Genomic DNA, 124,878 nt, shown 5'->3' on the forward strand with positions numbered 1-124,878 from the left:
TTTCATTGTTAAGTGGGTGTGAAATTACTTAAATACCCTTACTGTTAAATAAATATCTAAAAAGTTAAAAGAAGTATAATTAATATTTAAAAATTTATGTGGGACCCACAACCCACCCCACGCTCTTCATCTTCCCTAATCTTCATCACCTCCACCTTTCACCACCACCTCACCCCGCCAGAAAAATACAAACCCTCTCGAAACCTTATCTGGAAATGAAAGATTTGATCCTCTGAGATAACAAAGCCGACCAATAGTGTTTTCGAGATTTGATCCTATGAGATAACCATCACTCTTACTGTCTGAATTCCTCCAAGTAGTAATAACATCAATCATCTTCCTCAAACAAATCTACCCAACTGGTCCGCACTCTTTCCCAGTTATCCCATAACCCACATCACAGTTTCCATTACTAACATTCCACAGGTGCTTTTGAAAGATGACGGTACATGAACTTGGTGGTTCATCGTGCCCGACACCCGCAGCTTCATTGTTACACTCATGAGTCTCTCGATGCCATGGTTTCTTACTTTGAACACGGGATGAATGAGAATGTTGCGGTTATGTTTTTTGATAATGATAAAATTCCAATCGAGAAGTTTGTGTTCAAGATCAATGTGAACCGGGTTCAAGGGGAAATGATGGAAGAAGATGCAGATCTGGAGTCCTCCCTGAGATCATTCTTGATCAAGCTTTCTCAATCCGAAACGCTTTCGAAAGGTTCGGCTCAAGGTAAGTGTGACGCCAACTTGATATGAAGTTTCTGGATAATATCATTAATAACTTCATTTCTAGTGGATCAAATCTTTCATTTCCATATAAGGTTCCGAGAGGGTTTGTGTTTTTCCGGCGGGGTGAGCTGGTGGTGGTGGTGGTGAAAGGTGGAGGTGTTGAAGATTGGGGAAGAGGAAGATGGTGGGGTGGGTGGTGGGTCCCACATAAATTTTTAAATATTAATTATATTTTTTTAACTTTTTAGTTATTTATTTAACAGTGGGGTATTTGAGTCATTTCACACCCACTTAACAATGAAAAATAACATAGTTAGGGATAAAGGACATAATGTGTAGGGTTTGCAAACATCGCGTACGTTTTTTGTACTTTATGAAGATGAAGGACACACTTTGCAATCTAGTGTCAACATAAAAGACGATTTTTTGTAATTTACTAAAGGGTGATTTTTGTCAAACCTGAAGGGTGGTTGGCACCGACCTTTCAATCTAAGATTTATTAACCCGTGCCGCACATTGCGGCAGCAACGTCACATTTGTGACTTTGTTACAGGCGTTTTTGACTTTGTTAACGTATAGGGCCAACGAGTGATGTGACACGTTAGTAACATTAACGTGGTTAGGCATTGACAAAATTAGTATAATGTCTCGCACATTGCGGTGTAAAGACGTAAAAGTAATTTAAACAAAGGAATTGAAGTATTAGTGAAGATGAGGTGTGAAGTTATTTCGTATGGGAGGTCAAAGTTGCTAAATACCAAAAGTTAGGGGTTAATGTGTCGTTTACTAAAATATTTGGGTTGCATATGTAAATCATTTACGTTGAAACGTTAAATTATATCGATACGTACGCAAAAATAACGACGTGAGAAAATAGATTTGTTTTTGGTATTTTAAGCTAAAAATGAAAATACATGTGGTAAATTTGAAAAGTTAAAACATAAGGGTTGAAAATGACTATTTATAAAGTTGTTAGAAGGTTTCCAAAAGTATAAGGGCTGGTTTTGTAAATTAAGAAAGTTTGTTTTTTTTTTGTCTTATTGTCACTGACTTGTAATTTAAGGGTATACATTTTTAAGCTAAAATTTAAAAATACATAAGGTAAATTTGAAAATTTAAAACTTAAAGGTCGCAATGACAATTTATAAAGTTGTTTGAAGGTTTTCAAAAGTATAAGGGTTGGTTTTGTAAATTAGGAAGTTTGTTTGTCTGATTGTCACCTAGCTTCATCTTTATATTATATAAATAAGATCTTTTATAATTTCTATTGTACATGTGTGTATGAATATAGACCTTCTGTTTGTCAAATAATGTGTGAGCAAGGGTGTAGCTTCATGGGGTGCCTCTCCCCCTTGATTTTTCGCTTCGTGGTGCTAATTTTATCTAAAAGTATGGCTGTAAACAAACTGAACGTTCATCGAACAGTTCGTGAACCGTTCGGCGGGAAGTTCGTTTATGTTCGTTTGTTTAACAAACGAACGGACATGAACAAAAAATTTCGTTCGATTAGTTAAATGAACGAACACAAACAGAGGTCTCATTCGTTCAATTGTGTTCATGAACATTCGTTCATTTGCGTTCGTTTATGTTCGTATGTTTGTGTTTTAATTAAAGATTTTTGTAATTTCATTAACTTTATCTATACTTTTTTTATATTATTAGACTTTTATTTATTTTATTACCCTAATATATAAAAGGACCACAATACCCTTAGGCTTAACTGGAAAAAGGTAACATAGTTAGTGTAGGGCCAAAACCTGTTATAAAATGCAATCTCAGAGTCTAATATGTTAAAATATTTTTTTTAAGACTGAAATAATTAAACTGATTAAACCATCAAAACTAAAATAGTAATTTACTCTAAATAATATTTTACCCAATTACTTTGTTTGATTTTAATTCACTGCCACATTTCACATTTTATCTATCTAGAGCATGTGTTCGATGAGTGTGAAAAAAATTAAAAAGAATGATGAGTGTGAAGAATTAAAAAAAGGAAAAAGAAGGTATTATGTCATGGTCGTTACACATTCCCAATGTCAAATCATGGTCATCATCACAGACACTTTTTCTACGCTGCCAAAAGAAAAAAAGCATGAATGCCCGCAATTTTACATATCCAGGACCATTGTTTTTTAAGGCCCATTCTATACACACCTCCCTTCTTTCTGATTACACCCCCTTGTGAGAGGAAAACTATCGGTCCCACGCAGACCCCACCTGTAAGTATGTAAGAGGAGGGAGGTGAAAAAAGTAAATAGGGGGGTGTAGAAAGTAGCACCCTTTTTTAATTATCTTTTTAACTATTAACAAAAGCCGATCACCCAAGTAAACTTAATAGCAAAAGCCGATAGTCACTCTCACGAACGCAGACGATACTTGTAACTCGACCCGTCACCATTCCAAAGGAGATGTAAAATCTCTAGCTCAACTCAGAGCAGTTTTATTCCAGGTGAAGCTAAATACCCATAACCTTCACTTTAAAAAGGTCATGAGACTACCCGTACAACTTGCATGCACAATTGCTTTTAAATTTTTGAATGATAAACCCAAACAATGTGTTTTTGTTGTTAATAATAATTTGGATAATCTATACAAATAAACATGTCGAACTAGATATTTTTTAACTAATTTGATGTCACCTTAATATTAATATATCATACTAAATTATTTTTTAATGAACTATTAATTTATAAAATAAATACATATACCACATAATATCACATATAAACTATTTATTTTCATTTATACTAACTAGGTTGGAGACCGATATATTACGAGAGATAAACAATTAAATAATAAATAACTAATATTTATAAACTATAAAATAACATATATTAAATAAGAAATTGGATACGAATGAGTGAAATAAAAGAAAAAACAGAAAACAAAATCTTCTATTTAGAGAACTGTGACATTTGATATAACCATTTAGTTATTTATTAAATACGTATTAACTTTTATGAGCATTTTTTGTTCAAGTATGAAGTCCAATGTTTGACACAACCATTTAGTTACTTCTTCCCCATATTTGTAGCCTAGTGGTAGGAGACTTGAATTTTCCAATGAAAACTTAAGTTCAATTCCCACTTGTGTCATATTGGGGTTGATAGTGGGCAATGATGGTGACAAACCCACCGAGGGGGTTTCGATCGTGAGCCTCACCCCGGTTTTCCTCCGGCTGTTACTTCAGCGAGGCTTCTCGTGTGGAGGCAGTACAGTTTCCGGGAGAACGCCATAACCAAGTCTGATCAACCCAGCGCGGGCCCGGTTAAAACAACGTAGTCTGGGCAAATCATGGCTAAGGCCGCTGTTTAGACACTGTAACATTGGGTCACTAAAAAAGAAAGTCACCGTTAAAAAAAACAACCATTTACTTATTTATTAGATACATATTTGCTTTTATGTCATTTTTGCTCAAGTATAAAGTCCAATAATGCGGATTGTTGGATGCTCTTGTATAATGCAAATATTAAAAAGGTAATAAACTTTGGCCAATTTTTGAATTTCAATGACATTTATATTTATATTTATATTTATATTATATCAATTAGTAACAATTGTGGGCATAAGAAGTTGTAACTTAAGCTTATTTGGTGTTATGTGCTTTGTGATCTTGTAACATCTTGCTTTGTATATTTACAAACCCTAACATCTTGGTGTATATCTGAGTTATACATAGTGCAATACAAATGTCTATAACAAGGGTTGTTGTACCTTTAAGTTTTAGGGTTTGTAAATATACAAGCTTTTTAACCACTCCACCACTACCTCATTGGCACCTATTAAGTGTTGCTGACCGCCTCGATGAAGGTTTACTTTCTTGCAAAATTTATACCATGGTTGGGTTTCGATGTCGTGTCAGTTGGGTGCTATAATAAGGGCTTGCTAAATGGATTTATTGGGCTTTGTTTGTATCGTTTTGATATGTGAATGTGACCCGTCCGCAACGCGGCGGGTAGTAACATCTAGTTTCCATGATATAGCAAAGCAAAGTATAAGATAAAATAATTTTAATGATTTTCTACATGAAGCAAAGTATAAGATAAAGTAATTTTAGTGATTTTCTACATGAAAACTATAACATAAATACTTGGGGTATAAACAAGCCTAGAGGCTCGAGAGCTATTCGTTATCGGTCCGGTTAAAAGCTCGAACGAGCCAAACCTTAACGAAGTCCAGGCTCGAACCTGAAATACAAAGCTCGTTTAGGCTCACTCACGAGCCCAAACAAAGTTTTATTTTTTATATATAATATAATACTAAGGCTGGTGGGTGTGGGGGGCGCCACCCCGCCACCCCGCCACCTCAGCCTCCATAGCGCCTAAGGGGCTCCATCGTCCACACCGCCACAATTAAGAGGGGGGGGGGGGCATTAACCTTCCGCCACCATGTTAACGAGCAAAGGGGGGGTTTCATCGAATTTGATTGGTTTAAAGGGGGGCGCTATAAAGCCCCTAGCCACACCCTTCAAGTTAAAGGAGGGGGCTTTAAAGTCCTTGTGTGACGTGACAGTGATGTGGTGCTAAGGTGGCGGTGATAAAGCCCCTAGCCACACCCTCCAACCTAATGATAATAACATTGGCGAGCCGAGTTTTGCCTCGTTTAAACGATATTGAAGCGAAATCGAGCTGAGCTTTAGTACTTTTGAGGTTGTTCTCAAATTAGCTCGAGCAGAGTCGAGCCAAGCTCGAGCTCAAATAAATAGGCTCGAACAAAGCCGATCTCGAGCTTCATAAAAATATCACGAGTCTAGTCGGACTCAGACTTGGCCCGGCTCGTTTACAGCCTTAATAAATACAAAATTAAAATAATATATCTACACACATGGCCACATATTAAAATGTACCAATGTTCAATATGAATTAACTTTTAGCAGAGTTTGGTGCAGTATTCGTATCCTAAAAAGAAAAAAAAATTAAAAATAAAGTGTACTATTAATAATATACTGCATCAGTGCAGTGTGCAGAGCAGAGCTAACATGCTACTGTCTCGTTCTTCCACACCACAAAAAGATGCCAAAACCATTTCAATTCAATTCAATTTAGACCAGTCAAGAGAAACAAATGCCGAATCACAAGTTAGATTCAAAACAAACAACAAAATAGTCACACCAGATATTTACATTCAATTCAAAATCCCTAAAATCAAAAACACTAGATCATGATTCATGATTTTACTTAACTAATCAACAGGTTTGATAATCGAAACAGAAATAGAAATAATTACCTGTTTAATAATCTGGATTAAGATCGATCTGTTTTACTCTTGTTGTTCATCTGTTGATTCCTACTTGCTCTGTTATTGCTGTTGCTGTTACTCGAACAACCTTCATGCTTTTGAGACGATGAAGATGATGATGATGAAAAAAGTGGAAAACCTCTAAGCGAACAAACCGGAACGTTGAGAACCGGAGTAATTCTAACGTTAGCGGAATATGATCTCTCCATTCCTCTGTTTTTCAACCTACATCCACCATTGAAGCTGCTCGGACTGCTCGAGCTTCGTTCCAAGCTGTGAAACACAATTTTTCCAGATGAATTCATTCGAGGACTTTCAGTAGAAACTCCACGTATGGATCCGTCGGTCGATAACGTTCTCGTTTTCACCAGTTTCATCCTCGGAGGATTGTTAGGGTTAGGGTTTGTGTTCTTCAATTGCTTCTCGGAATCGAGAGATAGACGAGGAAGTTCGTCTGGATCATGACCGGAAGATGACGAAGACAGAGAGTGACGTGACGTCACCGTCGCCGGTTCGTTATCCGTATCGTTAAGTAACGGAAGGTTAACCGATGAATCGGTTGACGGTTTTGAGCTTCGGTACAGAAAGTGTTTGATAGATTTGATAGCAGTACTTCCGTTACCGTTACCGGTACTGGAAGACTGTAACGACGATGAAGACGACGTCGTTAGCTTCGTATTACTGCTATTTTGATACAGTTTTCTCAAACCGAGAAGCTCTTTCCATTTACTCGAACACTTCGGCACCTTCGGAGTGTACAAAAACGAATCTACAACACTAACGCCGTTAATTATCGGACTAATCTCCGGTGGATCTGACGGTTCCGGTTCCGGTTCCGTTACAACGGAAGAACTAGAACTAACCGGAAAATTTAACGGAAAAAGTTTACCGTCGGAGAACAGTTGATCGGCAGGAAGCATGTTAACCGGTTCATCAAGTCTGAATTCAAAGTCAACGATATCGGAAAGTTCTGGATCTGATTCTTCTGGTAGATCTGAGAGCTTGTTGTTGTCATGCATTTTTCCGGCGGTGTATGGCGGTGGAATATGGAGGAATTTGTCCGGCGAGAGGGCGGTGTGAGGGTGGTTTATGCAGGTGGAAGTCATTTGTAGAGAACGTAGAGAAAACGGAATCACATTTGTGGAATGATGCAAGTCCCGGTGAAGGTACCGGTGGAAAGAGAAGATGGGGTAGCAAAACGATGACAAAATATGGGATTTGTGAGGAGATACCGGGATAGGGGTCCACAAGGTCGTAGAAATCTGCACACATGTAAAGTTTATTAAATTCGCTTTAAAGTTTAATCGTAAGCTCACGCTCGGCTCGTTTGACTTTAAAATTGTATATCGTAGTGTAATTATCACGTCTCACTCTATACAGTGTGATTGTATTGGTGAAAACCATGGGTTTCACAGACTTATCATGTTTGTGTATAGTAGTGTAATTATCACGCCTTACTCTATACAGTGTGATTGTATTGGCGAAAACCATGGGTTTCACAGACTTATCATGTTTGTGTATAGTAGTGTAATTATCACGTCTCACTCTATATAGTGTGATTGTATTGGCGAAAACCATGGGTTTCACAGACTTATCATGTTTGTTACCACGAACACGTTTGACCCTTTAGGGTGAACGGAGTGTGGGCGGTAAATCCACTCGGTACCGAACCCCCCTCCACTGCCAACCATTTTTACAGATCGGGAATGCATGGGGATTACCGAATTGGGGGGTGTTTTCGGTGAAGGGAGGGAAAGGGGGAGAGAGAGGGTGTATGGTCTATTTCTTCTCAATTAATCACACATTTTTTTTCTAAATAGTTTACCTAAACCCCATTAGGTAAACCATCGCCAACGTTTTTTAGCATTAGGTAAACAATTGACATGACGCTATTTGATTGGGTGATTTGGGAGTTTACCTATTCCAAATGTTTAACCACCCCCTTCACCCTTAACGCCCCCATGAAGAGTCGTTCCTACGTTTTCGGAAGGTCTAAGCGAACTACAAAGTGGATGCCCTTTTGTAAAATTATCCTTTTCAACATGATTAGTAACAAAACTCTCCTTCTTTACCTGATATTGTGATATGCAATTATAAACTAAAATTTTTATAATTGGCATAGTTAAAAAAAATTAAGTTACATTTTTTTATAGATATAGCATATGTTTAAATAAGATTTATTTTTCTAGTTTTAACTGAGTCAATTTTTTGATGAAACTATCATAATCAAGCTCTTCTAAAAATCTTCTTCGATTGATATTATAGCTAATGATTGTAGGCCTTTCAATTTGGGTAATGGACTAATGGGTTGTTTCAATTGTAGGCTTTTTTAGTGGGTTGTTCAGTGTACTATCTTATAATAACTGAGCTTAGTATAAACAAAGTACACCAAATTTTGAAAGCCTTTTAATTTGGATGGCCCTAGGCCTGAGCCTAGGGTCTGAAGCCCTTTGGGCAGGCCCTGCCCCCATGGCACCCTGAAGATGTTTAGTGTTGCTACATGATGATATGGAGCCGACCTTTAGCGCACTACACTTGATTTAAGAGAGCTCGGCCTTTGAATAGTTTTTTAAGCTCGGCTTAACCTGTATATTATTTGTTAATTGATTAAATTTTATGAATATACTTTTGTAATAGTTAACATATGTATCTATAATTATAACTTTTGTATAATATAATATATATTAGTTAATTATTTTTATTGTAATTTTATATGATATCAGTTATTATATAAATGTATATTTAATATCTTAAATAAAAATTAGATAAATAAAAAGCTCGTTTAGGCTCGTATGCCAACTCGATCTTGACATGTGAAGCTCGGGCTCAAGCTCGTTAATTAAATGAGCCTTAATAAAAGCTTAAGCTAGGGCTCATTTAAGCTTGACTCGATTCGAGATTTTTGCGAGCCAATCTTGATTAGTTCACAAGTGTCTCGGCTCAAGTTATGGTTTTAGCGAGCCGATCTCGAGTAGTTCATCAGCTGCTCGACTCGTTTACAACCTAACTTAGTGTCTTTTTCTTTCTCTAAGGGCATTTATCCATAAGTGCAATCAAAACCAACCTAACAAAGTTTGTTATCACGTTGTATTTATCATCGTAGGGTTTTGACATAAAATGATAAAACACATGTGCTATGTAGAATCACGCCAATATGTGGAATGTAGACGACATTTATATTTAATAGTGTTTCATGACCCATGTGTTTTTTACATTGGATACACATGCTTAGATCCAATAGATAACATGACACATGAATTGCATAAATACATGTCTATGTTTTAGAAAGCACGGTCCTATCAAGTTCAAAACGTAACATTACAGTGGATAACTGTGTAATTTAGGAGTAAGATTAAAGAGCGTCACTCCTCATGATGCAAGGAAAAAGGTGTCGTCACTCTCTATAAATTTAAAGGTTTAATTATCACAATAGACAAATATGTAAATTTATGAGTAAAATTAAAGGGCTAATAAAAACGTCATTTTTTTATGTTTTGCTATTAGAAAAATAACTTTTTTTGAACGGCTGTTAGAAAAAGAACTTCAACAAGGACAACAAGGACTTTAATTGTTAACTGAACCTCGAAAGTGATTGGAGTAGGGTTTTAAGGCTATTGGGCCCGTTTAGAATGGACCCAGATACTTTAAAGATGGGTTCTAATATAAGCTTATAAGTTATTAAGTTATTTTCAGGCCAGAAAGTGAAAGTAATTACACTGCATCCTTTGTTGTTGGGTTCACCTACACTTAACAAGGAAACCAAATTATCAGTGGGAAACAATGCCCAAAAACAATTCATTTTAGACTGTTTTTTTTATTATTTTTTTTTTTACAAAAACGACCCGCCACTAGCGATCCGAGAAGGTATTCCTTTCCCCTCACTTCCAGTTTCCGGGTCACGTATAGACCCGGTCAAGTTTGGTCCAAGTTCACCTCCACCGGATGCTTAAATCAGATAATAGAAATCCACAAAGATTAACTTATACAAGACTAAGGGGTTGTTTGTTTACCTCTTAATGAGGCTCTTAATGGTTCAGACCTCTTACTGGTTCAGCACTTAATGGTTCAGACTGTTTGTTTCGTGAGCAGATGTCTGAATGGTTCAGACATTTGCCTCTGAATGGTTAAGTATTATACTGAGTCTGAATGGTTAAGACCTCTAATCTGAATTAGTCATATATTTGTCTCTGAATGGTTAAGCATTATACTGGCTCTTAAGGTTTAGACCTCTTACTGGTTCAACACTTAATAATTCAGATCTCTTACTGATTCAACACTTAACCATTCAGAAGTTGCCAAACAACCCATAAAACAAAAAACTTTAACACAAACTCGACATATTAAATTAAACACACATTACAGAAAATAAGACATCATGACCCTATATAGTCATAACATTAACAGATAACTTTTAACTATTAAAGATACTAACTTATAATACTCACACAAATAATCTTATCTTATTTATTAACCTCTTTTCTTAACCACCAACTTACAGCTTGTCCTCAAATTCAGAGAGGGGAGTGAGCTGCTCCTTTAACCCTTTTCTCTTGCGAATACTAGCCACAAGTGCGCTAGCTTGCGACCCCGGTTCCAACGGGTCAGAAGACATCATTTCCCAATGGTCAAACACCGATTGCGGGAAGGCTTGACCTGAAGTAGCCGCCCTCAATGCACCCGAAAACCCAAATGACTCGACAACGGGCAAGTAAGCCTTAATGTTGTACAATGGTGTACCGGGCCTTTGCATTTCTTCAAACACGTGCCCACGCCTTTGGTTCAACACACTGTAGATCCCACCTAGGGCTTGTTCCGGTGCTTGTATCTCAACGAGGTAGATTGGTTCGAGCAAGCGGGGTTTGGCGGTTAGTTGGGCGGCGTATATGACTCTCCTTGCGGTCGGGATAACCTGACCGCCACCTCGATGGATCGCGTCAGCATGAAGTACGACGTCACATACTTCGAAACAAATCGCTCTCATGTTTTCGTCGGCTAATGCACCTTCTTTTGATGCCCATTGGAACCCCGCTACAACCGAATCTTTGATTTCGTTTAAGTATTGAACCCCCTTACACATGTCGACAACCATGTTGGGCCCGGTGGTTTCCGGGCCGAAACACCATATCTTTTTAGCTAAATCTTTGTCCCATTTGAATTCCTCTGACAAGATTTTCGAACGGGCCTTCGGGTCATCTCGTGGCCCGATCCGCCCCTCATCAATCGCCTCGGCTAAACCTTCCTCTAAAGGTCTAGCTTCCATGTACAAACGGTTATGTTTGTTAGGCGATTTGCTCATAACAGTTCGACACGATTTCTCGAGGACCGTTTCACGGAACGACACCACGGGGTCCGCAACCACGATCTCGGCCCCACCCATGAAATCTTCTTGAAGATCTTTTAAACAAATTTCGAGATGAAGCTCACCCGCACCCGCGATGATGTGTTCACCCGACTCCTCGATTGTACAAACCACCATCGGGTCGGACTTCGCTAGCCGTTTTAAACCTTCGACTAGCTTCGGTAGGTCCGACGCGACCTTACATTGAACCGCCACGCGCACCACCGGTGACACCGAAAACTTCATAGCGCGAATCGGGTGCGCGCCAACTTCCTTTTCGTTAGTCAACGTCGCGTTTTTCGTAATAAACTGGTCTAACCCGACAAGAGCGACCGTATTCCCACACGGAACATCCTCAACCGTTTCTTGCTTCTTACCCATCCAAATCACAGTCCTCTGAACACCCTTAACATAAAGATCCTTTTTCTCACCCGGTACATAATTCGGGCCCATAATCCTAACCTTCATACCCGTCGCAACCCGCCCAGCAAACACCCGTCCGAAAGCAAAAAACCGACCCTTATCAGAAGCCGGAATCATCTTCGACACATAAAGCATAAGCGGGCCATCAGGGTCACAACTCCTTATCGCATTCGCGTACGCATCATCCAACGGGCCCTCATACAAATTCTCGACCCGATAACGTTGAGCCGTATGAGGCGACGGAAGATGAAAAATCATCATTTCGAGTAACGCGGTCGCAGCCGGTAACCAGCTTTGCATCACACGCTTCATCAAAGCCTTACCCATTAACTCTTTCTCATCAGATTTAATACCAACACCAAGTTTAACCACCTATGATGACATTATAGCCTAGTGGTATCTTAGGGGTGGGATAAGGCTTATGACCATTAGGTCATGGGTTCGATTCCCACAAAGGGGGTTTTTTTCCAGATTTATTGGGTTTCCTCCTGAATTGGTGTATAGGCATTATTGCCTAGTGGAGATGGATATGATCGGGTGGTTCTGCTGGTGACACGATAATACTCCAGTGGTCCGTCAGTGATCCAAATTTGCCGTTCAAAAAAAAAAAAAAAAAAAAAAAAAAGTTTAGCCAACTTGGACCATAATATATCCTTTTGGTCATTCATAGTATTCATACACATGTTTATAACTTCCTTAATCGGGTCATAACAAAACTGGACAAAGCCCCGTTTACAAGTACCCGAACCCGTATTCTTCTTGGTCCATTTTTTTGTTATGGAGTCGTAATAATTCTCTCCCCATAGCCTTTCTAGTAACTTTGACTCGTCAACACCGTATCTAGATGCGTACATTTTTGCTAAACCGGTTAGTGTAAAAGCCCAACCGTGTAAACCGGCTGAAAACGCAACGGTTCCTTTTTCCGGGTGTACCATGACGTCACCGAGAAGGGGGTCTTCGTATGTCGACATGATGACGTTAGCGTTTTCGATAACTCGTTGAAACGTTTGGTATGCTTCTTCGCCGTCCACCTGTAATAGAATTCAAGAGAACTGAAAAAAGTGTATTTGTATAATAATAATAGTAATAGTAATAGTAATAGTAATAGTAATAGTAATAGTAATAGTAATAGTAATAGTAATAGTAATAGTAATAATATTCAAACTAGATAAGTCAAAGAATAATAATAGTAAACGAATACGAACAAGAAATTTTATTAAACAAAACGTTCAACGGAAAGATCGTTTGTGTTCGTTCGTTTATTAAACAAACGAATACGAACAAGAAATTTTATTCGTTTAGTTAAACGAACGAACATGAACAGAGATCGCGTTCGTTCATTTATGTTTGTGAACATTTGGTAGCGTGTCGATAGTTCATTAGTGTTTTCCGTTTTTATATTTTATTTAAATACTTCAAAATTTTTACAAACAAAATATTTAATAAGTGTTAGTACAATATATATTGTGTTCATGAACGCTTGTTTGTGTTCCTTTGTTTCCATTTGTGTTCATAAACATTAGTTTTTGTTAATTTGTGTTCATCAACGTTCGTTGCCTAAAATCAACAAACAAACACAAATGAACACGAACAAGTTCATTTTGTTAACAAACGAACACAAACATAAAATTTCATGAACAGCCGGTGAACACATATAATAACCTGGAGTTCAAGGAAACACCGGTCCATTTTGTTGACGGTTAGAACCGGCCGGATTCTTTCACCAAGGGCTTGTCGGAGGACGGTTTCCGTTTGCACACACACGCCTTCGATGCAATCAACGACTACTAATGCACCGTCAGTGATACGTAAGGCAGCGGTTACTTCAGACGAGAAGTCCACGTGGCCAGGCGAGTCGATTAAGTTGATGAGGTATTCGTTTCCGTTGCGTTCTCCTTTGAAGCTTTTGAGGGCTTCATCTGACATTTCGTAGTATAGGGAGATTCCTGTGGACTTTATGGTAATTCCACGCTCTGCTTCGTCGGATCGCGTGTCCGTCATTCGCACGTCTCCAGCGACTTCTTGCGCAATGATACCGGCAGCCGCGACCAGAGAATCAGTCAACGTAGATTTACCTGAATATACAACAACAATAGTCAGCATGCATGTCACATCATACAGGCCATATTAGTGGCGGATCCAGGGGTGTTTTGGGGGTTCCCGGAACCCCTTAGTTTGGAAAAAAAATGAAAAAATAATGAAAATTTTGTATGATTTAAAAAAAATAGTAAGAATTAGTGAAAATTTACCAAAAGAAACCTGGTGGGAAAAATTTCTGGATCCGCCACTGGGCCATATTGATTATATTATTGTCACATTAGTCATTTTTATGTCATTAGTTTGTACACATCATATATGTGGGCAAACACTCTCATACGGGCCGTATAATTATTTTAGCCCTCTCATACGACAAGTGTACTACATTAATATGGCCCGTAGGTGTATGTATAGTGTGTTGGTGGTGTCTGTTTAGACTTGCACTTGATTATATATGAAAGTAAATGATTACCGTGATCAACGTGAGCGATTACAGACATGTTACGGATGTTGTGCTTGCGATCCATTATCCGACGAAGCTCTTCAGCTGTGAACTTCACCTGTGTAGGTATGGAAGGTTTAGAATGTGTTCATGTTATGGTGAAATAAATTGAGGAAATTGGTTCAAGTGAAATTACCATTTTGCCAAATTTTTGTGTCACACCAACAAACTGTTCCTCCAAAGTTGCTGTTATCTATCCTAGATGAAATTAAATTCTTCAGTTAATAAGCATAAAATGCTGGTTAGGTGTTTACTCACAAGAAGGTGATAAAGCAAGAGGAATTCTATGTTAACTTATGCTTAATTTCTTCTTGACTAACAATTTGTTATAATTAAGATTTTAATAACATATCCAAAACATATATTATAAGTTTTGTAAGACGATTATTCCTCGAACAAGAAAAAAATAATCACATATTGCTCAAAAGTCAAAACATCTCGATTATTTAATTCATATTACACGGGTTAAATGATGACACAAATGTTAAATTCATAAAAATGTTTTATGAATAAACTTAAGTTTTTTAAATAAAAATTGTTTTATAAAATAATATAGAAATTACTGTTATTTGATAGGAGCTGGAGATGAAAAAAAAATTATATAAAGAATTGAAGAATTTTATTACTATAAATAAGCAAAAAATTTAGGCAATACAACTTGTTATGTATAATTAGTAAAAGAGAGTAGCGAGAAACAATGGTGAAGATAGACGAAAGAGTGACATACATACGACCCAAAAATTACTCTTTTATCATGTAGTATGGATGAATGCATATAGATAGATATAGATTTTGATGTTATACCAATCTGCACTTAAACATAATAATATTTTAAAGAGTTAAATGCCATTTTAGCCCCTGTGGTTTGGGTAATTTTGCTAGTTTTGTTCAAAAATTTCATTTTTCACCTATGGGTACAAAAGGTTTCACCATTGCCATTTTAGTCCACTAGGTTAACTTCATCCATTTTTTTCTGTTAACGAGAAAGGCAATTCGGTCATTGTATATGGCTGAATTGTCATTCTAGTTAACAGAATTACATATAAAATGACCGAATTGCCTTCTCGTTAACAGAAAAAATGGATGAAGTTAACCCAGTGGACTAAAATGGCAACGGTGAAAACTTTTTTGACCCACAGACAAAAATTAAAACCTTTGAACTAAACTGCCAAAATGACCCAAACCACAAATACTAAAATGACATTTAACTCTATTTTAAATATAAAATTGTGACTCTAAAGCCATTGACTACCTATAAAACTGTATCAATTATTTTGATGGTCAATAAATAAATATCCTCACACATCTAATGTTGTATCAATTCTTATAAACTACAAGATATTATGACATGTTTACTTATCATTCTACAAAACAATAATTTCATAGCAAAGGCTTCTTCTAATATCATCGACATGTTTAGTTTTGCAAAATAAAACCAACTAAAATTGAAAAGACATACCTTTTATTTGAGCTTACATGGGTTGTACTATATGCCTTCTAGACTTGTACCCTTGATGAGCTTTTCTTTACTCTTTACCTTTTTCTGTTTCTTTCCTTGTGGAGTTGTATTTTGATCATTATATACCAACCTTTAAACTTTGTCCCCAAGGTATAAACTTGCTCCCCAAGGTCTTCTTTTCATTTAACCTAATTATATAATGATATTAAAGTATTATTTTCCTACATAGGTCATAGCCGTCGCATTTTTTAAAAGTATCTTTTTTTTAAAACATTATTACTTCTTTTCAAAACTATAGTAAAGAATGTTAACAAGTCAGAAATATCGATTTATATATAAATAACTACTAAAATTACCCGCACTTTACGATGGAAACTCGACCGGTATCGGTCGAGAAATTCCAAGACGAACAAGTTGTGATTTACCAAAAAAAAATGTCGATACGTGTTTAAATAAATAAAAACTATAAACACGAATATTTGTGTCCATTTCCGGGTAGCACAAATATTGGTGCCTATAAATAAAAATTTTAAGTTATCAAGAAAAAGAACCAAAAAATATGCTAACAATAATGACGACTTATCAAATTTAAATTATTAGTTACTAGTGGGTTGGCCCGCATGATCCAACGGGTACGCCACCTCTAATCTAAAGCTATAGTATGCAATCTAAAAAAAACCTTTTATTGGATGCTAGTTGCAATCACTATGCAATCTGACCCATTACCATGGACCAAAACTCCGTGTGGTGATTTGATCCACGAAATGTCACCTGCAAGCTACCAAAAATCCAAGAGGCACAACAATGCAACCAGCAATGACCTATTATTGTCCCATTACAAAAAAAAAAAGTTATAGGAAGCCAATTGCATTTGACAAATAGTTTTGTTAGCGATGACTCTATTGAGAATCTAATTGACATAGAACTCTGACTAAAAAGAGAAGATTTGAGTACATAAATGAACCCAAACATGTGGTCTAATCAAATGTTCATAATGCTAGTCTTACCTTGTGGAGCGGTTTCAAAATTTTTTATGTGAACTCAGTTAGTTTTTGGATTAAGTTCTACCAAGTATTTGTTGGGTTTTTTGGGCCCATGAGGAAGCCCAACAATTATTTTTATGGCCCTCTCTTATCTTTGAAGATGGATAAAAGGGAGAAGTAGGGTTTCAACTTCTAAACACCCTAAAATCACAGCAACAACAACACACACACAAAAGAAGAAGTTCATTTCCGTCACTCCAAAACCTAACTGCAGAGGTCGTCCGTTTCCCGGAGTTTGAACCGTTGGATCGCTCTGATTTTTGGGCACAGTCATCTGCACACCAGGGCGACCTTATCCAACGGTGGGTTTGTCCAAATAAGCTCTGGAAGTTCGTCTGCACAGCCTCTGTTTGCTGCTGCAGAATTTGGTGACATTTCCTTCTTTTGTCTTTGTATTTGATTCCATATGCTTGATGTTGTTGATTCCAAGTGTATGATGATTATTGTATGCCTCTAGTAGACCTAGGGAAGACTTTGTATTGCTCTAATTTGGTGATAGTGGATTTGAAGCGGCTCTAGTAGTCCCGTGGTTTTTACTCTCCTTTCTTGAGAGGTTTTCCACGCTAAAATTTGGTGTTCTTATTATTATTGTTTTCGGGCTGTTTGGGGCTGTTTTGATTGTAGTTGGGATACCCTATTTGTTTGCATCCTCACAGGTTCATTCTAGTTTGGGAAAAGTCTTGGTCAAACGAAGTTTGCTTCCGCGTTTGTGTTTACCGTTTGTGACCGGGTTTCGCGTTTTTCCCATCAAAGTGGTATCAGAGCCATTGGCTCTTGTTATTGGGTTGAAACTTGATTGAACGATGGAAGCTAATACAAGTAGGATTGTGAATTTGAATGGTTCTAATTATCATGTTTGGAAAGGAAAGATGGAAGATCTCCTTTATGTTAAGGATTATTATATGCCTGTTTTTAATACTGACAAACCGGGTGATAAAACAGATGAAGAGTGGAATATATTGCACAGAAAGGTTTGTGGTTATATTCGCCAATGGGTTGATGATAATGTTTTGAACCATATTAGTGGGGAGACTCATGCTCGTACTTTGTGGAACAAGCTTGAGGAGTTGTATGCTCGGAAGACCGGAAACAATAAACTGTTCTTGATTAAACAGTTGATAAATTTGAAGTACAATGATGGAACTCCTGTTTCTGATCACTTGAATGTTTTTCAGGGTATTATTAATCAGCTTGCAGGAATGGGTATCAAGTTTGAAGACGAGGTACAAGGCTTATGGCTTCTTGGTACTTTACCGGATTCTTGGGAGACTTTTAGGACCTCATTGTCCAACTCTGCAGCAAATGGTATTATTACTATGGAAATGGCTAAAGGCAGTGTTTTAAATGAAGAGATGAGAAGAAAGTCACAAGGTTCCTCTTCACATTCAGATGTCTTAGTTACAGAAAGCAGGGGGAGAGGTCAAAGTAGAGGTCCGAGTAACAAAGAGAAGCATCGTAGTAAGTCTCGAGGTAAGTTTGCTGATTATGAATGTCATCATTGTGGTAGGAAAGGGCACACAATTAAATTCTGCAGACAACTGAAGAAGGAGAAAAAGAAAGCTGACTACAACAATAAGAAGAACAACCATAAGAAAGATGATGGTGGCAATGACACAGCTGAAGTTAATACTGCTACCGAAGAGTTCTTTATTTGTTGTGATGATGATGTGGTGAACATTACACGTGATGATTCGAGTTGGGTTGTTGACAGTGGTGCTACTTGTCATGTGACATCACAAAGGGATTTTTTCTCATCTTATACACCTGGTGACTTTGGGGTTGTTAAGATGGGTAATAATGGGCTATCTAAGATCATTGGTGTTGGAGATGTTTGCTTGAAGTTTGATACTGGGATGGAGTTGGTTTTACATAATGTAAAACATGTTTCAGATATTAGACTTAATTTGATCTCTGCAGGTTTACTTGATGATGATGGTTACCATAGTACCTTTGGTGATGGTGTTTGGAAACTCACTCGTGGTTCTTTGATCGTGGCAAGAGGTAAAAGAAGTTCAAAGTTATATATGGCACATCCGAAGATCTCTACAGATTCAGTCCACTCATTAGTCGATAATGATATGACCGAGTTATGGCATAAAAGACTTGGTCACATGAGTGAGAAAGGGATGCATATATTGTTGAAAAGAAATGCCTTGCCAGATTTAACTAATGTTCATTTGAAGAAGTGTTCTCATTGTCTAGCAGGTAAACAAAGAAGAGTTTCTTTTAAGAGTCACCCTCCTCATAGAAGAAACAATATACTGGATTTGGTGCATTCAGATGTTTGTGGTCCTATGAAGACTAGAACACTTGGGGGCTGCTTATATTTTGTCACATTCATTGATGATCATTCAAGAAAGGTATGGGCTTATACCTTGAAATCTAAAGATCAAGTTTTAGATGTATTTAAGCAGTTTCATGCCTTGGTTGAGAGACAAACTGAGAAGAAGCTCAAGTGTATTCGAACAGATAATGGAGGTGAGTACATTGGTCCTTTTGATGCTTATTGTAGAGAGAAAGGTATTCGGCACCAAAAGACTCCTCCAAAGACACCACAGTTGAATGGTTTAGCAGAGCGGATGAATAGAACATTGGCTGAAAGGGTTAGATGTTTGCTATCACATGCAGGGTTGCCTAATTCCTTTTGGGGTGAAGCTTTGAACACCGCAGTAAATGTTATTAATCGTACTCCTTGTGTTCCTTTGTCTTTTGATGTTCCTGACAGGGTTTGGAGCGGCAAAGATGTTTCATACGATGATTTGCGGGTCTTTGGATGCAAGGCTTTTGTGCATATTCCCAAAGATGAAAGAACAAAGCTTGATGTAAAGACCAAGCCATGTATATTCGTTGGTTATGGGGGAGATGAGTTTGGACACAGGTTTTATGATCCAATCTCGAAGAAACTCATAAGAAGTTTCGATGCTGATTTTATTGAAGATCAAAGTTTGAAAGATATTGAGAAGACAAAGATAGTTCCTCAACATACTGATGATCTTACTGATTTGGATCCAGTTCCTCCACAGCACTCTGAGCCCCATAATGAAGATGATATTCAACATGATGAACAACACGGTACTGATAATCATGATATTCCAGAGCAACAAGAGTTAGATGAGGGTCCTCATCCAGAGTTACCAGTACCAGGTATGCCAACATTTGTCCCACTCAAACGGTCTACAAGAAACCGTCATCCTTCCACCCGTTATTCTACTGATGAGTATGTCTTGCTCACTGATGGGGGAGAGCCCGAGTGTTATGAAGAGGCGATGGAAGATGAACACAAAAGGGAGTGGGTTGAAGCCATGCAAGATGAGATGAATTCCTTGTATGAGAACAATACCTTTGAGTTAGTAAAGTTGCCCAAGGGCAAAAGAGCTTTGAAGAACAAGTGGGTCTACAAAGTGAAGACTGAAGAACATACCTCGAGGCCTAGGTACAAAGCCAGATTGGTGGTTAAAGGGTTCAGTCAAAGAAAGGGTATTGATTTTGATGAGATTTTCTCTCCAGTCGTGAAGATGAGTTCCATTCGGGTGATTCTTGGTTTGGCAGCTAGTCTTGATCTTGAGGTTGAGCAAATGGATGTCAAGACAGCGTTCCTTCATGGTGACTTGGATAAAGAAATCTATATGGAGCAACCTGAAGGTTTTCAGGTTAAAGGTAAAGAAGACTATGTTTGTAAGCTTCAGAAAAGTCTTTATGGGTTGAAGCAAGCACCAAGACAGTGGTACAAGAAATTTGAGTCTATTATGGGGAAGCAAGGCTACCGAAAGACTATTTCAGATCACTGTGTTTTCTTTCAGAGGTTTGGTGATGATGATTTTATCATTTTATTACTCTATGTTGATGACATGTTGATTGTAGGCAAGAATGCAGAGAGAATTGTTCAGCTGAAGAAGGAATTGAGCAAGTCGTTCTCTATGAAAGACTTGGGGCCAGCAAAACAAATTCTTGGTATTCGGATTACTAGAGATAGAGCTTCAAAGAAGTTGCACATGTCACAAGAGCAATACATTGAGAAGGTGCTTCGCAGGTTCAACATGGATAAAGCCAAATCGGTTAGTTCACCTCTTACTCCCAATTTTAAACTAACCGATAAAGATTGCCCTTCTTCGAAGGAGGAGATTGAAGACATGGATAAAGTTCCATACGCGTCAGCGGTTGGAAGCTTGATGTATGCAATGGTGTGTACAAGACCTGATATTGCCCATGCAGTAGGTGTTGTTAGTCGGTTTCTATCAAATCCAGGTAAGAAGCATTGGGAAGCAGTTAAGTGGATCTTTAGATATCTACGTGGTTCTTCCAAATTGGGTATAACATTTGGGAATGAAGAGCCAATGCTTGTTGGTTATACGGATTCTGATTTGGCGGGAAACAAAGACAACATGAAATCCACTTCTGGATATTTGATGACTTTTGCAGGGGGAGCTGTCTCATGGCAGTCAAGACTACAAAAGTATGTTGCTTTGTCTACAACTGAGGCTGAGTATGTGGCAGCAACAGAAGCATGCAAAGAACTGTTGTGGTTGAAAAGTTTTACGCAGGAGCTTGGCTTTATGCAACAGCGCTACGTGGTTCTTTGTGATAATCAAAGTGCTATTCACCTTGCTAAGAATTCTACGTTTCACAAGAGAACAAAACATATTGATGTGAAGTATCATTGGATTAGAGATGCTCTTGAAGACAAGTTGTTTGAACTTGATAAAGTTCATACCGATGATAATGGTTCCGATATGTTGACAAAATCTTTGGCAAGGCAGAAGTTGAAGATATGTTGCTCAATCGCCGGGATGGCGAACTCTTCCTCATAGGCCAAAAAGGGGGAGAATTGTTGGGTTTTTTGGGCCCATGAGGAAGCCCAACAATTATTTTTATGGCCCTCTCTTATCTTTGAAGATGGATAAAAGGGAGAAGTAGGGTTTCAACTTCTAAACACCCTAAAATCACAGCAACAACAACACACACACAAAAGAAGAAGTTCATTTCCGTCACTCCAAAACCTAACTGCAGAGGTCGTCCGTTTCCCGGAGTTTGAACCGTTGGATCGCTCTGATTTTTGGGCACAGTCATCTGCACACCAGGGCGACCTTATCCAACGGTGGGTTTGTCCAAATAAGCTCTGGAAGTTCGTCTGCACAGCCTCTGTTTGCTGCTGCAGAATTTGGTGACATTTCCTTCTTTTGTCTTTGTATTTGATTCCATATGCTTGATGTTGTTGATTCCAAGTGTATGATGATTATTGTATGCCTCTAGTAGACCTAGGGAAGACTTTGTATTGCTCTAATTTGGTGATAGTGGATTTGAAGCGGCTCTAGTAGTCCCGTGGTTTTTACTCTCCTTTCTTGAGAGGTTTTCCACGCTAAAATTTGGTGTTCTTATTATTATTGTTTTCGGGCTGTTTGGGGCTGTTTTGATTGTAGTTGGGATACCCTATTTGTTTGCATCCTCACAGGTTCATTCTAGTTTGGGAAAAGTCTTGGTCAAACGAAGTTTGCTTCCGCGTTTGTGTTTACCGTTTGTGACCGGGTTTCGCGTTTTTCCCATCAGTATTAATGATGTAATTGTAAAAGTGTTGCTATAGTGACAACTTTTTTTAGAAATAGCAAGGTTTATTTATAAAATAATCCTGACCCATCAAGAAGCCGTTCTCATTACACCAGAAAAGAAAAAGAAATAAAAGAAAAAGGAAACAACATAGTAAAAGATTACAACCCCTCTTAAACTAAACTGACCTTCACCTGAGTGTCCAACGTAAGCCCAGCGGGCCCTGAGATTTAAGCCTGTAAATGAATATATTTGTAAAATGACATAATATCACATTTTTTGATAAGCCTGTACTAAATGTGGTTACCATAAAATTAATATTTCATAAAATGAACATAAAATAGGGAACACCTTAAGAATCCAATACGGATTTTTGAAACCCAGTATTGAGATATATCATAACAAACCACCTGCCTGAGATTATTACAATCATATGATTTAAAGACCACATTCGAAACTGTGTGAATACTTAATTGAAATATTAAGTATTAATGTATGATTAATTTTTATGTACTGAAATATATCACATGCATGTTGATTTGTATACATCGAATATGTGGTTAATCCACAATCATGTCTCGGTCGTGGTTCACCCATCTATACATCGTGTGATGATAACTACTCGAGCTTGAGTCGGTTGACCTCACAAATAAGAACAAAGTGCAGGGGAGAAGAGGGGCCGAGAGAATATACAGACATAAAATGAAATAAAAGTCACCAGACTTGCCTAACTTTGCCAGATTCTCTTTTGAAATCGTCATCGCTGCTAGGGTTAATAAAAGACTAACCTTTCTCCCAAGCTCCCTTCACGCCATTCATACGTATAATTCACAACTTCAGCAAGCTAAAGAATATAAATAAGAATTATAAAAACCATACTATTATAATAACAATTTAATTTTTATAATAAAAAGGGACTTAGGAAGTTTTAAGCACTTGCTTTTAGCATCTTTCTGAGTCAAAGCTGCAACGCCATGGGTTCTGTAATCCTAAGGCCCAGATTTCTGGCTTTAAATCTTTATCTTCGATATACGGATTGTCACTCGGGATAGAATAGTTTCCCCATAGTCGAAGACGAGTGACTTCTGATTCACCTGGATTTAAAGTTTAAGTTATGACAATCTGCAGTAAGCAAAATGTATAGTTTGATTTGAAGTCAAACTACTGACTTTGTTGTTTCTTAGTTGATGCTTATTTCTTATGACATTCAACACCATTTTGTTTGTTTCTGCTTCATTTTTAACATATTTTTTCTATTCCTTTTGAAAATTTTCAAACTCTATGATACCAATTTGAAGTCAAATGTTAGTCTGTTTGAACTGTTTGACTCAAATTTGAGTTCATAACCTGTGACATCATTTACTGGGTATGTCATTGACGTCAAATCTTCTTGCCAAGCAAAGACTTGTTCTGTGCAAAATTGTACAGATCACCTCCACCACCATCCCCCATCATGAAATACAAGTACACATCGTTCGGTCCAAAAAGAATCTGTCCAGCATGGTGAGACGTGAACGGAAGCCCCAACTACCCATAGATTACAAACCTTAAAATTGATAACAAACACCTACCAACTACCCACCCATCTCCATAATTATACAACTAAATTGACATTTTGCTGAAGGCTTTTCTAACAGGATCTTCCCCTGCTGCATCCATTTCTTCTAAAGAATCTGCCATTCGTCCTCTACAAAACCCGTCTTCCCACATCAACATCCTGCAATAAACCACGGCAAATCATAAATCACATAAATTAATCGCATAACATGTAACATCCGACCTCTCGTCCCACCAATATTGTCCGTTTTGCCTACCAGGAGCTCATAAACCACGGCTAATCAAACATAAAACACACAAACTAATCGCATAACATGTCAATATGTACATTGTACGTCCCATGTTGTCCCACCAATACTGTCTAATTTGCCAGTGAGAAACTCACATATTTGTTTTTTTTTTGTCGGGCAAATGGAAACTTCCTAGGAGGTCACCTATCCTAGTACAGTACACAGGAGTACTACTCCCATCCTCTCATATTCACTCAAAACACGTTGGTGATATTTGAGGCGGGACATTTATTTTAAAAAATGTGGAGTTCTCTTTAAAACAGAACGATGTGGGATTTGACTATAGTTCACAACACATGTACTTACAGGCTGCCGATGTCGTCGCCAACTTTGCAGCCATTACCACCTCTAACTCATCTGAAAAATCACAGAAAACAACACCCTTTTGAGTAAAGATCAACATATAACAACATAATGGTTTGATATGATTACGAAAGTAATATACGGGTGAGGTCGAATGGTCCAGAAAACAGAGTAAGTCCAGTCAGAACTGACTCTTCTCCTTTCACCCTCACACCACAGACATTTCCGACACCTTTTCTTGCCTCAAGGGTAGTTCTAGCATTTGCGTATGTGGCAATTTTCATCCCGAGAAAACCGGATATAACGGAAGTTATGGCCCCGAGGATGAATGATACCGTGCTGAAGACTGCGGTGAATGGGGCAGGTTTGCACATTTTGGTGGTGTCGTATGTGCATTGCTGGTAACTGGTACTGAATCCCTCAACGGATCCCAAAAAGACGAAGATTAATACCGCAAAAGCGATCATGAAGATACCGACGTATAGGTATCCAGTAAACAGGAAAGATGTTGGTCCTGCAATACGAAGAAAAAATAAAACCAATATTAGTTTTTGATAAAAATAACACATTGACACCCCTGCATCAGCAGTAACTTCTAAAATTGGTGTTCATACAAGTCACACATAGGATTCATACAAGTTACTTATAATAGTAAAAAAAAAACAAATTATCACACACTTAACAACAGGGTCAGGATGTAATGAGTAAGAAACTAAATACAAGTCTGTCAATTTAATCTTTAATAAAAAAAATATGTTGGTCAAAGAATGAAATCTTCAAGAATTATAATGATGTCAGTAACTGAAAATTCCCTTCAACATTCAACCAACAAAAGGGATCAATCAGCTTCCTATTACAGTGCTATAAAACACATTAACAGTCAAGGAGGCAATTCATCGAACACCTTAACTGCAATTCATGAACTATTTCCACTTTCTCCACAAGCAAATTAAACATAAATTCTTTGACACCAAATTTATAGTAACTCGGATTTAACTCGGATTTTGATGAGCGTGTTCAATTACTCGCTTGATGGCCACCATCATCTTCATCTTCATCTTCCTTATAATTCACACTGTGAAATCGATTAACGGTTGAACTTTAAATTTCATATGGAATTGATTTTTAGCTGCAAGTATGGAGAGTGGGTTTTGGCGTCTTACAAATGACGGAAAATTTTCAAATGTTGAAGATGATGAGCTCAGTTTATCCTTCTCTCAAGCGTCGATTTGCTTAGCATACGAAGATGTAACGCCTGACATAAATGTAGGGTTTTCAATTCTGGAGGTGTCTGTTCGCTTCATCTTATGAATAAACCGATCAAATGGCATTCAATAGCTGGGCTTCTCAGTTGTTAACAAGGGCAAATATGGAATTTGCTTTTAAATTGCAAAGGAGGATGATAAATTTACCATCTTACCCCTCTAGTGTCTTAAAAATTAATACTATTTACTATTCTATCCTTTTTAAGTGTGTTGTGTTTACATGTACATATTGCATAAAATGATGGACGCCATGTAAAATTACATGTGTGTACATAACTTCTCCTTTTTATAATAGTATAGATTAAATAAATGGCATTTCGTTTATAAAACCAAACAGGTGTATAGCACACTTGGTTACACCTTTGGTTCTAAAACAAAGAGAGCCGGTTCGACCTCATGGTCACCATTATTTTTCGTTTAAAATACCTGTAAAAAATCTTACTTTATTTTATTCTTATTTCTTTCTACTTATATTCATTTGATAATTTATATGTTGATTATAAACCTATCAAGCAAGGTTATAAAATCTTTTTCATCAAGCATATTTGTTTAGGTAAAAATATGTTTTTCATGTATTTATTTAACTCAATTTCTTTACAAGTCATCATTGAATAATATGGTGATTGTATTTAGCCATTCGCCAAACTTAGGTAAAAGTACAAAATATCAGGTAAAAATCAAGAGATGAGGAGAAGGGTGTGGAGAGAGAAACGACCGACAGTGTGGAGAAAGAAACCCCAGAAGATGACAAGAGACGAAGACAAAGAAGAAAAAGAATGGAAGGTTTACCGTGGGAAATCCTAGAAGAAGAAGGAAGGGGAGAGGGAGGCCATAACTTTCTACCTATCAAACCTCACGAAAGAGATAAATAGCACATATATATGGTTGGAGTGCAATCTGTAAGGGTTTGTTTGGTATAGGGTAATGGAATGGATGGGAGAATGGAATGGACTAGGTAATGGAATGGACAACGGAATAAAAATAGATCATTCCATTCCAATGTGATGTTTGATTACTCATATGTGAATAGAATGAATCATTACTTTATACAATTTAAAAGACGAAGTAACGAAACACAATTGTATTAAAAACGACAAAAATATAATTGCTTCAATGATAATAATAACAATAATAATATGTTAATGGTAAAAATATTAATAATAAATTTTTTGATATATATATTAATATTAGTATGAATAATAATATAAACGTTACCAAACATTACCTAAGGCTTCATCCTGGACGCCTACATGCCAAAGAATAGGGATGCCAGGGAAAACATTTTTGCTTTCGTATGGTTCGAAGAGATCAAAGACATTGATAATGTCACACATCAACAGATGATGGAAACATCAGAGTGAGACGAAAACATGATTGCTTGAGACTTTATAACTTTCTAATTGTGACAATAATTAAGAATTTCATTCATACTAAACGGGAAAATACATTGGCTTGAAAATAGGAAGTACAACATAAGGCAATTAAGCATAACAACTTGAAACAAATACATAAGTTTAAAATTTAGGTTGTGTTTCTAATCCATCCTAAGTACATTCTTCGATCATCATCAACTAGTTTCATGCAACATATATTAAAATAAAATCAACAAAAATTGGCGAGTATACAAGTTTGTATACATAGCATAATAGTGTCTAAAAGTTGTCTCATATCTAACATGGCAATTTGCATACATTGTTATTTAACATACTAGCATGTGTTAACTATAAGTCAACCAAAGTATACCGCAATCGTGCTATCCTTGTCACCGAAACGACAAGGCCGTAACATAGTTTAAGTAACAATACCATAAGAATACGGGCGATGCGTTAATCCTATAGCGCTATAATTGTCAAGGTATGCTTGCAAAGTTAATGAGTTTATAGAACATAAAATAGCCACCAGCCCGCATTCTAACCCGGAGGTGGCGGGTTCGAGTCTTGCTCGTTCCCAATGCCCCTACGGTAGCGGATTTACCCCCAGACTCAGGCTTGCTGGGTGGCGGTCTGCGAGGTGGGATCACCTCGGCGGTTGGGAGGACCGTGGAATATCCCCCCCCCCCAAGTATAAGCATGGCATGTAGTAACAAAAATATAACAAGTATCATGTTTTAACGGATAGAGCATGTGTATAAACAAGTTTAATCGTGAGTGTGTAGTTTATGATATTGTATACATGTTGCACCCAAAGTGTGTAAAACGGTAAATGGGATCGAGTATACTCATCGTTTGCGTAGTAAATCCCGCGTGCGTGAGTTGATGCATTAAGAGTTTGAACAAGACCGCCGAGTTATCCTACAAGGATAAACGAGCGTATGAGTTCGACGGAGTTTGGAATCGGAATGCAAAATGATTACTTAGTATCAAAATACATAAAACTCGTCTTGACGAAATTCCCAAATTTGGACACCATATTGTAGTGTTCTTCATAGGTGTAAGTTTGCGTATTGGAAGTCCAAAATTATGAGGGGTTCACATCAAGATATTTTAACCATGCTCCCCTTGACATCTAACCATGGCTTGGTTAGTGTTTTAGGTTCGTTTAATTCATAGATTTTTGTGTGTGTGTGTATATATATTTATATTTTATATAGTTTCTTAGTAGTCCGAACGTTAGGCTAGTCAAGTATGATCATGCATGGGTTGGAAGAATCCATTAACCCGAATGTTTACCAATACACAAATCATCACAAGGATGATTCGGATGGTCATGGAACATAGGAACATAAACTACTAGATCTAAAAACAACCAAGTGAACTAGCTAGATGCGTGCATCCCAAACATGGAAAGTGTTTGGGGATGTGGTGTAGCCTTATCCGCTTGTTTGGAAATTGTTTTGAGATCTGGTAATATGAAGATAATCTAACAAATCAATCAAGTGAGGTAGTGGAACATTGTTGGAAAGCCAAAGATTTCATAGTTCACACTTTACCAAAACACAAGCCTTACAATATTGAGGATTGAAGACTTGGATTGGTCTCAACACTTTGTAGGTTGTTTGAACCTTTTCTAGAAGTAGCTAAGTGAGGTTTTAGGCCTTTAATGTTGGATCAGTTCTGTTTAAACATAATGGAAAACATGAATAATACCTGTTACAGCAGATAACCCAGCAGAGAATCCAGTCAGGGATGCAGCCATCGAGTTAGTCATGATTGTTAGGATGATCTGGTTCCTCCTTAGGGTGTAAGTTATGATGGTGATGAAACCGAAACTAGGGTGAGAATCGGTTATGGGGAGAGAGCCGAATTCTTTGATGTTATGAGGGTTGTGATTGTGTAATGTGTGTAACTGTGTAACCCTTTAACTCTCTAATAAGCCCCTTATTTATACACCCAAGAGGAAACCCAATTAGTTAATAAGGGTAATATGGTCCATCAACAATTACCAACTAACTATTAATAGGTTAATAAATATATTTTGATCTAATATAATATAAATGATTATATAGGCTACAAGATTAAATATTACATTTATATATTTAATCTCACATTCTCCCACTTAGCCAAGTAATCATTTATCATGAGTATTAGGTAAGCCTGGCCAGGAGTTAACACTCATTTTAGCTTTAAACCAAGAACTATAGCAGAGAAATACAGCCGTTGAATCATCATTCGACTCAGGACCCCCATTAGTCATACTATAGCCTCAATTTAAAACCTAACAGTTACGATCAAAATATGTATAAGCCCTTTAGCGTCTGATTTGTATTTATATTTGTCTATATGTCATTACACCGGCAGAACATATGTTAGAGACATACAAAATCAAACTGAGGAAATTTTATTAATTAAAACATAAGCTAGTACAATATGCCATTAAATAAGGTCTTTAGTAAGTCCCATATTCAATACATGTTCTTCGAAAACTTTAGGTGGGAGACCTTTAGTCATCGGATCCGCTAGCATATCTTTAGTACTAATATACTCTATACAAAGATTATTTTCCTCAACCCGTTCACGTACGAACAAGTACTTTGTATCGAGATATAAACCAGCTCCAGTCGAACTGTTACTGTTCGAGAAACTAACGGCAGCTGAGTTATCACAGTAAAGCTTCAATGGTCTAGAAATGGAATTAACGATTTTGAGTCCAGTGATCAGATTTCTAAGCAACATTCCATGACAGGTTGCGTTGTAAACAGCAATGTATTCTGCCATCATTGTGGAAGTTGTAGTTAACTGTTGTTTATGACTCTTCCATGAGATAGGTCCGCCTGCTAACATAAAGATGTAGCCCGAAGTGGATTTCTTGTCATCTTTGCATTTTGCAAAGTCAGAATCAGAATAACCTACCACTTCTAAGTGATCACTTCTTCTATAAGTCAGTTTATAGTCTTTCGTCCCTTGCAGATATCTGAGGACCTTCTTAGCTGCTTTCCAGTGATCTAGGCCAGGATTAGTCTGATAACGGCCTAGCATTCCAGCAATATAAGCGATATCTGGGCGAGTACAGACTTGAGCATACATCAGGCTCCCGACTACTGACGCGTAAGGTATCTGGCTCATTTGCTCCTTTTCAACCTCTGTTGTCGGACACTGGAATGAACCGAAAACATCTCCCTTAACTACTGGAGCGACGGAGGGTTTGCACTGTTGCATGTTGTAACGTGTAAGGACACGATCTATGTAAGTCTTTTGAGACAATCCTAAGATCCCTTTGTGTCTATCTCGGTGAATTTCGATGCCAATGACGTAAGAAGCATCTCCGAGATCCTTCATGTCGAAGTTATGCGAGAGTAACCGCTTCGACTCATGCAACATGTCTAAACTATTACTTGCCAATAGAATATCATCTACGTAAAGGACAAGTATAGTAAAATTACTCCCACTCATCTTGAGGTAGGTGCATTGATCCACTTGATTCTTCATAAAACCTTGTCTCTTCATGACTTCATCAAACTTGAGATACCATTGACGTGATGCTTGTTTTAACCCATAAATGGATTTCTTCAACTTACAGACTAGATGCTCCTGACCTTCAGGTTTGAAGCCTTCAGGTTGTTTCATGTAAACATCTTCGTCTAAGTCTCCGTTAAGGAAAGCAGTTTTGACGTCCATCTGATGCAGCTCTAAATCAAAATGAGCTACTAGGGCCATAACGATCCTTAATGAATCTTTACGAGAGACAGGTGAAAACGTCTCTTGATAATCAATTCCCTCTTTCTGAGTGTAGCCCTTTGCAACCAATCTCGCTTTATAGCGTTCAACGTTCCCATTCGGATCTAGTTTTGTTTTGAACACCCATTTACAACCTACAGGTTTGACACCGTTGGGTAATTCTACCAAATCCCAAACGTCATTTTTCTTCATGGATTCAAGCTCATCAATCATTGCTTTGTTCCATTCAGAAGACTGATCACTGCTAATGGCTTCATTATAAGAGATAGGATCATTGAGCTTTCCAGCATCCATTTCAGTCAGGTAGGTAATATAATCATCCCAATTAGTAGGCCGTTTTTGCCTAGATGACCTCCTGAGCTGATTTTCGGGTTGAGCGTTGTCTTGGTTTTGAGCGTTTGATGTGCCTTCGTTATGAGGCATGATGGGTTCTGGTTGTGGAGATGGAGTTTGTGCAGTGGCTACAGGTGCAGTTGCATGGGGTACAAGAGGAGTAAACGGAGTAATGGTAAGCGACGAGTCTCTCCCCCCCGCGTCTTGTACTTCTTGCAATTCTTCGTAAGGGTTGGTACTGCTCCCACTGACCTTGAAATCCTCCAGGAACGCAGCACGCTTGGTTTCAACAATACGGGTGACATGGGAAGGACAATAGAAACGATAACCCTTTGAATGATCAGGATACCCGATAAAGAAGCAGGTAACTGTTTTAGGGTCAAGTTTCCTTAGGAAAGGATTATATAATTTTGCTTCAGCAATGCAGCCCCATACTTTCATATATTTAAGACTCGGTTTCCTTCCTGTCCAAAGTTCATAAGGAGTTTTAGGGACAGACTTAGAAGGAACTCTATTGAGTATATGAACAGCTGCTTTTAACGCTTCAGTCCAGAGGAATAATGGTAAATTAGTGTTGGCTAACATACTGCGCACCATGTTCATAAGGGTACGATTTCTTCGTTCAGCGACACCATTCTGCTGAGGTGTACCAGGCATGGTGTATTGGTTCACAATCCCCTGGCCCTTACAAAACTCATAAAATGGACCGGGAGCTTGACCCACATCAGTATGTCTTCCATAATATTCACCGCCTCTGTCTGATCTCACAACTTTAATCTGACGATCTAATTGCTTTTCAACTTCAGCTTTATAATCTTTAAAAGTTGTAAGAGATTCAGACTTTTCCTTTATAAGATACAAGTACATGTAACGAGAATAATCATCAATGAAAGTGATAAATGAAGTATGTCCTGTGATGCCAGCGATTTGATAGGGACCACTAATGTCAGTGTGAATGAGTTCTAATAAATTAGAGCTCCTAGTGGCACCTTTCTTATTCGCTGATGTCATTTTGCCTTTAAGACATTTGACACATGTTCCAAAATCAGTGAAATCGAGAGGAGGTAAGACTTCATCCTTTACGAGACGATTTAATCGTTCTCTTGAGATGTGGCCTAAACGTTGATGCCACAACATAGATGAAGTCTCTAAGTCTCGAATTTGTTTCTTTTCCATCTTTGTGAGTGATTCATTAATATTATATGACAACAAAGATTTGGAAAAATTATCATCTAGTTCTAATCTATAGAGACCACCATCCAGAATGCCAGTACCATAAACAACGGAATCATAGAGAATAGAGAGTTTGCGATGACCATGAGAAACGACAAAACCGTCCATGTCTAACTTTGGTCCTGATACAAGGTTCCGAGTTACCTCAGGAACATATAAGGTATCATAAAGTTTAATACATAAACCAGTTTTCAAAAATAATTGTAATGTTCCTATGGCCTTCACTTCTAATTCCCGATCATCCCCAACTTTAAGTGTTCTTTGGTTTCTTCCCAGCTTCCGGATTGTAAGGAATCCCTGAAGTGAATTTGTTACATGAACCATAGAACCAGAATCAAACCACCAAGAATTAGCAGGAACATTTAAATTAAAGGACTCAAGTATCATGAAAAAATCGTTACCTTTCTTAGCCAGCCACTCCTTAAAGTCAGGGCATTCCTTTTGCTTATGTCCTGTTTTCTTACAGAACTTGCAATAGGGTTTGCCTAAGGAGTTCTTAGAGCTGGAAGGTGCACTTGTATTAGGATTTGGATTTGGCTTTTGAACCTTAGAAGCATCCTTTCTTTGATAAGAGTTCTTCCTCTTCTTTGAGCTGGAAGTGGTGAAGTTAGCAACATCAGTGGTGCGATCCATCTTCATACGCTCTTCCTCCTGCACGCACATAGCGATCAGCTCACTCATCGTCCATTTGTCCTTCTGAGTGTTGTAATTGATCTTGAAAGCTTCATAGGACGAAGGAAGCGAAGTGATGATGAAGTGAACGAGAAAACCATCACTGATTTCCATCTCTAGGCCCTTCAGCTTATTGGCCATATCATGCATCATCATGATGTGTTCGCGAATGCCGCTCCTCCCATCATACTTAGTTGTCACCAGCTTGAGGATAAGAGTGCTAGCGTGTGCTTTTGATGTTCCCTTGAATTGATCCTCCACAGAAGCCAGATAGGTTTTAGCATTTTCAGAATCAGGAATGGCCCCTCTGATTGAGTTATGAATGGATTGCTTCATGAACATGAGAGACATGCGGTTACACCTAGTCCATTTATCATGGACTATCTGCTCAGCAGCAGTACTTGTAGCGGTAAGGTCCGCTGGCTTATTCTCTCTTAGAGCATAATCAAAGTCTAACAATCCTAGAGTAAGCATGAGGGCATCCTTCCATTCAGCAAAGTTATCACCAGTCAAAGGTGGAATCCCGCAATTGGGTGCTGGTAGTGGAAATAAGATGAGCAAGTTATGATACAAAAGAAGAAATCCTAATGTGATCTAATGGGCTTGTTACACTAAGGCAGGCATAAATAATGACCATTATAATTATGAAGCTGTGATAATGTCCATTACTAACATCAAAATAATAGACTTAGTAAAATTCTACTTAAACGAAGACAAATCAGCTTTGGCCAGAAGTGTAATCATTTAAGTATGTGTGCAAAGCAATCATGACAAATCAGCTTTGGCCAGAAATGAGATAATCACTTTAGTTATGCACTGTAACGCCCCAAAAATATAATATTTAATAAATATAGCATATAATAGAATTATGTGTGAAATAACTTAACTAGATTTGACTAACTAGGATTAGTTAACCTAGTTTGTATATATACTAGTCTAAATAATGAAAGAAATAAGTTAAACAAAGTGCAAGGGTTAATCTTGCACATTTTGAATGAAGTTTGGGTTAAGTGGGGGAAGACCACAAACATCAGACATAAGTCTGATGTTGGTGTCGATGCAAGGCAAGGAGACATGAGGGTTTCTCATGGTGGTGAATGTTGAAGAATTGAGGTAGAATCCAACCTTAACTCTCTTGCATGAATCAAGATTCTACATCATCTAGCCCTATAAATCACTTGGTAAGTTGAAATTTGAGAATTGGTGATCTTGTATGAAGTGGGTTATGTTTAATCCACGAAATTGAATGAAATTGATTATGTATGTGTCTTAGAATCACCATATAAAACATGGGTTATGAAGGATTTTGAGTAATTTGATGTTTGAAGATGAAACCCACCATTGGTGGTGAAGGTGGCGACATGGGTGAATCACTCATGTCTAATTCTTGTTCAAACTGATGTATTTTGTAGTATGTAACGTATACTTGTTATTTAGATTGAGTATGATATGGAAATTTGCTTGAAATTTACTTGTGTTGATGAATAGAAGTAATAAGTATGAAGGATAGCATGAACTACTTGTACATTAGGCTTAGAAAGTAGTACGCACACCAAGTGTTTGATGAAATGTCTAGATGGAAATGATCTGCGAAATTGTATGCAAGTAATAGGTAATTATATATAGAACGTGATAATAATGTATTTGTTAGTAAACCTACATGAAGAAGACGTGTTAGATTGATTCCATGTGGAGATTTTGTTGATTTTATGCCCGGGTAGAAAGGTGCACTAGTGGCTTGTACTATGTGTTTAAATGATGTGATGCACACCATGTGGTTGTTTGATCCGCTAGTTGTGAACTAGAAGTATATGTGAAGCATATGAGATTCCTAAAAAGAATCATTGTTGGAATAGTATAAGGCTAGCTTAATACGTGTTATAGTGTCAGTTGTGGAGTTATAGAAATACTAGTATAAATGGAATGGATTACGTATATGTGTGTGTACGTAGGTAAGTAATTATATGGTTGTATGTGTGCAAGAATATGATTACAAAATGCATGGGATGTCGTTAGTATGGTCCACTACATCAATATGGACATATGTTCTTGAGTTGGAAATTTGTATGCTTGACTGTTGACTTTCTGAAAAGTCAACGAATATGCGAATGGTATGGTTCGACTTATGAATGTTACTGTAAGGTTTAGGAATAATTATGTGTCATGAGTTAGGCTAATGACGTGTTAGACGTGTGTGTGTTTAATACGATGAAACGATAGATTACATGAGTTTGAAATGACATGAACTTGGTTACATGTATTATGCTTGTTAGAAGTGACAAATGAAAGTTAAATGTGAATTATGCGATCGATATGATCGTTAACATGTACAATTGCGTATGCTAATATGAATGTGATTTCGATGACATGGAAGTATAGGGATCATGTCGAGACGGAATCAAGCACGGAAGGCTAACGGGTCAAGAAGTGGCAAGAAAACGGATACGAGCACGAATGCATAAGGTAAGTGATTCTGTAATCACTTCTTAGCTTGTTTAAGTAATGTAGCATTTTAATTAATTAAACATAATGGTTAATGTCAAATATGGATTTAGTTGAATGAAATCGGTGAATTTTTCTAAGTAGACCAAACGGGTCAAAAGGAGGTCTTATGATTATATCGAAATGTTGTATAAGAAATGGCTATAGTAGTATAACCGGTTAATGGGTAGAATTGCACATAAGTACGCAATCCGGGAATCGGAGATGTGGTTTAATAGTCAAAAGACTCATATGTGAGTTTGGTTTAATAGATATACATTTGCGCAAGTGGAGGTTTTAGTAACAAGTTTGATCGTAGATTTAAATGGAATGAATGAGTTTAATGAATACCGGGTATCGGGTGCGTAAACCCCAAGTACGAAACTCTGGATAAAATAAGAGTATTATGGTTATAATGTTCATGTATGTTTTGGGTTAAAACAAATGAGTGGTTTGATGAAAACATAAACGGGCCGAATAATTAGAAAATGATTATTAAGTTGAAAGCGCGTAAGTTAAGAATTTCCTTAAACCGAACGTGGGATTTCAAGTCCATGTGATAGAGGATTAAATTACGATCACGTAGGAAAAAGAATCGGGTAAAACGGACAAGAAATGAGAAAGTTATGACCAAAATGGTAAAAATTCGTCATGCTGAAAGTTGCAGGTCTGAACCAGGCGCAAGGTTGCGCCCCCCTGGCACAAGGTTGCGCCCCTGACTGATGTCTTCTGTATTGCGCCAGAACTGGCACAAGGTGGCGCCAGATTGGTTTCTTCTTGCGCCAATTGCTGGTTCTTTCATATTTTTCGCATTCTTCAACTCCAAACTTGTGTGAAGGCTATCTAACTACGTTATATCCACTATATAACTATATGTAAGTATGTAAGCATGTACGTGTAGATGTGTTTATGTTTGCATGTATGTTTTCGGGTGTATGTAAATAGATGTAGAGTATACATATATGAAAGTATGTACATATGTATTAAATGGGATTGAATGTACACAAAGGTATAAAGCTTGTATGTATGTATGTATGTAAGTATGTATGTAAGCATGTATGTATGTATATGTGTAAGTATATATGTATGTATATATGTATGTATGTAAGTAACTATGTATGTACATAGGTATGTATGCATGAATTGATATGTTAGAATTTTAACGTTACTAATTATGCGTTTGAGGTCAGTATGTAATGCAGGAATGAGTACATCAGATTCTTATGAAATTTAAGCCGAATCTGGAACAAGAGAAGGAGAAGGGTTATTCGAATGGATCAAGTTACATTATCGAACGTTATTCAATCTTTAATTATTTGAGATTAATGTTATATGATGTTGTCATCGACTAATGGCTAAGTTGTATGTGATACCCACAGGTACTACACGGACTTCTTCTGCTGCTAAGGAAGTGAAGCGGACGTAGATCGAGTCAAGAGCAAGGATTGTACGGATGGATCGGTCACATAGTTGAAGTATATAATGTCTAGGAATCTAAATTTTAGTATGAATGTTGTGAATTCTTTTATAGAACGTTTAACATTTTTTAGAATTTGGAACCTTCGTGAAAGTAATGTCGTTAATAAGGAAAGAAATTTTAAAGCTCTTTTTCCGCTGCGTCATTTTTAAGGTTAAACGTGTTAGGGCGTAACAAGTTGGTATCAGAGCCCTGGTTTGAGAGAATCAAGTAACAGGAGGTAAATACTTGAACTCAAACCGGTGTGCTCTCGTGACCAAGAACCCGTGCAATCCAAGACTCGATCGAAGCCTAAATGCAAAAGCGAATGTAAGTATGTATTAGATTATGTATTCGAAGGAAACTAATAGTATGTTATGTGAAGGATAAGCGCAATTGTTTGGAAGGGATGATCCGTGGATGCGGTCTAGGACCGACATCAAGGCAAGTAATAAGGCGAATTGACCCCAGGTACGTAAACCTAACGTGTGGGCATATGAAATGGTATAATTAAGCAAGTGAAAGAAAATTTTTAGCAAAATATAATAACGACATGATAAATAAGTTCTGAAAAGGTTACACGAGCCGAAACTAAATTCTTCGGACATAAGGTGGCAATTACGCGAAGGCACGAATCTAGTACGTGGAATGTGTACCTGGCCAGTACACAAGAAGCGTATGACGTTCGTGAGACCGTGATAATTATTACAGGTATGTCCGATAGAGTTTGGTAGCAGCTAGGCGTGTGGGTGAAATGGGTAGTAAGACTCTCGGGGGACTGAGAGTACTTTGTAGGAATGAAATATGCGAATGCAATGCTTGAATCCGCGAGACGGATTCAAGGAATGAAATATGCGAATGCAATGCTTGGATCCGCGAGACGGATTCAAGGAATGAAATATGCGAATGCAATGCTTGGATCCGCGAGACGGATTCAAGGAATGAAAAATGCGAATGCAATGCTTGGATCCGCGAGACGGATTCAAGGAATGAAATATGCGAATGCAATGCTTGAATCCGCGAGACGGATTCAAGGCATGAAATATGCGAATGCAATGCTTGGATCCGCGAGACGGATTCAAGGAATGAAATATGCGAATGCAATGCTTGAATCCACGAGACGGATTCAAGGAATGAAAGGCATGAACGAAATGATTGAATCCGCGAGACGGCTTCAAAGAATGAAAGAGGTGAATGCAATATTTGAATTCGTGAGACGAATTCAAAACATGAAAGGTACGAAAGGTATGAGTAAGGTGTTCGAATCCGCGAAACGGATTTAGGGTCTAAACGACTAAAGCTAGTCTACTTGAGAAGAAGTCAATAGTCTGACCATAATTATGTCACACAAGTCATATAAGTAAACGTAAAGCAAATGAACAAAAGTATGATAGGAGTGAAAATATCCGAAGGTGTAAGTAATTACGAACCAGACAAGTAAATGTTTCTTAAGTGATGTGATTCAAACTATGCTTAAATTTTCATATATATATATATATATATATATGAATATATTTATGCAAATGTGTTGCATACAAGAATGGTAGAAGGGATAAATGGTTCATACGGGTCAGATGGCGATCGCCATTTGAACTCGGTAGTTAATGTGTTGACTTGTTAAGTTTATACTCATAGGTGAGCTTGATGAATGGACACGCAATATCACTATCGGAAAGGAATGATCATCGCAAGGTATGGATAACGAATTAATGGAATTTACTTCCGTCAGGTATGTATAAAAAGGGGTGAAATTTTAATAGGAGATTATGACTCGACTAGAGATGGGTGTGTCAGAATAGAATGTATAAGTACAAACCGTAATGAAAAATGTGGGGTAAATTTCAAAATGTTTGTAATGATCGTCGGGTGGTATTGAACTTGAATGCTCGTAACCGTGGAAATTCTGATAGAATACAAGAGACGAAAAGTATCGTTAAGAAATGCTAACTTTGATGCTCGGCTTGTTGGCCATGTTCATTTGAACAAGACATTGTAGAAAAGATACGCATGGCATAAATAACAATAGTAACCATAGAAATAATGCTTAGTCTTTGTGATTTAAGTACGGATAATTAAGTTTAAGAAGAGTGATTCTAGTTGTAATAATAAGTCCTTGAATGATTATAGTATGCGTATGGTAATATATCAACCCCTCCTATGAGCTTAAAGGCAATCGGAAGTAATGATAGTAATGGAATGTTTAGGATGGCTCATAGTGAACAAAATGAAAGATAGCATATGATGTATGAGTAGCATGAAATAAATCGATTTATTTCGATTAACAAATATATGAATGAAATATGCTTAAATAGGAAGTTAGGAACAAACCGCAGGCTGAGGTTTGTACGATTAATAATTGGATACAAGTGGAATAAATTCGATGAATGAAACGTTAGTGATGATATGTGCTAAGAGCTAGTATTATAAAGTAAAAGACACTAATAAGAGCTCTGGAGCAGATCCTAATATAAATATAATGATGAAAGTAGTTTACTTAATTTAAGAGCATAGGGACGATGTGTATAATTATGTTTATGCATGAATAAAAGTTTGCCAAGATCCCTAATGCGTTTATGTTGTAATAAGTATTGTGGATGAACAATTTGAAAAGGTAAGAGTAGAATTGGTCTAGTTGAATGTGAAAGGTTTCGGGGACGAAACCTCCTTTAAGGGGGGTAGACTTGTAACGCCCCAAAAATATAATATTTAATAAATATAGCATATAATAGAATTATGTGTGAAATAACTTAACTAGATTTGACTAACTAGGATTAGTTAACCTAGTTTGTATATATACTAGTCTAAATAATGAAAGAAATAAGTTAAACAAAGTGCAAGGGTTAATCTTGCACATTTTGAATGAAGTTTGGGTTAAGTGGGGGAAGACCACAAACATCAGACATAAGTCTGATGTTGGTGTCGATGCAAGGCAAGGAGACATGAGGGTTTCTCATGGTGGTGAATGTTGAAGAATTGAGGTAGAATCCAACCTTAACTCTCTTGCATGAATCAAGATTCTACATCATCTAGCCCTATAAATCACTTGGTAAGTTGAAATTTGAGAATTGGTGATCTTGTATGAAGTGGGTTATGTTTAATCCACGAAATTGAATGAAATTGATTATGTATGTGTCTTAGAATCACCATATAAAACATGGGTTATGAAGGATTTTGAGTAATTTGATGTTTGAAGATGAAACCCACCATTGGTGGTGAAGGTGGCGACATGGGTGAATCACTCATGTCTAATTCTTGTTCAAACTGATGTATTTTGTAGTATGTAACGTATACTTGTTATTTAGATTGAGTATGATATGGAAATTTGCTTGAAATTTACTTGTGTTGATGAATAGAAGTAATAAGTATGAAGGATAGCATGAACTACTTGTACATTAGGCTTAGAAAGTAGTACGCACACCAAGTGTTTGATGAAATGTCTAGATGGAAATGATCTGCGAAATTGTATGCAAGTAATAGGTAATTATATATAGAACGTGATAATAATGTATTTGTTAGTAAACCTACATGAAGAAGACGTGTTAGATTGATTCCATGTGGAGATTTTGTTGATTTCATGCCCGGGTAGAAAGGTGCACTAGTGGCTTGTACTATGTGTTTAAATGATGTGATGCACACCATGTGGTTGTTTGATCCGCTAGTTGTGAACTAGAAGTATATGTGAAGCATATGAGATTCCTAAAAAGAATCATTGTTGGAATAGTATAAGGCTAGCTTAATACGTGTTATAGTGTCAGTTGTGGAGTTATAGAAATACTAGTATAAATGGAATGGATTACGTATATGTGTGTGTACGTAGGTAAGTAATTATATGGTTGTATGTGTGCAAGAATATGATTACAAAATGCATGGGATGTCGTTAGTATGGTCCACTACATCAATATGGACATATGTTCTTGAGTTGGAAATTTGTATGCTTGACTGTTGACTTTCTGAAAAGTCAACGAATATGCGAATGGTATGGTTCGACTTATGAATGTTACTGTAAGGTTTAGGAATAATTATGTGTCATGAGTTAGGCTAATGACGTGTTAGACGTGTGTGTGTTTAATACGATGAAACGATAGATTACATGAGTTTGAAATGACATGAACTTGGTTACATGTATTATGCTTGTTAGAAGTGACAAATGAAAGTTAAATGTGAATTATGCGATCGATATGATCGTTAACATGTACAATTGCGTATGCTAATATGAATGTGATTTCGATGACATGGAAGTATAGGGATCATGTCGAGACGGAATCAAGCACGGAAGGCTAACGGGTCAAGAAGTGGCAAGAAAACGGATACGAGCACGAATGCATAAGGTAAGTGATTCTGTAATCACTTCTTAGCTTGTTTAAGTAATGTAGAATTTTAATTAATTAAACATAATGTTTAATGTCAAATATGGATTTAGTTGAATGAAATCGGTGAATTTTTCTAAGTAGACCAAACGGGTCAAAACGAGGTCTTATGATTATATCGAAATGTTGTATAAGAAATGGCTATAGTAGTATAACCGGTTAATGGGTAGAATTGCACATAAGTACGCAATCCGGGAATCGGAGATGTGGTTTAATAGTCAAAAGACTCATATGTGAGTTTGGTTTAATAGATATACATTTGCGCAAGTGGAGGTTTTAGTAACAAGTTTGATCGTAGATTTAAATGGAATGAATGAGTTTAATGAATACCGGGTATCGGGTGCGTAAACCCCAAGTACGAAACTCTGGATAAAATAAGAGTATTATGGTTATAATGTTCATGTATGTTTTGGGTTAAAACAAATGAGTGGTTTGATGAAAACATAAACGGGCCGAATAATTAGAAAATGATTATTAAGTCGAAAGCGCGTAAGTTAAGAATTTCCTTAAACCGAACGTGGGATTTCAAGTCCATGTGATAGAGGATTAAATTACGATCACGTAGGAAAAAGAATCGGGTAAAACGGACAAGAAATGAGAAAGTTATGACCAAAATGGTAAAAATTCGTCATGCTGAAAGTTGCAGGTCTGAACCAGGCGCAAGGTTGCGCCCCCCTGGCACAAGGTTGCGCCCCTGACTGATGTCTTCTGTATTGCGCCAGAACTGGCACAAGGTGGCGCCAGATTGGTTTCTTCTTGCGCCAATTGCTGGTTCTTTCATATTTTTCGCATTCTTCAACTCCAAACTTGTGTGAAGGCTATCTAACTACGTTATATCCACTATATAACTATATGTAAGTATGTAAGCATGTACGTGTAGATGTGTTTATGTTTGCATGTATGTTTTCGGGTGTATGTAAATAGATGTAGAGTATACATATATGAAAGTATGTACATATGTATTAAATGGGATTGAATGTACACAAAGGAATAAAGCTTGTATGTATGTATGTATGTAAGTATGTATGTAAGCATGTATGTATGTATATGTGTAAGTATATATGTATGTATATATGTATGTATGTAAGTAACTATGTATGTACATAGGTATGTATGCATGAATTGATATGTTAGAATTTTAACGTTACCCTAATTATGCGTTTGAGGTCAGTATGTAATGCAGGAATGAGTACATCAGATTCTTATGAAATTTAAGCCGAATCTGGAACAAGAGAAGGAGAAGGGTTATTCGAATGGATCAAGTTACATTATCGAACGTTATTCAATCTTTAATTATTTGAGATTAATGTTATATGATGTTGTCATCGACTAATGGCTAAGTTGTATGTGATGCCCACAGGTACTACACGGACTTCTTCTGCTGCTAAGGAAGTGAAGCGGACGTAGATCGAGTCAAGAGCAAGGATTGTACGGATGGATCGGTCACATAGTTGAAGTATATAATGTCTAGGAATCTAAATTTTAGTATGAATGTTGTGAATTCTTTTATAGAACGTTTAACATTTTTTAGAATTTGGAACCTTCGTAAAAGTAATGTCGTTAATAAGGAAAGAAATTTTAAAGCTCTTTTTCCGCTGCGTCATTTTTAAGGTTAAACGTGTTAGGGCGTAACAAGTTGGTATCAGAGCCCTGGTTTGAGAGAATCAAGTAACAGGAGGTAAATACTTGAACTCAAACCGGTGTGCTCTCGTGACCAAGAACCCGTGCAATCCAAGACTCGATCGAAGCCTAAAGGCAAAAGCGAATGTAAGTATGTATTAGATTATGTATTCGAAGGAAACTAATAGTATGTTATGTGAAGGATAAGCGCAATTGTTTGGAAGGGATGATCCGTGGATGCGGTCTAGGACCGACATCAAGGCAAGTAATAAGGCGAATTGACCCCTGGTACGTAAACCTAACGTGTGGGCATATGAAATGGTATAATTAAGCAAGTGAAAGAAAATTTTTAGCAAAATATAATAACGACATGATAAATAAGTTCTGAAAAGGTTACACGAGCCGAAACTAAATTCTTCGGACATAAGGTGGCAATTACGCGAAGGCACGAATCTAGTACGTGGAATGTGTACCTGGCCAGTACACAAGAAGCGTATGACGTTCGTGAGACCGTGATAATTATTACAGGTATGTCCGATAGAGTTTGGTAGCAGCTAGGCGTGTGGGTGAAATGGGTAGTAAGACTCTCGGGGGACTGAGAGTACTTTGTAGGAATGAAATATGCGAATGCAATGCTTGAATCCGCGAGACGGATTCAAGGAATGAAATATGCGAATGCAATGCTTGGATCCGCGAGACGGATTCAAGGAATGAAATATGCGAATGCAATGCTTGGATCCGCGAGATGGATTCAAGGAATGAAAAATGCGAATGCAATGCTTGGATCCGCGAGACGGATTCAAGGAATGAAATATGCGAATGCAATGCTTGAATCCGCGAGACGGATTCAAGGCATGAAATATGCGAATGCAATGCTTGGATCCGCGAGACGGATTCAAGGAATGAAATATGCGAATGCAATGCTTGAATCCACGAGACGGATTCAAGGAATGAAAGGCATGAACGAAATGATTGAATCCGCGAGACGGCTTCAAAGAATGAAAGAGGTGAATGCAATATTTGAATTCGTGAGACGAATTCAAAACATGAAAGGTACGAAAGGTATGAGTAAGGTGTTCGAATCCGCGAAACGGATTTAGGGTCTAAACGACTAAAGCTACTCTACTTGAGAAGAAGTCAATAGTCTGACCATAATTATGTCACACAAGTCATATAAGTAAACGTAAAGCAAATGAACAAAAGTATGATAGGAGTGAAAATATCCGAAGGTGTAAGTAATTACGAACCAGACAAGTAAATGTTTCTTAAGTGATGTGATTCAAACTATGCTTAAATTTTCATATATATATATATATATATATATATATATATATATATATATATATATATATATATGAATATATTTATGCAAATGTGTTGCATACAAGAATGGTAGAAGGGATAAATGGTTCATACGGGTCAGATGGCGATCGCCATTTGAACTCGGTAGTTAATGTGTTGACTTGTTAAGTTTATACTCATAGGTGAGCTTGATGAATGGACACGCAATATCACTATCGGAAAGGAATGATCATCGCAAGGTATGGATAACGAATTAATGGAATTTACTTCCGTCAGGTATGTATAAAAAGGGGTGAAATTTTAATAGGAGATTATGACTCGACTAGAGATGGGTGTGTCAGAATAGAATGTATAAGTACAAACCGTAATGAAAAATGTGGGGTAAATTTCAAAATGTTTGTAATGATCGTCGGGTGGTATTGAACTTGAATGCTCGTAACCGTGGAAATTCTGATAGAATACAAGAGACGAAAAGTATCGTTAAGAAATGCTAACTTTGATGCTCGGCTTGTTGGCCATGTTCATTTGAACAAGACATTGTAGAAAAGATACGCATGGCATAAATAACAATAGTAACCATAGAAATAATGCTTAGTCTTTGTGATTTAAGTACGGATAATTAAGTTTAAGAAGAGTGATTCTAGTTGTAATAATAAGTCCTTGAATGATTATAGTATGCGTATGGTAATATATCAACCCCTCCTATGAGCTTAAAGGCAATCGGAAGTAATGATAGTAATGGAATGTTTAGGATGGCTCATAGTGAACAAAATGAAAGATAGCATATGATGTATGAGTAGCATGAAATAAATCGATTTATTTCGATTAACAAATATATGAATGAAATATGCTTAAATAGGAAGTTAGGAACAAACCGCAGGCTGAGGTTTGTACGATTAATAATTGGATACAAGTGGAATAAATTCGATGAATGAAACGTTAGTGATGATATGTGCTAAGAGCTAGTATTATAAAGTAAAAGACACTAATAAGAGCTCTGGAGCAGATCCTAATATAAATATAATGATGAAAGTAGTTTACTTAATTTAAGAGCATAGGGACGATGTGTATAATTATGTTTATGCATGAATAAAAGTTTGCCAAGATCCCTAATGCGTTTATGTTGTAATAAGTATTGTGGATGAACAATTTGAAAAGGTAAGAGTAGAATTGGTCTAGTTGAATGTGAAAGGTTTCGGGGACGAAACCTCCTTTAAGGGGGGTAGACTTGTAACGCCCCAAAAATATAATATTTAATAAATATAGCATATAATAGAATTATGTGTGAAATAACTTAACTAGATTTGACTAACTAGGATTAGTTAACCTAGTTTGTATATATACTAGTCTAAATAATGAAAGAAATAAGTTAAACAAAGTGCAAGGGTTAATCTTGCACATTTTGAATGAAGTTTGGGTTAAGTGGGGGAAGACCACAAACATCAGACATAAGTCTGATGTTGGTGTCGATGCAAGGCAAGGAGACATGAGGGTTTCTCATGGTGGTGAATGTTGAAGAATTGAGGTAGAATCCAACCTTAACTCTCTTGCATGAATCAAGATTCTACATCATCTAGCCCTATAAATCACTTGGTAAGTTGAAATTTGAGAATTGGTGATCTTGTATGAAGTGGGTTATGTTTAATCCACGAAATTAAATGAAATTGATTATGTATGTGTCTTAGAATCACCATATAAAACATGGGTTATGAAGGATTTTGAGTAATTTGATGTTTGAAGATGAAACCCACCATTGGTGGTGAAGGTGGCGACATGGGTGAATCACTCATGTCTAATTCTTGTTCAAACTGATGTATTTTGTAGTATGTAACGTATACTTGTTATTTAGATTGAGTATGATATGGAAATTTGCTTGAAATTTACTTGTGTTGATGAATAGAAGTAATAAGTATGAAGGATAGCATGAACTACTTGTACATTAGGCTTAGAAAGTAGTACGCACACCAAGTGTTTGATGAAATGTCTAGATGGAAATGATCTGCGAAATTGTATGCAAGTAATAGGTAATTATATATAGAACGTGATAATAATGTATTTGTTAGTAAACCTACATGAAGAAGACGTGTTAGATTGATTCCATGTGGAGATTTTGTTGATTTCATGCCCGGGTAGAAAGGTGCACTAGTGGCTTGTACTATGTGTTTAAATGATGTGATGCACACCATGTGGTTGTTTGATCCGCTAGTTGTGAACTAGAAGTATATGTGAAGCATATGAGATTCCTAAAAAGAATCATTGTTGGAATAGTATAAGGCTAGCTTAATACGTGTTATAGTGTCAGTTGTGGAGTTATAGAAATACTAGTATAAATGGAATGGATTACGTATATGTGTGTGTACGTAGGTAAGTAATTATATGGTTGTATGTGTGCAAGAATATGATTACAAAATGCATGGGATGTCGTTAGTATGGTCCACTACATCAATATGGACATATGTTCTTGAGTTGGAAATTTGTATGCTTGACTGTTGACTTTCTGAAAAGTCAACGAATATGCGAATGGTATGGTTCGACTTATGAATGTTACTGTAAGGTTTAGGAATAATTATGTGTCATGAGTTAGGCTAATGACGTGTTAGACGTGTGTGTGTTTAATACGATGAAACGATAGATTACATGAGTTTGAAATGACATGAACTTGGTTACATGTATTATGCTTGTTAGAAGTGACAAATGAAAGTTAAATGTGAATTATGCGATCGATATGATCGTTAACATGTACAATTGCGTATGCTAATATGAATGTGATTTCGATGACATGGAAGTATAGGGATCATGTCGAGACGGAATCAAGCACGGAAGGCTAACGGGTCAAGAAGTGGCAAGAAAACGGATACGAGCACGAATGCATAAGGTAAGTGATTCTGTAATCACTTCTTAGCTTGTTTAAGTAATGTAGCATTTTAATTAATCAAACATAATGTTTAATGTCAAATATGGATTTAGTTGAATGAAATCGGTGAATTTTTCTAAGTAGACCAAACGGGTCAAAACGAGGTCTTATGATTATATCGAAATGTTGTATAAGAAATGGCTATAGTAGTATAACCGGTTAATGGGTAGAATTGCACATAAGTACGCAATCCGGGAATCGGAGATGTGGTTTAATAGTCAAAAGACTCATATGTGAGTTTGGTTTAATAGATATACATTTGCGCAAGTGGAGGTTTTAGTAACAAGTTTGATCGTAGATTTAAATGGAATGAATGAGTTTAATGAATACCGGGTATCGGGTGCGTAAACCCCAAGTACGAAACTCTGGATAAAATAAGAGTATTATGGTTATAATGTTCATGTATGTTTTGGGTTAAAACAAATGAGTGGTTTGATGAAAACATAAACGGGCCGAATAATTAGAAAATGATTATTAAGTCGAAAGCGCGTAAGTTAAGAATTTCCTTAAACCGAACGTGGGATTTCAAGTCCATGTGATAGAGGATTAAATTACGATCACGTAGGAAAAAGAATCGGGTAAAACGGACAAGAAATGAGAAAGTTATGACCAAAATGGTAAAAATTCGTCATGCTGAAAGTTGCAGGTCTGAACCAGGCGCAAGGTTGCGCCCCCCTGGCACAAGGTTGCGCCCCTGACTGATGTCTTCTGTATTGCGCCAGAACTGGCACAAGGTGGCGCCAGATTGGTTTCTTCTTGCGCCAATTGCTGGTTCTTTCATATTTTTCGCATTCTTCAACTCCAAACTTGTGTGAAGGCTATCTAACTACGTTATATCCACTATATAACTATATGTAAGTATGTAAGCATGTACGTGTAGATGTGTTTATGTTTGCATGTATGTTTTCGGGTGTATGTAAATAGATGTAGAGTATACATATATGAAAGTATGTACATATGTATTAAATGGGATTGAATGTACACAAAGGAATAAAGCTTGTATGTATGTATGTATGTAAGTATGTATGTAAGCATGTATGTATGTATATGTGTAAGTATATATGTATGTATATATGTATGTATGTAAGTAACTATGTATGTACATAGGTATGTATGCATGAATTGATATGTTAGAATTTTAACGTTAATAATTATGCGTTTGAGGTCAGTATGTAATGCAGGAATGAGTACATCAGATTCTTATGAAATTTAAGCCGAATCTGGAACAAGAGAAGGAGAAGGGTTATTCGAATGGATCAAGTTACATTATCGAACGTTATTCAATCTTTAATTATTTGAGATTAATGTTATATGATGTTGTCATCGACTAATGGCTAAGTTGTATGTGATGCCCACAGGTACTACACGGACTTCTTCTGCTGCTAAGGAAGTGAAGCGGACGTAGATCGAGTCAAGAGCAAGGATTGTACGGATGGATCGGTCACATAGTTGAAGTATATAATGTCTAGGAATCTAAATTTTAGTATGAATGTTGTGAATTCTTTTATAGAACGTTTAACATTTTTTAGAATTTGGAACCTTCGTGAAAGTAATGTCGTTAATAAGGAAAGAAATTTTAAAGCTCTTTTTCCGCTGCGTCATTTTTAAGGTTAAACGTGTTAGGGCGTAACAAGTTGGTATCAGAGCCCTGGTTTGAGAGAATCAAGTAACAGGAGGTAAATACTTGAACTCAAACCGGTGTGCTCTCGTGACCAAGAACCCGTGCAATCCAAGACTCGATCGAAGCCTAAAGGCAAAAGCGAATGTAAGTATGTATTAGATTATGTATTCGAAGGAAACTAATAGTATGTTATGTGAAGGATAAGCGCAATTGTTTGGAAGGGATGATCCGTGGATGCGGTCTAGGACCGACATCAAGGCAAGTAATAAGGCGAATTGACCCCAGGTACGTAAACCTAACGTGTGGGCATATGAAATGGTATAATTAAGCAAGTGAAAGAAAATTTTTAGCAAAATATAATAACGACATGATAAATAAGTTCTGAAAAGGTTACACGAGCCGAAACTAAATTCTTCGGACATAAGGTGGCAATTACGCGAAGGCACGAATCTAGTACGTGGAATGTGTACCTGGCCAGTACACAAGAAGCGTATGACGTTCGTGAGACCGTGATAATTATTACAGGTATGTCCGATAGAGTTTGGTAGCAGCTAGGCGTGTGGGTGAAATGGGTAGTAAGACTCTCGGGGGTCTGAGAGTACTTTGTAGGAATGAAATATGCGAATGCAATGCTTGAATCCGCGAGACGGATTCAAGGAATGAAATATGCGAATGCAATGCTTGGATCCGCGAGACGGATTCAAGGAATGAAATATGCGAATGCAATGCTTGGATCCGCGAGACGGATTCAAGGAATGAAAAATGCGAATGCAATGCTTGGATCCGCGAGACGGATTCAAGGAATGAAATATGCGAATGCAATGCTTGAATCCGCGAGACGGATTCAAGGCATGAAATATGCGAATGCAATGCTTGGATCCGCGAGACGGATTCAAGGAATGAAATATGCGAATGCAATGCTTGAATCCACGAGACGGATTCAAGGAATGAAAGGCATGAACGAAATGATTGAATCCGCGAGACGGCTTCAAAGAATGAAAGAGGTGAATGCAATATTTGAATTCGTGAGACGAATTCAAAACATGAAAGGTACGAAAGGTATGAGTAAGGTGTTCGAATCCGCGAAACGGATTTAGGGTCTAAACGACTAAAGCTAGTCTACTTGAGAAGAAGTCAATAGTCTGACCATAATTATGTCACACAAGTCATATAAGTAAACGTAAAGCAAATGAACAAAAGTATGATAGGAGTGAAAATATACGAAGGTGTAAGTAATTACGAACCAGACAAGTAAATGTTTCTTAAGTGATGTGATTCAAACTATGCTTAAATTTTCATATATATATATATATATATATATATATGAATATATTTATGCAAATGTGTTGCATACAAGAATGGTAGAAGGGATAAATGGTTCATACGGGTCAGATGGCGATCGCCATTTGAACTCGGTAGTTAATGTGTTGACTTGTTAAGTTTATACTCATAGGTGAGCTTGATGAATGGACACGCAATATCACTATCGGAAAGGAATGATCATCGCAAGGTATGGATAACGAATTAATGGAATTTACTTCCGTCAGGTATGTATAAAAAGGGGTGAAATTTTAATAGGAGATTATGACTCGACTAGAGATGGGTGTGTCAGAATAGAATGTATAAGTACAAACCGTAATGAAAAATGTGGGGTAAATTTCAAAATGTTTGTAATGATCGTCGGGTGGTATTGAACTTGAATGCTCGTAACCGTGGAAATTCTGATAGAATACAAGAGACGAAAAGTATCGTTAAGAAATGCTAACTTTGATGCTCGGCTTGTTGGCCATGTTCATTTGAACAAGACATTGTAGAAAAGATACGCATGGCATAAATAACAATAGTAACCATAGAAATAATGCTTAGTCTTTGTGATTTAAGTACGGATAATTAAGTTTAAGAAGAGTGATTCTAGTTGTAATAATAAGTCCTTGAATGATTATAGTATGCGTATGGTAATATATCAACCCCTCCTATGAGCTTAAAGGCAATCGGAAGTAATGATAGTAATGGAATGTTTAGGATGGCTCATAGTGAACAAAATGAAAGATAGCATATGATGTATGAGTAGCATGAAATAAATCGATTTATTTCGATTAACAAATATATGAATGAAATATGCTTAAATAGGAAGTTAGGAACAAACCGCAGGCTGAGGTTTGTACGATTAATAATTGGATACAAGTGGAATAAATTCGATGAATGAAACGTTAGTGATGATATGTGCTAAGAGCTAGTATTATAAAGTAAAAGACACTAATAAGAGCTCTGGAGCAGATCCTAATATAAATATAATGATGAAAGTAGTTTACTTAAACTTGGTTACATGTATTATGCTTGTTACATGAGTTTGAAATGACATGAACTTGGTTACATGTATTATGCTTGTTAGAAGTGACAAATGAAAGTTAAATGTGAATTATGCGATCGATATGATCGTTAACATGTACAATTGCGTATGCTAATATGAATGTGATTTCGATGACATGGAAGTATAGGGATCATGTCGAGACGGAATCAAGCACGGAAGGCTAACGGGTCAAGAAGTGGCAAGAAAACGGATACGAGCACGAATGCATAAGGTAAGTGATTCTGTAATCACTTCTTAGCTTGTTTAAGTAATGTAGCATTTTAATTAATTAAACATAATGTTTAATGTCAAATATGGATTTAGTTGAATGAAATCGGTGAATTTTTCTAAGTAGACCAAACGGGTCAAAATGAGGTCTTATGATTATATCGAAATGTTGTATAAGAAATGGCTATAGTAGTATAACCGGTTAATGGGTAGAATTGCACATAAGTACGCAATCCGGGAATCGGAGATGTGGTTTAATAGTCAAAAGACTCATATGTGAGTTTGGTTTAATAGATATACATTTGCGCAAGTGGAGGTTTTAGTAACAAGTTTGATCGTAGATTTAAATGGAATGAATGAGTTTAATGAATACCGGGTATCGGGTGCGTAAACCCCAAGTACGAAACTCTGGATAAAATAAGAGTATTATGGTTATAATGTTCATGTATGTTTTGGGTTAAAACAAATGAGTGGTTTGATGAAAACATAAACGGGCCGAATAATTAGAAAATGATTATTAAGTCGAAAGCGCGTAAGTTAAGAATTTCCTTAAACCGAACGTGGGATTTCAAGTCCATGTGATAGAGGATTAAATTACGATCACGTAGGAAAAAGAATCGGGTAAAACGGACAAGAAATGAGAAAGTTATGACCAAAATGGTAAAAATTCGTCATGCTGAAAGTTGCAGGTCTGAACCAGGCGCAAGGTTGCGCCCCCCTGGCACAAGGTTGCGCCCCTGACTGATGTCTTCTGTATTGCGCCAGAACTGGCACAAGGTGGCGCCAGATTGGTTTCTTCTTGCGCCAATTGCTGGTTCTTTCATATTTTTCGCATTCTTCAACTCCAAACTTGTGTGAAGGCTATCTAACTACGTTATATCCACTATATAACTATATGTAAGTATGTAAGCATGTACGTGTAGATGTGTTTATGTTTGCATGTATGTTTTCGGGTGTATGTAAATAGATGTAGAGTATACATATATGAAAGTATGTACATATGTATTAAATGGGACTGAATGTACACAAAGGAATAAAGCTTGTATGTATGTATGTATGTAAGTATGTATGTAAGCATGTATGTATGTATATGTGTAAGTATATATGTATGTATATATGTATGTATGTAAGTAACTATGTATGTACATAGGTATGTATGCATGAATTGATATGTTAGAATTTTAACGTTACTAATTATGCGTTTGAGGTCAGTATGTAATGCAGGAATGAGTACATCAGATTCTTATGAAATTTAAGCCGAATCTGGAACAAGAGAAGGAGAAGGGTTATTCGAATGGATCAAGTTACATTATCGAACGTTATTCAATCTTTAATTATTTGAGATTAATGTTATATGATGTTGTCATCGACTAATGGCTAAGTTGTATGTGATGCCCACAGGTACTACACGGACTTCTTCTGCTGCTAAGGAAGTGAAGCGGACGTAGATCGAGTCAAGAGCAAGGATTGTACGGATGGATCGGTCACATAGTTGAAGTATATAATGTCTAGGAATCTAAATTTTAGTATGAATGTTGTGAATTCTTTTATAGAACGTTTAACATTTTTTAGAATTTGGAACCTTCGTGAAAGTAATGTCGTTAATAAGGAAAGAAATTTTAAAGCTCTTTTTCCGCTGCGTCATTTTTAAGGTTAAACGTGTTAGGGCGTAACATGCACTTGTCAAGCATGCTAAACATAAATGAATTAAATCAGCTTTGGCCAGAATTAAGACATTTCACGTTTGTAATGCATGCTTAACATAGCCTTTTATAATACTTGAACAATAAATAGATGTATTAAATCAGCTTTGGCCAGAATTAATACATCAGAAGCTCATCCAAGTAAAGCTATTTTGGTTTTGCAAAATTATCTGATTCTGATTAATGAATTAAGTATTAACAAAACCAAGTATTTAATAGCAAACCACCTGTTAGCGCGGATCGAACTAATCACGTTATGGTTGCGAGTCGAGTCATGGTCTCGAGTCGCAACCTTAGTCTCGTGTTGTGCTGTTATGGTTTCGAGTCGCAACCTTAGTCTCGACTAATCACGTTATGGTTGCGAGTCGCAACCTTAGTCTCGAGTTATGCTGTTATGGTTTCGAGTCGCAACCTTAGTCTCGACTAATCACGTTATGGTTGCGAGTCGCAACCTCATGGTTTCGATCAATCACGTTATGGTTGCGAGTCGCAACCTCATGGTCTCGAGTAGCAACCTCATGGTTGCGAGTAGCAACCTCATGGTTGCGAGTAGCAACCTCATGGTTGCGAGTAGCAACCTCATGGTTGCGAGTAGCAACCTCATTAACAGCTGTTTTGTGATAATAACTGAAAACTCGAAATTTAAGGGATTGTGGGATAATGTTTCCTGTTTTAATGCTGATCTAAACTTATCAAAAGATTTCGTAATAATAACTGATTATCTTTTAACAGTTTTCGAAATTTTAATAGATAAAATAAAGATCAAAAACAGGAAAAACACCCACTAATCTAAATTATATTCCAAATCTTAGGGAATTTTCGAGTTTTCTTAGAACATTATGATGAACCCTAACAAAAATAAGAACATAATCTGGGATCCGAAATCTAAATTTTATGATTTTAGTTAACAGATTTCGGATATTATTATCCCACTTATGGTTTCGAGTCAAATTATCAAACATATTTTCCGAACACAGGGATTTCGGCTCATCAGAACTCGAAAACAGTTTTGATTTTTATGAACTTTCAAAAAACAGTTTTCCAGATTTTTGATCCCAGAATAATGGATACAAAACTAGAACTGATTAATCAACATATGCTCTGATACCACATGTTGGATCAGTTCTGTTTAAACATAATGGAAAACATGAATAATACCTGTTACAGCAGATAACCCAGCAGAGAATCCAGTCAGGGATGCAGCCATCGAGTTAGTCATGATTGTTAGGATGATCTGGTTCCTCCTTAGGGTGTAAGTTATGATGGTGATGAAACCGAAACTAGGGTGAGAATCGGTTATGGGGAGAGAGCCGAATTCTTTGATGTTATGAGGGTTGTGATTGTGTAATGTGTGTAACTGTGTAACCCTTTAACTCTCTAATAAGCCCCTTATTTATACACCCAAGAGGAAACCCAATTAGTTAATAAGGGTAATATGGTCCATCAACAATTACCAACTAATTATTAATAGGTTAATAAATATATTTTGATCTAATATAATATAAATGATTATATAGGCTACAAGATTAAATATTACATTTATATATTTAATCTCACATTTAATCCTTTAGAAATCAACCATACACAAGCCCCACAGCCATGAGTTTGATTGGGAACAAGGTTGGTACAAGATTTCCACAAGATGAAACCAGAAACAAACATGTAAAAGATTTATGAAAAGAGAATTTACATCCTACTTTGGACATCAAATATGGAGTTGTATCACTTTGTTACACCATGGTGAACAATGGGATAGGATAGTCCACTTAAGAATCCAAATAGCCCAACACATGCAAAATACAAAAAAAAAAAAAACCATAAGGAAGGGAGGAAGTAAAGGTTTGATATTAAATTGAAAAAGTGAGTAGCTTTAATAGTTTACGTATATGTAGCTCCTATATGTTTATGAATAAGTAGCTCCAATGTGTTCTTCAAGTTCTTCGTGGATACACTAGATTTACATATGTGTAGCTCTAGTATGTTCTTCAAAACACATATATATGTAAAATGATAACTTACATATATTTAGCATCAAAATTACATATATGTTATAGTAAAATTACATATCGTATTGATTGTTGAAAAAAAAAACTCTGGTGGAATGGAAGAACTTGGTTGATTGTTGAAGAAAAAAAAAACAGAATGAAAAAAAATCAATAAGTAGATGTCGAAAAAACGTTGCATCATGCCTTGCATTGTTGCACAATAGTGATGATTCTTGAATAACTGGTCGTGTTAATGATTTTGGTTTTCTTTTTGTTATGTTTAGGTTGTTCTTTGATTCAAAAAAAGGAATGACAAAGACGAAGATTATTGGAACTTGATGAAGATTTGATAATGATGAAAATTGGTAGGTTGATCATCTTTAAAAGTTAAAAAGCATATAAACATTGGAGATAAGCAAGGGAAAGTTTAATTAAAAATGGACATAACTCTCAAAATCAAGGAAATGAAAGTTTACTGAAATACTCTTAGAACATTTAAAAATAAATAAATAAAAAAGAAATCGTGGTTTTCTCATTATATTATGTTTTCTTATAATTTCCTATGTGTATTCATTTTAATTCGGGTGTCTTTATTTGTATAGAACTGAAAATCGACAAATGTCATCATGATTGGCCACACATGATTATATATTACATCTATTTCAATTTCAATTAAGATATATATGTTTTCTAAGGTTTTCTCTATGGGAGTTATATATTAATACATGCAAGCCTGCATTACATAAAGAAAACCGGCCGATCAGCAGATGCAAACTCCAAAACTGACCTCAGGTCATCCCAATCTCCTTGTTTAGTGATATCATTCATATCTTGGTCCGAAAAGCAAGAGCTGGATGCAGATGGAGCTTGATCTGATGCACCTGAACTTGAGATCAACGGACCCATAGCGGTCAAGTGGTGCGTCTCATTTGTAAGGTGGTTGTGATGCTGCTGCTCGTGATGGTCATAAAATGGATACTTCACATGGTTTAGTTGGATCGTAGAAGTTTGGAATCTAATGTAATGCTGCATATCATGATTGAAGTCTCGACTGCATATTTTCGGGCTCGTATCAACCAACAAATTTCTATTAGCAGATATTTTTTTAAAATCCGGTAAGGTTTTCTTGTGACATACGTTTTTCTTGAGGATTCTGCATAAAGTCCAAACTTCCTGAATAATGCAATGAAAACAACAACCTATTAGTAAATAGACCACATGAGGATTTATATGATCATGCACACCCCTAATAATGCTAACGCAAAAGTATAAAACGTGTAGAAAAGACAATAGCACAGACGATATAGGTGGTTTAGTCGATTAGTTTTATCGAACTAGCTAGTCCATGGCCGCTATAGTTTTATCTAACATAAACGTTCATATTTTTCCGACGTTTTTGCAATGTATATCATATTTATTACTGTTTTGCAAGTGCAACACTCACCAATTTTGCGAGTTCAAATGGCTAAATTCGCTATTTTATCAACCATTGTGGCTTCAGTTGTAATACAATTGCTAAATTGCAAACATTTTTAATACAACCAATTGAGAATTTCGGTCGCAAACGCCTACTTGTGTAGTAGCAAGGGGCAGCTCACCAGTCGGCCTCAGATGGCGACTATTCAACAACAAAAAAGTTTGAACACTGAACAATAATTCTATTTGTGATTTTCTTGTTCCTAGATTTTTGTATGTCCCAATCTAATAATTAATATTATGCCAAAGTTAAAATTTTCCTTTTGTATCCATCTATGTGTATGACATTGGTCATTTTGATTTCACGAAATTGAAAGAAAGCATTTCAAACAAGTTTTGTGTTACAAACTTTGTTCCAAATTAGTGAAAGTCATTTAAAAATAAAAAGGAGAATTTTTGTAACATATATAATTTAGTTGAACCTAACTTCATTTTTTTTTAAATTTCCTAGCTAATCTTTTTTTGTGTTTCAATTCCATTATTAATGTAATTAAGTCATGTTATGGTTCTCATTTCGAAACATCAGGTTGATTAGTCTAAACAAATTATCTAGATGATATTATTATTATTATTTTATCAATTTGACCATCATAAACTGTTACATCTAATCAAAATTATTATTATTATTTTATCAATTTGATCATCATAAACTGTTACATCTAATCAAAATATGTCATGTGTATCATGATTAACATAAATGATGCAAAGTTTTGCGCCAATGGAACATCTTATGGCAAATATTGCTCAACTTATGTCACATATTACTTTTTTTTGTTGTTGGTCTAATTGACACCAAGACAAAAGACTTTTGCGCATAATAGGCACAAATGTAGCTAAATCTATGTAAAAATAATCATGGATAATTGAATTCCTATATATTAAAAGACAATGTTAGAAAGAAAAATCATCAAAGTAAATATTGACCAAATCACAAATCCAAAATAAACAAAGAAAATTAGGGGTGAGCAAGTTTAGGTCCGGACCGAAAATAACTGAAAACCGAACCGAAAATATACCTAACCCGACCCGAACCCAAGTACCTAGGTATTTAGATCGGTTCCAATTTTTCATATAAAATCAGGTCGGTTCTCGGTTCTTTTCATGGTGAAACCCGACTTGGACCTATGAACCGGAACCGACCCTATATTTAGGGTAGTGCATATGTTCTGTATTTTATGTTTGATCAATTCTCGGGTCGGGTCGGGTAGGGTCGGGTTTTTCCTTTTGCTCACCCCTAAAGAAAATGATTAATGTATAGGGGCTTCACAACAAAAGGCAGAAAGTGATACATGCTTGAAAGGGTTAGGCTTTAGGGATATCCACTCACGGACCAAGGATATCATGATACGTGGCATTTTTAAGAGGAAACGGCTAAGAAGACGTTTTCTTATAGTAAACATCCGAGCCTTAGTCATTATCTTTGAAACGGCAAGACTTAGTTGAAATAGCTAGGGTCAATGAAAAGGGCTAAGCCCTAACCGTTACCTTTTTTTACAAATTCTACTATATAATTAACATGACGTCTAAAAATGAAGTCTATAAAGTAATTTAAAAAAAGGATATGTCTGAGCCATCTAAGTCGAAGGAAACGGCTAGGGATCAAACGTTTACTCTATAGAAAATGTCTACGTAGCGGTTTTCTCTTAAAATTGGCACGTGTCATGATATCGTTTGTCCGCCAATGGGTCCCTCTATTAGTGGAGACCCTTACAACCCACCCCTTTCAAGCATGTCTCACTTTCTGCCTTATCTTGTTTTGCTTGAAACCCATACACACTAGTCGTTTCCTATGTTTATTTTGGCTTTAGTCAATATTTATTATTGTGATTTTCTTGGTTATAAACTCATGTATCACATGAGTTGAATAAATAAAATATTAAATAGTTAATAATGAAGATCTAGAAATTGTAAATTGATATTTTGTGATAAAATATGATTGGAATTACGTATAAATAATATGTTATGATTAACTTTTTTTTAAACGAATGAGTGAAATATGATAAGTGAAAAAAAAATCATGGTTTCATATAATTGTGACACGTGACACAACCAGTTACTTATTTATTAGGTATAAATTCTGAATCAATGATACATTTTTAAAATAAATTACGTCATTAACGTCAATGATTATTCTTTTAATATAATCAGTAAACAGTAAAAGGCCATTCATAAGGTTTTTCGAGCGGAGGGTTGTAAGAGGGAGCAAACTCTCTATTTTTCGGGATAGATGAAAGGTTTTCCCCATCCTCCCATCCGTCCATCCCTAGACCCTACTGTATGAGTTGGATCTTACTGGTTATAATGTTTGTTTGTTAGTAGAATAGTCATTCACCTAATTTTCCCCTAAAATGAACTCAATTTCTTAAATGAAAACAGTTCTCATCTTATCCTCCATTTTGTTCTAAGTATTGTCTAGCATTACTCTAATAATATTCAGTTTTGAAAATCATATCTCAGTATATAATTAGGTTTGTTTGTCTATCCACTAAACTAGTTTGCATAAACTCATCAAAACCTTGTAAAGGAGAAGGTGCAAACATCAGAATTGGAAATTGTTTATCACGCTGAAGCCTTTTTTCGTTTTAATTCTAGTTTTCGATTAAGGGGTTGGATTGCTTATTAAAACTGTGTATAAGCAGTTTCAAACCGCGCATCAATGTTGATGCAGTAAGTAGATAAAAAGTCTTAATAAACAAATTCAAACACCCCATATGAGTATAAATAACATATGCAAGTTTTGTTCTTACTTACAGCTTCTTGAGAGATAGATTTATCATCCATGCGGTTGATGCTTTTGGCATCAATGTTAGTGTGAGACGATGGAGGCAGACGAAACTCGTGCATCATCCATTCGGTTTTGGTGCCTTTACCAGCACTACCACGGTAATAAACAAGAGATTTCTTGAGACCAATGCATACTGATCCAGCAGGACCAGCACCCGAATAGATGGGTCGATCGATGCCTGTAGCTTTCCAGAAACCGGAACCAGTCACCCTATTGGGTCTTATGCTGTTCCTATACTTCCTTCCTCTTCTACAAAAGAAATACCATTCCTTGTCCCCCACGTCACTTGTCTCTGCAAATCAAATGCATATATATAAGCCACCCATTGATTATAAGTTTTTCGGATGATATGTTGGGATTAATATTGTTAGAGTTAGGGTTTAGGGATTGAAAGAGAATGATGATGTTCTGATTAGAATTAGTGAATTCGAATATGCCTTTACAATATATATATATATATATATATATATATATATATATATATATATATATATATTTATATATATATATATGCATAACATAACCGTCACTACCTATCTATAATAACATGTTACATAATTATAATAAAACTAAGCATATATTATATCTAAACTAATAAGGGATCTAACTTATAACTCTTCTTCTAATATGATAAAAGTGACCTATTTAATACTTAAAAGTTCAACCTATGTATCAAGTTGATATATATAGACTCATGAGCAAACCAACAAAACTGAAAGAAATCAACCACATATATTATATTTTCATATAGTCCATCATCAATGGACTTCTAAATGATTTTTTTTTTGGATTTATAGGTTGTTTGGAGTTTAGGTAAGTGTTTCTAGACATTTTTTTGAAAGTTCTTGTACATCTAAGGCAGTTCACTACCCATGCGTGTCCGTTGAGGTGGCAACTGAACTCCTCAAGCTCGTTGGTGTGACAAGCAAACTTGGCTTGAGTTTGCTGGTCAAAGGAGCGTAGTGCATCCTTTATATCCTCGAGAGACACAAAGCGTTGGCTCGAGTTTGTTGGTGGTTTTGTCCTTATCCAAGCTAGCTTGTCAGATTAGCGAACTCAAAAAACATAGTTAGATTCCTTTGAGTTCACTTATCAGACGCAAGTGAACTTTCAAAAATGCCTAGAAAAAAAAACTTACTCAACTCCAAATCAACTAGAAATCCAAAAAAAAAAAAAAAAAAAAAAAGAAACCTCCAAACCCTAATTACCATCTAATACATATTACATGTTATCACTCTAGCTGTTTTTTCTCTTTAGTTCAGATCCATCACAATACCTAAAAGTCTAAAACATGTACATGTAAATTGACAAATATGGATATCAATATAAATATTAAGAAGAAATCATATACTTGGAAGATCCCACGGATCATATTTGTAGATGTCAATCTGTTTGATGAGGTCGATATTGAGCGGTTTCTTGTCCACCTTGCGACGAAGATAGAACCCGACAAGCTCTTCATCCGTGGGGTGAAAACGAAAACCTGGAAGTGCAGGTTTATCTTCTTCTTCTTCATGATCAACTTGTTTTATACTCATCATCTTCTCAGTATCCATAAATGGATGTTTCTGTTTTTAAGGTATATTTAACTAATTATTACATAAAAACTATCAATCATGTATGTATATAATATATATGTATCTATGCAAGTGCAGATAGGGTTTACTTGTGTGTGTATGCAATTAACGCTAGCTATATGGACAGGGTGTGAAGAGGGTTTGAGTTCAGAGGATCAAATACAACTTACTGGGTCAAAGTCATGAGCATTGACTCATAGTGGGTGTCAAAATCAAATGAAAAAGTCCTAGTCTACAAGTTATGATTGAGAGCTTAAACAGATTTGAAACAGTCAATTAATGCAACATACTACCAGTATCCAAAACTAGAAGTGATCATGCATAGAATAATCATGAACCAATGTTATTGGTAAATTTGGCATGCATGCATGACCTGTTTTGGTAGTTCTAGAACAAGCATGAAATAATCTTTTCTGCTACAAATATCTAAGAATCAAATGATAATAATTAATAACCATTCTGATAATTAATTAGCCTATATATTCTGGATGGATGTATTTTTCAACCTAAAAGTATCATTCATCTACAAATGCCTGTTTTGATAGTTCTAGAACATGCATGAAATAATATTTTCTTTTACAAATAGCCAAAATCAAATGCTAATATTTAATAATCATTTAGCCTATATATTCTGGATGGATGTATTTTTAAACCTAAAAGTATCATTGATCTACAAATGCCTTTTTGTTTTATCAGAAAAAAAATATAATAATTAGCATACTCGTATAAGAACCAAGTGTTGGGACTAATCGTAATACTGATCAATAGTTGGAAAATGCTAAATGGTTAAGTTTATTTTAGTAGGAAGATTTAAGATTTATGTTAGCTTTATTTAATTATTATTTGGTGTCCCAATTCTAGTTTAGTATGTTTCTTGGGCTTCAAGGTTTGTTAGCATATATAGGAGTTATAGTTTAGGGTTTATGTACCTTCATTTTTAATTAAAGAGTTTTTTTTTTTTTTTTTTTTTTTTTTTTTTTTTTTTGTTAAATTCAAATACTAAACCATTTAACATCCTCCAACTTTTGAGTATGACAAAATTGGTCCCAATAATCACCTCCGAATCTTGTCAAACACTTTACGTCATATTAGAGTTGGTCCATTGCCCCCATATCGGATAAAGTTGGCTTCCTCATTTTTTCCCACTTTGGACACTCTGATATGTAATGGCCCAGCTCATTGCACTTATAACATCTAACGTGGCTTTTGTCCTGTTGTACTCAACCATCTCCTTGATCTTTCACGAACCCCCGACCTCTACCTCGGCCTCATCCAAGATCCTCTTGATTCAAGTTTCCACAACTACAATGCTCACATCATCAGTGCTTCTTTTCCATTGCTTTTTCACCTGATTTAGTGAACAAAAGTTGGTTAGATTTCTAGATTTAGTCTCCTCCTCATTCACGATCCTTTCTTCATAAGCTTTAAGCGGACCCATGATACCAATTAAAAACTGGTGCGGACGTGGAGTATTGTGGTAATTATTTGGGTCATGATGATACGATATAGCCTTATTGATTAATGATTTTGTTAATTAAAGTTGAAATATTTACATGCATAGAAGAACTAGCTAAGTGCACATGGAGTTAACTATAAAACCAATATATGAATTTCATAATCATTGATATATAACCAAAATCAAGTCCAGTTCATGAATGGGTGCATGTTACACATGCATATAGTGCACAATTTGTGTTTGTTTGATAGTAGTTTTCAATGTTTTCTTAATTTTGAGTGGTTCTTAAACCTAGGTTTATTGGAGAACGCTAAAAAACTAGAGAATCAGAGAACCATGTATTTAACATATTAAAAAAATCAATATGTTCAATTTTTTTCCCAAGCTTTTGCATATAAATACGTGTAGAAGTTTTTTTTAAACAAAATTTTAACAACTAAAAAATATTAAAAAATCATAAAATACAGTAAAAAAGGTAATCAAAAATTACAAAATTGAAAATGATTTTTTAATTAGAATACATGTTTTATATTTATACTAGGTTATAATCCCGTGTATTACACGGGTTGAATAAATAATTTTATACACTAAATAATAAAACAATATATCTTTAAAAACCTTCTTATTTGCACAAGTTGAATAAATATAATTTTATATGTTAAATAATAAAAAGTTATATATAAGAACAATATTGTACAGGTTGAATAAATGTAATTTTATATACAAAATAAAAAAGTTATATCTTTAAAACCACGTGTATTACACGAGTTGAATAAATGTAATATTGTTTACCAAATAATAAAATAATACATCTTTATAGAAACTCATTTATTACACGGGTTGAATAAATGTAATTTTATATTCCAAATAATAAAAAAATTACATCTTTAAAAATATGTGTATTACACGGTTTGAATAAATGTAATTCTCTGTACTAAAGAATAAAAAATATATATCCTTAAAAAACCTCATGTATTGTACGAATTGAATAAATCTAATTTTATACATCAAATAATAAAATTACGATTTTGGCCCCTTGGTTATATCACTTTTACCCTTTTAGCCCAAAAAAGAATTTTTTAATATCTAAGCCCCTAACGTCTTTTTTTCTAACTTTTTTTGCCCATAACGTCTTTTTTAACCCTTTTGGCCCCTAACATTTAATGGATGGGGTTAGTGTTAGGGGCCAAAAGGGTTAGAAAAGAAGACGTTAGGGGCTGGGCTCAGATGTTAAAAAATACTTTTTTGGGCTAAAAGGGTAAAAGTGATATAACTACAGAGGCCAAAATCATAATTTTCTCTAAATAATATTATAAATGAGAAGAAGATTAAACTAAATAATAATTATTCATAAGATATTAAACTAAATAATATTTAATAGGAGGGTTATCTATAATTAATTAGAAAAGATTAAATTAAAATAATAATTATCTATAAGAGGTGCCCTAATATGATGACAAGTGTCCCAAAAGTGGTTTCTTTAGATTAAACTAAATAATAATTATTCATAAGATATTAAACTAAATAATATTTAATAGGAGGGTTATCTATAATTAATTAGAAAAGATTAAATTAAAATAATAATTATCTATAAGAGGTGCCCTAATATGATGACAAGTGTTCCAAAAGTGGTTTCTTTTATTATATAGTATAGATGCAAAAGCTCTGAAAAAAAATTAAAAAAAGATATTTTTTAGCATTTTAAATTGATTTTTTAAGTTATATTTAACATGTTAATACACTATTCTTCGATTTCTCAATTTTATAGAGTTCTCCGTTAAACCTTATACTGTATGTATATTAAAAATATATATTCAAAAGAATGGACAGTTGAACTGGTCAACTCCACCTGCCTTTTTTGAAAGAAAAAGAACCACAAATATGCTTGATATCACCGAAACAAACCAACTTTTAAAAGTCAAATAAAATAGTGTCGCATTCTGTGTTGTAGGTACAAATTAACGTCAAAAGAGACACTTGCTTTTGTTGTGATTGGCTAACAATGTCTTTGAAAAGTTGAAAAATCTCCTTGGGGGTATGAATACTTGAATAGATACAAAGGAAGAAAAACATAAAATAAACCCTAAAAATGACAAAAGAATATATAACAACTTTGCTTAATTTAACATATTCCATGCAGGCTGAACAAGAAAATTCCTGAATGCCTAAACTAGGACTCATGTAGAATAATCGCGATAGCAATCCATTAGTGATGATTTTGAAACTGGTGAATTGCGAGAGTAATACACGAATATGACCCAAAGCTACACATTTGCAACAAGTTAAAATGTAAATCGTTGTGAACTTGTGTTAATTTTCATGTTACACTAAACCTTGCCATAACTAAATATTTCTTCTCTTACCCAACATCACTATTGTAATTCATATGAATTGTCACAACATGCCAAAAATGCACTAGTGGCCGGTATGAATTAGCTTTTCTTTACTTAATTTGACATTAGATAATCTTAAAAGTAAATTTAAGTTATGAAGAGATATTTTTTTGTGTGATAATCTTTAAAGTTCTCTCGTCTTAATTTCCATGTTTGTTTTACTTTATAGTTTTCTTTTGTTTATGTGTCTTTTTCGTTTGACTTGAATTTGATTTACTAAAATCTAGAATCATATATGGTGAGGTTTTTTTTATGTGTTGTTTCACACTTGTGAATATAGTAGTAATTTGTAGTTCAGATTTTATAACTATAGTATAAACTCAATTAATGTATATAAGAATATATTTGGTTATCTATTTATTGATAAAAGGTTTGAAAACAAAAAAAAAAAATTATTTGTCAAACCCATTTGATAGAGGATGCGGTATCTCGGTTCGATGATGGCCTTAGAAAGGCTATAGAAGACATAGTAGTGGGTGGCGGCCCCTTCTTTGGTGACCTCCAGTGGCGTCTAGCATTTTTGCCAATGCGTCTAGGTGGTTTGGGCCTCTTCTCAGCCCGAGATGTTGGGGCTTATGCCTTTGTGGCGTCTAGAGCTCAGTCTTGGGAACTACAGGATCATATCCTTCGAAACGGTGGGGTCGTCGGGCTTGACCCAGACTATCAACAAGCGCTCGAACGCTTAAATGTCTCTCTCCCAGACTTGGATATTGGCGGTTTCTCTAACAAGGACACCGCCCCCTCGAAGCCGCAAAAAACTTTGGCGAATGCACTTTTTAGCAAAATCGCTCAAAGCCTGGGAGAAGCTTTTGATTTGTCACCTCGCCAGAAGGCGGTGTTTGAGTGTCTGAAGGGTCCCCATGCTCAGGAATTTTTGACCGTTATCCCGATTGAGGGGTTAGGACAATGCATGTCGGCAGTAGAATATAGAACCATTCTCAAATACCGGCTAATGATCCCTATGTACCCAGAAGATGAAACCTGCCCGATATGTCGTAAAGCTTGTATGGATAAATATGGGGAGCACGCAGTTCACTGTAAAGAGCTCCCTGGGTTTAAATATCGGCATGACTGGGTGCGAGATGTTTTGGCAGAGAACCAACATGTCTTTATCCCTTTTGCCTTTGATACTTTTGGCTCCCTAGCGCCAGAAGCCATTAACTTCTTGACGAGGGTTCAAAGGGTTATCCACAGCAATTGTTCGATCCCAAGGGGCAGGGGTTTGTGTTCGGGAGGTTGGGGTTTGCAATTCAGAAAGGGTTGGCGGCGCAGCTTGTTGCCCGTCTACCTTCTGTTTTGATGTAACTTAACAAGTTTTCTGGTTATATTGAAATATAATGAACAAAAAAAAAATTAAAGCTTTGATATGAAAAAAAAATTTGTCAAAGCTATTTATTATTTATCGGCATTCCTTTATGATTATATATAGTTGTTAATCATATACAAACATATATATGTTAATCATTTGTAACTATAATATATGTATATATAGAAACGGGGTTTTGTAGAAAACGCCCCAAAGTTTGTAAACGGTGAGAATGGATCCTAGAGCAACACGTGGCATTGGCGCTATATAATATGCAGGTGTATGATCGTCATTTCCACCTTATATTTTGAAACATCCATTTTTTATCAGGGCATTTATTCCTTTTGAAACAAACTCCAAATTTGAGGCATTTTAGTTGTTATCTCCTCTCCAAGTTTTCCGCCATCTGATATGAATTGCGAGTTACAAAGTAATTATGTTCATTTGTAAATTTCTTTTATCTCTTTTAGATATTCGCTTGAGCAATTGATGTTAATGATTAGGCTTTTTTTAATTATATGTGTAATACTGACGTTTAACTTGGTATTTCATCATATTACACTACAAGAAATCGGACCTATAGCGACGACCCAAAAAACACTTTTCGCGACGAAATTCCGTGCCTGTAAGCTATTGCGACCAAAATTAGTCGCAACAAGGTCGTTGCTATAACAGGCTGTTATTTTCGTCGCTACACAGGCGTCGCTATAGATTGACTTATTGCGACGATTTTTAGTCTCTATAGGGTTTTTTACAATTTCCTGCAATTTCATTTTTAAAGACTAAATTTGGTCGCTATAGGTTTTTTATAATTATAAAGTTTTTCTTCTATGGACACTAAATTTAGTCGCGATAGGGTTTTTAAAAATATAAGATTTTTCTCTTCTAGAGACTAAATTTAGTCGATATAGGTTGCAGGTGGATTTTTAATATGTCACCAATAACAACCACATTTCATCGCTATAGATGAAAATTTTTGATATTTTTTTTTTCTAATTTTCCAGGTTTCCTAAATTAAAAGCTATGAACATCAATTCATTCAAACGACAAATTTTAAAATCAAACTAAGGTCAATTCTAATATAATAGACATAACATCTAAATACTTAAATGTCACACCCCCAAAATACCACATGCGGAAACCCCCGCGAGGCGTGTGACGTACCAGGATCTTAGCCACCAATCACATTGAACTCATAAGTATAATTAAATAAACTTTCATTTATTAATAGGAAGTATTTCAAACGTTACATATAACACATAGTACACAGCGGAAGCAATAATCATTGGTTAAATATTTTATAAATCCTCGCGTAAGTAAACCATTAGACTTATGTTGCGATTCCATGTATCTCGACCCATGACCACTCCAGCATCCCAGACAACAAGTTCCAATGATATGTACCTAAAAGCCTGCAAGGCATGTAACAACGAGTCAACAACAAAGTTGAGCGAGTTCACAGTTGGTGTTCATTATTAAGTTGTTTCAAAACCAAGAGTTCATTTGTAGGTTGTAAGTTAATCCGTTTACCCTGTTTCCCAAACATACCCATAGTTGGTGGGGGCTTCCCCATGTTAACCACTAGACCTGTTTACCATATCGACCACTGACTAAAGTAAGTTGGTGCCCTGATGTCAATGTCTATCATCATTGACTAGTGCCCAGATCCATTAGTTCACGCCCGTCCTCTGCGGCACGGTGTGAGGCTTGTCAAACCTAAATAGCGCTATCTAACTAATGACCCGCTCGCCATTGGCCCGGCGATTAAGTCGATATAAAAAGGAGGGACTTCATGATAGAGATTTTGGTCTAGTATCCGTGTTGTCACCCTTCAGTAAAGAGGGTGTGTACGTAATCCCCAAACCAGGAGATTATGCAGGTTCCGATTGTATTCTTATCACGTGTTGTCACCCTTCAATAAAGCGGGTGTGTACGTGTCCCAAACCAGGAGATCACGTAGTTTCAGTTCAAATCCTTTACCCATTCCCAACCCCTGGGAATCCCATGCCTTGTAGAAAGTGTGAACTCACCTCAGTTTGCTCGGTAGATTATGTTACGTAAGGTTACTTGTTCCTCGTTGGTCACCCGTACCCTAGTATGGTTACTAGTAATAATTAGTTTTGTTTACATGGAATTCACTTACTTAATGTATATTTTCCACATATGATAGGCAAGTATGGCACGCATTATCATACAGGTTACAACGAGTATTCGGTTTATATGTATTTTCACAATACAGGCCCATAAATCATACTAACTCACATGAACAGTAATATTTCATAACTCTTTTATACTCACACCAACACATGGTAGCAGTTCAATCCTTATTCAATCGATCACGCAAATTAAAAACAATAATCATAGCACTCACATTTATTTGGTTACCAAAATCTAGTATTAACACAGTTCAAGGCTCGCCACAAACTTGGCAGCCCATACCGGAAGTCCTATGATAATCGGCCCAATTACTGCTAGCCCATTACACTGATCGCTAAGCCCAAACATCAAATACTCCACCCATTAACAACCCACTATCAATATTTAACATTGTAAAACAAAACCCTCTTAGTCTGAATGGCCCAATTATTCACGAGTAGCAACAATTTTCACAACCAATGACTATAGCTCTATCATTCTGTTAACACCACATATTCCGAATCATCAAATAACCTCCATGTTTAACATTTAACTCCATAATCTTTTCTAATAGTCCTGCCACAAATATAAGTATTAAGCCAAGTTATGTTAATTAAATCATAATCATCAACAGTAACTGTACAATCAAAGCAGCCATGTAGGTTCATGACATTCTTATCATTTAAACATACATCATACTTTAATATTAAGCATTAAGTGTTCAATTATCAAACAAGTTTCCTGTTCCACTCAAATCTATTACATATAATCATTCAAATTATCCACAAGACCAGAGCACTATTACGCATCGAGTGTCCACCAAATTCACACAAAGCCTTATCATAATATGCAAATTCAACAAATCCCATTCTCTTCGTAAATATCATTCAAGAACTATCCTATATCAACATCAAGAATACACGCAAAGACACCGTTCTAACCTGATTTCGATGCCGTAGCAGAGTGTGCGTTAAGAAGAGAAGTGAACGGAGTTCCGAGTCGGAGTATCGTGAGCCACCGGAGGTAGAACGAAGAGCACCGGTGTCGTCGGAGTTTTGAACTCGCCAGAGAAGAAGATGGTAGCGGCTGGTTCGTTGCGGAATTCCGAGTAAAGGAGGAAGAGTCGCGACGGTGAGAAGGGTAGGTCTTGTTCTGCCGTAGGGTTCGCGTGCTACGCGTGAGGGTGACCCTTTCCCGAATATATATACATGTAAACATGCAACATAATAACCGAACATGGAAGGCGGTGGGGTTTTATGTGTGTGGGCCGAGATAGGAGATCTAGTGGGCTGGGGGAATTGGGTTTCGCAACAGTTTCCACCATCATCAAATTTGATTTCACAACTAATAAGTATTTTTATTATCAACATACATTATTACTATTATTAGTATTATACTTTTATTCTTATATTTACTAAACCAACAAATATATATATATATATATAAACATATATGTACGACGAATCAGCAATGTCGTGTATGATATCCACGATATGTTTTGACCCTCAAAGGTTTCGGGTTGCGCGAGTAGGTTGGGTCGACTAGCGGAACATGGCTATGGTTCAAACGGCTCAAGTCAATTCAACACGACAAGGATAAGATATAATTCAGTAGGAACATAGTTAATTCATCAAATAAAATAAATATCGGATTCGACAATTTTGACTATGCTTGCATGTTATGCTGATCTATGTGATTATATGTGTATGTATCTGTGATTTTGGTATTAATAATTAGACACTAATAATTTCTATTAATTCTAATTAGCAGATGGAAAACGCTAACAGTGAACCAGTTAATGAAGTAAATCAGTCCGAGCAAAATCAGGAAGATCAATATATAACTAGACAAGATATTGAACACTTTATTGCTCAAGGGATAGCCAATGCTATTCCAGAAATCGTGGCTGCTGTTCAGAAACCTGCCGAACCACAATTAATTCCTAGTAAACGTATTCCGGAAGATAACGGTAGTAACAGCATAAATGGAGGCGGCAATCATGACGATCATGATCCGCAACAGGCCCCACTCCCTAAGAGAAGGAAAGCTGCAACGCCTGGTTGCACTTACAAAGAATTTCTTGCCTGTAAACCCGCAGAATTTGCAGGTAATGAAGGGGCAACTGCAACACTGCGTTGGTTAGAGAAAACCGAGGCAGTAATTGCAATAAGTAAATGTGCTGAAGAAGATCAAGTGATGTATGCATCAAACTTATTCAAAGAAGGAGCGTTAGAATGGTGGAACACGGTGCTATAAGCAAAAGGAAGAAGGGTGGCCTATGCGATGAATTGGGAAGAATTTAAGAGTCTTGTCGAAAGAAAATTCTGTCCCGAATACGAGAAGGAACAAATGGCAAATAAGTTCCCGAGTCATCGTATGCTAGGTGTAGACTGTCGAGGATATACTACATTCTTCGAATATGCGAGAGTGGTACCTTCCCTGGCTTCGCCAGAACCGGTACTTATTTCCCGTTATATTTGGGGATTAATTCGAGAAATCCGTAACATCGTTAAAGCTGCGAGACCACGCACGATTGACGATACTGTGGAATTAGCTAATACCTTAACCGATGAACTAGTCCGCACCAGAGAAGAAGATCGCAAGAAGGAATTGGCTCAGAAGATTACCCAAGGATTTCGCATGGGTAATAATAGCAATAAATTCAAGAAAAGAGGAACCGGGCAATACTCGTCACCTCCTTTCTATAGAAATTGCAAAAAGAAACACTATGGACAGTGCAATATATTTTGCAACTTCTGCAAGGCGAAAGGACATCGGGAAGAAGACTGCAGAAGGAAAACAAGAGTCTGTTATAACTGCAGAGAAACCGGACATTTCCAGTCTGAATGCCCTAAGTTAGCTAAACCAGCAGACAGTAGAGCTAAAACGACTGAAGGAACTACTAAGAAAAATGCTCGCGCATTCCAGCTGACTACTCAAGAAGCCGAACTCATTCCAGATGTGATAGCGGGTACGTTCTTAGTGCATAACGTCTATGCAAAAGTATTATTAGATTCTGGTGCAAACCAAAGTTTCATTAATACTGCATTCTGTCAAGCTCTTAACTTACCTCTAAATACCCTTAGGCAGATCTTTACTGTTGAAACGGCAGATGGAAATTCTGTCAACATAGACAAGGTTTTGCAAGAAGTAAAGATAGAATTGTTAGGTCATAAGTTTTCTGCAAACCTGTTACCTATGAATTTAGCCTGATTCGATGTGGTATTAGGAATGGATTGGTTAATAGCCAACCATGCTCGAATCCTGTGTGATAAGAATTCCGTAGAAATCCGTACCTCCACAGGAGAAGTAATTCTAATTATAGGAGATAGACCTCGAAAGCCACTGAAATTCATTTCAGTAATGAAATTAGCTAGTTATTCAAGGAAACAAGAAATGGTGTATATGATTTCTATAATCATTAACACTAAAAGTAAAGAACTCCAGGACATTCCTATAGTTTCAGAATACCCAGATGTTTTTCCAGAAGCATTACCTGGTTTACCACCTGATAGGGAAGTAGAGTTTAGAATTCATTTGATTCCAGGTACTGCACCAATAGCTAAGACACCTTATCGATTAGCACCTACTGAAATGCTAGAATTGAAAAAGCAATTAGATGAATTACTAAGCAAAGGATTCATACAGCCTAGTTCATCCCCTTGGGGTGCACCAGTGTTGTTTGTGAAAAAGAAAGATGGATCGATGAGAATGTGTATCGATTATAGGGAATTGAATAAGGTTACAATTAAGAATCGATACCCATTACCTAGGATTGATGATCTTTTTGATCAATTGCAAGGACCTAGGTATTTCTCTAAGATAGACTTAAGAGCTGGATATCACCAGTTGAAAGTGCAAGAGGAGGACATACCTAAAACTGCTTTCAGAACTAGGTATGGTCATTATGAGTTTACAGTTATGCCCTTTGGATTAACAAATGCTCCAGCCGCATTTATGGACATGATGAATAGAATCTGTAAACCATACTTGGATAAATTTGTAATCGTGTTCATTGACGATATACTCATTTATTCCAAAAGTCAGGAGGAACATTGTGAGCACTTGCATGCACTCTTAACTTTGTTAAGAAAGGAAAAGCTTTATGCCAAATTCTCGAAGTGTGAATTCTGGCTACAAGTGCAATTTTAGGTCATATGGTGAATCACGAAGGAATTCACGTAGATCCTGCTAAAATAGAAGCAATCACAAATTGGAAAGCTCCACGAACGGCTATGGAAGTTAGAAGTTTTCTAGGATTAGCTGGATATTATAGACGATTTATTAAAGATTTCTCTAAGATAGCTGTACCTTTAACTAAGCTAACCTGTAAAGCCGTTAATTTTGAATGGGGATCTAGACAAGAGGAAGCTTTTAGGATTCTAAAGCACAAATTGACAAATGCTCCAATTTTAGCTTTACCCGAAGGAACCGATGATTTTGAAGTATACTGTGATGCTTCAAAATTAGGATATGGATGTGTGTTAATGCAACGCAAAAAGGTAATTGCGTATGCCTCTAGGCAATTGAAAAAGCACGAAGAAAATTATACGACTCATGACCTAGAACTAGGAGCTATAATTTTTGCTCTTAAAATTTGGAGACATTATCTGTATGGAAGTAAGTTTACCATCTATACGGACCATAAGAGTTTAAGGTATATATTTGGGCAAAAAGAGTTAAATATGAGGCAAAAAAGGTGGATGGAAATCCAAGTGATTACGACTGTGATATTCAATATCACGAAGGAAAGGCAAACGTAGTCGCAGACGCCTTAAGTCGTAAATATCATGAAAAGCAAAAGCGAGTCCGTGCTCTTAGGTTAAATCTACAATTAGATTTAATGGAACAAATAAAGGAAGTTCAAGGAACGGCAATCAAGGATGATGCCGAAGGAATGAAAGGTTACCTAAAGGAATTAGAACAAGGAAAAGATGGAATTTGGAGATTCCACAAGAAACGAATTTGGGTACCTAAGCAAGGAGAATTAAGAAATAAGATTTTAGAAGAATCGCATAAATCTAGGTATATTGTACATCCAGGAAATAATAAGATGTACCAGGATTTAAGAAATAATTTTTGGTGGATAGGAATGAAAAAGGATATAGCCGAATACGTATCTAAGTGTTTAACCTGTTCACAAGTTAAAGCCGAACATCAGAAACCTTCAGGACTACAACAGTAGTTAGAAATGCCTGTATGGAAATGGGAACTCATAACAATGGATTTTGTTACTAAGTTACCCAAAACCAGAAAAGGTAATGATGCTATTTGGGTAATTGTGGATCGATTAACCAAATCAGCTCATTTTCTACCAATAAAGGAAACCTTTAGCATGGAAAGGTTAGCCAAGTTGTATGTAGATGAAGTAGTATCCTTACATGGAGTCCCACTCTCCATTGTATCGGATAGAGATAGTCGTTTTACTTCCCGTTTCTGGACAAGTTTCCAAGAAGCAATGGGAACTCGACTTAATTTAAGTACCGCATATCATCCTCAAACGAACGGACAAAGTGAAAGGACGATACAAACCCTGGAAGACATGCTCCGAGCATGTGTAATTGACTTTGGTGGTAATTGGGATAGCTATTTACCATTAATTGAATTCTCCTATAACAATAGTTATCATTCGAGCATCGAAGCTGCTCCATTCGAAGCACTGTATGGACGCAAGTGCAGAACTCCCGTTTGTTGGGCAGAGATAGGAGAAAGTCAGTTATCAGGTCCAGAGATTGTGCAAGAAACTACTGACAAGATATCGCAAATCAAGGAAAGACTGAAGACTGCTAGAGATCGTCAGAAGAGCTATGCAGACAATCGCCGCAAGCCGTTAGAATTCCAAGGCGGAGACAATGTACTATTGAAACTTTCTCCTTGGAAAGGAGTAGTACGATTTGGTAAGAAAGGAAAACTGAGTCCCAGATATGTTGGACCATTCCCAGTGATCCAACGAATAGGACCAGTAGCTTCTCGTTTACAACTACTAGAAGAATTAACTGGAGTACATGATGTGTTTCATGTATCCAATCTCAAGAAATGTTTATCAGACGAATCCCTGGTAGTACCTCTTCAAGATATAGAGGTAAATAAAAAGCTGAAATTCGTAGAGAAACCCCTACAAATAAAAGATCGGAAGATTAAGTTTCTCAAACATAAACGACTGGTGTTGGTCAAAGTGAAATGGGAATCCAAGAGAGGACCAAAATATACTTGGGAACTGGAATCAGAGATGAAGCGAAAGTACCCTCATCTATTTCAGTAAATCTCGAGGGCGATATTTTTCTTAAGGTGGGGAGGATGTAACAACTGCCACTAAAATCAATAATTAGGACAATAATTAGTCAATAAGAAAACCCTAATTGAGACACCCAAGTAATTCTGCACTAGCCCTAAAATTTTTAGAATGATCGGAATTAGGATCAGGGCCCCTAAAACTCGAGGGGGGCAAACCCTAGTTGATAATTATCTAAAATAAAACGATGGAAACTTCTGATTGGCCAATTCCATTGATTCATGCAAGCTACTCCCGTGCATGGCAAGTCTAGGACCTATAGGTATCCCTTACGGACCGTAAGGGATCAGGCTTACGGTCCGTAAGCAAGGCCAAATTTTGGCTATAAATAACCGACCTTGGGACTTGCACAGGGGAATTAAAACGATGTAAATAGCTGTTGTAGACGTCGAGTTATAGCTGTTATATCACAATTAAACACACACGATCACGAGGTGCTGCCGCAATCAGGGTAATAACTCGATCGCTATTACGATTCAACGTCCGATCGATTATAACTATCCAACGATTGTCCGAGTGCTGCTCAAATTGAGCTTGTACTTTGTTATTCATTGTGATTTCAGCTTGAATGTTTGAGTGCTGTTCGAATTCGGACTATGCTCTGTCATTCGTTGTGAATCCATTGAATTGTTAAGTATCGCACTTGATAATAGTTGTGAGGGTTTAATCTCGTGAATTGACGTAACTGCTGAATTAGTTACTAATCCCGTTTGTGTGTGCATTGTTATTTAAATTAGGTTAAAAGGCTAATCAGTAAAGCTTATACTCTGTTCGTAAATCTGCAAAGTGAGTCATTCCTCTTTTATAAACTCTTTTCTCACAGTTTGTGAGTCAACTGTTTTACAAAACTCCAAGTTATTTTCAAAGTTATAATTACAGGGATTAAGTCTATGTAATCACCAAATTACAGCCGGTATGTGGGGTTTTGTATACATTACTTGTTTCCCGTCACACTTAGACAAACGGGTGGCCAAGGGGTGATCTGACCATAGTCACAGACACCATTGGACAAATGGGCTAGCCAATGGATGGTCGAGTGACAAGTACTGTGGGTAGTTGGTTTGATATCAGAAACATTGTAATTCCCCTTAATACTGTAGATTATAACAAATGTGTCGTTTTCAGTAAACTGAATGATTCACTCAGTATTTCCCCGCTGACAAAACCTTTTTCAAACATGTTTCAGGTGATCTGGTATGAGCAAAGAAAAGTGCCGTGGAGCACTCCCAGCTTAGAAAAGTGGCTCAATGTAAATAAATAAATGAACATGTTTTGAAAATAAAGATTTCCCTGAGAAATCACATTATTGTAAATTTCGGGAATTTATCCCTAAGTTATGAAACGGGCAGTTTGAATTATTGAAAGATCTTGTTTTAAAAAGACTTCCGCTGTCGCCTAAATTAAATACCACGGGATTCCTGTCCCGCGGCTCCTGAAACGGGTCAAACCAGGTCGGGGGCCGTGACAGTTCGCTAGGTGTCCAGATGGGTGTTCAGGTAATACTCGATAGCATCGAGATTCGAAAGGATCCAGAGAGGAACGAAAAGTTCACGTTCGAGTAGGGGACAATCACTGCTATGACCCCTATAGGTTTGTTATGTTTCACATCAAACAAATAACGGAACGGAACCCCCTTTTCCACTTGTTAAGCCTCACCGGGACTCACATGCACCCCACATTATTATTCTGTGTGCACCCACAATAATATTGTGATTTGCATGCTCGTCTCAGCTCCTCTTAACTCATGTCAAATGGTTCCTCAAACTCGAGTAGCAAACAAGGAGCATCACGAAACGTAAGTCATGAATGTTTTGGGAAATACCACCCTATCAGTTAAATAACACATGCAGGTAACACATGAATTTATACTGTTGTGCTAAACGTGTAATCTCATGCAATATCATATGCAGGTGTTCACTAGTTATGCAGTACAATGAGTATATAAGAGGCGAACCTTGCAATCTGGAGCTGAGTGTCATGGTCGTATTCACGTTTTCAGAACTGTTCGGTTATAGTCTGGTTTTACAAAAATGTTTTCCCCCTTTTTTTTTAAACCAAGTTCACTATAACCAATGGCTCTGATACCAATCTGTCACACCCCCAAAATACCACATGCGGAAACCCCCGCGAGGCGTGTGACGTACCAGGATCTTAGCCACCAATCACATTGAACTCATAAGTATAATTAAATAAACTTTCATTTATTAATAGGAAGTATTTCAAACGTTACATATAACACATAGTACACAGCGGAAGCAATAATCATTGGTTAAATATTTTATAAATCCTCGTGTAAGTAAACCATTAGACTTATGTTGCGATTCCATGTATCTCGACCCATGACCACTCCAGCATCCCAGACAGCAAGTTCCAATGATATGTACCTAAAAGCCTGCAAGGCATGTAACAACAAGTCAACAACAAAGTTGAGCGAGTTCACAGTTGGTGTTCATTATTAAGTTGTTTCAAAACCAAGAGTTCATTTGTAGGTTGTAAGTTAATCCGTTTACCCTGTTTCCCAAACATACCCATAGTTGGTGGGGGGGCTTCCCCATGTTAACCACTAGACCTGTTTACCATATCGACCACTGACTAAAGTAAGTTGGTGCCCTGATGTCAATGTCTATCATCATTGACTAGTGCCCAGATCCATTAGTTCACGCCCGTCCTCTGCGGCACGGTGTGAGGCTTGTCAAACCTAAATATCGCTATCTAACTAATGACCCGCTCGCCATTGGCTAAGATATAAGATATAATTCAGTAGGAACATAGTTAATTCATCAAATAAAATAAATATCGGATTCGATTTATAAAAGCGAAACAAACGGTTCGTACCTTGAAGTTACGGGCTGTCACATCATCCCTAAGTTGAAAGAAATTTCGTCCTCGGAATTTAAGCTAAGACATGCGGTGCGTTTTTACTTATAGATTTGTTACTAACTTGATGTTATACCTAAATACACGTAGTTTCACACAAGTTCACGAAACGAATAATGCAAAGAACATAGCACCTAAAGTCATGTATCACATAAAGTCGCATATCATGCAATATTCACAGAACTCACATAACTCGAAAGATTCATATAGTTTATACTTATTCCACTTAGCAGGGAATATTATATAAGTTGTATCTAAAAATCACACTGTGTCATGAGTGTATGTGGAATTTCTAAAATACTAGGTTCACTTGAACTTAAACGGAACGCCTAAGTAAACGTATAGGTGAACGAAGTTGGCAGGGTTTGTGTTCACCCTGTGAAGGCTGGGTGTTACATTAAAAGTTGCAATATATCATTTAAATACATTCTTCCAAGTAAAACGAAACTAAGTTACACAAAGTCATCATCTTCTTGTTCATCTTCTTGTTCCTCTTCTTGATCATCTTCTTGTTCAAGTGGAAATGACGAGCCGGGAAGTACCAACTTCAATATATGTTTCATTTGTGCTTTCAAATCCTCATTATCTTTTCGCAACTTCTCATTAGCTTCTTCTTGTCTTCGCCAACGCTCATCCTCTACATCCCTATTTACATTAGGGAATAGCTCGGGTGTTACACTTATCAAAACTCGTCCAACGCCCCGTAAGTGAGAATGGCGAGTCCCTAAAGCTTTTTTAAGACACGCAACTTAATCAACCGCCATTTCATCCCCGCCTGAGCACGACAATGATCTATTATACTCTTCTTCAATGTTTTCCTGCATTAAACAATAAGATATACATACATTAAATGCTTTACGAAAACCCGGCATAAAATGGATAACCGTTCTGTATAATAATAGCAATAATATCCAGCCTTATTCACAAGTTATATCCCATAATAAACGCGGATACGACTCACGTATTCACAATTTGAGAAGTAGAGTTTCCAGATCATAATCTTCACGAGTTAGCGCGTTTAAAACACAACTACAACTTATATATAGGTTGGTGGAGTGCATCTTCCAAATTATGACCCGAACCCATTTTGTATCCTTAAATTACAATTTACAAGTTTAAACGGGTCAAAAAAATGATTTAACTTACGCAAGCATGTTTTGCATTGTCGTTAATCCATTTGCCTTTTTTACAATGCATTTCTTTCCAACCTTCAACATAGCGGGCTCGCCCGGTTTCTTTAACCTGTAAACAAAAGCATGGTTAGCTCTGTTATTAACCCATTTCTATTCCAATATATAAACTGCAGGTCACAAAAGCATGGTTAGCTATGTTTTCTAACTGTAAGGTTTTTTTTTTGTGGGCATTTGTAAATACTATTTTAAGTCTTAATCTTTTCCCATAGGGTTTTGAGGCTCAATGGAGGGAACAAAGAAAACTCCATATGGGGTTGTGTTGTTTGGCAGAATAAAAACAAAGAATGAAAAAACCCCTATTGAGGCTACTTTTAGTTGCAATAGATGTTGTTAAAAAAATATAATTAATTAAATAAAACATCTTGGGACAACTGTTCGTTGCCATAGCTAGAAACAAAAAAAAATCTAATTTTCCTTATTATTTTTCTTACAATATAGATTAAAAAATGAAAAATAATTTTTTTTCTCTATCCAGACGACATTTAGTCGCTATTGAGTTTTCATAAAATTTTTACAAATTTTCCAGAGCGCCATAGTTCCCTCCATCCCGCTAAAAACCTATAGTAACTAAATTTAGTCGGGATAGGATATGAAAAACAAAAGTTTTTGAAACACTTGTAGGGACTAAATTTAGTCGCAGTAGGCGGCCTATTGTGACGAAAAATTTCATCGCTAAAAGTATAGTCGCTAAATCCCATTTTTCTTGTAGTGTTATTGTCATCAGTGTTAGATTTAGTGTTTGTGCTTTACTCAACCCTTGATATATTGTAAGTGCAGTTCCTGCCGGGTAACTGTCGCTTATCAGTTCTGTGTCAACCAAAGCAGAAGTCCAAGTTAAAGTCAATGATAATGAAGATTATCAATTGCTGAAGGCATTCCAGACGACTTTCTAGTGTTTCGGATTATTGTATTGTTTTGTATCCCGGACAATGTGTTTTGTCCGAGTTTAGTCCCTAGCCTATATATATGTGTGTATTGTGTAGATTAGGGTAACTCTTGAGTGCTTGGTGCACCTCTCACAAGATCCCATCTACTCTCCATCACTGTGTGTATTCTAAATAGAGAGGGAGACTATGTGTTAGTGAGAGAAAGCTAGGGTTTAGATCTTTGTGATCTAAACCAGCTTGTAGAAGATGATGTATACTCGTTTGGTTTGTGTAATCTGTGATGACTGATTCATCAATAAAGAGTTCATCTTCTACATCTTTCTATCTTTGGTGTTTATAATTATTCTTCATGTCTTGAATCAAGGGCAATGTTTGATGTTAGTCATCGATCGGGTGCTTTCACAGTGGTATCAGAGCATGGTTACCGATTCAGAATGGTCTAACCGCCTTCTGAATCACCATTGCTCTTGATTTGATGTTTGTTTCCGCCAAACATCTTGAAGACTTGAAGATTTTGCAGAAAAGTTGAAGAAAATGAAGCTGTTTGTGGTTGTTTTGTTTTCCAAGTTGTTGCAGATATGAGGTTTGATCCAAAATTGCTCTGTCCGAGTTTTTCTTAGTGTTAAACCCATCCGAGTTTCCATTCTGTGTCTGTGTTTCCGGGGTTTTGGTGAACCAGTGTGAAGTCACACTGGGGAGATAGTCCGGAGATTGGTTATTGAAACTTGTCTGAGTTTTCTTCTGAGTTTTGAGAAACTCTTACTTGTTCTGAGTTTCAAATCTCCATGTCCGATTTTTAAACTCCTTATATTGTCCGAACTTTATGCCCTAGGTTAGTAGTCCGAATTTTACTCTAGTTTATTTCAGGTCCGAGTTCTTGATTGTCCGAAGTTTATCTCCTTTTACTTAAGTCCGAATTTTTTTGTTTAGTCCGAACTAGTCCGAGTTTCTTTGGTCTGAGTTTTATAGGTTCCAACTCAGTCTTGATTGGAAAACAAAAGTCGGTTGTCTAAATACTGCTCAGTCTTGATTGTCCAACCTATAAAACTCGGTCTTTGTCTGAGTTTTATAGGTTCCAACTCAGTATTTAGAGTAAAAAGTCGGACTTTTATAGGTTCCAACTCAGTCTTTGGTCGGAGATAAATTTTCTAGAAAAAGTCGGACTTTTATCCGAATTTCAACTTTTATTTTTTTCTGAGCTCCCCTCAGTCTTCGACATAATCATAACTGCTTTTCTAAACATACAGCAGATCTGCGGTTTAAAATGATAAAAGAATTTATACATTCTGATGTTTAATTGTTTCTGAGTTTTTAATAGTCTGAGTTTAGGGCTCCGAGTTTTCGTATGTCCGTGGTTTAGTCGATTAACTGTTCTAAGTTATTTCCGAGTTTTTGAGGTTCCAAGTTTCAACCCTCAAGTTTAGTACGAGGGTCCGAGTTTTTCAAGTATGAGGATTATCCTCAGTGAGCCGAGTTAACTGTGTGGTATTGGTCCGAGTTTTTCAAGTTCTGAGGTTTATCCTCAATGTGCCATGGTCCGAGTTTTGTTGCAAAGACAAAGATTTGACATTTGTTAATGGTTCAACAGTCTATGGATTCCGAGTTTTACGATTACTTTACAAGTTTCCGAGTTTGAAACTTCCGAGTTTTGTTGAAAGTCCTTTGTTTCGAGTTTCATGTTGAAACTGTCCATCTGAGTTTCTGACTGAAACTTCCGAGTTTTGTTGAAAGTTCTTTGCTCCGAGTTTCTTGTTTGTTCAAAAGTTTTACTTCTGACTTTTGTTCAAAAGTTTCTCTTCCGAGTTTTGTTTAAAGGTTTCCGTCCGAGTTTTAGTTTGTTAGACTCAATCCGAGTTTCTGATTAAATTTGTTGGGGTTGTTTCCGAGTCTAGTGTGTTAAAACTCCGAGTTTTAACAACAACAGTCTGATGTTCACAGCTTTTAAAGTCCGAGCCTTTTTTGTCTGAGTTTTAGTTCCGAGTTTAACCACTTTTAGAGTGCGAGCTTTAAAGTCGGATTGAAACTCTTGGATTTGTTCCAAGTTGTTCCGAGTTTTAAGTTTTAATAAGTCTGTGTTATTAAAATTTGGTTCCGAGTTTATTGTTCCGGGTTTCTTCAGAGTTTCCTTTATTTCCTTGCTCGTTTCGAATTCCTTTGTACTCTAAATACTGCTCAGATGATCTGATCCGAGGTTTCAAGAGCTTTCGGGTTTTACGAGTTCCGAATTTTCTAGAATTCCGGGTTACCTGGGGTACCGGATTTTTAGCTAAATTTAGAAGTTTGTGTTGTTCGGAAGTTTTGAAGTGTGCATGTTCCGAGTTTTTCTAGTTATTCCGGTTTACCTGGGGTACCGGATAACTAACTAAGAGTCAGAATTATGGGTAGTTTGGAAACTTGAAGTCGGTTTCGGATTATCGAAAAGTCTTATGGTACTTATGTTGTCCGGATCAAGTGAGGAGGTGAAGAGAATAAGACTTGCTTGGATTTTTGTATTGTTTACAAAGAAAAAGGGGGAGTAAAAATTTTGAAATTCCTGTTTTCTTTGTAAATCAAAAGCTCGTGGTGCTACATCGAAACAAGTTCATGTTTACTATCTTTGAGATTAACTTAGTGTTAATCTTACCGGTGGAGAAATGTTTAAAACATGAAGCAAGTTAGAGCCAGTGTATGATTGAGTTTTGTCAAGTTTGTTCGAGGTTTAATCAAGTGTTGACGTGATGAATCAAATTGTTCGTTTGGCAAGTAGTTGAAGGTCCTGCCTTTATCGTATGCCGGTTAGAGTAGAGAAGATTAGTCTTCTTGGTACCTCTTCAAAGTTGGTGACTGGTCGGATTCTCGAAATAGGGGTTCTTACATTAAGGGGGAGATCAGAGACGAAAGTCATCGGGAAATTGTTGGATTTGTGAAGATACGAGATTGGATCTTGAAGATTCGAGATGAAATGATCTCAGACACTCAGTTGAAGACCTTGATCAAGATGGTGGATGTACATTTTCAAAGTCTGGTTTGTTATTAACTTATCGAACCAAACTTCATGTCTTTGCGGAATTTGAAGTTTTTGATGTTAGGCATTGGAAATCCGACGTTTCGTTCTTCTACCGGTTAAGTTTGAAGATTAATGTATCGAGCGATATTCTTACATGTGGTTGTAGGTCGGTTCGCGTTAACTTGATTTGGGAGTAGTTTGAGGGGGATGATCTACAACGTCTGGTGTTGGATTCTTCGGGTTTCTCAAAGCGGCCATTTAAGTGATCGTCAGCAAGTCATTAATTAGAAGGGTTGAAGATCGCTGTGCTCTACCTAAAAGATCAAGTCTCAGCTAAAGTTGAAAGCATGCATGATATCATCAGTTAAGGGGGAGTCTGTAAGTGCAGTATCCGGTGATTGAAGATTATCGATGCCACACAGAACTGATGCAACAGTTAAGGGGGAGACTGTAAGTGCAGTTCCTGCCGGGTGACTGTCGCTTATCAGTTCTGTGTCAACCAAAGCAGAAGTCCAAGTTAAAGTCAATGATAATGAAGATTATCAATTGCTGAAGGCATTCCGGACGACTTTCTAGTGTTTCGGATTATTGTATTGTTTTGTATCCCGGACAATGTGTTTTGTCCGGGTTTAGTCCCTAGCCTATATATGTGTGTGTATTGTGTAGATTAGGGTAACTCTTGAGTGCTTGGTGCACCTCTCACAAGGTCCCATCTATTCTCCATCACTGTGTGTATTCTAGAGAGAGAGGGAGACTATGTGTTAGTGAGAGAAAGCTAGGGTTTAGATCTTTGTGATCTAAACCAGCTTGTAGAAGATGATGTATACTCGTTTGGTATGTAATCTGTGATGATTGTATTGAAATGAATGAGTTTGTCTTGCATCTTCTTCTTCATCTACCCTATTTTGTTCTTCATGTCTTGAATCAAGTGCAATGTTTGATGTTCGTCATCGATCCGGTGCTTTCACATATATTTAATCCATTATGTGTTTATTGGCGTTTTTAATTAATATAATATTTTAATATTCTTTCATTTTGCATTAGGGTTTGTTTTAATGAATGGCGTTTTATACATATGAAACATCGAATTTTATACTTTGGCGTTTTAATATAATATTATCATGGGGTGTATTATTCAATGTTGAGTTTTTTTTTTTTTGAAACCATGGCGTGTCTTTATCTGATGGCCTGGTGTGGTTTTTGTTATCCGTGTTTTCTGTTTTACTTTCTATGTATCAGTATTATTGTTATAGCGTTTTTTTTTTTTTTGTGTGTTTTGAAGTTTTTTATGTTTGGTGTTTTGTAGAATGGCGTTGGTTTTTTAGTATGATCGATGAAAAGGATGGTTTGTTCCTTTATATAATGATGTTTTAGGCGCTTGTTTTTTGGTGGAAGTTCTTTACAATAAATGGAAAGCAATAAAGTTTCTGGTGTTTCAGAGGCTTTTATTATTTATGTGATCAGTCAAAAAGACCTTTTTACCCTTAATGAACCCCACGTCTTTATGAGAATTACTGATATTTACAAAACATCACCGACACATGGTAGTCCGTAGATTATATTAATCCAACGACTGGGAACCGTTCTTAGCGTTTTCACACTTTTAGTCATTTTCTCCAAGTCTCGTCTCAATATGTGCGTGTGTGTGGGGGTGGGGGGTGGGAGAGGGGGGGGGGTTGGAGTGTTCAATCAAAATGACGACAATGAATGAGATTTGGGATTTTGTGAGCAACATGGATACGGTCAAGAAAGGCACATTTCAACCAATCCAACTAAAGTTTCTCGAAGCTGTTAGTTTTCAAGTGGGGTGCTATAGATAGAAAGGTTTTTTCTTCAAAGTCATCTTTGGTGGACCAAATGTTATATAAAAATCAGAACCAATCTTAATGAATGGTAAACAGTTGGTGATAATTAGTTTTGTTACAGCTCAATAGCCCTAATTAATTATCACTAACTGTTTAATCAAATCCAAACCCAAGTGAAAAATGTATATTAAATTTAAGAACTTCAATTTAAGGTTTTACACAATGTCACAACATACGTACTGTCATACTCATTTCCAAACAAAGTGATAAAAGGAAAAAGTTGATCAATCAGAATCATAAAATATAAAACTACAATAATTAGTATTATGAGAAAATTGATTAATAAGTTAATATTTAAAACAGTAAATCAAAATCAAACCTTCTTTTATACGGTAAAACTAAGATTGACAATAGTGCCACACTTTAAAAAGATAAAATTGACATGAAAACATTATAAATAACACCCATGATGCAGTCGTTTTCTAATCAAATAGAATAACTCAAATCACTTATTTAACGCAAATCTTAAAATCAAATCCAGCCGCTGACACATTTTTGTCGATGATTTTAGACAGTATTGTTGGATATTTATGTCCGGTTCGATAAGTCAACGCTGCCGACCGGGTCTTGACCCGTAAGAGTTACACCGTGGTCAACGAACTAAAAATCCACTTAACTAATAACTGGTAATTACGAACGATACGCGGGTATTGAACGGAGAGACGGGTACATGGGCCGGGTGACACGGGTATTCTCACCCACCGCCACTTGTCACTTGCCACCCTTTTTGGCCAATAGAAATACATGCAACTTTGCCACCCTTTTTGGCCAATAGAATTACATGCAATTTTGCATGATTGACACTTGGCTAACATACATGAATGTCCATATTCTATATAAGTGGGTCTTGTATTTGGTGGAAGATGCAAGAGAAGATTAAAAACCTCTCTCAACTCACACACCCAAACCGGTCACCACCGCCCGCCGCCGCCGCTCTCCGCCGGTCGCCGCCGCCCGCCGCCGGCCACCACCGCCGAGACCCGGCTCACATTCGCGTATCTCTCGCTCGTGTAACTAGCATTCGATCGTTGAACCTCGGTGTCTCAACCGGTTATTTACTAACCGAAGGTATATCTAAACCCCCTATGGTTGATGTTCTATTTCGTGTTTGCATGTTGGTGACCTTGTTCCATTACGGGTAATCCTTGGTATAAAAGTGTTTATGTTAATTTTGTTACATTCGCTTCCGTTGCCAAAATGTGTATATATTTTTTTAACTAGTTAAAGTTTATTTTGAATAACCTATTTCTAGATGCACTCTTTTGTCAAAAATGTTTTGACTAAATCCTTGTGACAAAATAAACACATATTTAATATGAACCGGGTTCATAAAATAAAACTAAAATATATACCACGGATATCCTTCAGTGGTATCAGAGCCGATGCTCACCACATGCAAATCGAAACCGGTCTTTTTTTTTACCGGAATAATAAATCACAAACTTTAAAAGTCTAAAGTTTTTGATTTATTTTTATCTTTGGGCTATATATATTTTTGGTCATATTTTAGTTGTTAGTTTTTTTTTTTGTTGACCAAAATTGCCCAAATTTTTTTTGGTTGTGTTGAATATGTAAATCGGGCCCGACCTTGTGGTTGTGTTTATATTTGGTTTTGTTCATGGTTTTGGCCCATTTTGCGGCTCAAAGTTGTAATAGATTAGTTTATGGTTTTGGCCCGCTTTGTGGTTCAAAGTTGTAATAGATAAGGTTCTTTGTCTTTGTTATATTTACTTGTTAAATATTGTTGAACCGAAGACCCGAAGCAAGACCGAATGCCAAGAGGAGTCTTGGAGTTAGTGGGAGTCGCTCAAGACAACAAGATGCACTCAAGTCCATCCTTGTGGTTGTTTTGTGTTTTGTGACCGTGACCCCTTTGATCTTGCTACTTGGCTCTAGCAAGATCATAATCATGCCCATATGATTTACATATTCATTTTTGCTATTATGGTTGCCTTTTGATAAATGTTATCACACTTCAACTTAATACCAAAATGTATTCTTAAAAGTTTTTTTTAAAGAAATCGGAAAAAGCAAGTTCTAGCAACTTGGATAAATTTTTTTTAACCACTAGAGTTTTATAACATGTTTTTTTTCTCACATCTTTAAAACTCATAAACTTAATAGTTTTCACTATTAACTTTAATTGGTTATTCCAAGTCGCGACAAACTTAGTTTTATAGGTTATCTAAAACTAATTGTCCCGAGAGGTGAAAGGGTCTTTTTGGTTATGTCGCAAATATAATATTTAGATTAAAACCGACTATAACGACCCTATTTGGTAAAAATTAAAATCAATAGTCTATGCCATCCTACTACTAGTAACACTTGGGGCATAATGCGAACCATCAGTGTTTGAGCCACAGCACGACACTTGGTGTCTAGTTTATCCTTCCAAGGTGCAAGGGTTCCGTCGACACATCCGGCCCTTCCACATGTGACCGTTTTAGGACGACTATTACTTTTCTTCTCGTGTTGCGTGCCCCGGCCGTCTCGAGAACAAAAGTGGCATAGATGAGGCCAAACGTATCAATGCAAGGACAAAAGATTGTCCTCGTAGCCTCATAAACCCCGGGAGTTGTGCTTTTCTCACAATTGACAATCGTTGTCAGTCCGCTTGAACCTCTTGCTAATGTTGCATGCCCCAGCTGCCTTTAGAAAGAGCTTCTAACCGGATTCTCGCTCCTTATCGTCTCACCTCACTAAATAAGGAAATACATTGAAAATACTAATTAAATAATTTTTGCTTAACAGATGTCATCTGAAAACAACTCCTCTTTTGCTCTCAAGTCCATACTTGAGAAAGACAAGCTGAATAACACCAATTTTCTTGAGTGGCACCGCAACTTGAGAATCGTTCTCAAGATGGCAAAAAGGCTTTATGTTTTGGAAACCCCGATCCCAACCGCACCCGAAAACAACACTGTGGTTGCGAAGAAGGCTTTCGACAAACATAAAGAAGATGCCATGGAAGTTGCTTGCCTCATGCAAGCCACCATGTCTCCAGATCTTCAGAAGAATATGGAAGACATGAATGCCTTCGACATGATTGAACAACTCAAGGGCATGTTTCAGAAACAAGCCCGTCAGGAACGCTATGACACCATGAAACAGCTCATAAGCTGTAAAATGCAAGAGGGTTCCTCAGTTAGTGCTCATGTCCTCAAGATGAAAGGCTACATCGACCAACTAAACAAACTTGGTTATCCTCTCCAAGATGAGATGGTTGTTGACTTCATTCTCAACTCTCTTTCCAGTCACTATGATCAATTTGTTATGAACTTTAACATGAATGACTGGGTAAAGACAGTGCCAGAGCTACATGGGATGCTCAAAACGGCAGAGATGAACATTTCCAACAAAGTAAGCCAAGTGTTAATGGTTCGATCTGGTGGTGTTAAAAAGCCCAAAACAAAGAAGAAAAGTTATAACAGCAAAAACAAAGGAAAGGCTCCTGTTGCTGCCAAACCTGCCACCAACAAGAGCAAGCAAGCTGTGAAAGCCCCTCTTCCAGAAGAGCGGCAATGCTATGAGTGTAACAAGATGGGGCACTGGAAACGTAACTGCCCCGAGTATCTTGCCAAGCTCAAAGTGAAGAAGGCTAATGGAGAAGGCACTTCTTCAGGTATTCTAATATATGTTATCGAACTTTTCACTGTTTCAAGCAACACATGGGTATTTGATACCGGGTGTGGTTATCACATCATTAATGTCTTGCAGGAGCCTGAGAAGTGGAAGAAAATGAAGCCGGGAGACATGGAGCTCATTGTTGGCGATGGGAAAAGAGTCCCAGTTCTGGCAACTGGCACATTTAATCTTATCTGGTCTTATCGTTGTTTTGAACAATTGTCTTTATGCACCTGGTTTAACCAAAAACATCATTTCAGTTTCGTTGCTTTATGAACAAGGATTTAGATATGTTTTTAATGGTATTGCTATTTCTGCTTATCTAAATGGTATTTACTATTTTGAGGCTAAACCTCGAAACGGTATCTATGAAATTAATGTTCAGCCTAGCAGTAACATATATCACCTTTCTAAATGTCAGAAAAATGGTACTAGTGATTCATTCCTATGGCATTGTAGACTTGGCCATATAAGCAAGGCACGCGTAAAATGGCTCCAATCTGAGGGGATTCTTGAATCCACCGGAATGGACTCATTTGATGATTGCGAGTCTTGCTTAGCTGGCAAACTCACCAAGGATCCCTTCACCCATGTTGGTGAACGAGCTAGCGATCTACTAGGACTCATACACTCAGATGTATGTGGTCCTTTTAGAACCATGACTAGGAATCACGAGAGATACTTCGTTACGTTCATCGATGACTATAGTCGATATGCTTATGTCTATCTCATGAAGCATAAGCATGAAACTTTTGAAAAGTTCAAAGAGTTTCAAAACGAAGTTGAAAACCAACTTAATAGAAAGATTAAAATGCTTCGCTCAGATCGAGGAGGTGAATACCTCAGCTTGGAATTTCTCGATCATCTAAAGGAACGTGGAATAGTTTCACAACCCACTCCACCAGGCACACCCCAACTTAATGGCGTGTGTGAAAGGAGAAATCGAACCTTACTAAATATGATTCGATCGATGATGTGTAGAACAAATTTACCTCACTCCTTTTGGGGTTTTGCTCTTATGACTGCTGCTCGACTCGTAAATCTAGCGCCGACCAAAAAGGTAAACAAAACTCCATATGAGATATGGCATGGGCATAAGCCGAATTTGAGTTACCTAAGAGTATGGGGGTGTGATGCTTACATCACAAGTGACTCTGATGACAAGCTCGACCCTCGAGGCGAAAAGGTTGTTTTCGTCGGATACTATAACCAATGCGGTTATTACTTCTACCATCCTGATGCAAATACGATTTCCATCAAAAGGAAGGCTAAAAGGTTCCTTGAAGATGAACTTCTTAGTCGAGGAACTGGAAGTAACTTAGTAGATCTTGAAGAAGTCCAAGGACTACAAGCAACCGTTGACGAGGTCGGAACGTCTGAACCACAACAAATTGTTGATACCGAATCGGACCCGAACACAAGCCTTCGCAGGAGCATCAGGACTCGTAAAGAACCCGATAGATACCTTTGGCATGTTGAGGGTTCTGAAGTCCTGACAGTAGCCGAGTCTGATGACGAGCCTACTAGTTACAAATCTGCTATTTCTAATCCAGATTCTGCGAAATGGCTAGAGGCCATGAAAGCCGAGATGCAATCCATGCGTGACAATGAAGTCTGGGACTTGGTTGAGCTACCCCCCGAATCTCGGGCAGTAGGGAGCAAATGGGTTTTCAAGAGAAAAACTGACATGCATGGAAATATACAAACCTATAAAGCACGGCTAGTAGCGAAAGGTTTCACTCAAACTCAAGGTATTGACTATGATGAAACCTTCTCACCCGTTGCTATGATCAAATCGATCAGGATATTACTTGCCATAGCTGCGTACTATGATTACGAAATTTGGCAAATGGATGTTAAGACCGCCTTTCTTAATGGACATCTTTCCGAAGATGTTTATATGGTTCAACCTGACGGTTTTATCGATCCAAAATATCCTAATAGGGTATGCAAGCTAAACAAGTCCATTTATGGACTCAAGCAAGCATCTCGGAGCTGGAATCTTCGTTTTGACCAGAAAGTCAAAGAGTTTGGCTTTGTCAAGAACGAAGATGAACCTTGTGTTTACAGAAAGGCTAGTGGGAGTGCTATATCATTTCTCATCTTGTATGTGGATGATATATTGATCATTGGAAACAACATCCCCATGCTTAAGGAAATTAAACATTGGTTGGGATCTTGTTTTGCAATGAAGGATCTTGGAGAAGCTGCTTACATTCTAGGAATCAAGATCTATATAGGAATAGATCTAAGCGACTTCTTGGGCTAACTCAGAGCACATACATAGATCAAGTAATGAAACGCTTCAAGATGGAAAACTCCAAGAAAGGAGGTGTTCCAATGACTAAAGGAACCGTTTTGGACAAATCGCAAGCTCCCTCTGAGGACCGAGAGATAAAGCAAATGGAAGGAGTTCCATATGCTTCAGCGATTGGTTCTATCATGTATGCTATGGTATGTACTCGACCAGACGTCTCGTATGCTTTGAGCATGACCAGCCGTTACCAGCAGAACCTTGGGGTTGCCCACTGGACTGCAGTTAAGAACATCCTTAAGTACTTGAGAAGGACAAAAGATATGTTCTTAATATTTGGAGGAGTCAATGAGGAGCTCACTGTAAACTGTTACACTGATGCTAGTTTTCAAACTGATCGAGATACCTCTCGCTCACAAACGGGTTTCGTGTTCACTCTCAACGGAGGAGATGTCTCATGGAAAAGCTCCAAGCAGAGTGTTGTAGCTGATTCTACCACGGAATCTGAGTACATTACCGCATCAGATGCCGCGAAGGAAGCTGCTTGGATGAAGAAGTTCATAACCGATCTCGATGTGGTTCCAAGTATCATGAAACCCATCCAGATATTTTGTGATAACACAGGTGCTATTGCTCAAGCCAAGGAGCCTAGATCACATCACAAAGCCAAGCACATTTTGAGAAAATTTCACTACATACGTGAGATTGTGGAACGTGGAGACATCGTTATAAGCAAAATTGACACAGATCAAAACTTAGCTGACCCATTTACTAAGCCAATGACTCAAGAGAAACATGACCGTCATATGGATGCTATTGGGCTTAGATTAGCTAGTGAAATGTTTTGATTTAGTATTTGGATGTACGAACATCAAATAGTTGTATTCCTGTATTCATTTTGATTTACTAGTTAAATGCAATTCTTGAATCCTACAACTGTGTTCGATTTTGATACGTTTAATCCGTGAATCTTGTATTCTAAATTATCCGTAGTCGATCAGACTCGTGGGAACGACTCTGAATTAAGACTATTCTGATTTTGGACTCAAGGAATTGACTTCCAAATTCACAGGCTTCATTATGAATGATGCTGGATGTAACTCGCATCAAATCATCTTCATGGATCTTAGTCATAAGATGTTTTGATTTGGGCATACTCATTTAGTATCCTCTGACCTGAGATACATACTAGAACTTCCGTTTACTAAAGACTATTTTTTGATCAGTGTCAATCACTGTCGCGTAACTGCCAGTCATAAAGGCATTGGTTGGGAGTGGTTCTGAAGTTCGGTGGGAGTTGTATGTAGTCAAGATGGGATTCTGTACTCTTACATTATATGTAACAGTTAGACATCTGGGCGCCCTCGTTGATTCAAACTGGTGAAGTGTAAGGCCTTACCCAAACTTACTGTGTGTTTGATTGGACCACTTTGATTCTTGAACGAGAACGATAATGATTGAACGCCATATGAGATTGAATCTGATCCATGTCTCATTGTTCAATTGATATCTTTTACAGAAGGGATAGATGACAACGATTGCCATAAGTCTATTGTCTTCAAGTAGCAAGCCATTGCTAAAGGGAAGATACCTTGGTTAGTGACTTTAAAGTGTCATGACCTGTTGGGGGCAGCCATGTGTAGCTAGAGCACCGCTGGCTGTCTGCGTTGAGATCTTATCAGAGACCGTCCAAGTGGGAGCTGTTGGATATTTATGTCCGGTTCGATAAGTCAACGCTGCCGACCGGGTCTTGACCCGTAAGAGTTACACCGTGGTCAATGAACTAAAAATCCACTTAACTAATAACTGGTAATTACGAACGATACGCGGGTATTGAACGGAGAGACGGGTACATGGGCCGGGTGACACGGGTATTCTCACCCACCGCCACTTGTCACTTGCCACCCTTTTTGGCCAATAGAAATACATGCAACTTTGCCACCCTTTTTGGCCAATAGAATTACATGCAATTTTGCATGATTGACACTTGGCTAACATACATGAATGTCCATATTCTATATAAGTGGGTCTTGTATTTGGTGGAAGATGCAAGAGAAGATTAAAAACCTCTCTCAACTCACACACCCAAACCGGTCACCACCGCCCGCCGCCGCCGCTCTCCGCCGGTCGCCGCCGCCGGCCGCCGGCCACCACCGCCGAGACCCGGCTCACATTCGCGTATCTCTCGCTCGTGTAACTAGCATTCGATCGTTGAACCTCGGTGTCTCAACCGGTTATTTACTAACCGAAGGTATATCTAAACCCCCTATGGTTGATGTTCTATTTCGTGTTTGCATGTTGGTGACCTTGTTCCATTACGGGTAATCCTTGGTATAAAAGTGTTTATGTTAATTTTGTTACATTCGCTTCCGTTGCCAAAATGTGTATATATTTTTTTAACTAGTTAAAGTTTATTTTGAATAACCTATTTCTAGATGCACTCTTTTGTCAAAAATGTTTTGACTAAATCCTTGTGACAAAATAAACACATATTTAATATGAACCGGGTTCATAAAATAAAACTAAAATATATACCACGGATATCCTTCAAGTATATCAACATCAATTTCATTATAGTTGTATTTACTTAAGCCCAAATTGTAATAATAAACATTGATACAGTATAATCATGGACGAAGTTTTTAAGGGGTGGGAGGGGGCGGCCGACCCCTCGAACTTTTCGCTCAATAGTGTAGAGTATGTAGTTTTCGTTTAGAAATTTTTGGATATATACGTTTTCGACCCCCCAATTTTATAGAAAATTTTTAGGTCTGGTGACTTCCAACCCCCCTCCCCTCCGGTCCGAAATCTCAAGGTTCACCACTAAGTATAATATACATACTTTAAAATTCTTCTTCTTCTTCTTTTTTGGGCGGGAAATCCCTATACCATAAGGGGTCCAAGGGAGTACCATCCACTAGGGCAGGATTGGAGGGCGGCACCCAGCTTGGCGGGGGCTCGGGGTCTGGCCGTTGGTGTAGTCCAATGGCACCATCGCTTTATCGTCAATGTGGAAGCTAATCACCAGTAGTAATTGTACGTTAGTGGCACACTAAGTCTTTAACTGATACAAATGATAAATGCCAAGTAGTTGTAACCCTTGTCTTGTCTACCCTAAATGTCGTATCCTTTCACAAAGGGTTGCAACTATTCAACAAAACCATTGTGATGATTCGACCCCTATATAAAGGAAATCATCTGCTATTTTCATCACACGAATTAATTAACTCGTTTTCATTACAAAATACTGTAATATGATAGTGAAACATCCATGATTCAGAAAGTTATTCAAGTTAACTGAAATATGAAACCTACAATTTCCGTCTATATTTTATGATATGGTGAGAAAGCTATACTCGTTTTAAGTTAAACCGTTTTATAGTTGACTTTTAATTTCATTAGTTCATATATTAGGCTCTCAATTCTAAAATCTGTTGCTTAATTGTTTATCAAACGGCAATAACGGGTTGAATTTTTGCACAAGAGGTATGGAACTAAATTTAAGTAATCTTTTTATTAGAAATTGATGAATTTGATCTAGTACGTGATTATATATTTAAAATTAGGTAATCTAGACGAAATGAAGTATGAGTTTTGACGAATTGGTATGGCCTCAAGACCATGTGTAAACATTTCTATAATATGGTAGTGATGAATTCATAAATTTTCATTAGAGAAGAAAATACAAGTCGGGTATAAAACAACAAATAATTTATAGTTAAACTTTTTCAAAGTAATACTATATTTTTCAATTTAAGCACACATCTTAGGTTTTTTAGTTAATTTTTATTTAACTATTAAGGCTTTGGGTATACTAACCTCGTCAACTCTACTTATGTGCCACATCAACCACTTTTCTCTATTTCATTTCACCTCATCTTAAGAAATGGTTAAATTCTGTTAACTTCAAATAACCCTATTTTTTAGTGTTTTTTGGTTTAAAAAAGGAAAAAAAATTAGTCCAGTCTCTTAACATCTCGTTAACATGTAAACAAATAACTCTTTTAACGTCTTTTAACACAAGGAGAAGATGGTGTACAATGCCATTAACATGCTATGACACAATTAACGCCCTAGATACTAAGATACACCTCAAGACCTTATAGATCAACGCTCGTTCGTCATCTTTTGGTTTTGTGCACTAGTTTTTATACAAATTTAAAATGTGAATATAATTCAAAGTTGATGTGATATTAAATATTAAATACTAATTGTTATATTATTAAATAATTTAATCAGAGATCTTAGAAGATAATTGAATGGCCACATGACGTGAGACTAGAGGAAGAAGATAATTCCACATAGAGACCCGTTCAATTCCCGAATTGAAGATGATGGATGATATAGATGGAAAAGTTGATATCATATATTGAATTAAATTTAATAACATTTTGAATTAACAACACATTTGCATGGATATTAATGTGCATGATTATTCAAAAATCATGCTTAATTAATAAAAAAACCAATTATATTATTAAAGCTTCAGGCTTAATGTTTGTTTCTTGGTTTTTTATATGAGAAAAACCCTAATTATAAAACATTTGTAGGTTTTATCGATAAAACTCAATGTTTCGATTGTTTTGTCATGTGATGATGCTAGTATTTTTTAGATATCATCATTTTTTATATAGTTTAATGTATAAGGATATATTCAACTTGACGACTGTCATTAGCTGTAATTGTATGTGGTAGAACTGAAATCATATATCTTTCTTTATACTAATTCTTTATACTAATTTTTAAGTCATATATTGATCTAGTTCGTTGCACATAGTATGGGCTATTCCAACACATAAACACGAACCTCCCTCTCTTCTGCAATGACACCACCTGGCAAACACCTCTCTGCCATCCAGAATACGAAATTGCGGAATTTACAAAAGTCACAAGTCAACCAACATTAATAGAAAATTAAGTTAAAAGATATTTAGAGTACAAACCGATTCTTCTTTGTTTTTTTCTTGGGAATATTATCTCTTTTTCCATCTATATACATCATGTATAGACTAATTACTTATAGAAATTAGAGGTGGAACTGATTCTTCTACTTTTAGATTATATATATATAGAGAGAGAGAGAAAGAAAGTGTACTGTACAATCTGGGTTAACGTACGTTGCGTACGCTAGGGAAATCTAACATGCGTGATTAGTTTTATAGCATGCGTGATTAGGGTTTTTACCCCATGCGTGATTTCTGATTTTGTACATGCGTGATTATGTTCATGCGTGATTATGGGTTTCAACATGCGTGATTAAGGTTTTCAACATGCGTGATTATGTTCATGCATGATTAGAGAGAGAAAGAAAGTGTAAAATACAAAAGTCTCTGTTGGAAATTTAGTGAAAATGGGTTTTTCACTAAATATTTTGGACATGAATAATATTTATATATGTGTTGTATAAATAATTATTTATGGGTTTGTGTTCAAACTATGTCCAAATAGAGCTAAGATGAATGAGATATCGAAGCTTGAAGTTGTATGTTTGGAACAAACAAAGATGAGAAAAATGGATTGAGATTTGTCATCTTGTCCCACATAGGTGGATAGACAAAACTTAAAGTGGTATATAAAGAGGAGCACTCCTTGAAGGCAAACACTAGTGGGGACCAAAGGGTGCACCGCACCTGCACATATGCGCACGTGATGTGGGTTATAAGCCCAATGTGGTGCGCTTTGAACTTCGCACACCGCCTTTGTATTTTTGTCCATGAGTGCGTGGTCAGATACATGGCGGGTCCGCTTATGGCGCACCCTTGGGTGGCGTAGGCGGATGCCTTGGCATGGCGCATGGCGCACGTCATTGGCTATGGCGAAGACTGCAAGTGGCACGCGAGTATGGATGGTGCATAACCAGGTGGCATCCTGGTGTGCATAGTGGCATCCAATTAGCGCGTGGCGCAAGAAGGTGTGTCTCCGCGGAAGCGTAGTGCAGGCTCAACTAAGGCGCGCCTGCATGCGCGTTCGACCGGTTAAACCAGTCTACTTACTAGAGAGTTAATGTTAGACGGTTTCCACTAGTGCCATAAGTTGCATGGCAGTTTCTTTTTACTACCACTTAATATCCATTAAGTTAGAGTTTAACCCTTTTTATTACAAGATTAATTATCTTGTTAATTACAAGATTAATGATCTTGTTAATTACAAGATTAATGATCTTGTTAATTACAAGATTAATGATCTTGTTTATGTCACCATTAAGAGGGTTGAATGAGTCTATGCATCTAATTATAAAATGAATATGGTTTATTCATTTGTGTAGAAGAAGAAAAATAGACACAACAAATTGGTCTTTTGTTCCTTGAAAATTTAGAGAGGAGCACTCTCTAAATTATTCTTTTCTCAACTTCATATTTTCCTAATTGTGTGAACACCAAATTATACCCGGTGCTATCTCGGGCATGAGAGTCATCTTCGGCAGTACACATACTGTTCCGGTTGTTGTACCCTGGGAGACAGACCGTCTGAGAGGAGGCGCGGAATCTGTTTTAAGGGAAGCGTGTTGAACACGTGCCTCAACCAAAAACCGTCAACAATTTTGCTTGTCTTGTAGCGGAGTTTTGATCTCGTAGATGCGGTTGAAGTTTTCCAAAGACATTGGCTTTGAATCAAGATTGGTACAATTATATTGTATTTTATATTCGTTTATTTAATTTTTGTAACCGATATTGTACTAGTCGAATTTCCCACCAATAACGAGAGTCTCGTTATTATTTATTATATATATTTGTAATATATTTTATTAAAAACGTGAACCTAGTTCCTACAATCTTAAAACAGACTTTCGTGAAGATTGTTTCTACAATCTTTAATCCCTTCTCTACGAGGATTTAGGTTCACGAAAGTTAAAATATTTAATGGGATTTTTGTTAAAATCTTGAAAATATTTTTGGGAAATAGTTATTTAGTACAATGAGTCGGATTAATTTTATGATTGGAGTACAATCTTTAATCCGAATACCGGGTTGCAAAACGACTGTTTTGATTCAGGTTTTACTGTTCATGGGTTTTTGTTCGTGTTTAGATAAACCGAACGATATACAAAATAATATGTATTTCAATATGTTTTGAAATACTAAAATTTTCTAATGAGCGTATTAGAAAAATATATTTTGTAACCCCATACAAAAATGTTTGTAACATTTTATTTATTTATTACAAACATGTTATAAACTTTAATTGGTATATTAATATTGGTTTAAATGTCTTGAAACACATATATTTTCTAATGAGTGTATTAGAAAGTAATTTTTTTTTATAAAATTACAAGTTTTAAAACATTAACGTATTCTAACAAGTGTGTTAGAAATAATTATTTTGAATAATAATAAGTTTTAAAACATCTATATGTTCTAACGAGCGTGTTAGGAACAATGTTTTAAAGACGGTTGGATATTCTAACGAGCGTGTTAGAAACAATAGTTTAAAAATGTTTAGATTTTCTAACGGGCATGTTAGAAAAGATTATTATTACAAATAATTGTTAAACGAGCGTGTTTGAAACAATTATTTTAGATAATAAGAAATCTTGAAATGGTTTCGTATTTTTTTTTATTTCTAATGAGCGTATTAGAAATAGTTTTTTATAAACTTCAAAACAAAAATTGTAATAAGTTATTTCTAATGAGCGTGTTAGAAATGATTTAACGACTTTGGCAATTTTTAATATTTCTAACGAGCGGGTTAGAAAACGTTTATTTTATATATGCCAAAAACGGCTTATGGAATAAACGATTGTTTAATTCTAACAAGTGTGTTAGAATTTTATAGAATAATAAGGTTTAATATCATCTATTATATCTAATGAGCGTGTTAGATACGATGATTTTGTAAACCGAACTACTTAAAAGACGATCAGATTTTCTAACGAGTGTGTTAGAAAAGATTTTTGTTGCAAATAATTATTAACAAGTGAGTTGGAAACAATTTATGGGTAATAATTAACCTTGTAACAGTTTCGTCTGAACCTTTAAATCTCTAACAATTAAGTTAGAAACGGTTTTTTTTTTTTACATAAATGTTAAAACGGTTTCGTATTTGTTTATTTCTAATGAGCGTATTAGAAATAGTTTATATTTTTATAAACTTCGAAACAAATTCTTTAATCGTTTAATTCTAACGAGCGTATTAGAAACCTTTTAACGATTTGCAATCGTTAATTTATAACGAGCGGGTTAGAACCGGGTTAACCATGATAAATTATTTAACATGATTTGTATCCGGTTTATATATTTTCTAACGAGCGTGTTAGAAAAGGTTTGTGTTTATTTCTAACGAGCGTGTTAGAAAATGTTCATTTAAATAAACCAAAATTGGCTTATGAGAATAAGTGTATCCGTTTTATTTCTAACGAGCGCGTTAGTAACGGTTTACTTTATAAAAAAAAACCGAATATTTTGAATGTTTGATAAACATTTAAATTCTAATTAGCACATTAGAATTGGTTATCATACAAACCACTCAATTTAACGATCGGTAATCGTTATTATCTAACAGCGGTTAGAAATGGTTTAAATATGATAAACCAACTATTAAAACGACGTGTATTCGGTTTATTTTTCAAACGAGCGAGTTTGAAGTTGTTTTATTTAATAAACTATTATAAGGTTTATTGTTTTGATTTTTAATCAAAACATAAATATATAGTTTATTTTTAAAACACTTGTAAAACGAGAAATGTTTTGAACGAATAAAACATGTCTTTGCGAATTATAAGTGATTCGATATACTTCCACGAGAAGTATAACGTCTTGAACCATATAATAGTCTCTGAAAGACTATTTAGTGAAAAACAACTCGATGTTGTTAAAGACATAATAAGTTGCTTAACTACTTGCGAGTAGTTAATTGTAAACAACTTTATATTTTTGGACAACTTGTGATTATTCAAGTTTAGAGTTCCAAGATGAGGGAGTACCTCAAAACATGACACCGAACGAAATAATTGCGTTTATTTCGGTCAAAAGTGTTGAAGATAATAACACTTTGGCATTTAATGTTTAGATATCTTTAGTGTATCCGTTTTATTTTTGTCCACTTTTAATTTATTATAAATGGTAGACTATCGTTTGGGTTTATTTAACATAAACAAATGGTTTAATTATAATAAAAGATAAATATTTATTTTGGACTACTAATAATTTGTCAAAAGGATACACATTTTGGTACAAAGTGTAAAAAGTAATTTACACAAACACAACGAGCGGGTTGTGATCATGACTTATGTAATAAGTCACAAATCAAACATCAAATGCATAACGGCGTCGTAAGAAACGTGGTGAATGGTTTGAGATGAAATGCACGAAAACGAAATATGTCATCTATTGTTGAGAGCATCAACATGGAAATGCACATGTGAGTTTTTCATAGAATATAACATATGAAAGAAATATATGTTATTATTGTAAATGATTTTAATAAATTTAGAAAATTTATTAATGGAAATTTACAATAGTGATGGACTTGTAGATGTTTCTACCACCATCAATGTTGTTTAAACTATGTGGAGGCTTGGTTCTCAATTTGGGAGATCCCAATACATGGTATTAAACGAAACAACAATGTAAATGTATATATCACTATAGGCATACGTGAATGCTTTGTTGTTGAGTGTCAATCTAATTGGCTATATCTCAAGACTCAAGTGATTTTATACAAAGATTTTTCATCAAAGTGACTTGTATTAAGACTTATGTTTAAGTCTTTAGGAAGTCAATTGTGAAGCCTTGGAGATAAAAAGGCAAACGAGTTATGATCCTAATGGATGGAGTTAACTATGGTTTTGAGGCCTTCATAAAACGGATGGTTTTGGAATGGTGAAATAAAATTCCATTATTGTGTCTAAACTAAGAAAAGAATGTTTGGAAGAGATAGTGCGTTATCTCTTAAGGCTGTGAAGAATCAGAATGATGCATCTTCTGTTCACATGCTAAAGTATTGTGGTCTAAAGCATGCTAGACTAATACTTATTAATTTATATGCTCGACGGAGATTAAATTAACTTTAAACATTTAAAATATGTGATGACACAAGAATGAATTTTGTGCTAAAACAAAACTGTAAAGATAACCTGTTTTTAGTCCTAAAGGATACTTAATTAAAATGCAAGCAATGTGGGGGGAGGAACCATTTAAGAAACAAACCCTTTAGGGTATGAAGAAATGGTAGTTGAGAAGTTTTCTCAAACTCGAAACGAAAGGGAGAACCTTTCATCACCCCTTTTGGATGTTATCCAATTACACTTAAATGTGGGGGTGGCTTGCATTTGAATGTGGAAATGGGAGTTGAGAAGTTTTCTCAAACTCGAAATGAAAGGGAGAACCTTTCATCGCCCCATTTGGATGATATCCAATTACACTTAAATGTGGGGGTGACTTGCATATATTGCAAAGCATGACCAAGTGGAGTACACAATGGTTATATGGAGTCAATCGAGTAGATTAGACTCGAATGCCAATTGGTTAGATTCAAAGTCTAGTAAGATGTCAGTCATGACACACCAAAAGCATGGTGAAAACGTGTCTAGCCATGAATTGAGTTTCATGTCATTCTAAAGACAAGGTACATAACTGGATCCAGGTTGAGATCACGAGTTATAAGTCTTGTGAATCGACTAAAAGGCAAAAGTGACCAGCAAGTCAAGAACACGTTAGAACAACTGATCTAAACTGAAAAATTATTGTTATTGACTTAACGAAGTCAACAAATAATTTTGGATCCAACAACCAGTGGGTTGATAACAGATCAGGTTGTGGAATGGGACTAAAGCCATGGAAAAAAGGGACATGAGGGAAACCTAACCTAGTTGACTGGAGATCCCAAGATCTAGGTTCAATAGGCCAACTTAATCATGAACCGAAGGGTAGTCACTGTGGGGGCGTAGCTAATATATATGTTTATATATAAGCTAGTTTATATGTTTCATATACCCCCCTAAACTATAAAAGGGTGTTTAATTACATCCTAGTCCATTCCTATAATATTCATTGACATTGTTGTGAGGTTAAGCATAATATGTGGTTTTATGATTTGTGTAAATCATAGTAAACCATAATGCTTTTAATGATTTAAAAGGAAATCACCTATGTTGGAGAGAAGTGTGGTCGCTTCGAATGGAATTAGGGCATAATTCCTAGAGCTCCCGCAGAACCAGGAAAGTGCTCCATGACCATTATAGGACACGCTAGTGAGGGGATGGCCCGGCTAGGGAAAGTATTGTGTGAATGTATATTGTCGCTTACACAAATGGGGGGTTGTTCAAGGACATCACGTCTACAAAACCCTAGTAGGCTAAGTATGCTTCACAAAGGAAGGTTCAAAGGCAAAACCTACCTATCCTGCAATACTCGACTGTCGAGGTTTTATCGGGGAATTTTTTTTGGTGTTTTCATCGATCTCCATTCATGTGGGGGATTGTTGGAAATTTAGTGAAAATGAGTTTTTCACTAAATATTTTGGACATGAATAATATTTATATATGTGTTGTATAAATAATTATTTATGGGTTTGTGTTCAAACTATGTCCAAATAGAGCTAAGATGAATGAGATATCGAAGCTTGAAGTTGTATGTTTGGAACAAACAAAGATGAGAAAAATGGATTGAGATTTGTCATCTTGTCCCACATAGGTGGATAGACAAAACTTAAAGTGGTATATAAGGAGGAGCACTCCTTGAAGGCAAACACTAGTGGGGACCAAAGGGTGCACCGCACCTGCACATATGCGCGCGTGATGTGGGTTATAAGCCCAATGTGGTGCGCTTTGAACTTCGCACACCGCCTTTGTATTTTTGTCCATGAGCGCGTGGTCAGATACATGGCGGGTCCGCTTATGGCGCACCCTTGGGTGGCGTAGGCGGATGCCTTGGCATGGCGCATGGCGCACGTCATTGGCTATGGCGAAGACTGCAAGTGGCACGCGAGTATGGATGGTGCATAACCAGGTGGCATCCTGGTGTGCATAGTGGCATCCAATTAGCGCGTGGCGCAAGAAGGTGTGTCTCCGCGGAAGCGTAGTGCAGGCTCAACTAAGGCGCGCCTGCATGCGCGTTCGACCGGTTAAACCAGTCTACTTACTAGAGAGTTAATGTTAGACGGTTTCCACTAGTGCCATAAGTTGAATGGCAGTTTCTTTTTACTACCACTTAATATCCATTAAGTTAGAGTTTAACCCTTTTTATTACAAGATTAATTATCTTGTTAATTACAAGATTAATGATCTTGTTAATTACAAGATTAATGATCTTGTTAATTACAAGATTAATGATCTTGTTTATGTCACCATTAAGAGGGTTGAATGAGTCTATGCATCTAATTATAAAATGAATATGGTTTATTCATTTGTGTAGAAGAAGAAAAATAGACACAACAAATTGGTCTTTTGTTCCTTGAAAATTTAGAGAGGAGCACTCTCTAAATTATTCTTTTCTCAACTTCATATTTTCCTAATTGTGTGAACACCAAATTATACCCGGTGCTATCTCGGGCATGAGAGTCATCTTCGGCAGTACACATACTGTTCCGGTTGTTGTACCCTGGGAGACAGACCGTCTGAGAGGAGGCGCGGAATCTGTTTTAAGGGAAGCGTGTTGAACACGTGCCTCAACCAAAAACCGTCAACAATTTTGCTTGTCTTGTAGCGGAGTTTTGATCTTGTAGATGCGGTTGAAGTTTTCCAAAGACATTGGCTTTGAATCAAGATTGGTACAATTATATTGTATTTTATATTCGTTTATTTAATTTTTGTAACCGATATTGTACTAGTCGAATTTCCCACCAATAACGAGAGTCTCGTTATTATTTATTATATATATTTGTAATATATTTTATTAAAAACGTGAACCTAGTTCCTACAGTCTCTTAACGTGCGAAATGTACGCAACCACAAAATAGCATGCGTGATTAGGTTTCCTCATGCATGATTTTCTGTTGTTTGTTCGTGCATGATTATGTGATGTTTTGTTTATGCCTGATTAGGGTATGCGTGATTATATGTGTTGTTCATGCGTGATTATGTGATGTTTGTTCATGCGTGATTAGGGTTTGAGTTTTATAACATGCATAATTTACTCGTGTACATACATACATACATACATACATACATACATACATACATACATACATACATACATACATATATATATATATTCAACAATCAATCAACGAAAGACTACGAGAAATATACACCAACACGATACAAGGCCTAACTTTTTTTCAAACAAAACAGAAATATCCTAGCACCTTGAATTCATGAAAAAAAACATTAAAAAACAAAATCTCTCCACACAGTCCAGTCAACAGAGACCATACTACTAGCCCTTTAAGAAATCCACAAATATCCTAGCGCCTTGATTTCACTAAGAATTTTCCCTATGTTCACCGGCTCCATATGGATTACTCGCCATAAACACCAACACCCAATACAAGGCCTAACCAACGTAGAAATTGTAACACCCAATACAAACCCAAACTTTTCAACTCCACGTGGATTTCTAGTTATCTTAATTGCTTAATACTTTTCTTTCGGGATTCCATGTCACCCAAAACTTGGTCTAAAACTAACAAGGAATATTTGAAAAATGAATAAACAAGTCTAGGAGCTCTAAGAATCCAGCAATATAAAGTTTCGAAAGTTCAAATATCGTATATATGCCACAAACATGATAAAGAAAATCTAAACATCCAATATATATAATCATCCACGTAAACCCATCAAGAAATATTACAAAAATAATATCATAACAAAAGGTTTAAATAGAGATTATATGTGTGTATTAACAAGTTCCTAATTGTAGTATATATAATATTAACGATTTCAATATCAAGTAGTCCATCACGGCTACACTAAAGTGGACCCCAATCTCTTTAATACATCAAAATCAGTGATAGGATCGTCCCTAAAAACATAACTAAAAAATAATCATGCCCAAGATAAGTTTGTTAGTAATACTAGGGAGCCCAAGTCAAAGAAAAAAAGAATGATTGATGACCTTAATGCATATCTAAAACAAGCTAAATCGGGTCGGAACTGAAAGTCAAAGCAAAAGTCTTCTTTTGCGACTTTCGGTTCCGAAACTAGCCTAAACTCGGAATTTGTCGGGTTGAACATGCTTAGACATGTTCTTACATTAATTACCAAGTTATTTTAGTGTTAAAATATGTTCCATAACCTCTACATTATCAGTTATGTGTTTATTTGCAAAAATAGCTTTCTGTTGACTTTTTAATATTAAGTTTGACCCGACAATTGACCAAGTTAGAGTGATAATCAGGAAGTGCCCTTTTAAGGGTTTATTATCCACATAATTACCAACTCATAGCTACTTTTAATTCGAATAAAGGTTGGACCATTAGTGATTAATCACTAAGTCAAAGCTTAGTTACGACGGCTTTGACTTTTGGTCATTAGACTAATAAATCTTGAACTAGAGAAGCTAAGAATGCTTACAAAGGCTCTTAGCACGAATTAGGAGCTGAGGGAAACTTGCTTGAAGTCCAGAGAGCTCCAAAGAGTGAGTTTGAATAATTTTGTGAATGAGCAATGAACTAGCAAACCAACAAGTTCTTATATAGCCAAAAAGAATTCATAGGATCACTCCACACAAGTCTACCATTGATTCCTAATCATCCCAGGTGTCCCCTATGCATGAAATACCATTGGTTCAGTCCCTGAATTCGAAAACCAGCTTTCTAAGGCGGTGTAACCTGCTGTACATGCAGCTGCCATTATTTTTCTGCATCTGTGCCTTTTACGCGGCCCGCGTAAGCCTAGGCCTTGGCTTACGCGGCCCGCGATGACCAGGTAAACCGGGAAAAATCTTTCAGCATTTGCAGTGTCGGTCCCTGGTCCATATTATGTTTATATAACTTTCGTTTATTACATTTTGGACCCCCATACTTAACTTCTAAGGACCTTGGGTCATATACTAACTCCGTTAAGCTCTCGATTAGTTGTACGATCACCCGAAAAGTCTTGTTTTCTTCGAAACTCCTTAAAATTAATATCTAATGTTCTTGTGAACGAAATATCAATTTATTTACAATGTTTTTGGGTTCGTCAAAGGTCACTCAGAGGTAACTTTAACATGTTGACACTTTTAACCCCTATGCTTTATAAGATCCTTATTTTTAACACAAACGACTTCCAATGTTCGATAAATTATTCGTTAAGGAATACGAACGTCGTGTGAGGTCAATCAGAGGCATGAGAATGGTATGTTGACACTTTGGATCCCTTTATTCACATATTTACATTGTTTGGCAACTTTAGTCCCTCAAAATCAAATCCTTACACGTTTAAAGTCCATGACACGTATCTTCATTATATTGGTCGTGATTTTACGAGGTGTTACACTAAGAAAACCCAAAAGTCACTTAATTTTTACGAGAATTGAACACACAAAACCTTATCACATTCTAATACTCTCACAAGAGGGTCACCAGTAGTGACACCGACAGTGTTGCCAGACAACATCACTAGTGACAGGGTCACCGCCATTTGGTCTGGGTGTCCACTAGGTGGCTCTTGGCAGTGTCGCCAGTGAATGTCACTAGTGCCAAGGCTTATCAGCACACGGTTGCCTAACTTGCGTTAGGACTCTGAGAGTGTCGCCAGATTCGTCATAATGTCACTAGATACATCACCAGTGACACCAGATTCATCACCAGTGTTGCCACATTCAACACTAATGTCGCCAAATTCATCACCTTTAACCAACGAGATCTGTTTTTTAACCCAAAATCCCAACTTCTTACATCCAAAATGTTTATTTTACTTCCATGCAACTTAATCTATGATCCACTACCCTTATAACACGTAAAAATCCCATTTTTTATGAAAACCTAAATTTCATCTTAAAAACCCATAAAACTTCAGTTCTTGAACTCTCTGAGCTTTGATTGTTGATCTTCACTTTCTCTCTCTAAAACCTCACCTTCTCTCTTTAGATTTAATGAAAACCAGAGTTACCACCCGCCGCAATGCGGCGGGGGATGCGTTAGTTATATATCATATTAGATGAAAGGCAAATGTTTCTTAAATGACCGCGAGCCAGTGTGTAAAACATAGAAAATAATAACTGAGTTGATCTATGACCCACGCATTGCAACAGACCTATCAAACGGAGAAAAATAGACGCGTTGTGACGGGCCTGTCAAACAGGATAAAGTAGATGAAAAAATGTTGAACTCCACACGCACGTTTTGGCATGTTAACTCGGAAAATCTAGAACGAAACGTTAAACACAAAACTTGCGATAGATGAAAAGTATATGGGGTCAAAGTTGCAAAGGTTGAAAAGCTTTAGGAAAGTGGTTAAATCGTTAAAAGATGGAAAATTTTGAATTAGAAGTGAGAGTCCAAATTAATCAAAGGGGTTAAATTGTATAAGATGGAAACTTTTGAAGCAGAAGTGAAAAATCAAATTAATCAAGGGGTTAAATTAACAAAGATTAAAACTTTAAACTAAAATTGTCAAAGATTGATACTTTAGGGTTAAAAAGGGAAAATTTCAAATTTTTTTTGAAACACTCCCAAAGCTAAAAGTGCAACACATTAATGCATAAAAAAGTTGCTAATTTATAGGTTTATAATATAATTATAATGGTGACCAAATTAGGATTAGGGTTTTATCCTTTCTATTTATGGTAAGGGTTTATGGCCATTGGCCCATCATAAACTTTCTAATTTGGGCCTAATCTTTTCATAAACTCAAAACCCACTTCATTAAGCCTTCTTTATTCATTTAACTCTTATATAAAAAAAATACGTAAAAAATTGAGAGGCTACATAACAATGTCTAGGGATGAACAATAAATGAAACATCAATCGAAACCGAACCAAAATCAACCAATAACCGAATTAACAAAAAGCAGATTAACAAAAATCATTTATCTGTTTTTTTTTTTTTTGTATCCCCCAAAAAAAAACAAACCGAACCATTCATGTCTTCATATATTTCTAGCTTTTGTATCTTCATTACATATATTTCATATTGTATACTTCTATTTCATGTATTTCTGTGAAAAAAAATTAACCTAAGTGTGGTTTGGTTATTAACCGTAATTACTAAACCAAATCGAAAACCAACAATCTTATTGAATAAACCGAACCATTTCATGCGTGTGGTTCCCGCCGCATCACGCGAGCACCATTCTACCCTTTTAACATGCATGTCGATATGTACGTTAAATACCTTGTCAAGAAAATGTGGTAACACAAACCATTACAACGCGTATTTTCTTAATATATGATTGTTGATTAAGGTTCTTGAGTGGGTGTATCACTATATTATGAGGCAATTTTCTAAATCTTGAGGTGTGAAATGTCTTTGTAAACGGACATGTTGAACAATATGTCTCATAAAACATATATTAATTTCATATTTTAGGACAGCTTTTGAATCACATGCTACATCAAATCAGTTATGTTGCTTTAGTAAGAGTCCTATAATAAATCAATATGGAAAAACTTAGTGAAGAGAACAAGGGAGCAACATATACAGTTCACTAGGCCAAGATCCTTTGTAAAAAATCTTTATTTAAATATAATTTTTTAAATGGCATGACAAGTTTTTTCTGCGTTAATGAGTATGTAGAGAAATTAGTATTTCGTTTCTTCAATAAGGAGCTATCTATGATAGCTATGGTAGAAGTTTAGATAGGTAACTAATAGGCTATTTATTTCTAGTTTGTAGAGGATGTTTGTGTGATGCCCCACACGTATCTCATATTTGTTCATGTTCCAACTACCTTATAGTTTATCTAATTAGATGTATATGTCAGGTTCTTAGTACTTCAACGTAATATTGAAATTCTTATTACATTTTTATCATATGATCATCAACTATTTTGATAATTGCTCTAATTATGTTGATGTATTATCCGTTATATGTTAGGTTCTTGGTACTTCTACGTAAAATAGAAAGTTTTGTTACATTTTTATCATATGATCATCAACTATTTTGATGATTGTTGTGATCATTGATGTATTATTCGTTAATATTAATTAGTGATATGGCTTGCTTTTTTTTCCTTGGTGATTTCTAACTAAGTTTTATACCTTGACACCTTGTTTACAATTTATTTATACTTAGTGTACACTTATGATATACGATATTTCATGTGATTTGCTAGATGGTTTATTATTTCTTAAAACTTTAAATTTTACAATATTGTATTAGAGTTCTTAAAACTGTTAAATTTTAAATTCGGAACTCTTACAATAAACAATTATATATTATATTATATTATATTATATTATATTATATTATATTATATTATATTATATTATATTATATTATATTATATTATATTATATTATATTATATTATATTATATTATATTATATTATATTATATTATATTATATTATATTATATTATATTATATTATATTATATTATATTATATTATATTATATTATATTATTATATTATATTATATTATATTATATTATATTATATTATATTATATTATATTATATTATATTATATTATATTATATTATATTATATTATATTATATTATATTATATTATATTATATTATATTATATTATATTATATTATATTATATTATATTGTATTGTATTATATTATATTATATTATATTACTAGGTTAGAACCCCGGGTAGTATACGGGTTGAATAAATATAACTTTATAAAAAAAAATTACATCTTTAAAAACGTGTACTGCATGGGTTAAATAAACACGTGTATTACACAGGTTGATTAAATATAATATAATTTTTTTAACACATATGGTCGTCAAGATATGTTTTAAAAAAAATGAACTTTGATGTATTGTAACATTTTACTTTGTTTTTTATTTATTTATTGTTAGGTTAGAAACTTGTGTATTGGACACAAGTTAACATTTTTACTTTATTTTTTATTTATTTATTAATAGGTTAGAAACTTAAGTATTACGCATGGTTAAATCGATTAAATTTTCAATTAAATAGTTATTAATAAGCGGAAAAAGTAAAAGAAAACGTTAAAAGAAAAAAATGTTATTTTTTTTTTAATTTTCTTGTATGATGTTATAGTTTTACTTTCATATTTGATTAGGTTAGTATAGTAGTAGCAGAGGAATTAAAAACAAATAATTTTTTTGCTCCTTTTGAACTACTTGTGATTGATTGTAAGATAACCCTAATAGGATGTTATAGTTTTACTTTCATATTTGATTAGGTTAATATAGTAGTAGCAGAGGAATTAACAACAAATATTTTTTTGCTCCTTTTAAACTACTTGTGATTGATTAGAATTTGGAAATAATTCTTAACTGAGTCCGGTTCGTCATCAGTTTCATCGGTTATTAGATAGTAAATAAAGATAAAGATTATAAACTTTTATATAAACAATTAAAATTATCTTTATCTTTATAAATAATAAAAACGTTAATATATAGTTTTTAATTTTATTAATTAATATAAGGTTATCATTTATCCTTATTATTATCATCAAAATCTTTTAATTTTAATAATTAATATATGGTTATCAGTTATCCTTATCTTTATCATCAAAATTTCTTCCATAAATTTTAATTGAGAACACCTCATAAAGCGACATGTGTCCGTAAAGTGGTTTCTTTTGCGGCGGGGGGATTCATTAGTTATATATCATGTTAGATGAAAGGCAAATGTTTCTCACATGATCACGAACCTGTGTGTAAAACCGAGAAAAAAATAAATAAATCGATCTCTGACTCGCACGCTGTGACAGACCTATCAAACGGGGAAAATAGACACGTTGCGACGGACATTTCAAACAGGAAAAAAATAGATGAAAAACCGTTGAACCCCACACGCACATTGTGGCGTGTTAACTCGGAAATTTAGAACGACACGTTAAACGGAGAACTTATGAAAGATGAAAAGTATATAAGAGACTAAAGTTGAAAGTAAAAAAATGTTGAGATTAAATTGCAAAAGATGAAAAGCTTTGGGTTGAAAGTAAAAAAAAATTAAAGGTGTTAAATTGCAAAAGATGAAAACTTTTGAAATTAGAAGTGAAAAACCAAATTAATCAAAGGGGTTAAAATACCAATGATTGAAACTTCAGATTTAAATTTGCAAAGACTGAAACTTTAGAGTTAAAAAAGAAATCAATTTCAAATTAATGAAACAAAAGAGATAAATAGATTTAGTTAAATTGATGTTTAATATTATTATTATTATTATTATTATTATTATTATTATTATTATTATTATTATTTTATAAAAGAGATAAATAAAAATTAAAGGGTGAGAAATTACCAAAGAATGACACGTGTCCAACAAAGATTTTTGTTTATTAGTATAGAAAGATATTATATTATATTATATTATATTATATTATATTATATTATATTATATTATATGATATTACTATTAATTATATTATATTACTATTACTATTACTATTACTATTAATGTGCAACAATTTAATGCAATGAGAGTTGTACCTCTTGCATAAATTATATAACTATAAATTTGATGCAATGAGAGTTGTATAATGGGAGTTGTACCTCTTGCATAAATTATATAACTATAAATTTGATGCAATAAGAGTTGAACCTCTTGCATAAATTCTATCATGTGCAAATGAATGTTGATAACTATAAATTTATATACTATTAATTTGAAAGGTGTTTGTGTATAGTGGATTTGTACATGATGCTTAATGAGTTTTTTGTACAGAGTTGTGTTGTACATGATGCTTAGGGTGTATAAATTTATATAATTTGAAAGATGTTTGTGCATAGTGGATTTGTACATGATGCTTAATTAGTTTTTTTGCATAGTTGTGTTGTACATGATGCTTAGTGTGTATAAATTTACATTTACATAATATAAATTTACAACAAGTTGAGGCATTGAGGTGTTGTACCCAATGTTTTGGGAGTTTTTCAAAAAAAAAAAAAATATATTGATGTTTCACTTTAAACCCAAAACTACTTGATTTTGTAGTTTTAACCCAAAAGTTTTTAGTTTTTCCAATTTAACCTCACAGCCTTTTTACTTTCAACTTTGATCCCCTATGTTTTTCATATTTTGCAATTTTTTTTCGTTTTACGTTTAGATATAAATTTTGCGACTAACACGGCACAGTGTGTGTGTGGTTCAACGATTTTACGTTTTGTTATACGCTTCATTCTAAATTTTGCGAGTTAACATGAGGCAACGTACGTGTGTGGTTCAGTGCGTTTACGTCGTCTATTTTTTTCCCGTTTAATAAGTTCGTCACAACTTGCGAGTCCTAAATCGAGTTAGTTATTATTTTCTATTTTTATATGTCAGTCTAATTTTTCCACATTAAGACGCCACAACTTCAATGTTGATGGTCGTTGGCTATAGTGTGGCATTGGTGCTTTTTGTCACGGTTTTATACCCCCGCCTCAACGCGGGGAGCTTAATACGATAGGTTATTTATATGGATACAAGTCATGTAACATAGTAATTATGATACCATTAATTGTATTGAGATTTTTTGTGAATTACTTATTTGTATAAGATAGTAATACAAATTTAACAGTAAAAAACATCTTTAACAAATTGTAAATGTGAATCTGATCAACAACATGTCAATTTCGTTGGTTGCGACGCAACGCGCACGGATCAATCTTTTAGTTATTTATATTTTGGAACAAGAGATGTGCTACAACCCTTTTTTATAAAAAACACACACAAAACAAAAAACAAGCTATGACACAATAAGACACCAAATCCATCATCTTAGGCGGGTTATACGCTGTCAACACCGTAAGACCAAGCTACGACACAATAAGACACCAAATCCAAGTAGCAACCGAACAAGCCACAAACACATGCTCATTAGTCTCTACAAAGTCATTGCATAACGGGCATAGCACATCCGAGACATCTATACCCCTTCCCACCAAATTCACTCTAGTTGGAAGCCTATTAATCAACATGCGCAACACACAAATGTTAACTTTTCTAGGAAGAAATTTAAACCAGATAGTCTTACGAAGCTCCGTTGGGAGAAGATACTGATCAATAACCTTCCTAATACCTTTAATCGAAAGTTATGTCATATCCCCAAACTTCCAAACCCACCTATCTGCTTGCTCGAAATTTTCTATGGTTGCTACGAAATTCGAGGGTTGCTCACTTTCTCTATCACCCTAAATCGATCTTCACCAGTTCCAAGATAGACCATCAACCCATTGACTAACCAAACACTGTTTATTCATCTCCAACGCATATAACCTTGGAAAACTTTTCGCCAAAGGAACTCCCTTCACAATGGACATGCTGACCGAGCTTAGGTCCGCATTTTGATTAACCAAACAACAAGCAAGTTTGATAGCTTTGACTTCAGCCTCTTTACAATTTGTTAGAACAACGGTTAAAAACGAAGCTACACAAAATCAAATAAGGAACTATGAGATATAAACTTATACTAACACTCTTTGTTGCCTCACAAAAAAAAAAAAAAAAAAAAAAAAAAAAAAAAAAAAAAACCACTAGTTTTTCTTCTTTCCTACTAGTTGAATTCACAGTAGGATATTTTGCAAGTGTTATCTAAGTAATACCAGTGACGTATTCGTTGCTCACATAATATTTTGCCCTCTTGATGAATCGTGTGAATAGCGGATTATTCGATCCCTTAACAAAATTAATTAATGGTATGAAACATTCCTCAAGTTGTACTTAAAAACTCGGTATAGACGTTTTATATTTTATTCGATTCTCGTTAGTGCAATATGTTGTCACATCCACAATGTATATAATATACCTAGGTCTTCGTTATTTATGTTGTGCCCTTTGTCATGTCGTCATGTCATATGTATTGTTGTTAATAAAAAAGTTAATCTTTTACCTTATTTTATAACTTGTACCGAATACATATACAGCAAATCACCACACACACATGTATATAATGTTTAAAGTATATTTATAAAACATTATACGCATAAAAACTGAATTTATATATGTATTCGTAAAATCTACATACTCGCATATCCACTTGTTAATTATTAGGAAAATTGGTTTTTAATAAACCAACCTTTGTCCCGTTGGTAAATAATAATCTTACCTACGTAATTGGTAAATAATAATCCTATCTATCAACATATTGGTAATCAATGAACTTCCGTTAATTTTTTTTAACTGAAGTTAGTTTTTAAGTTTTATTTATTATACAAACAGTCCCTGTAGTTGTAATTTACTAGTTTTAACTGGATTTTTGCAGCTTTTACACACTGCCATCATCGATTAGAATAGTTAAAACTAGTAAATTACAACTACAGGGACTGTTTCTGTAATAAATAAAACTTAAAAACTAACTTCAGTTAAAAAAAATTAACGGAAGTTCATTGAGTACCAACATGTTGATAGGTAGGATTATTGTATATCAATTACGTAAGTAAGATTATTATTTACCAACGGGACAAAGGTTGGTTTATTAAAAACCAATTTTCCTAATTATTATTGGTGAATAATTATAAATATTTTGTGTATACACAGGACACATTTTGTATAATACGCCACTTATGAATAAGGCGATTTTTTGTTTTTATTACAAAATCAAAGATACAATGACGTATAACATGTAAATTACATGTTATTCGAAAAGATAAAGTTGTTTTTATTACATGATTTAATATTCAAAGTTGTTTTTTTTTAAGATTTAACCGTATACTTTTTTGTGAACGAAAAGATAAATTCACTTTAAAGTATGTGTCAATAAATCTTGTTTGTTGGCTTTAAAAAAAAAAAAACAAAACCTGTAAAGCATGTGTGTGATTGAGAGATGATTAAAGATGGCTGCTTGTCTAAAAGAAAGTCTCTACTCGGGAACCAAAGACAAATAGGTGAGCTTTTAATGGCTGGAATACACAATATATGGTATGAAAACAAATTGGCTACGATGGACTAGTTAAGAAAACGAAATATCCCGGTGACCGACTCGAGGTGTATCATGTGCGGCGATGTTGAGGAGTCAGCGGAACACGTTTTTACATCCTGTTTTGTTGCGGCAGTGTTGTGGCAACAGGTTAGTTTGTGGTGCTCGATTCCTGATATTTTGACGTTCTCCGTGAGGGATTTGTTGGAAGCCCATGAGTCTTGTGGGTTAAATGGGGGCAAAAAAGAAGTGGTCAAGGGCGTTATTAGAGTTGCTTGTTGGAGCCTCTGAAGAGCAAGGAACGATGCTAAGTTTGATGACAAGCCAGTTAGTGTTGGAGGTATTCTTAGTGAGGTTAAGTCCGTGGGATTTTTTTGGTTAAATAGTAGAGCGAAAAAGTTGAGGGTTTCTTGAGATGATTGGTGTAAATTTGTAATTATGTAGCTCTTTGTTGTTTTGATGCCGCCTCGGTTTAAGGTTTAGCGTGTTGGTTAATGATATTCACTTTTCAAAAAAAAAAAAAAGTATTGTAAATGTTAGTATGTTACTAGAGCTATCCATGTTCTCTTTAGAATGGTGGGGCGAACTTTGCGAGGACAATGAGTACCTAAAAATACGGTTGTGACACCTTAAACAAATCTTATATTATTTGTCTACACGAGAGATAAGTCTATGTGTAATGGGGCGCTTTATCACGGAGGATTGGGCCATGGCGCCCCATAGCGCCGCCCAACACCAAAACAAGGGGCACTATGGGGATTAAAAACCTTGTTCCCGTTATGTGCTTCGCGGCGTTTCAAAATTGGAATTCAAAAATCTGACCGTTGCAAACGGTCATAAAAGTAAAAAAAAAAAAAAAAAGTTTAATTCTGTGACACCCCGTTGAAACGCTTTCACTCACACTAGCTTGACAGTGGCTGCCTTAACTTTCGGGACGAAAGTTCCTAAAACTTGGGGATAATGTGACACTTCGGATTTTCCCGGGAAACCTTTGTGATGTAACTTGCGTGTATATATGTTATTAAATAAAAATCTGAACTATTGTGTTACATGTTATGTGTGTATATGTATTTGTGATATATATGTGTGTATATATAGGAGCCGAAGCCATGACCCAACTCGAGACCCCTTGGTCTCGAGTGAACAATAGCAGTTGGGCCGGTTAGGGCCTTGTGACCGAGAACCCAACCCGAAAACCCCCTTAGCCCACTCGAGATCTTATATAAACCAACCCTCCCCTCCCTTAACCATTTTTACAACACTCTCATACTCTCCTCTCACTCCTCCTAGCTTTCTCTCTCTAAAAACCCTACAACCCTAAGTTTCTAGCAACCAAAATCATCTCCCCATTCCTTCATACCTCTCGGATCAAGTGAGCTATCAACAAGGAAGATTGGCCGAACCAAGAGACCACCCGAACACCCCTTTTCTCTCAACCCCGAGTAACCGGTTAGTGTTTATATGTTCATGGTTGTTGATGTTTGTTATGGTGTGATTAGATTATGGTTTTATGCTTGTTGATGTGATTAGAGGTTTTAGTATGAATATTAGGGTTGTATGTTCATAAATATGATAAGGGAGGTGATTACTCGATGATTTTTGTTGTTCATAGCTTTGGGTTATCCGATGAATGTTAAGGGGTTGGTTAGAATTGCATGTTCTTAGGATTTGTTTGTTAACGAATATGATTTCTATGATAGAATAGGCATTATGATCTTTGTCAAGAAATGATACATGGTTTTATAAGTTTCCTGTTTTGATTCGGGTTTATTGAGAGTTCATGAGTATGCTGATTTCTTGTTTATGTGTTTGAAGTTTTATTTGAATGATTGAAGAACACTTTGAAGATTTTTAGGATATTCAAATGGTGCATATTTTGATCTGTTTTGGTAAGAAATCAGACAAACAAACATGTTTAGTGGGTATAGTACATAATTCTCATGAAAATGAAATCCTATTGGCTAGTACTGTTTTGCAGGTTCTAGAAACTGTTTTATGTGCACGTAATCACGGTTGCGAGTCGCAACCTTTGGTTGCTACTCGAAACCACAGCAGGATTTGTCGAGACCTCCCGGTTGCGAGTCGTAATCAACGCGTATCGATCCGATTGCGAGTCGTAACCACAACTGCTTTGTCGGAACCGCCGGTTGCGAGTCGGAATCTCTGATTGCGAGTCGTAACCAAAGCGTGACGAACCGAGACCTCGGTTGCGAGTCGCAACCTTGGTTGCGAGTCACTCTTGTCTCGACTGGGCTGTTATTGGGCCAAGGAACTTGTTGGATTATCTGTTAACTGGACTGCTTGAGTATCTGTTACTGTTTAGGCCCAATAATCCCACTGATGTATGTTGGACTTTCTGTTGACTGGGCTGCATGTATACCTGCTACTGTGGTTGTTTGCATTTATGTTAAGTGTGTTTTATACGTGTTTACTTGTACCCAACTTGACCTATATTTGGTAACCATGCTAGGACGTGGTGACCAACACACTTAACCAAGTAACGTATCATACCGAGCAACCCAAGGTGAGTTCACAACTTAAAAGCATGCGTCCCGGTGGCTTGGGACACGAGACTAAAACAACCCTATCCCCTTGTAAAGGGGATACCGTCTACATTCCTTCCCTAGTTATTGGGAACAAACTTACTTTATCTTCCCTTGTATTGGGAAACCTTTTTAGTTAATTACTGTTTATACGGAATGCAACCAACGGCACTAAACGCAACTCTATCACTCAAGTCCCTACTACATAATACCGATTAGTCGCCGGGGGCCAGGCGAACGGGTTATTAGTTGATAGCGCTATTTAGGTCTTACCAGCCTCACACCGTGCCATGGTATGGGATCGGTCGTGAACTAATGTACTCAGGCATCCGTCAATGATGATAGAACATTGACATCGGGGCATCCTGCGGAAACGCATCCGGTTACCTAGTGTTCGGTATTGGAAAAACAGTTTAGTCGCTAACTTTTGGGGTAGCTCCCCATGGCATGTATAAACGGATAAATTAACTGGTGAAACGAGTTTTTGGTAATTAAAAACTGGACAACTAGTGAACTCACTCAGCATTATTGTTGACCCCTTACTGCATGCTTTGCAGGTGGCCAGTGACTGGAGCAGCTGCTTGGGATGTGTAGTGGTCGTCTGCCCGTGCGTTGGGCATTTACCATACTTACCTTATGAACATTGTTTAAAACTGTTTATTTATGCTTCCGCTACTTATTACTGTTTAAACTTGAAACCTTAAACTCTGAACTTGATATTTGCTAATCTCATGGTTAGTGAGTATTACTTTAATATTAACCAATGCTTAGTATAATTGGTGGCTGGATCCTGGTCAGTCACGCCCTCGAAGCGGGTGTTATCCGTGGGTGGATTTTGGGGGTGTGACAGATTGGTATCAGAGCCATTGGTTATAGTGAACTTGGTTTTAAAAAGGGAAAAAAAAAATCTTTTTGAGAAAAACCAGACTATAACCCGTGACTCGTGACGACACTACACTCCAAGTACAAGGCTCGACTTATCTGACCTCATAGCTCGGACTTATAGTTACTTACTTAATTGTCTTATGCTTTCTGCTTTACTATACGTACTAGTTTGCTTGATTAGATAGATACGCCTTCTCTTTTCTATCTCTTTCTCGCTATGTTACGACACCACACTCATACTATGTTTTCTGGTTATGAAGACAATGAGTGGACGCGGACGAGGAAACGTCAACATGACTCAGGCTCAGTTCACTAACCTGCTCAACACGGTGGCTGCAGCTTTCGCAGCTCACCCTATAGGTCAGCCTGCGCCCGTGCAACCACGTGTTTGTATCTTCAAGACCTTCATGGACTGCAAGCTTCTTCCATTCAGTGGCACTGAGGGTGCCATAGGTCTCCTGCACTGGATCGAGAAGGTCGAAGCTGTCTTCGCTGTCTGCGAGTGTCCCCCTGCTAATTGGGTGAAGTTTGCTACTGGTACTCTTGAGGGAAGCACACTTTCATGGTGGAAGGCGCAAATTCAAATGCTTGGTTTAGAGACTGCAAATGCTACTGCGTGGGAAGATTTCAAGGATATGATCAAGGAAGAGTACTGTCACAGGGATGACATCCACAAGCTCGAGGACGAGTACTATGAACTCAAGATGGTTGGGTCTGAGATTGAGACCTACACCAAGCTGTCCAACGACTATGCTGCTCTCTGTCCAAACTTGTCACGACCCATGTACCGAAGGATCGAATTGTACATCAAGGGCTTAGTCCCAGAAATCAGGAGCCATGTAACCTCGGCTAACCTCCCTGCCATACAGCCCGTGGTTCGTCTTGCTCACAAACTCACCAACCAGGCTGTGGAGGAGGGCAGGTTGCCCAAGAGGATCAGTGTTGCGGAAGGAAGTTCTAGTGATGGTAAACGAAAGTGGGATGGAAATCAGGGCAAAGATGCTAACCCTACTCAAGCCCCAGCTCAGCAAAGGAAAACTGACAACAACAAGGGTACTCAACAACAGGGTGGCTACCGGGGAAGCTACCCCAAGTGCAACAAGTGTAACAGGCACCACAATGGGGCATGCAACAAGGGTCAGTGTCAGCGATGCCACAAGATGGGGCACGAAGCCAAGGATTGCAGAAGTCAGTTTCCAGCAAGGCAGAATCAGCAACAACCCCAACAGCAACAGCAGCAGGGAAACAACAGAGCATGTTTTAAATGTGGGGCAACAGGGCACATGCGAAAGGACTGCCCTGAATTGAATCAGAATCGCAACAACAATCAGGGAGCTGGGAACAATGAGCAAAACAACAACGCTGGGAATGGTGCGAGGGGAAGAGCTTTCGTGATTGGAGCTGGAGAAGCAAGGAACGATCCCAACGTCGTGGCGGTAAGTTCCTACTTGATGATCGTTATGTTTCTGTGTTATTTGATTCCGGTGCCGATGCCAGTTATGTATCCCTTCGCATTAGTAAGAAACTTAAGCATTCGCCCGCATTATTAAGTTCTAAGCACATCGTTGAGATAGCTAATGGTAAGAACATCGAGGCCACGCACGTGATCTACGACTGCACTCTAGAATTGTCTGGCCACACGTTTAGTATCGATCTTTTCCCCGTCAAGCTTGGAAGCTTCGACGTCGTCATTGGTATGGATTGGTTATCCAAACATCGCGCTGAGATCCTCTGTCAAGAGAAAGCAGTTCGTATACCTCGTCGTTCTGGTCAACCCCTCATCGTCCAAGGCAACAAAGGTGGAGAAGTCACAGGCATTATCTCGCTTTTAAAAGCCCAGAAGTGTTTGCAGAAAGGGCACACCGCTATCTTAGCACTTGTCACCAACACCCACGAAAAGGAAAAGAGAATTGAAGATTTTCCTGTAGTACGCGATTATCCCGAGGTATTTCCTGAGGAACTACCTGGACTCCCTCCCCACCGTCAGGTCGAATTCCAAATCGAGCTCGCTCCCGGAGCAGCACCCATAGCTCGTGCGCCGTACCGTCTAGCCCCTGCAGAACTGAAGGAACTCTCTACGCAACTGCAGGAACTATTGGATAAAGGATTTATCCGTCCTAGTTCATCACCCTGGGGGGCCCCAGTACTATTTGTCAAGAAGAAGGATGGCACATTCCGGATGTGCATCGACTATCGTGAGTTGAACAAGGTTACCATCAAGAATCGTTACCCTCTCCCGCGTATCGACGACCTATTCGATCAGTTGCAAGGATCAAGCTACTATTCAAAGATTGACCTGCGATCAGGCTATCATCAGCTGAGAGTTCGTAATGAAGATATTTCCAAGACTGCATTCAGGACTCGTTATGGTCATTACGAGTTCCTCGTTATGCCTTTTGGAATGACTAACGCACCTGCAGTGTTCATGGATCTTATGAACCGCGTATGTAAGCCTTACCTCGATAAATTCGTGATTGTGTTTATCGACGACATTCTGATCTATTCGAAAAGTCAAGAAGAGCATGAACGACACCTACGCCTTATTCTGGAACTCCTTCGCAACGAGCAGCTGTACGCCAAATTCTCTAAATGTGACTTCTGGCTTCGAGAAGTCCATTTCCTCGGCCATGTAGTTAATAAGAACGGAATTCATGTTGACCCAGCCAAGATCGAATCGATAAAGAACTGGCCTACGCCTAAGACTCCCACTGAAGTTCGCCAATTCTTAGGATTGGCAGGTTACTACCGCAGATTCATTCAGGGATTCTCAAAGATTGCGCAACCCCTCACGACTCTTACTCAGAAAGGCGTCGCCTACAAGTGGAATGAAGCGCAGGAATCTGCTTTTCAGAGGCTTAAGGATAACCTCTGCAGCGCTCCTATTCTCTCGTTGCCGGAAGGTACTGACGACTTTGTGGTTTACTGCGATGCGTCTATTCATGGGCTCGGTTGCGTGTTGATGCAACGTGAGAAAGTTATTGCCTACGCCTCTCGACAACTCAAGACGCATGAAAAGAACTACACGACGCATGACTTGGAACTGGGGGCAGTGGTTTTTGCACTTAAGATATGGAGACATTACCTGTACGGTACCAAGTGCACTATTTACACCGATCACAGGAGTCTCGAGCATATCTTTAGGCAAAAGGAATTAAACATGCGACAACGTCGATGGGTCGAACTCTTGAATGACTACGAATGCGCCATCAAATACCATCCGGGCAAGGCCAATGTCGTGGCAGACGCCCTCAGCCGAAAGGACACTGTACCGAAGCGCGTGCGAGCATTGCAACTTACCATCCAGTCTAACCTCCCTACCCAGATCCGAAATGCTCAAGTTGAAGCATTGAAGCCGGAAAACATCAGGGCTGAGTCTCTGCGAGGGTCGAGACAGCAACTAGAACAGAAGGAAGATGGTGCTTACTATGTAACAGGGCGCATTTGGGTTCCACTCTATGGAGATTTACGTGAACTCGTGATGGACGAAGCCCACAAGTCCCGCTACTCAGTACATCCTGGTTCGGACAAGATGTACCACGACTTGAAGACTACGTATTGGTGGCCTGGCATGAAGGCCCACATAGCAGCATACGTTAGCAAATGTTTGACTTGCGCAAGAGTCAAGACAGAATACCAGAAGCCAGCAGGTCTACTCCAACAACCAGAAATCCCGAAATGGAAATGGGAGCAAATTTCCATGGATTTTGTTACAGGGTTACCTAGGTCTCAACGCGGAAATGATGCTATTTGGGTAATAGTAGATCGATTGACCAAGTCCGCACACTTTCTGGCTATTAAGGAAACAGACAAGTTTTCTACCTTGGCGGAGATTTACTTAAAGGAAGTAGTTTCGAGGCACGGAGTGCCAACCTCAATTATTTCCGACCGAGACGCTCGATTTACTTCGGAATTGTGGCAAGCTATGCACAAATGCTTTGGCTCACGTTTGGACATGAGCACTGCTTATCACCCGCAAACGGATGGACAGTCCGAACGCACCATCCAGACTCTAGAAGACATGCTTAGAGCGTGTGTAATCGATTTTGGCAAGAACTGGGAGAAGCATCTACCGCTAGTAGAATTCTCCTACAACAACAGCTACCACACCAGTATTCAGGCAGCACCTTTTGAGGCATTGTACGGTCGTAAATGCCGGTCACCTCTCTGCTGGGCGGAAATCGGTGATAGTCAAATCACGGGCCCAGAGATGGTGGTAGATACAACGGAAAAGATTGCCCAGATCAGACAACGCATGGCGGCAGCTCGTGACCGTCAGAAGAGCTACGCTGATAAGCGTAGGAAACCATTGGAATTCCAGGTCGGTGACCGGGTTCTACTTAAAGTCTCACCCTGGAAGGGTGTGGTTCGCTTTGGTAAACGGGGCAAGCTTAATCCGTGTTATATCGGACCATTCGAAATTACCGAGAAGATCGGTAAGGTTGCTTATAGATTGAACCTGCCTGAAGAACTGAGTGCGGTACACAACGTTTTCCACGTATCTAACCTGAAGAAGTGTTTGTCGGATGAAACACTTGTGATCCCTTTTAAGGAACTGACGATTGATGAACAGCTACACTTTACTGAGGAACCGATTGAAATCACTGATCGAGAGATCAAAATCCTCAAACGTAGCCAGATACCTCTTGTACGAGTCCGTTGGAACTCGCGACGTGGCCCAGAGTATACCTGGGAGCGGGAAGACCAGATGAAGCACAAGTATCCCCAGCTGTTCCCTAACGAAAACCCCAGCACTGAAGCTACGAACGAATTTCGGGACGAAATTCCAAACTAACGGGGGGATGATGTGACACCCCCTTGAAACGCTTTCACTCACACTAGCTTGACAGTGGCTGCCTTAACTTTCGGGACGAAAGTTCCTAAAACTTGGGGATAATGTGACACTTCGGATTTTCCCGGGAAACCTTTGTGATGTAACTTGCGTGTATATATGTTATTAAATAAAAATCTGAACTATTGTGTTACATGTTATGTGTGTATATGTATTTGTGATATATATGTGTGTATATATAGGAGCCGAAGCCATGACCCAACTCGAGACCCCTTGGTCTCGAGTGAACAATAGCAGTTGGGCCGGTTAGGGCCTTGTGACCGAGAACCCAACCCGAAAACCCCCTTAGCCCACTCGAGATCTTATATAAACCAACCCTCCCCTCCCTTAACCATTTTTACAACACTCTCATACTCTCCTCTCACTCCTCCTAGCTTTCTCTCTCTCTAAAAACCCTACAACCCTAAGTTTCTAGCAACCAAAATCATCTCCCCATTCCTTCATACCTCTCGGATCAAGTGAGCTATCAACAAGGAAGATTGGCCGAACCAAGAGACCACCCGAACACCCCTTTTCTCTCAACCCCGAGTAACCGGTTAGTGTTTATATGTTCATGGTTGTTGATGTTTGTTATGGTGTGATTAGATTATGGTTTTATGCTTGTTGATGTGATTAGAGGTTTTAGTATGAATATTAGGGTTGTATGTTCATAAATATGATAAGGGAGGTGATTACTCGATGATTTTTGTTGTTCATAGCTTTGGGTTATCCGATGAATGTTAAGGGGTTGGTTAGAATTGCATGTTCTTAGGATTTGTTTGTTAACGAATATGATTTCTATGATAGAATAGGCATTATGATCTTTGTCAAGAAATGATACATGGTTTTATAAGTTTCCTGTTTTGATTCGGGTTTATTGAGAGTTCATGAGTATGCTGATTTCTTGTTTATGTGTTTGAAGTTTTATTTGAATGATTGAAGAACACTTTGAAGATTTTTAGGATATTCAAATGGTGCATATTTTGATCTGTTTTGGTAAGAAATCAGACAAACAAACATGTTTAGTGGGTATAGTACATAATTCTCATGAAAATGAAATCCTATTGGCTAGTACTGTTTTGCAGGTTCTAGAAACTGTTTTATGTGCACGTAATCACGGTTGCGAGTCGCAACCTTTGGTTGCTACTCGAAACCACAGCAGGATTTGTCGAGACCTCCCGGTTGCGAGTCGTAATCAACGCGTATCGATCCGATTGCGAGTCGTAACCACAACTGCTTTGTCGGAACCGCCGGTTGCGAGTCGGAATCTCTGATTGCGAGTCGTAACCAAAGCGTGACGAACCGAGACCTCGGTTGCGAGTCGCAACCTTGGTTGCGAGTCACTCTTGTCTCGACTGGGCTGTTATTGGGCCAAGGAACTTGTTGGATTATCTGTTAACTGGACTGCTTGAGTATCTGTTACTGTTTAGGCCCAATAACCCCACTGATGTATGTTGGACTTTCTGTTGACTGGGCTGCATGTATACCTGCTACTGTGGTTGTTTGCATTTATGTTAAGTGTGTTTTATACGTGTTTACTTGTACCCAACTTGACCTATATTTGGTAACCATGCTAGGACGTGGTGACCAACACACTTAACCAAGTAACGTATCATACCGAGCAACCCAAGGTGAGTTCACAACTTAAAAGCATGCGTCCCGGTGGCTTGGGACACGAGACTAAAACAACCCTATCCCCTTGTAAAGGGGATACCGTCTACATTCCTTCCCTAGTTATTGGGAACAAACTTACTTTATCTTCCCTTGTATTGGGAAACCTTTTTAGTTAATTACTGTTTATACGGAATGCAACCAACGGCACTAAACGCAACTCTATCACTCAAGTCCCTACTACATAATACCGATTAGTCGCCGGGGGCCAGGCGAACGGGTTATTAGTTGATAGCGCTATTTAGGTCTTACCAGCCTCACACCGTGCCATGGTATGGGATCGGTCGTGAACTAATGTACTCAGGCATCCGTCAATGATGATAGAACATTGACATCGGGGCATCCTGCGGAAACGCATCCGGTTACCTAGTGTTCGGTATTGGAAAAACAGTTTAGTCGCTAACTTTTGGGGTAGCTCCCCATGGCATGTATAAACGGATAAATTAACTGGTGAAACGAGTTTTTGGTAATTAAAAACTGGACAACTAGTGAACTCACTCAGCATTATTGTTGACCCCTTACTGCATGCTTTGCAGGTGGCCAGTGACCGGAGCAGCTGCTTGGGATGTGTAGTGGTCGTCTGCCCGTGCGTTGGGCATTTACCATACTTACCTTATGAACATTGTTTAAAACTGTTTATTTATGCTTCCGCTACTTATTACTGTTTAAACTTGAAACCTTAAACTCTGAACTTGATATTTGCTAATCTCATGGTTAGTGAGTATTACTTTAATATTAACCAATGCTTAGTATAATTGGTGGCTGGATCCTGGTCAGTCACGCCCTCGAAGCGGGTGTTATCCGTGGGTGGATTTTGGGGGTGTGACAAATTCAATTAAATTACCATCTCTCATATAAATAAACCCTCATCTCCTCTATTTTTTA

General features: G+C 36.7%; 6 protein-coding genes and 4 long non-coding RNA genes across 10 annotated transcripts; 6 read left to right on the forward strand and 4 right to left on the reverse strand.

The window, feature by feature from the left end:
- The first annotated feature begins 449 nt into the window (after positions 1-449).
- Positions 450-858, forward strand: LOC110944108 (DNA polymerase zeta processivity subunit-like). The gene is made up of 2 exons (XM_022185823.1): positions 450-732; positions 824-858. The coding sequence occupies exons 1-2, from the start codon at positions 450-452 to the stop codon at positions 856-858; spliced, it is 318 nt and encodes a 105-aa protein (XP_022041515.1).
- A 4,930-nt stretch (positions 859-5,788) lies between these two features.
- Positions 5,789-7,256, reverse strand: LOC110942183 (putative protein TPRXL). The gene has a single exon (XM_022183928.2). The coding sequence runs from the start codon at positions 7,076-7,078 to the stop codon at positions 5,978-5,980; it is 1,101 nt and encodes a 366-aa protein (XP_022039620.1). The 5' UTR covers positions 7,079-7,256; the 3' UTR covers positions 5,789-5,977.
- Positions 7,257-10,292: 3,036 nt separating this feature from the next.
- On the reverse strand, positions 10,293-15,818 carry LOC110942182 (elongation factor 2). Its single transcript, XM_022183926.2, has 6 exons — positions 15,732-15,818; positions 14,409-14,465; positions 14,243-14,330; positions 13,396-13,808; positions 12,368-12,764; positions 10,293-12,104 (listed from the first exon to the last, which is right to left on the reverse strand). The coding sequence occupies exons 2-6, from the start codon at positions 14,409-14,411 to the stop codon at positions 10,465-10,467; spliced, it is 2,541 nt and encodes an 846-aa protein (XP_022039618.1). The 5' UTR covers positions 14,412-14,465; positions 15,732-15,818; the 3' UTR covers positions 10,293-10,464.
- Positions 15,819-22,817: 6,999 nt separating this feature from the next.
- LOC110942181 lies at positions 22,818-23,703 on the reverse strand. The gene is made up of 3 exons (XR_002594637.1): positions 23,679-23,703; positions 23,252-23,409; positions 22,818-23,159 (listed from the first exon to the last, which is right to left on the reverse strand). It is a non-coding gene; the product is annotated as an uncharacterized LOC110942181 (long non-coding RNA).
- Positions 23,704-34,076: 10,373 nt separating this feature from the next.
- LOC118492417 lies at positions 34,077-36,415 on the forward strand. Its single transcript, XR_004893631.1, has 3 exons — positions 34,077-34,263; positions 35,462-35,545; positions 36,231-36,415. It is a non-coding gene; the product is annotated as an uncharacterized LOC118492417 (long non-coding RNA).
- A 3,463-nt stretch (positions 36,416-39,878) lies between these two features.
- Positions 39,879-42,217, forward strand: LOC118492418. The gene is made up of 3 exons (XR_004893632.1): positions 39,879-40,065; positions 41,264-41,347; positions 42,033-42,217. It is a non-coding gene; the product is annotated as an uncharacterized LOC118492418 (long non-coding RNA).
- A 3,497-nt stretch (positions 42,218-45,714) lies between these two features.
- LOC118492419 lies at positions 45,715-48,053 on the forward strand. The gene is made up of 3 exons (XR_004893633.1): positions 45,715-45,901; positions 47,100-47,183; positions 47,869-48,053. It is a non-coding gene; the product is annotated as an uncharacterized LOC118492419 (long non-coding RNA).
- A 7,664-nt stretch (positions 48,054-55,717) lies between these two features.
- LOC110942180 (transcription factor JUNGBRUNNEN 1) lies at positions 55,718-61,055 on the reverse strand. The gene is made up of 3 exons (XM_022183924.2): positions 60,722-61,055; positions 59,337-59,662; positions 55,718-56,282 (listed from the first exon to the last, which is right to left on the reverse strand). Exons 1-3 carry the CDS (start codon positions 60,924-60,926, stop codon positions 55,848-55,850), a joined length of 966 nt encoding a protein of 321 aa, XP_022039616.1. The 5' UTR covers positions 60,927-61,055; the 3' UTR covers positions 55,718-55,847.
- A 24,159-nt stretch (positions 61,056-85,214) lies between these two features.
- Positions 85,215-87,601, forward strand: LOC118492209. The gene is made up of 3 exons (XM_035990069.1): positions 85,215-85,406; positions 87,090-87,560; positions 87,593-87,601. The coding sequence occupies exons 2-3, from the start codon at positions 87,090-87,092 to the stop codon at positions 87,599-87,601; spliced, it is 480 nt and encodes a 159-aa protein (XP_035845962.1). The 5' UTR covers positions 85,215-85,406.
- On the forward strand, positions 87,569-88,098 carry LOC118492420. The gene is made up of 2 exons (XM_035990422.1): positions 87,569-87,960; positions 88,056-88,098. Exons 1-2 carry the CDS (start codon positions 87,612-87,614, stop codon positions 88,061-88,063), a joined length of 357 nt encoding a protein of 118 aa, XP_035846315.1. The 5' UTR covers positions 87,569-87,611; the 3' UTR covers positions 88,064-88,098.
- The last annotated feature ends 36,780 nt before the right edge of the window (positions 88,099-124,878 follow it).

This window comes from Helianthus annuus, chromosome 5 (genome assembly GCF_002127325.2).
Source record: "Helianthus annuus cultivar XRQ/B chromosome 5, HanXRQr2.0-SUNRISE, whole genome shotgun sequence".
NCBI lineage: Eukaryota > Viridiplantae > Streptophyta > Magnoliopsida > Asterales > Asteraceae > Helianthus > Helianthus annuus.

Bases quoted from the DNA above. Each gene is read 5' to 3' on its own strand.
- LOC118492420 (XM_035990422.1), top strand. From the start codon at position 87,612: ATGAACTTTAACATGAATGACTGGGTAAAGACAGTGCCAGAGCTACAT.
- LOC118492209 (XM_035990069.1), top strand. From the start codon at position 87,090: ATGTCATCTGAAAACAACTCCTCTTTTGCTCTCAAGTCCATACTTGAG.
- LOC110942183 (XM_022183928.2), bottom strand. From the start codon at position 7,078: ATGACTTCCACCTGCATAAACCACCCTCACACCGCCCTCTCGCCGGAC.
- LOC110942180 (XM_022183924.2), bottom strand. From the start codon at position 60,926: ATGGATACTGAGAAGATGATGAGTATAAAACAAGTTGATCATGAAGAA. The intron at 59,663-60,721 runs GTATATGATTTC...TTTGATTTGCAG, and splicing joins TGATCCGTGGGATCTTCCAA to AGACAAGTGACGTGGGGGAC. The intron at 56,283-59,336 runs GTAAGTAAGAAC...TGCATTATTCAG, and splicing joins AATCTATCTCTCAAGAAGCT to GAAGTTTGGACTTTATGCAG.
- LOC110944108 (XM_022185823.1), top strand. From the start codon at position 450: ATGAACTTGGTGGTTCATCGTGCCCGACACCCGCAGCTTCATTGTTAC. The intron at 733-823 runs GTAAGTGTGACG...TTTCCATATAAG, and splicing joins TTCGAAAGGTTCGGCTCAAG to GTTCCGAGAGGGTTTGTGTT.
- LOC110942182 (XM_022183926.2), bottom strand. The intron at 12,765-13,395 runs GTTATTATATGT...ATTCTATTACAG, and splicing joins GGTGTTTCCTTGAACTCCAG to GTGGACGGCGAAGAAGCATA. The intron at 12,105-12,367 runs TGGCTAAACTTT...TGTCATCATAGG, and splicing joins GGATATATTATGGTCCAAGT to TGGTTAAACTTGGTGTTGGT.